Here is a 144179-nt window from a genome sequence, read left to right as displayed (position 1 = left end):
GTACTAATGAAATGTTCTATTCATAAGAGAACCTTGCACCTGACCACAAGACTGACATCACTAACTGTGTAAAATGACGCTCAAGCCCCCCTTTCCACCGAGTAAACCTCATGCTGGGAAAGATGGCGCTTGAGCCTTCTGTCCACACCCGTGTCCAGAACAATACCACCTCTCGGTGGGTGGACACTTAGCTAACCACTTAGTTTTTGAGCCAATTAATCATATTGATGGGTGGTCACTGACACAAACACTTAACAATTAATCCAATTAATGATGTTTATTTACTGATATCTCGATAATCAATGATGATGCAAAGTTCCCCTTAAAAGGGCCTGCGAGCCCGCTCTTGCTTCACTTGCCAATAAATTTCCTCGAAGTTATTTTAACCTGAACTCCGTGTGTCAGTCTGAATTACTTCAGCGTATATACGCAATTCAATCTTTTATAATTTGGACAGGAACAGATAGACATTTAAACATCTTTGTTTATTTCTAAATTACACTATAACATTTGGCGCCCAACGTGGGGCATCGGGCTATGGCCTCTGGCCGGTAAGCCGTCCTAAGGAAGACGCTGTTGGACGGAGGAATCCGGGGGGAAGGAAAGGGAGACTGATCACCTCCGAGTACACGGTAGAGACTTCTGCAGAGCCACCGGTATGTTCCGGCCCCTTTGATTGACCCGTCCACGTGTCTGTGACTGCTTCCCGGGAGGACATCAAAGACAGGTAATATCTTGCCCGGTGTCTTGTTACTCACTTGTTTACCTGCATTTAGTCTAACTGTTGCCTGGGTGTGTTTGTATTGGCCTATTCTAGCTTAAGTGCCCGGGTAGAGTGTTTGTCTGTTTACCCCTTTTGGGATAGGGGGGGGGGTGGACCTGCGGGGGATTTGCCTGGAGTCCTGTGTTGCCTGTTTACTCCTTTTAGGAGCCACGTGGCTGTGGCTGTAGGGAAAAAGGGGGGTGGACCTGTGGAAGTCTTCCTGGGGGTCTTCTTTGCCTGTTTACCTCTTTTAGGAGCCTCGTGGCTGTGGCTGTAAGGAAAAAGAGGAGGGGGGAATCTGTGGAGGGGTGTAGACTCATTGCTTCCTGGGGATTCCCCATGGTGTCACTTTGATAGCCTAGCTAGCCTCATTGTGCACATATCTCTGCTTGCAGAGAGGTGGTAACCCCCAGCTTCGAGCGCTGAGGCTGGTGGAATTCCAATTTTTTTTTATTTGTGGCGGGCGGATTCAAGCAGGCATTGCTTGTCTCCAGCACCACGTGGTAGTGAGACATATGAGTGGGTTCATAGGGGCGCTACGGGAGTGAGGATAGAGGTGGCCACACTTAGTGGACTGCTGTAACGAGGGAGGCTAGACAGGATTCGGGTCGGAGAGGATTGCTGTTTCCTGTGGCCGCTGGTAGTGAGACTTACGAAAGTCGTTCTCCGAGCGGGGACACTACGAGGTTGAGGGAGGTGACTTTGGTCACACGAGTAAAGGAAAGGAATTACTGTTGATTTTATTTGAACTGTGATGCATGCACTGTATTTCAATTGTATTGTTGTGTTTTTGTTTAATTAGGAGTCATTCAAACTCCTGTGTCTGTCTCTGAAATTTCACCTTACTTTGTACTTTTACTACACTTCCTGTATTATTACTCTATCCACTCCTATTTCTCTTGATAGAGAAGTGATTGGTCACACACTTCTCACCCCGCTCCAATCCGTGTCTACCACCTCGGGTAGGCGGATTCAGTGACTGGTCTACGTTTTGGGAAGACGCACTTGAGGGGGACCCACCCTTCTTGAGTGGCAGTCGAGCATTGTAGACGTTCTGTTTAATTTTTCTTTCCCTATATCTGGGGCGCCTGTATAGGGGGAGGGGAATATGGGACAGGAATTGAGTAAGCCCAGTAGGGGCTGGCTCGCATGTGATTTAGTTGAAGACAGAGAGGGAGAGGAGATGGTTAAAGGTGTTGAAAAGATTGCTAAAGTGTGTAAAATTGCTGTGCCTTCATGTGGTAGATTGCAGCCAGAAAGCTGGCGTAGATTACTGACAGAGAAGAAAGGCAAGCTTACAGATAACGATTTATTGAAGACTGCTGAAGCATGGTACAGAGTAGCGAAGGCTATTCAGCAGGAAGGTTGGGTTGAGGAAGAAATAAATCACAAAGGTGTGAAATTGTTTGTGTATCATAATAATTGTGTTGCTGGGGTATTCCCTCAGCCAGCGCCCCAAAATGGCGCCCAGGGGATGTCTATCCCCAAGGTTCAGTCAGCAATAGGTGATAGCCAGCTGACTATGTTCCCCACTCCCAATCCTCCCAACACCCATCCCGTCACCTCCCCTGTTTGCCCGGTCCTGAATTCTGATGGATCCTTCTTTTCCCCTTCACCATCCCTAACATTCCCATCATCCTCATCCATCCCTGCGCTACCTTCTGTGTCTAACCCGAACATTTCATCTGCCATTCCTTCCCTACACTCTCTCTCCGTTGATAATCCTACCCTCCCATCTGCATCCGCTCAATTAACTAACCCATCCTCCCTTGCTACTGCCAATCCTACTGCACCCACTCCGGCTCCTCCTTCTACACCCACCTCTACTAATCCCTCTTCGTCCTCTCCCTTACTCACCCCTCCCACGGCCCAGGTTCCCACCTCCTTCCCTAATCCCTACCCAACTTTCCTGCCCTCCCCAGGTTCCGCCCCAGCCCCCACCCAGATGGCTTGGCCATACCCCTTCCCCTACCCCATGTCCCTGCCCTATCCAAATTATCCATACCCCCTTCCCCAAGCCACTCCCCAGACCCCGGTCATGCCCAGTCCGGCACAGTCTGCCCCGGATGTGCCCACATCCAACATGGCCGCCGCTTCTTCCCTTAACCCTAATGCAGTTTCCTTTCACGCCTCCAATATGGCGGCCCCCAGTCATCCAGCACCCCATATGCCGGTACTTCCCGATGATTATTCACCCCAAGCTTATGACCCACTAGCCACCCCCGCATCTGGGAATCCCTCACATCCCCCGGTTCTGTCACCTCAGGTGGTCCCCTTACGTAGAAGGGTCCAGACCATAGATGAGGATGAGGATGACGGGGTATCCCAGGACTCTCTGGAGGCTGCGGGGGTCTCGGCCCACCGTTCCATCGATGATCCTTTTGGACATAAAGGTCGGGGAGAACGGGCCCCTCCTAAATATATTGCTTTTAATCCCACTCAAGCTAGTGCTTTAATGAAATCACTCCCCGACCCAGAAAAGCAGCCTATGCCTTTTTACCGAGGGATAGTTCAGATTCAAAAGACTTATTCCGCAGCATGGCGTGATTTACTGAGCATTTGTGCTATTAAAGCCGGGGATGCATATTGGCCCAGCATGGCCCGCCACCTCAGTACAGATCTACTTGTAAGTGATGTTGATTACCCCTCCGGAGTAACTTTTTGCAACCAACTGAGAGAATGGGCTAAGGACAAACTTGCAGATCAGGCTGCTGGCCTTACTGATATTATACAAGATAAAGGAGAATCAGTGGAAAGGTTCCATGCAAGACTGTTTCAAATGTTTACAGATTTGGGGTTTGATCTTACTGACAAGATTCATTCACAAATGCTGTCAGGTGCATTTGTCCAAGGTGTTAAAGACTCCATAAGGAAAGGAATCATTGCTGCACGCCCAGAATATAAGGTGGTCCCACTGGATACCTTACTCTTAGTTGCTAGAGGTCTGGAATCTGCCCAGACCCCCAGGAGGCCCACCTCAGCTCCTCTCATGGTGTCCCGCTCCACTCCTGTCCCAAAAGGCACCAAACCTGAGGATGGACATTGCTTTAATTGCGGGGCTAAGGGACATTTCAGAAGTGACTGCCCTGAACCCAAGAAAGAACCCAAGAGGCTGCCTAAGCCTGCCCCTGCCCCCAAGGCCACAAAAACAGTTCCAATAGTTGAGGAACCAGATGATTAGGAAATTGGCAAGCCTGTGTCATTAACCCCTGTCATGGCAGTGTCTACAGGGGATAAGGGGGGGCCACTTGCTACAGTGACTTTACCCATTGAGGGTCAACCTACCACATTTCTTGTTGACACAGGTGCAGCCCGAAGTGTTCTACGAGAACAAGACCTGCCAGACCCATCTTTTCTGTCAAAAATTGATGTCTCTTGTGTTGGAGTGGATGGCCAGCCAAGACACAGTCCTTTAACAACTCCATTACGAGTTGGCAACTACCCTAGCCTGCTTGCTCGTTTTGTGGTATCCTCCACATGCCCAATTAACCTGTTAGGCGCTGATGTCCTCTCATGCCTGCAGGCATCTATCACCTTCACTCCAGATGGACAGGTAGAAATGTCTACACCTCTATCTGAATCAGACACCTCAGCCTTGTGCTCCCTGCCTCTGATGCTGCATTTAGAAGAACCCCGTGGGGGAAGCAGCGGAACAGAGGTCCAACTTTCCAGATGTGTTAAAGACAAAGGTGCCTGCTAAATTGTGGTCCTCAGGCCCAGAGGACATAGGTCACCTAAATGTTCCACCTGTGGTGGTGAAGCTCATTCCAGGAGCAAAGTTACCAAGAAAACCACAATATCCTTTAAAACCAGCTCAGGCTGCAGCTATTTCAATTCAAATCAAAGCACTCTTGGAGAAGGGTGCTCTAGTGAAATGTAAATCAGAATGTAACACTCCATTATTTCCTGTGAAGAAGAAAACTCCAAAAGGTGAGCCAGAGAAGTACAGAATGGTTCAGGATCTCCGTGCTGTCAATGAAGCAACTGTCCTGGATACCCCTCTTGTACCAAACCTTCACACTCTGCTATCTGGAGTCCCACCATCTGCAAAATACTTCACAGTCATTGATCTGGCTAATGCCTTCTTCAGTGTTCCACTGGATCCAACCTGTCAATACCTGTTTGCTTTCACCCATGAGATGCAACAGTATACCTGGACTGTCATGCCCCAAGGGGCACAAAACTCTCCAAGTCAATTTGCAAGAGCCATGTGCTCCATCCTTGACCCATGGCAAGCAGACCACCCGGAAGTTGTTTTGCTCCAGTATGTGGATGATTTACTGCTCTGTGGAGATGATATACCCACAACTGAAGACTGCTCAATTAGTCTCCTTTGCTATTTAGCAGAACAAGGATGCAAAGCTTCACTTCTCAAACTGCAATTCTGTCAACCTTCAGTAATTTTCCTTGGCCATTGCCTATCTCAAGGTACCAGACATCTCACTCGGGACCGAGTCAGAGCAGTGCTGGATATTCCACCTCCAAGGACTTCAAAATCTCTTCATGCCTTCTTAGGCCTCATTTCCTACTGCAGAGCATGGATCCCTGAAGCCTCTCTGCTTATGCAACCTCTCTATGATGCACTCAAGTCAGACCCATTCTGCCTGACCAATGAAGCTCTGGACAATTTCCGCACTCTAAAACGTGCCATTGCATCTGCTCCTGCTTTGGGCCTACCAGACTATACCAAACCCTTCAAATTGTTTGTCTCTGAAAGACAAGGCCATGCTACAGGAGTCCTTACCCAAACAAATGACTTAAGAGGCCGCCAGAGGCCTATTGGATATTTCTCCTGCCAGCTGGATATTGTGGCCAGAGGGGCCCCTTCCTGCCTTAGGGCTGTTTTTGCTGCAAGAGAACTTATTGAAAGAACCGCAGACCTGGTCCTCGGCCACCCTCTGGTTGTTCTGGCCCCTCATGACATTTCTGCCATTATCAACCAAGTCCAGCTCAAGCACGTGTCTCCTGCCAGACACCTGCGTCTACAGTGTCATCTTCTTCTACCTGACAACATTTTCATACAAAGATGTCAAGTTATTAATCCATCCACTCTTCTTCCACTCCCTGAGGGGGGTATCTACTATGGGTTTATCATAGATGAAACCTACATCTACATTCTCTGTGGGTGCATCAAGAGAATGCATCCTGATTTAACATTTTATGAAGAAAAGACACCTCTCTGTGAAGGCCCTGATTATGCCTTCTGTACCATGTGGTACAAGCCAAACATCACTCCTGAGCCTTGCTATGAAGATGAGCTTTATCACTGGATGGAGGTGAAGCTCACTGCTCAAGATTTCTACTGTGACTCTGAAGGCAATAGCATGGTCCTGATCCAACTACCCCCAGAACTCAATTACCTGTACCGCCATTGGGATACTGCTATTCCACATGTCCCCGTTACCAAGTTAAAAACAAAATCATGGAATGATCTTGGGCCCATGGCAAAATTATGGGCCACCATGGATGAATCACAGCTACAGGAAAATGGCATTGCCAAATACCCAACAACTGATCTTCTTGAAGCGTGGCCACGCCATTTCCTGGAAAAAGAATTTCAAGATCTGGTCATAGTGAATGATGACCCAGAAACACCCCATGACTGTTTTGAACAGATGAAAATGGAGACAATACACTTACCAACTGTGCATGAGAATCCATTACCAAATCCAGATTTCACCCTGTTTGTGGACGGTTCAAGGTATGCTGATGAAGAAGGAAAATACCATAAAGGATACGCCGTAACCACAACAGATGAAGTTATCAAGTCATCATCTTTACCACCAGCAATGTCTGCACAAGAAGCTGAATTGCAAGCCCTGACCTCAGCATGCAAAATTTCCGAAGGAAAACGTGCCAACATCTACACAGATTCAAGATATGCTCTGGGTGTGGCACATGACTTCGGCCTCATTTGGAAGACAAGAGGATTTCTTACCACTGCCGGTACACCAGTCAAACACAGCTCTGCAATCAAGGAACTAATGGATGCCCTCCTACTTCCTGAGGAAGTGGCCGTCTTGAAAGTCAAGGCACATGGGAAGTTGGATACAGATGAAGCAAAGGGCAACCATTTGGCTGATCAGGCTGCTAAGCAAGCAGCCAGAGATTTGCAGGAAGTGGATGAAGAAGTGTCCGGACAAGAAGAAGAAGTTCCTATTTTTACCTTGCAAACCCTTCCTACTGATCTAAGAATTTTGCGGGAACAGCAAGCTGCAATTACCCCCGAAGAAATCCAGAAATGGAAGAAGAAAGGAGCTATCCTAAAGGACGGGATATACTACAACAACTTTAAATTCTGCCTTCCAAAAAATTTATATCCAGCAGTTGTCCAATGGGCACATGGACCTGCACATCTGTCAAAAGACCTAATGGCCGCCCTCATACAAAAGTATTATGAAGCACCTGGAATCACAACATTGATCAACAGCTTCTTTAGGGCCTGTGTCATTTGTGCAAAATGCAACCCAGGGAAACCAACCAAGGTGCCCTTGAAACACCTGGCTAAGCCCATGTACCCATTCCAGAGAATTCAGATTGACCATATACAAATGCCCAAGAGTGGGCCTCATGAATATGCACTAGTAATAGTGGACATGTTCTCAGGCTGGCCAGAAGCCTACCCAGTGGCCAATATCACTGCCAAGACAACAGCTAAACGTCTACTTGCAGATATTGTATGTAGATTTGGACTCCCAGAAGTCATTGAAAGTGATCAGGGCCCAGCTTTTACAGCAACAGTGACTAAAGAAATTTGGACTGCTCTGGGAGTGACCCTAGCCTTTCACACCCCTTACCACCCACAAAGTAGTGGCAAAGTGGAACGCATGAACGGCACCCTAAAAGTCAGAATGCTAAAAATGTCACAAGAAACAAAGATGCCCTGGCCAGAAAGTCTGTCAATAGCCTTATTCAGTGTTAGGCACACACCTAGAGGGAAGCACTCACTATCCCCATATGAGATTCTATTTGGGACTGCACCCAGACTAGGTTGTTATTACCCGCAACAGTTGCAGCTTCAATCTGATGTTTTAGTAGACTATGTAACTGAACTTGCAAGTGCCTTAAACAAAATACATGCCCAAGTTTTCTCTTCAATTCCAGATCCCGATTTGGATACAGGTACCCACAACCTGCTTCCCGGAGATTGGGTTCTGGTCAAGAAATTTGTGCGGAAAAATAAGCTGGAACCAAGATTTGACGGACCGTTCCAAGTTCTCCTGATCACCGCAACCTCCGTCAAATTGGCCGGCAGGCCACATTGGATCCACGCTTCCCACTGCAAGAAGACTCCTGCCCCAGAGGAAGCAGATACCGCACAACCATGTACCTCTGGTACATTATCTCCTTAATTAGCTTAATTAAGGCCCAGCAAGTAGCCATCACCAAAGATGTTAGCGGGTACACCTTCTGGTATAATTCATCATGTACCCGTGTGGCTACTTATACTTTTGATTACTGTGATATCGTAGAATGCCCATTCCCTACATCACAGATTCAGAATATCTATAGAGATATCCCTCATGCAAAGGACCCCTATGTTTGTGTAGTTGACAAACAATGGGGGCACAATTGTGACCATTGGGGGGCGGCGGGATGGAATGCCGGGCCTGCCTGGGGTTACAAACCAAAAAGTGCCTTATCTAAAGTAGATGATCATGGTAGATCCCTTCTTCAAAGAATGACTCTGAGAAAGCCTGGAGGAGGTACACCAATGAAATTAATTCTAAATATTGAGCATCCAAGTCCAACAGATGCAGACCAGTATGTAATGGGAATGTATTGGAAAAAAGGTTCCTATAACAAGTTAGGGCATTTCTACCTTAAAGATATGTGTAACTCTTCTGAGTGGCAAGGAGCCACCCATATGGTCTCAAATCCATTAAAACCACACATCCAGTCCTTTAAGGACATGATGGCCATCGCTAACCCCACCTTTGAAGATACCATGGCCGCTGAAACAGGTTTTAATGATGTTAATCTATGGTTAGAATGGATGAAATATAATGCCAACAAGCATAACAAAACCGCATGCTATGTGTGTGGCGGTGCCCGGCCTCATCTGGGTACCGTGCCTTTAACCCTGCCAGTAGATATAGAAGAATGTGTTTTGAGTCTTTTTGCCTATCACTACGATTTCAACAGGTCCATATGTAAAGCATGGACAGTAGAGTATCCTCTTCTAGCCAAGGATGTCAAACCCCCAGATGGTATTACAGTATATAAAGGTAATTACACTTGTTATGCTAATTATGATGGAATTGGTAAATTCTTGGGTAACTTCTCTAAGGGGTATTGTGCTACCTACAGAAATGTCTCCATGAACTTGTTGCAGTTCCAAACTAGGTCATTAGGGGATATTTACTGGTTGTGTGGGGATTTACAGCTAAGATCCAGAATGGACAAAGAATGGTGGGGGGAGTGTACTTTGGCTAAAGCCATTATGCCTATGCACATTATCTCTGACACACACCCCAACACCCATGAGTCCAAACACACCCCAGCCAAGGTTAAGCGTGAAGCCCCAGTTAAAGGAAGTTTTGATCCTCACATTTATATTGATGCCGTTGGGGTGCCTAGGGGGGTGCCCAATGAATTTAAAGCAAGAGATGAAGTTGCTGCAGGATTTGAATCACTCTTTACCATAGTTACCGCAAACAAGAATTTGAATTGGATAAATTACATTTATTATAACCAACAGCGCTTTGTTAATTACACCAGGGATGCCCTCCAGGGATTAGCCCAGTGGTAGTCAACCTTTTTCTACCTACCGCCCACTAATGCATCTTTTTGGTTGAAAAAATTTCCTTACCGCCCACCAGTTTTCGCGCAAATGCGGAATATTTTTAAGCAAGGAGGGTGTTTTAAAAAAAATAAATAAATGTACGTACATTTATCTTTTTATTTCTACTTAATGCAGGTTTATAAGGTTTTTAACTTTATAAAGGTTAATGAGAAAACAATAAAGTAAATTGAAATTACCTTTACTAGTGATTAATGAGATCCTTGAGGTTGATGCTGCGAGACTAAATATTTGATATCTGGTTCGATTTTCGTAAGGAACAAACGAAGGTCTCTTTCAGTGATATTCAGACGACTTCTCTGTTTGCGCATAATCTGATTTCTCATTTGTGCGTCAGCTCATCTCCTCTCCCTCCTCAATTCCCCTCCCCACCTTTTTCCCCCCTTTTTTCTATTTTTTAACCGTCCTTATAGCAATGCCCAGTAGGAAGGCTGAGCTAGGTAGCCCACTTACTATAGTCCACTATAACAGACAGGCACACATACAAGACACACATACAAGACACACATACAGACACATACGACACACACACACACACACAGACACACAAAGACACAGACAGGCACACACACACACACACAAAGACACATACATACAAACAGACATGCACACACACACATGCAGACACACAAGACACACATACAATGACACATACAGACAGACAGACACACACACATATATACAGACAGACAGACAGACACACACACACACACACATATATACAGACAGACATACACACACACACACACACACAAGACACACATACAGACACACATACGACACACAGACATACAAGACATACATACAGACACACAAGACACACATACATACACACACAAAGACACAGACAGGCACACACACACACACACGACACATACATACAAACAGACAGGCACACATACAAACAGACACATACAGACACACAAGACACACATACAATGACACATACATACAAAGACAAGACACACATACATACAGACAGACACATACACACACACACAAGACATACATACAAAGAAACATACAGACACACACACACACGACATACCTACAAAGACACACACACACACACACATTATATTTAAGTCACCCTCCTGTTTCCTACCTTTAAGGTGCAGGAGGGTGACTTTCCCTGGGGTCCAGTGGTGGCTCAGGTGGATGGGAGTCAGAGTTCCCACTCTGACTCCCTGGTGTTCTTCCCGCGCGGCTCTCAGTTTTAGCTGGGAGGAGTGACCGGGGAATCACTTCCTCCCAGCTCTGATGTCATCACAGGGGGCCCGGTCGCGCTGTTAAAGCGCCCAGCGCTGACCGGGCCCCCTTACAATCCGCATCCATCGGGTGGCCCTGACAGCATGGGCCACCCGATGGACACTTTGGATAGCGGCCCTGGCGATCAACCTGGAAATCCCTACCGCCCACCTGGAATCCTGAAACGCCCACTAGTGGGCGGTAGGGACCAGGTTGACGAACCATGGATTAGCCGAACAGTTGCAGGCAACATCCCAAATGGCCTTCCAGAATAGAATGGCCTTAGATATGATTCTAGCCGAAAAAGGAGGAGTATGTAAAATTTTGCCCGACACCATGACATGTTGTACTTACATCCCAGAAAACACAGGCCCTAATGGTAAAGTTACCTTAGCCATAGAAAAATTGAATGAGCTCTCTGAAGAGTTAAAGAGGAATTCTGGGATAAAAGATCCCTGGGACAGATGGTTTGGTTGGATGACAGGATGGTAAAAGGCTTTAATGCATATTGGTATAGCAATACTAATTTTTCTTTTTCTTTTTGCTCTTCTCGTTTGTTGTGTCCTCCCTTGTCTGAGAAAATCCCTCATGAAGACTGTAGACCAAGCGGCACCCACTTTCACACATCTCGAAGTTGATGACCAAGATTTCCAAGATCTCAACTCACCCTGTATACCGCTGCAAACTATCCCTTTTGTTGATAAAGTGCGAGAGTTCTAGGAAGGGACCAGCTTAGGGACAGCATCTGTCAGTGAATGGTAAAGACCCCGTGTGGAGAAGTGGTGGACAAGCCACCATGGGCCACCCATGGGAGTGAAGTATTCGAGAGCCATGCTGACGATGAGTTAGCCTATTAGGGTCAGAGTTAGGGACAGAGTTGCACTTTGCATTAACACCTAGCTAGCGGCCACGGGGTTTCTGTGCCTTTGGGCTAACACGTCTTCTGGTATTAACAAATAAAGTTTATCTCTTAGAATCTAACATTTCATAGGGGGGACTGATGTAGAATTATTAAAAATCTTTATTGAACTTGTATTGAATTATTGTACTAACTCCATTTTAACCTCACACTGTGACAGACCCTCCATTTTGTCCTCATTACCTGACAGATCCTCCATTTTAATCCATTTTAAACTACATTGACAGAATTTCCCAGCAACATTTTTTTTTTTTTTTACGATTTCAAACTAAAGGTTATATTTCAAGCGTAGTTTCACGTATGGTTAATAATAGGCATTTGCATCAAATGTATAAAACAAGCTAAATACCAGCTGAGTAATGTCGTCTAGTGTACTGGTTTATCGTCGTGGTTTTCAGGCTTAAAATACAAAACAGACATTACCCCTCAGGGGTATAAGAGTGAGTAGAGGTTTCCCCATAGGTTGTCAACATTACATCTTGTCAAGAGTGAGTGAGAGTAAACGAAGGTAAAGACAAAGAGTTAGGTCAAAATAAAGGATACAATTTTAAACTAAAGAGTCAGAGAGTGTCAGCACAGTCAGACATACGGTTAATCATAAGCTTTTACATCAGTGCATATCAATGTCGCCTTGGGTCATTAAGAGATTGAGCTTGATCAAGACATGCTACGCTAATCACAACAGCATTGTGTGTACCAGCTACAGGCTTAACCGGTTGTTGCACCGCTTAGCATAGAGTCTCAGATGCAGTGTGAGTGAGGAGAGCAACCAATAACACACTAACAAACATAGATAAACTATAAGTGAATGCGGAAAGTCCGCTGTACCGCCTAACAAGGATCCCTAACGGGATTTCAAGTACTGGTCTGCGGTCTGTCCATTACTCGCCCCCTATGTTGTGCATGGTTCTCTGCCGAACGTCCATAGCTATAGGGGTCTTTCATGTTGGCATGTAGCAGTCAGCCGACTCCCATCGTGGGAACCTTTATTTCCTGTAGTGCCGTTATGCGATGCTCCTGGTTACTGCTCGAAGACAGTCCCTGAAGGTGGGTGGACTTTTTAGGGCAGTGTATGGCGGCAATCTTGCTCCTGTTTTGGTGTGGGCCCTGTGACATGTCGGCATGTTCCAGGTGACCGCTGGAGGCCGTTTTCTTTTCAGGCTGGCGCCTTTCGCCGGACTTTTGTTGTGTTAGAGGGATTGCTTGGCGTCGTGAGAGCGGGAAGTCTCCTCTGCCCCGGACTTGAAGTGGAGCCTGTGCCTTCTTGTCACGAGCCTGGGTGCTGGAGTGGCCCAGGGTCGTCCCTTTTGGGATAGTGCGGTAAGCTTTGCTGGTCTGAGTGATTATTTGTCTCGCTGTTCTCCGCCTGTGTGGCTGACACTTATGGGGTGCCTCCCTAGTTGCTCCCAGCCCGGGAGGGCCCGTATCGTGGGGGTTCATAGTGTGATTTTGCTTTGCACTCTCAGGTGGGGTCTCGGTTCTCCTCACTCTGTTACCCTTTTTCCGTGCGGGCGGCGAGGGGAGAATTGGCGCTGGTTGTAATTGCTGCAACCATTTGGCCCAGAAACGGTCAAAGAGTTCATCTATTGGGTCTTTAGCATGTTCGTTGGCGTTTGGGGTGTACTGGGTCTCTCGTCTGTCTCGTGTAGCTGAGTCATGCAGCACCGCCATCTTGGCGGCCCCCGCCGCCACGTTGCTTGGGCGGACTGCTGGAGCTGTCGATTGGTGTGGTGTGCGGGGTCCCCCAGCTGACGGAGACCGGGATGTCCCCCACCGGTCCAAAGGGGGGGGGAGAGCGTTTCCTTGGGTCGCTGAGTCGGGCGGGAAGGCGGCCGTCCTTCCCCCTCACCGTCTCTGGTAGGCCCAAGTTGGCCATTGCGGATCCCAGACAGGCTGTGCATCGAGTGTGGTATCACTGGGTGCATAGACGCTTCTTCCTGCTCATGGGCTTCGTTGCGGATTTGTCGCCTCTCTGTGCCCCGAGTGAGTGGCCCAATTGGGCCCTTATCGCAGGAGCTCATGCTGGGTGCGTCCTGTCGGTTTGCTTGCTCAGCTCCGCCCCCTCCCAGCAACATTTAATACAATGAACAGAGACTGTATTTTCTATAAAGACATGACTAACCCAGGAATTGCTGAATCTCCTATAACTTGCAACATAGTATAATCTGAAGGCCATGAGAACACTGTACTAATGAAATGTTCTATTCATAAGAGAACCTTGCACCTGACCACAAGACTGACATCACTAACTGTGTAAAATGACGCTCAAGCCCCCCTTTCCACCGAGTAAACCTCATGCTGGGAAAGATGGCGCTTGAGCCTTCTGTCCACACCCATGTCCAGAACAATACCACCTCTCGGTGGGTGGACACTTAGCTAACCACTTAGTTTTTGAGCCAATTAATCATATTGATGGGTGGTCACTGACACAAACACTTAACAATTAATCCAATTAATGATGTTTATTTACTGATATCTTGATAATCAATGATGATGCAAAGTTCCCCTTAAAAGGGCCTGCGAGCCTGCTCTTGCTTCACTTGCCAATAAATTTCCTCGAAGTTATTTTAACCTGAACTCCGTGTGTCAGTCTGAATTACTTCAGCGTATATACGCAATTCAATCTTTTATAATTTGGACAGGAACAGATAGACATTTAAACATCTTTGTTTATTTCTAAATTACACTATAACATTAGTGCAAAAATAAACAGTGAGACACTACTCTCTTTATCATAACAATCTATAAACTCAGCATTAAAGATGCACTGTCATGGCCGAATCCAGTTTTTTTTTTAACCCCCCCGCCCGACTCCACTACATCTAATTGTCCCCCCAAATGCCCCCAAGCCCCCCATATTACCCATTTTTTCAGAACCTAGCTCCTGGGCGCCGCCATCTTTGTGTGGGTAGAGGAAGTCCCTGTGGGACACATCATCTGCCCATACTAGATAGCGCTGTGAAATTCCTGCGCATGCCCAGTTAAACACTTGGACATGCGAATGGGAATTTCATCTATTCATTCATTCGTCAGAAAGACGAATGAATTAATAGAAATTTCAAACGAATGAACGAAGGTCTCTACGTTTGTTCGATTGGTTTATTTCAAGGAGGGGGCTACCGGCTCGCTGCTCCCACCTTGTAAAATGTAAAAATAGAAGCCCCCATGTCCTCCAACACTATATGGAGGTCAACATGACCCCCACATTAGCATAAGGGATATTTAAATCTCCTGAATGCCCCTACTCGCTATATCGCGAGTAGCTGCTCACTGTTGTAAAAAAAAAAAAGCCCCCTCCCCCCTACTCTCACAAATGTCCCCATCAGGGCCGGATTAACATAAGGGCTGATGGAGCAGCAGCTCCAGGCCCAGGCCCAGGCCCAGGCCCATTTAAACAAAAACATTTTTTTTTTTTACACACTACTCTTAGGTTTGCAGCCTGACTTGTATTTTATGTATTTATTTTATCTGACTGGCTGTGCCGGGATTGCAGTAATACCGGGAATACAAATGCAGATATTTTTCTCAGTATAAACGGAGATTACTCTGCAATACCAGCACCAGCCAGTAGGGGTCACTGTGTTTAGAGAGAGGCAGGGATAGGAAGTTACAACATATCCCTCCCTGACTCTCTCTATTCACTAGGGGACACGTTGAGACATGGGGATGCTGAGACACATGGGGACACTGTGAGACATAGGGACATTGGTAGACACATTGTGACACGGAGACACTAGGGACACAGTGTCTCCATGTCTCCCAATGTCCCTGTGTCTTCCAGCCAGTGTCCCTAGTGTTTGTGTCCCCTAGTCTCCCAGTGTCTGTGTCCCTAATGTCTCAGTGCCCCTATGTCTCCCAGTGTCCCCAAATGTCTTTGTCCCGATGTCTCCCAGTGTCCACATGTCTCCCAGCCAGTGTCCCTAGTGTCTCAGTGTCCCCATGTCTCTATGTCTCCCAGCCAGTGTCTCAGTGTCCCCATGTGTAGCGGATTGGTACCGGGCTGTCCCATGACATGTATGAGAATAAGTGCATTTGGTCATATGGCTGGTTTAATGTGTATGTACATGTATAGAAAGCATGGTATCCGGGTATAATGACAGTTAAATGTATGTAAAGAATTGTATTCCTCTAGTTGTTCGGTAGAATCATTCAAATAAAACAAGGGAATGAAACTACCGAACAACCAGACCACCCAGAAATGAGTGTGCCTCCAATTACCGTTTGCAACAATGTTGCAAACAGGTAATTGGCAATCAGTGCAGTGTGGTCTTTGTCCTCTGGGTGGCCGCCATTCGGGAAACAAACACGTGGCGGCGGCCATCTTAAACTACCGAACAGCGGTGTTTTGCCGTCGAGTGTCTGGAACTAAAATCGGACACTTGACTAGGCAAACACCGCTGAGACCTCCATACTTCCAGAAATTCGTATGGAAACTACCGAATGACCCGCCGTTCGGTAGAAAGAGCCCCATAAACAAGGGAATTCATTCAAACCCTCTCCAGGCTCTATAACACAGGCAATTCGCCTGTTTTCATTCCCTTGTTTGTGACCGACCGCAGGGCCAAAATGCATGGAACTGTTTTCGGATACTTTACCCATGCGGTCGGTCAAATCTTTGGAACCCCATATCTCACGAACCATTCATCCGAATGGGCTAATTTTTAAGTATGTTGGTCCCCCAGAATAGAGCTATCTGGGGATGTTGGATTTGTGGATGTACCCCAAGTATTTAGGGTACATCCAAAACTCGGGGAAAACTGTGTACACAATAAGGGGATTATGATGCTAGAGGAGGGGAGGAGATCTGTGGGAGGTTACTACTTAGAGATTGGATAATGTCTTAAGTGTTAGAACCTCCTCCCTTGCATGGGAGAGGGCTTTATAAGGAACTGTGGAATAAAGCTTGCTAGTCTACTCCTGAAACTGTGTGTCGTCCAGTTATTGGGATTGCGATGGGGATACTGCTGTATTACTTTACCTGCTGGAAACCTTGCCTATGGACTTAACATCACCTTGTTCCTGAGCCTCACTGGAATCTCTAGTGGAGAATAGCTGTGCAAGATCGGCTCTCCGCTACATTGGTTGGCAGCGCTGGGATCCAAACTCACAGAGGAACAAGCGTAAATGGAGTACGGATGGAGATTGATTTTTCTGCGCTAAAACGCTCCACGCTAAAGGACCTCCTAGAGGCAAGGGGTATACAAGCCAGCAATAAGAAGAAAGCAGTACTTGTTACAGAACTCATGGCAGAGTACAGAATGGAGGGCGATTCAGTTCCGGCACAGAGGGAGCCGGGAGGAACACCACAAGGATCGGAATTCCAGAGGCAGGTTCAGTTCAGGCTATCCTTTTATGGGGAAAACCCCCCAACAGAAATTGTTACCAGGACAATGGCCGAGGTACAAGAATTCATCCTAAGGACACAGGCACCAGAACAAAGCTCTGCAATTAATGTGCCACAGGAAGGTAAGCCTAAAATACCATACCAGGCGTTTAAAACATATGTGGAGGCAGAGGAAGATATAGACGCTTTCCTGCAAGACTTTGAAAGACTGTGTGCACTGCATAAAATTAACGCAGAGGACTGGGTACCTATTTTGGCCGGAAGGTTAACCGGGAGGGCAGCAGAGGCATATCGGACTGTACCTAATGACGAAATAAGGAATTACAGTAAAGTGAAAGAAATTATACTCGCCAGGTATGCTATAACACCCGAGGCATACCGGCGGAGGTTCCGGGATCTAAAGAAAACAGAGAAGGACTCGCACGCAGAGTGGGCATGCCGATTACAGGGGGCAGCGCTCGGGTGGGTGCAAGCTAGCAAGGCACGTTCTATGGAGGATGTAATACAAATGTTGCTGATGGAGCAGTTCTATGAGGGAGTAACCAATGAGGTCCAGGAATGGGTAAGGGACAGAAACCCTACTTCCCTTACCGAGGCGGCTAGGAAAGCGGATGACTACCTGGATGCACGCAGGTCACAAAAACCTGCAGCTCCAAAAGCAACCTTTAAAACATTCGGGGGAAACAACTACACCCCAGCTCCACCGAGACCGCTACCACCACCTCCACCACCCGCTGCACAGCCCCGGTTCCGACAACCCACCGCTGGCCCCTGTCATCACTGCCAGAAGTGGGGACATTATAAAAGGGAATGCCCACAGCTACGGGACCGTTCCACCTGGATTCGTCCAGGCCCACCTCCACCCAGGGCGGCCGCAGCCCACCACTACCAGGACCTAGTCACCACCCCATATGGTTCCGCAGTCCCCATTACTACTGTGGAACAATGGGAGGTACTGCACGAGGCAGATCCGGTCCAGGCCAATGTGGATAATCTACGGCACCATCGACAGACGGTATATCTGAATGGTACAGCAGTCCGGGGATTACGAGATTCGGGAGCCACCATCACTTTGGTACAGAGCCACCTGATTTCAGATCAGGCAAAACTGAACAAAACTGTTGCCGTCCGGGTAGCTGGGGGAGCAGTGTACCGGCTACCTACAGCAAGGGTACATTTACATTGGGGAGCGGGGGCAGGGGAAGTGGAGGTGGGGTTGATGCCACATTTACCGGCGGAGGTTTTATTGGGGAACGATCTGGGGAGGCTCACTTCTGCTTTTGAGCCCCAGTCACCCACCACAGGAGAGGTCAACCCTGTAGTCACCCGACAACAGGCCCGCACCCAGGACCACAACACACTGCCGGAGGTCCAGGTAAGCAACCCTACCCCCCCTCTAGAATGTGTCCCCTGGGCTCCACCTAATGAATTTGTAGCTGAAGTCGCAACAGACCCCACGCTTCAGGTGTATAGGGACAAGGTTGGCACGGGTTCCCCCGGGGCGGAGGGAGAGAAGTTTATCTGGGATAAACAACTTTTATACAGGGAAACAACCAAACAGATTACGGGGTTAGACCCGATAGCGAGGAGACAATTAGTGGTACCACAGCGGTACCGGGCTGAATTACTCCGGATAGCGCATGATATTCCGCTATCCGGACATCTAGGGGTTAGTCGCACCAGGTACAGACTAACCCAGAGTTTCTTCTGGCCAGGGATTAGCCAGGAAGTACGCAGATATTGCACGACTTGCGATACCTGCCAGAGAGTGGGAAAAAGGGGGGATCGCAGGAAGGCTAAACTTCACCCCTTACCCATAATAGAGGAACCTTTTAGCCGAATAGCGGTGGATCTGATAGGCCCCCTCAATAAAGTTAGCCCGTCAGGAAAACGGTATATTTTAACGGTCGTAGATTATGCCACCAGGTATCCAGAAGCAGTGGCTCTGACCAACATCCACGCTGAGACGGTCGCGGATGCCCTCATGCGGATATTCTCCCGGATGGGATTACCCAGGGAGATTATTTCGGATCAGGGTACCCAGTTTACCGCAGAATTCACCCAACACCTCTGGAGGATCTGTGGCATTAAGCCTATTATCAGCGCCCCTTACCACCCCCAGACGAACGGGCTCTGCGAACGATTCAATGGTACCTTGAAGCAGATGCTCCGAACCTTCGCAGAGACCCACAAGGACTGGGAACGATTCCTGCCGCACCTCCTATTTGCATACCGGGAGGTGCCGCAGGAATCCACAGGGTTCTCCCCGTTTGAATTATCGTTTGGAAGGAGGGTCCGAGGCCCATTGGATCTTATTAGAGAGCATTGGGAGGGAGACCGGAGCACAGATGGCACTCCCATCCTACCATATGTGTTGGCCTTTCGGGACCGCCTAGAAGCGTTGACCAAGACGGTACGGGAAAACCTTCAGGAGGCCCAGACCCGCCAGCGTACATGGTATGATCGGGGAGCCAGGGACCGTAGCTTTCAGGTCGGGCAGAAGGTACTAATTTTAAAACCTGTCCGACATGATAAGTTACAGGCCGCCTGGCAGGGCCCATATAAGGTGGTGGAGCAAAGATGCGATACCACCTATATTATCGGCCCCTGCACAGGGGCACAAATTGGACACTTGACTTGGCAAACACCGCTGAGACCTCCATACTTCCAGAAATTCGTATGGAAACTACCGAATGACCCGCCGTTCGGTAGAAAGAGCCCCATAAACAAGGGAATTCATTCAAACCCTCTCCAGGCTCTATAACACAGGCAATTCGCCTGTTTTCATTCCCTTGTTTGTGACCGACCGCAGGGCCAAAATGCATGGAACTGTTTTCGGATACTTTACCCATGCGGTCGGTCAAATCTTTGGAACCCCATATCTCACGAACCATTCATCCGAATGGGCTAATTTTTAAGTATGTTGGTCCCCCAGAATAGAGCTATCTGGGGATGTTGGATTTGTGGATGTACCCCAAGTATTTAGGGTACATCCAAAACTCGGGGAAAACTGTGTACACAATAAGGGGATTATGATGCTAGAGGAGGGGAGGAGATCTGTGGGAGGTTACTACTTAGAGATTGGATAATGTCTTAAGTGTTAGAACCTCCTCCCTTGCATGGGAGAGGGCTTTATAAGGAACTGTGGAATAAAGCTTGCTAGTCTACTCCTGAAACTGTGTGTCGTCCAGTTATTGGGATTGCGATGGGGATACTGCTGTATTACTTTACCTGCTGGAAACCTTGCCTATGGACTTAACATCACCTTGTTCCTGAGCCTCACTGGAATCTCTAGTGGAGAATAGCTGTGCAAGATCGGCTCTCCGCTACACCATGTCTCTAAGTGTACCTAGTGTCCCCATGTCTCCCAGTGTCCCCAAATGTCTCAGTGTCCCCATGTCTATGTCCACTAGTGCCCCCATGTGTCCCAAGTGTCTGTGTCCCCATGCCTCCCAGCCAGTGTTCCTAGTCTCCCAGTGTCCCTTAGTCTCTCAGTGTCTGTGTTCCATGTCTCTTAGTGTTTGCCAAATGTCTCAGTGTCCCCATGACTCCCAGTGTCTGCTTGTCTCTGTGTCTCTAGTGTCTGTGTCCCCCTTTCTCCCAGTGTCTCAATGACTGGATCCACAAGTGCCCCTATGTCTCCCAGTGTCTTTGGATCTCTCAGTGTTCCCATGTCTCACTGTGTCCCCATGTCTCTCAGTGTCCCCTAGTATCCTAGTGATACGGGACACACTGAGACATGGTGACACTGGGGGAAATGGGGACACTGGGAGACTAGGGGACTGGGCGACATGGGGACACTGACACTGTGATACATAGGGACACTGATGCCAGGCTGGCCTTCCAATTATTTGGACAGACATGCCTCCTTTTTGGGCATGTTTGCCCCTTTTGGCAGTTCTGGTCACGTGATTCGCATCAGTGGCCCACCCTTTTACCCCGTCCATTGACTTCTTGCTTCACTGGACACTGCTGTTAAGGGGTATGGATTTACTTGAAAGATAAAAGCATAAATTAGAGAGAGATTAGCATAGATCATGGGTCCTCAAACTCCGGCCCCCCAGATGTTGCTGAACTACAACTCCCATGATTCTTTAAATTACATAGATAGCCAGAGAATCATGGGAGTTGTAGTTCAGCAACATCTGGGGGGCTGGAGTTTGAGGACCCATGGCATAGAGTATGTGTTTTCTTATAACTGAATCTTTTGAGTTTCCCTCCAACATCATCTCCATCAGATACATGACGCTTGAGAGGTATGACTGTTTTAGTGTTTTTGGTCGATAAGATTCTGTAATTAGGCCCCATCATAATTATCAACACCAGGCCCAATGGGCCCTTAATACTGATGTAGAATTATTAAAAATCTTTATTGTACTTGTATTGAATTATTGTACTAACTCCATTTTAACTTCATACCGTGACAAATCCTCCATTTTGTCCTCCTAACCTGACTTCTCCATTTTAAAACTACATTACATGACAGAATTTCCCAGCACATCTAACAATGGACAAAGACTGTATTTTCTATAAAGACATGACTAACTCAGGAACTGCTGACTTTCCCCTAACTCGCAACATAGTATAATTTGAAGGCCATGAGAACACAGTAGTAATGAAATGTTCTATTCATAAGAGACCTTGCACCTGGCCACGAGATCTGAGATCACTGACCGTGTAAAATGACGCTCCAGACCCCCTTGTCCCCACCCGTGTCCAAAAGAATACCACCTCTTGGTGGGTGGGCACGGGACTAACCACTTAGTTTTTGAGCCAATTAATTATACAGATAGGTGGACACTAATTCAGACACTTAACAATTAACCCAATTAATGATGTTTATTCACTAATATATTGATAATCAATGATGACGTAAAATGCCTCTTAAAAGGGCCTGCGCGCCCGCTTTGCTGCACTTGCCAATAAATTTTCTCGAAGTTATTTTAACCTGAACTCCGTGTGTCAGACTTAATTACTTCAGCGTATATACGCAATTCAATTTTCTTAATTTGGACAGGAACAGATAGACACTTAAACATTTTGGTTTATTGCTAAAAAGTACCATAACAACTTGGCGCCCAACGTGGGGCATCGGGCTATGTCCGGCCGGTGAGCCGTCCTAAGGAAGACGCAGTTGGACGGAGGAATCCGGGGGGGAAGGAAAGGAGATTGATCACCTCCAGGTACACGGTAGAGACTTATGTTCCGGCCCCTTTGATTGACCCGTCCACGTGTCTGTGACTGCTTCCCGGGAGGACATCAAAGACAGGTAATATCTTGCCCGGTGTCTCGTTACTCACTTGTTTACCTGCATTTTAGTCTATCTGTTGCCTGGGTATGTTTGAATTGTTTGCCTGTTTCCCCATTTTGAGATAAAGGGGGGTGGACCTGCAGGGGATTTGCCTGGGGTTCTCTGTTTTGCTTGTTTTCCCCTTTTTGGGATAAAGGGGGGTGGACCTGAGGGGATTTGCCTGGGTCTTCAGTTTGTCTGTCTATCTGTTTGTATTTTACCCCTTTTGGGATAAAGGGGGGTGGACCTGAGGGGATTTGCCTGGGTCTTCTGTTGCCTGTTTTACTCCTTTTAGGAACCACGGTGCTGTGGTTGTAGGGAAAAAGGGGGGTTGACCTGTGGATGTGTTCCTGGGGGTCTTCTTTGCCTGTTTACCTCTTTTAGGAGCCTCGTGGCTGTGGCTGTAAGGAAAAAGAGGAGTGTTGGAACTGTGGATTTTGTGTAGACTCATAATTTCCTGTGATCCTTCTTGTGTCACCTTGATAGCCTAGCTAGCGTCATTGTGCACGTAACTCTGCTTGCAGAGAGGTGGTAACCCACAGCTTCGAGCGCTGAGGCTGGTGGAATTCCAATTTTCTTTTATTTGTGGCGGGGGGATTCAGGCAGGCATTGCTTGTCTCCCGCACCACGTGGTAGTGAGACCTATAGTGGGTTTTTATAGGGGCACTACGGGATTGAGGGAGGTGACTTTGGAGTAAGCACACGAGTAAAGGAAAGGTTTACTGTTGATTTTATTTGAACTGTGATGCATGCACTGTATTTCAATTGTATTGATGTCTTGTTTGTGTAATTAGGAGTTATTCAAACTCCTGTGTCTGTCTTTAAGGATTTTTCCTTGCCTTTTCCCTTTTTCTACACTTCCTATATTATTATTCTATCCACTCCTATTTCTCTTGATAGAGAAGTGATTGGTCACACACTTCTCACCTCGCTCCAATCCATGTCTACCACCTCGGGTAGGCGGATTCAGTGACTAGTCTACGTTTTGGGAAGACGCACTTGAGGGAGGGACCCACCTTTCTCCTTGAGTGGCAGTCGAGCATTGTAGACGCTCTTGTTCCTTTTTCCTTTTCTATCCCTATATCTAGGACGCTGGTATAGGGGGGAGGGGGAATATGGGACAGGAATTGAGTAAGCCCGGTAGGGGCTGGCTCGCATGTGATTTAGTTGAGGACAGAGAGGGAGAGGAAATGGTTAAAGGTGTTGAAAGAATTGCGAAAGTGTGTAAAATTGCTGTGCCTTCATGTGGTAGATTACAACCAGAAAGCTGGCGTATATTACTGACAGAGAAGAAAGGCAAGCTTACAGATAATGATTTATTAAAGACTGCTGAAGCATGGTACAGAGTAGCGAAGGCTATTCAGCAAGAAGATTGGGTTGAGGAAGAAATAAATCACAAAGGTGTGAAATTGTTTGTGTATCATAATAATTGTGTTGCTGGGGTGTTTCCTCAGCCAGCGCCCCAAAATGGCGCCCAGGGATTATCCATTCCCAAGGTTCAGTCAGCAATAGGTGATAGCCAGCTGACTATGTTCCCCACTCCCAATCCTCCCGACGCCCATCCCATCACCTCCCCTGTCTGCCCGGTCCTGAATTCTGATGGTTCTTTCTTCTCCCCTTCCCCGTCTCTAACATTCCAATCATCCACATCCATCCCTACGCTACCCTCTGTACCTAACCCTAACATTTCATCTGCCATTTCCTCCCTGCATTCTCTCTCCGTTAATAATCCCCTCCCCTCTTCATCCGCCCAGCTAACTACCTCCTCCACCCTTGCTCCGGCTCCTCCTTCTGCACCCACCCCCACCAATCCCTCTCCGTCCCCTCCCGTAACCGTCTCCACCCCAGTCCAATATCCCACCTCCTTGAATGTAAATCCCCACCCAACTCTCCTGCCCTCCCCAGCCTGGCCATACCCATTCCCGTATCCCATGGCCCTGCCCTATCCAGGTTATCCGCAACCCCTTCCCCAAGCCACTCCCCAGGTTCCGGTCATGCCCAGTACGGCACAGTCTGCCCCGGATGTGCCCACATCCAACATGGCCGCCACTTCTTCCCTTAACCCCAATGCAGCTTCCTTTCACGCCCCCAATATGGCGGCCCCCAGTCATTCAGCCCTGATGCCGGTACTCCCCGGTGACTACCTAGGCTATGATTCGCTAGCCACCCCTGCATCTGGGGCTCCCTCTCAACCCCCGGTCCTGACACCTCAAGCGGGCCCCTCACGCAGGAGGGCCCAAATCATAGAAATAGATGAGGAAGAGGATGACAGGGTATCCCAGGCCTCATCGGAAGCCGTAGGAGCTTCAGCTCATCGTTCTATCGATGATCCCTTCGGACACAAGGGTCGGGGAGACCGGGCCCCTCCTAAGTATGTTGCCTTTAACCCCACTCAAGCTAGTGCTTTAATGAAGGCACTCCCTGACCCAGAAACGCAGCCTATGCCTTTTTACCGAGGGATAGTTCAAATCCAAAAGACTTATTCCGCCGCATGGCGTGATTTGCTGAGCATTTGTGCAATTAAAGCAGGGGATGCATATTGGCCCAGCATGGCCCGCCACCTCAGTACAGATCTGCTCTCCAGTGATGTTGATTACCCTTCCGGAGTGACTTTTTGTAACCAGTTAAGAGAATGGGCTAAGGACAAGCTTGCAGATCAGGCTGCTGGCCTTACTAATGTTATACAAGATAAAGGTGAATCAGTGGAAAGGTTTCATGCAAGACTGTATCAAATGTTTACAGATTTGGGGTTTGATCTTACTGACAAGATCCATTCACAAATGCTGTCCGGTGCATTTGTCCAAGGTGTTAAAGACTCCATACGTAAGGGAATCATTGCTGCACGCCCTGAATATAAGGTTGTTCCTCTGGATACTTTACTTTTAGTTGCTAGAAGTCTGGAATCTGCCCAGACACCGAGAAGACCAACCTCAGCCCCTCTCATGGTGTCCCGCTCCACCCCTGTCCCAAAAGGCACCAAACCTGAGGATGGACATTGCTTCAATTGTGGAGCCAAGGGACACTTTAGAAGTGACTGCCCAGAGCCTAAGAGAGAGCCTAGAGAGCCCAGGAAGCCGTCCAAGCCTGCCCCGGCTCCCAAAGCCACTCAACAGGTTCCAATAGTTGAGGAACCAGATGATTAGGAAATTGGCAAGCCTGTGTCATTAACCCCTGTCATGGCAGTGTCTGCAGGGGATAAGGGGGGGCCACTTGCTACAGTGACTTTACCCATTGAGGGCCAACCAACCACATTTCTTGTTGACACAGGTGCAGCCCGTAGTGTTCTGCGAGAACAAGACCTGCCAGACCCATCTTTTCTGTCCAATATTGATGTCTCTTGTGTTGGAGTGGATGGCCAGCCAAGACACAGCCCTTTAACAACTCCACTACGAGTTGGCTCCAGCCTGCTTGCTCGTTTCGTGGTATCCTCCACATGCCCAATTAACCTGTTAGGTGCTGATGTCCTCTCACGCCTACAGGCCTCTATCACCTTCACTCCAGATGGACAGGTAGAAATGTCTACACCTCTATCTGAATCAGACACCTCAGCCCTGTGTTCCTTACCTCTGATGCTGCACTTAGAGGGATCCCGTGGGGAAGCAGCAGAACCGAGATCCATTTTTCCAGAAATATTAAAATCACAGGTGCCTGCTAAATTATGGTCCTCAGGCCCAGAGGACATAGGTCACCTAAATGTTCCCCCTGTGGTGGTACAGCTTATTCCAGGAGCTAAGTTACCAAGAAAACCACAATATCCTTTAAAACCAGCACAGGCTGCAGCCATTTCTGTCCAAATCAAAGCACTCTTGGAGAAGGGTGCTCTAGTGAAATGTAAATCAGAATGCAATACTCCATTATTTCCTGTGAAAAAGAAAACTCCAAAAGGTGAGCCAGAGAAGTACAGGATGGTTCAGGATCTCCGTGCTGTCAATGAAGCTACTGTCCTGGACACCCCTCTAGTACCAAACCCTCACACTCTGCTCTCTGGAGTCCCACCATCTGCAAAGTTTTTCACAGTCATTGACCTGGCTAATGCCTTTTTCAGTGTCCCACTGGACCCATCTTGTCAATACCTGTTTGCCTTCACCCATGAAATGCAACAGTATACCTGGACTGTTATGCCTCAAGGGGCACAAAATGCACCAAGTCAATTTGCAAAAGCCATGGGCACCATTCTTGACCCATGGCAAGTTGAACACCCAGAAGTTGTTTTGCTCCAGTATGTGGATGATTTACTGCTCTGTGGAGATGACATACCCACTACTGAAAAGTGTTCAATTAGTCTCCTTTGATATTTGGCAGAACAAGGATGCAAAGCTTCACTTATCAAGCTGCAATTCTGCCAACCCTCAGTAATTTTCCTTGGACATTGCCTATCTCAAGGTACCAGACATCTTACTCGGGACCGGGTAAGAGCAGTACTGGATATCCCACCTCCAAGGACTTCAAAATCTCTTCATGCCTTCTTAGGCCTCATTTCTTACTGCAGAGCATGGATCCCAGAAGCCTCTCTGCTCATGCAACCTCTCTATGATGCACTCAAATCAGACCCATTCTGTCTGACCAATGAAGCTCTGGATAACTTCAAATCCCTTAAACGTGCAATTGCTTCTGCCCCTGCCTTGGGCCTACCAGACTATACAAAACCTTTCAAATTGTTTGTCTCTGAAAGACAAGGCCATGCAACAGGGGTTCTTACCCAAACTAATGACTTAAGAGGCCGCCAGAGGCCTATTGGATATTTCTCATGTCAACTGGACATTGTGGCCAGAGGGACTCCTTCATGCCTTAGGGCTGTTTTTGCTGCGAGAGAACTCATTGAAAGAACTTCAGACCTGGTCCTTGGCCACCCTCTGGTTGTTTTGGCCCCTCATGACATCTCTGCCATTATCAACCAAGTCCAGCTCAAGCACGTGTCTCCTGCTAGACACTTGCGCCTGCAATGTCATCTTCTTCTACCTGACAACATTTCTATACAAAGATGTCAAGTTCTTAACCCATCCACTCTTCTTCCACTCCCTGAGGGGGGTATCTTCTATGGGTTTATCCTGGATGAAACCTACATCTACCTTCTCTGCGGGTGCATCAAGAAGATGCATCCAAACCTAACATTTCATGAGGAAGATACACCTTTATGTGAAGGCCCGGATTACGCCTTCTGTACCATGTGGTACAAGCCAAACATTACTCCTGAACCTTGCTATGAAGATGAGCTTTACCACTGGATTGATGTGAAGCTCACTGCTCAAAATTTCTATTGTAACTCTGAAGGCAATAGCATGGTCTTGGTCCAACTACCTCAACAACTCAACTACCTCTACCGCCATTGGGATACTGCTATCCCACATATTCCTGTTACCAAGTTGAAGACAAGGTCATGGAATGATCTTGGGCCCATGGCAAAGTTATGGGCCACCATGGATGAAGAACAGCTACAGGAAAATGGTATTGCCAAATACCCAACAACTGACCTTCTGGAAGCATGGCCACGCCACTTCCTAGAAAAAGAATTTCAAGACCTGGTCATAGTGAATGATTATGACCCTGAAACACCTCATGACTGTTTTGAACAGATGAAAATGGAGACAGTGCACCTACCAACTGTGCATGAGAATCCATTACCAGATCCAGATTTTACCCTGTTTGTGGACGGTTCAAGATATGCTGATGAAGAAGGAAGATACCATACAGGATACGCCGTAACCACAACAGATGAAGTTATCAAATCATCATCCTTACCGCCAGCAATGTCTGCGCAAGAAGCTGAATTACAAGCTCTGACTTCAGCATGCAAAATTTCCGAAGGAAAACGTGCCAACATCTATACAGATTCAAGATATGCTCTGGGTGTGGCGCATGACTTCGGCCTTATTTGGAAGACAAGAGGATTTCTTACCACCGCCGGTACACCAGTTAAACACAGTTCTGCAATCAAGGATCTAATGGATGCCCTCCTACTCCCTGAAGAAGTGGCCGTTTTGAAAGTCAAGGCACATGGGAAGTTGGATACAGATGAAGCAAAGGGCAACCATTTGGCTGATCAGGCTGCTAAGCAAGCAGCCAGAGAATTGCAGGAAGTGGATGAAGAAGTGTCCGGACAAGAAGAAGAAGTCCCTGTTTTTGCTCTGCAAACTCTTCCTACTGATTTAAGAATTTTGCGAGAACAGCAAGCTGCAATCACCCCTGAAGAAATCCAGAAATGGAAGAACAAAGGAGCCATCCTAAAGGACGGAATATATTACAACAACTTCAAATTCTGCCTTCCAAGAAATTTATATCCAGCAGTTGTCCAATGGGCACATGGGCCTGCACACCTATCAAAGGAGTTGATGGCCGCCCTCATACAGAAGTATTATGAAGCACCTGGAATCACAACATTGATCAACAGCTTCTGTAGAGCCTGTGTCATTTGTGCAAGATGCAATCCAGGGAAACCAATCAAAGTACCTTCAAAGCACCTGGCGAAACCCATGTACCCATTCCAGAGAATTCAGATTGATCACATTCAAATGCCCAAGAGTGGGCCTCATGAATATGCACTAGTAATAGTGGACATGTTCTCAGGCTGGCCAGAAGCCTACCCAGTGGCTAATATCACTGCAAAAACAACTGCAAAACGTTTACTTACAGATATTGTATGTAGATTCGGACTTCCAGAAGTCATTGAAAGTGATCAAGGCCCAGCCTTTACAGCAACAGTGACTAAAGAAATTTGGACTGCTCTAGGGGTGACCCTAGCCTTCCACACCCCTTACCACCCACAAAGTAGTGGTAAAGTAGAGCGCATGAATGGCACCTTAAAAGCCAGAATGTTAAAAATGTCACAAGAAACAAAGATGCCCTGGCCAGAAAGCCTGTCATTAGCTTTATTCAGCGTTAGGCACACACCTAGAGGGAAGCACTCACTATCCCCATATGAGATTCTATTTGGGACAGCACCCAGACTAGGTTGTTATTTCCCGCAACAGTTACAGCTCCAATCCGATGTTTTAGTAGACTATGTAACTGAACTTGCAAGTGCCTTAAACAAAATACATGCCCAAGTTTTCTCTTCAATTCCAGATCCCGATTTGGATACAGGTACTCACAGCCTGCTTCCCGGAGATTGGGTTCTGGTTAAGAAATTTGTGCGGAAAAATACCCTGGAACCAAGATTTGACGGTCCATTCCAAGTTCTCCTGATCACCGCAACCTCCGTCAAAGTGGCCGGCAGGCCAAATTGGATCCACGCTTCCCACTGCAAGAAGTCTCCTGCCCCAGAGGAAGCAGATACCGCACAAGCATGTACCTCTGGTACATAATCTCCTTAATTAGCTCAATTAAAGCCCAGCAGGTAGCCATTACTAAGGATATTAGTGGGTACACCTTTTGGTATAATTCATCATGTACCCATGTGGCCACCTATACCTTTGACTATTGTGATATTGTAGAATGCTCGTTCCCTACATCACAAATTCAGAGTATCTATAGAGATATCCCTCATTCAAAGGACCCATATGTTTGTGTAGTGGACAGACAATGGGGGCACAATTGTGACCATTGGGGGGCGGCGGGATGGAATGCCGGGCCTGCCTGGGGTTACAAACCAAAAAGTGCCTTATCTAAAGTAGATGATCATGGTAGATCCCTTCTTCAAAGAATGACTCTGAGAAAGCCTGGGGGAGGTACACCAATGAAATTAATTCTTAATATTGAGCATCCAAGTCCAACAGATGCAGACCAATATGTGATGGGAATGTATTGGAAAAAGGGTTCCTACCATAAGTTAGGGCATTTCTACCTTAAAGATATGTTCAACTCTTCTGAGTGGCAAGGGGCCACTCATATGGTCCCTAATCCATTAAAACCACACATCCAGACTTTTCAAGATATGATGGCCATTGCTAACCCCACCTTTGAAGATACCATGGCCGCAGAAACAGGTTTTAATGATGTAAATCTATGGTTAGAATGGATGAAGTATAATGCTAATAAGCATAATAAGACCGCATGTTATGTGTGTGGCGGTGCCCGGCCTCACCTGGGCACTGTGCCTTTAACCCTGCCAGTAGATATAGAAGCATGTGTTTTGAGCCTTTTTGCCTATCACTATGATTTCAACAGGTCCATATGTATAGCATGGACAAAGGAGTATCCTCTCCTAACCAAGGATGTCAAACCCCCAGATGGTATTACAGTATATAAAGGTAATTACACTTGTTATGCTAATTATGATGGAATTGGTAAATTCTTAGGTAACTTCTCCAAGGGGTATTGTGCTACCTACAGAAATGTCTCCATGAACTTGTTGCAGTTTCACACTAGGTCATTGGGGGATATTTACTGGTTGTGTGGGGATTTACAGCTAAGATCCAGGATGGACAAGGAGTGGTGGGGGGAGTGTACTTTGGCTAAAGCTATTATGCCCATACACATCATCTCTGACACACACCTCATTACCCATGAGTCCAGACACACTAAGGTTAAGCGCGAAGCCCCAGTGAAGGGAAGTTTTGACCCTCATGTTTATATTGATGCCATTGGGGTGCCTAGGGGGGTACCCAATGAATTTAAAGCAAGAGATGAAGTTGCTGCAGGATTTGAATCACTTTTTTGCCATAGTTACCACAAATAAGAATTTAAATTGGATAAATTACATTTACTATAATCAACAGCGTTTTGTTAATTATACCAGAGATGCCCTCCAGGGATTGGCCGAACAGTTGCAGGCCACATCCCAAATGGCCTTCCAGAATAGAATGGCCCTAGATATGATCCTAGCCGAGAAAGGAGGGGTATGTAAAATTTTGCCAGACACCATGACATGTTGCACTTACATCCCAGAAAACACGGGCCCTAATGGTAAAGTTACATTAGCCATAGAAAAATTAAATGACCTTTCTGAAGAGTTAAAAAGGAATTCTAGGATAAAAGATCCCTGGGAAAGATGGTTTGGTTGGATGACAGGATGGCAAAAGGCCTTAATGCATATTGGTATGGCAATACTAATTTTTCTTTGTATCTTTGCTCTTCTCTTTTGTTGTGTCCTCCCTTGCCTGAGAAAATCCCTCATGAAGACTGTTGACCAAGCGGCACCCACTTTCACACATCTCGAAGTTGATGACCAAGATTTCCAAGATCTCAACTCACCCTGTTTGCCGCTGCAAACTATCCCTTTTGTTGATAAAGTGCGAGAATTCTAGGAAGGGACCAGCTTAGGGACAGCATCTGTCAGCGAATGGTAAAGACCCCGTGTGGAGAAGTGGTGGGCAAGCCATCATGGGCCACCCATGGGAGTGAAGTGTTCGAGAGCCATGCTGACGATGAGTTAGCCTATTAGGGTCAGCTCTAGGGACAGACTTGCACTTTGCATTAACACCTAGCTAGCGGCCACGGGGTTTCTGTGCCTTTGGGTTAACACGTCTTCTGATACTAACAAATAAAGTTTTATCTCTTAGAATCTAACATTTCATAGGGGGGACTGATGTAGAATTATTAAAAATCTTTATTGTACTTGTATTGAATTAATGTACTAACTCCATTTTAACTTCATACTGTGACAAATCCTCCATTTTGTCCTCCTAACCTGACTTCTCCATTTTAAAACTACATTACATGACAGAATTTCCCAGCACATCTAACAATGGACAAAGACTGTATTTTCTATAAAGACATGACTAACTCAGGAACTGCTGACTTTCCCCTAACTCGCAACATAGTATAATTTGAAGGCCATGAGAACACAGTAGTAATGAAATGTTCTATTCATAAGAGACCTTGCACCTGGCCACGAGATCTGAGATCACTGACCGTGTAAAATGACGCTCCAGACCCCCTTGTCCCCACCCGTGTCCAAAAGAATACCACCTCTTGGTGGGTGGGCACGGGACTAACCACTTAGTTTTTGAGCCAATTAATTATACAGATAGGTGGACACTAATTCAGACACTTAACAATTAACCCAATTAATGATGTTTATTCACTAATATATTGATAATCAATGATGACGTAAAATGCCTCTTAAAAGGGCCTGCGCGCCCGCTTTGCTGCACTTGCCAATACATTTTCTCGAAGTTATTTTAACCTGAACTCCGTGTGTCAGACTTAATTACTTCAGCGTATATACGCAATTCAATTTTCTTAATTTGGACAGGAACAGATAGACACTTAAACATTTTGGTTTATTGCTAAAAAGTACCATAACAATCTGGCCCTAGTCCCCATAGTGCAGGGGTTCTCAACCCAATCCTCAGGACCTCCTACCAGTCCAGGATTTGGGGATTACCTGGGTGTGTCTAAGGTGTTTAGAAAAAGGGAGAAAAAACACCTTAGACTCTAAGGTGTTTTTTTTTTTCTTTTTCTAAACACCTTAGACACACCCAGGTAATCCCTAAACCCTGAACTGGTAGGGGGTCCTTGAGGACAAGGTTGAGAACCCCTGCCATAGTGGGTATCTATTAACTAGCGGGGGGACATAGTGCCCCCCCGAGTGGGGGCTATTCAAGTAAATGGTGGACATAGGGTCCTCCCCCCCATTGTCATTTAAAGTCCCCACCCGTCACCCATGGGTGGGGGTCGGACAATAGGTTCCCTCCTTATTGTAATATAGGGCCCCCACCCTTATTGTAATATATTTGAATAGCCAACCCTCGTGGGGCTTGTGGGGGACACTAGTTAAGAAATGCCCCACTATGGGGCCATTTATTGGGGGTTTGGGGTTATTTATTTTATATTGTTTTACAACAGTGAGCAGCCACAGGCTGCTAACTGTTTACTAGACATGTCCTTCCTCGCGATATAGCAAGTAGGGGCAGATTAATTACTAATTCAAAGTAATTTTTACTTAGTATTAGTAAAGTTGGCTGAAAGACCAATCTTGGTCTTTCAGCCTTTTGGTAGATAGCTCCCTAATACCGTGGGGATTAGGGGGCTATCTACTAAGTGGCTGCAAGATGCAGCCGCGGCACATATAGATAGGAATTTCATTTATTCCAATTAAAATTCCGATCCGAACAAAAGTTCAGAATTGCATCCTAACACGAATGGACGAACTGTTCTCATTCTGCTAGGACGAAATTCGGCAGTTTTGCCGGCGTTCCGGAATACGGGAAAGAGGCATCGCGAGAACACGGAGGAAAGGTGAGAATTGCAGGAAATTTGCTTAGACCACTGGAAACCAAGCCCACTTTGCTCCTCCGCTGGTTCTAGCTGGTCATGGCTAGGAAACCTCCATAAGACAAAATAGTCCCTACTTTGTCTTATGTTTTAAAGAAAACTAGAGCAGACAGGAAGAAATGAAGAACCGATCCTGACAGAGGGAGAGAAGAGGAATCGATTAAAGAAAGGTAAGTTCGACATGACAGTGCCGCTTTAACCCCTTAAGGACCAAACTTCTGGAATAAAAGGGAATCATGACATGTCACACATGTCATGTGTCCTTAAGGGGTTAAAGGAACACTAGTCACCTGCGCCCATACAGGGCACGTCCTGCCAGCCAGGCCCGCACAGCGCCATGCCGTTACCATGGTGACGGCATGGTAGGCGGGATTCCTGGGCGGGTCTGTGGCGTTCCCAGCATGCAGTGCGCGCCCGGCCGGTTTCCCCTCTGTCTCTCCTCCGCCCCCTCCTCCTGACAGTGACCATGGCGCCGGTGTACAGCAAGTACCTGACCGTCCGCAACTCCTCGGCGGCTGGGGGGGCGCTCCTCCTGCTCTACCTGATCAGCAAGCGGAGGTGAGAGCCGGGGAGAGGGGGGGTCACTCGGCATGCTACCTGGGGGGGACATGACCTGCCTGCACCCAAATGACATGATACGGCCCAGCAGTCATTACTACAGCTCCCATCATCCACAGCCAGCCAGCCTGGGCAGTCTGCACTTCTCCTTGTTGGATTGCAACCCCCATCAAGCAGTTAGAGACAGAAAACTTAGTGTCTGGATGATGGGTGTTGCAGTCCAACAGCTGGAAGGGTGCAGATTGCCCAACGCCAGGATCATAGGAGTTGTAGTCCTAGCAGCTGGAGTGAGTGATGGGTGTTTGTATCTTCCTCACCCTATAGCAGCCAGCCAGGATAGGGGGGCTGCAGGTCGTCAAACACTGGCTGAATGGGAGTTGTAATCCTAGCAGCTGGAGTGATGGATGTTGTATCTTCCTCACCCTATAGCAGCCAGCCAGGATAGGGGGGGGGGGTGCAGGTTGTTAAACACTGGCTGAATGGGAGTTGTAGTCCTAGCAGCTGGAGTGATGGATGTTGTATCTTCCTCACCCTATAACAGCCAGCCAGGATAGGGGGGCTGCAGGTCGTCAAACACTGGCTGAATGGGAGTTGTAATCCTAGCAGCTGGAGTGATGGATGTTGTATCTTCCTCACCCTATAACAGCCAGCCAGGATAGGGGGGCTGCAGGTCGTCAAACACTGGCTGATTGGGAGTTGTATCTGAGCAGTAAATACAACTAGTTACCAATTATTCACAAGATTTGGTGAGAAATTGTTAAAACGATTATCGTGAGAATAATTAAATACAAAGTCTGTGTTGTAATTATGATTTAGTCAATTTTTGAAACGCCTCATTGTGTAAGTGTACCAGATAATTTAATTAAGTTAACCCCTTAACTTTAGTTGCTAATTATTGACTGTTTTTGATCCTATATAGTTATTATTTAAAAGTGTGCTAATCAAGAGGCAGAAATGTCAGAAGTTGGGAAATCTTTCCATCACTGTTGTAGCTTCTATAATACTTGACCCAAAATAGCACCTGCTTTTTGCCTTGATAAATGTGGACTTTGTGCCAAATGTGTCAGGAATACGTTTGTGACATTGATTACATAAAGTGGCGATCCATTTACATGCTAAGGGTTTGGATAGCTTGTGGTTTTGCAAATCCTTTAATTATATTGTGGACTTGCAGTCATTTATTTGAGAATTTTTATAAAGTGCCTTGCTTTAGTGTGTTTTTTTTTTTTTTTTTTAAATAGTTATAAAGTAAACTCTTCATTACTCATACATGCTTTACTTATCTATATCAGTGCAGGTAAAAGGTTAGAATAGATGGTTTGTCATACACAGTACAAAGGTACATATATCACCTGCCATATGGCAAAAAAGATAAAATACTAGATTTAAGGATGCATTGCATAATTCGTTAAATCGATTATATATTTAAGTTATTACTTTTTTTTTTTTTTTTTTGCAACACTAATTGTACTTCAGTGGTTTAAAGTGGTCATGGTGCCTGGAGTCTGTATGTGCAGTATTTCATCTATGAAATGTTGAACATACAGAATTTCAACCGTTTTCTGTCTAGTTCTATGCACAGAATTGCATTCATTGGCTTAGAGCTGTCAGTTAACAATCAGCCAGTGAATGGCGATATGATTGGCATTCAATTTCTGCATCTCTGTAGAAGCCAAAGGAACATCACCAGTACTGGAAGGACCCTCTGCTTTTAGCAGGGACCCAGGTAAGAGGGCAAACTGTTGCAAACACTTTGCCCTGTGACTGTGTAACTGAGCTAGGGTACTCCTGGCCCTTATAACCATTACAGTGGGCTCTAGTGATTATGATGCTTGGAATAAACCTTTAATTGGGCCTTGCAAGTTGAAGTTAAAGGACCACTATAGTGCCAGGAAAACATACTCGTTTTCCTGGCACTATAGGGCCCTGAGGGTGCCCCCACCCTCAGGGTCCCCCTGCCGCCCACTCTGGAAAGGGGAAAAGGGGTAAAACTTACCTTTTTCCAGCGCTGGGCGGGGAGCTCTCTGCCTCCGATCCTCCTCCGTTCCGCCCCGTCGGCTGAATGCGCACGCGCGGCAAGAGCTGCGCGCGCATTCAGCCGGTCGCATAGGAAAGCATTATCAATGCTTTCCTATGGACGCTTGCGTGCTCTCACTGTTATTTTCACAGTGAGAATCACGCAAGCGCCTCTAGCGACTGTCAGTGAGACAGCCGCTAGAGGCTTTGGGGGAAGGCTTAACCCATTTATAAACTGCTATGTTTATAAAAAAAATGGGTTAACCCTAGCTGGACCTGGCACCCAGACCACTTCATTAAGCGGAAGTGGTCTGGGTGCCTAGAGTGGTCCTTTGACTTCCCATGATATATATATATATATATATATATATTTTTTTTTTTATTGCCTTGGAGAGGCAATTCATAGAAAACACAATTATTAAATAATGTAATGCTTCTGAATGTCCATTATTCGTATCTTCTACAGGGGACAGTAAGTTCTTAAAAAATCCTTTTTTTTTTTTTTTTTTTTTTTTTTTATATATAAAAGCAATATACTGTCCCAAGTAGTGTCATTCATGGGGAAAATATGTGAATTCAACCTCCTGGCAAGCTAGTTTTGTAGTGCATTGTTTTGTTGTTTTTGTCCAGACCTCACAATGTTACCTGCCTGCCTGCCTGCTTGGTGGTGGCCTTTGAAGAGAGTGTTTTAAGAAACATACTTATGTGAAGCTGTTGGCACAATTGTAACATACTGAATTGAATTATTCACATGTATTCATTAGTTAATGCATCCTCATGGCTCCCATAGTGGTTCTTCTTCTATTGAAACCTATGAGAAACGCTGTACGATATTGTTAGAACTTGCATATCATGTGCATGTTGCAAATTTACACTCTATTGAACTTTTGTTTGGCAAGATGAAAGCATTAAATCACTGCAGCTATAATTAACTAAATGAAGTGACTCGAGTATTGGATTAACTAGTGTAATAAGTATTGGCAGTTATGGTGTTTTAAAAGTCTCTTTAGTAATGAGTTATATGGATGGATTTTTGAATATTTTTCTTTTTTGAATATTGACTATGTTCATTAATATACACTTCGTCTGATAAACTGCATGGTTACTACATAAAGCACTATCAGAAATCACTTATTGGTGTACTAAATATCCAGACAGAGTGCATAATATAGGTTCATAATGTATCATGTCAGTTTATTTTTTGATTTATGTTTTGTCTTGCCCTTGTTACCACATATACTATATGTGCTTTACTGTAATATTGTGAGTTACTACGCCCTCTCCCCCTCAGGAAAAAACGTGAAAAACGTGCATCCAGAATGTGTCATTCCTTTTTTGTATTTGCAACATTAGTAAGGTAAAATTGTGACCCATGCTAGAAAGCTTCAAAATATCACTTGCAATTTCACCCATTCCTCCTTTTATATGTTTCCTCCTTATTTGATCTCTACTTTGTCGTAAAATCTGACCACCTCTGTTACTTATTCCATATCCCCTTGCTCTCATTTTATTTCCATATATCTACTCTTCCCTCCCTGTTCCATCTGCCATTCTGTGGTCCAATTACCATAACTTTATCATTTATCATTACTCTTCCTATATATCCTGCTGTCTTTCCCTCCATTCATTTTACATTATTTTGCTAATCATTCTTGCTCTCTCTCATTCCATCTCACTGTCTGAAACCCTCATTGGTGGTGTTTGTGGTGCCTTAGTAGTGACAGGTCTAACATAATCACTTGACACTTCTCTTTTCAACATAATATGAATCCGCAATAAAAGCTGGCATCATATGATGTCACATGCCAGTGTAAGGCTCATTTCATACCCAAAATGCTATGTACAGAACATTAATATGTTGCTTTACGGCACTTCGCTAATACATTGCTTTTCAATTTATAGTCAGATGATGAATCTTCACTATTGTAAGGTTAGCAATGCATATGGTGGCAGCACATTTATTTTTTTTACCTTTTTATTTTATTTCTTTTGGTCTTCCACTACTGTACTTATGAGCGTGTAAACTTGTTTTAAGACATGTATATGTACTAATTACTTTATTGCAATATTCGCTTTACAGCAATGGTCTAAAACATAACCTGTCGTATTAGAGTATTAGCTATGTATGTCTGTACAGAGCAGTGACTGCTGTGCCATAGATTTGTATCTGACTAATTGGACTCCCTTCTTTTTGGTAGTTTTGTTTACTAGCTACATTTATTGCTTTTTGATATCTTTTATTACATTGACAAAAAATGAATATATTTGTATACTTCTTATCTACACATTTGAACATAACCAGATATGCACATATATCTACAGTATGTACAAAATAAATAATCTGAAACTTGATGAAGTAATGAACTGGGCCATTTGACTTGATTATTTCTTGGAAAAGTATGACATTTCAAAAGTAATGGTGGTTATGCACCTAATGTATTTTATCTTTGCACAAAATTGTACAAGTCTACTATATTACAGTTGTCCCCGTAGTGAATTGAATGCTCGCAATTTCAACTATGGTTATTATTATTATCCAAACAGCGGTCTAGCTTCAGACTTTGAAAATTGTGCCCAAAATCGCAAAATTGGCTTGTGAGTTGTATTAAAGGAAATCTAAAATAAAAAATAAATAAAAGTTTAACGATCAAAAGTCTCTTAACTGCTGCTCTAATCCTCTTTCCGTGAAGTCATCAATACTAATGACTGGTGGGATATGTGGCGCTTTTGCCACATTCAAGACTAATTCTTCTCGTAGAGAAATGTAACATTGCAGGGACAGAATCTGTGCACCTAAATAACTTCTGCCAGTGATGTTGGTGCATAGACTGACCCTTTTTAATGTGCAGTTTTTAGTTCCAATAACAACTCTAATTGTCATTTAAAAGAACTATCTGAGTCTGACAACTACCACACCTTGTTTTAGGATGGTTTGACACTTACCTGGGTTCCACTGAGCACTTGCACTACTTTAAGTCTTCTCATAGTTGGGGAAGCCTAACGTCTGTCTTATTCAGTGGCAACATCATTTTACTCATTTGTTGGCTGAGAGTACTCGGCTGTTGCTTTCAGCAAATAAATGTATGGGTGCATTGGCATCAGACCTTTCCTGCTCAAGAAGAATGGATGCTGACTAGCGCCTCAGCAGTACCCAGGTCAGTGACAAACCATGCTAGAGAGGTTTGACGGGGTGTATTAAGATGGCAACAGGGCACTCTTCACACTGTAACCATTAAAGTGGGTATCCCTTTAGTGATAAGCATAACTGTATGCAATTTTCCAATTAATATCAATAGGAACTGATAGTTACCAGACATAAGTTGATCTCTTATAGTAGAATACAGTCCGATTCCTGTCACAGAACCTAAAGAAATCTGACAGAAAAATATTTCTTAAACATTCATTATTATACAGGTTTAATGCCGCTATTTTACTAGCAGGTACACAATTCATGCTAGTGCAAACCAAAAATATTCCTAAAGTTGTGTCCAGCTACTAATATCTTGAGAAGTAGAAATACCCCACATACATAATATGACATTTGTTGGTGTTTTTTTTTATTATTTTTTTTTTTTTAATTTGGCAACCTATCGTTGTACATTTAAAACACTATGCAGAGATTAAGTGCAGAAATAACTTTAATTTTCTACACCTAAATTACTGGAGTCAGTGTGATAGAGCAGTACTGTGCCCAGTGTCTCTCTCTCTTTTTTTTTTTTTTTCTCTCTAAATATCTATGCAACTTTTATGTGTGATTCAAGTTTAAACCAACTGCTATTTGCAAGAGCTGTATTGTTAGAAAGACATGATCCTATAAGCAAAGGAGCTTTTGTAGACTGTAAGATTTGGGAAATAGGATTCTTAGCTTTATATTGGAAAACAAGACAAAGACTTCACTATGTGGGTTATAACAGTGGCAATTCTGTCTGAATAAATGGCAAGGCCTATAGTGTAATGCCATTTGCTTCGCTAGAAGATTGCAGTCCCTTTTTATCTATGCAGCTGACATCTCTGGTATTTGTAGAAACACTTGTCTTTATTTAAGAAACTCCTCTCTACTAAATAATGTACTTAAATGTATTCCTTGTTATAGTCTATTTCCTGTTGTAAAATGTTTGTTTCAGGGTATATAAAAATGGACCTGTCCCCTGACATCAGCCAGGGCCTTGAGCTGGCCAATAACAAGCCTGCACTGGAGTAACACTGCCTGCAAAGGAAGCAGTAACAATGTCTAGGGCTCTTGGCAGGGGCCCTAATCGTTTTTATTAAAATTTTGTGTATGGACAAGGAGATTGTCATGACTTGCAAGGAGATTGGACTACCACTTTAGTACTTTGGACAAGGAGATTTTGTCTAAACATTCACGCCAGTGTAAGAGCCAGAGATGTTTTTCTGCCTGAGAACATATTATACCATCAATCCAAAATAATGGTTCCAAAACGTTTTTATGAGAGCATAAGGCTTAAAGGAGCACTACGCGCAACACTTTAAGTAATTTGTCAGAGTACTTTAGAACAGCTCAGTAACTTACTTTGGTTCCCTAGCTGTTTTTTTAACGTTTTAGTCGACTAAAATTGTTAGTCAACAAAATTAACACTGAGTAGTGTTTTCTTTCGTTGTTCACAGCACAGTCACATACTTTGTCTTTCACTAATTGTTGAGAATTCAAAGTCGTATTTTCAGCAAAGTTATGAATTACTCACTATCTGTATATCTTTAAGACCGTTCAATGTGCTATTCCTTTTAATATTAACTAGTTGGTCACACTGTGTGTTTTTTTTTTTTTTTTTTTTTTTAAGGCAAAGGTTAAAGGAACACTTTAATAGAAATCGGCACATTGATACAATTCTCAAAAACGCCTCCCAAGCTGTCAATCGGAAAGACAGGGAGGTTTTCTTCCTCTCACAGAACTGGCAAGTGCACTGGTGGTGTAGAACAGTGTTTCCCAACCCAGTCCTCAAGGCACACCTACCAGTCCAGGATTTAAGGATTACCCAGTTTTGTCTAAGGTGTTTTTAGAAAAAAAAAGAAAAAACACCTTAGACAAAACTGGGTAATCCTTAAAGGACCACTCTAGGCACCCAGACCACTTCAGCTTAATGAAGTGGTCTGGGTGCCAGGTCCAGCTAGCTTTTACCCTTTTTTTTTAATAAACATAGCAGTTTCAGAGAAACTGCTATGTTTATACTGAGGGTTAAGCCAGCCTCCAGAGCCTCTAGTGGCTGTCTCATTGACAGCCGCTAGAGGCGCTTGCGTGCTTCTCACTGTGAAAATCACAGTGAGAGCACGCAAACGTCCATAGGAAAGCATTATGAATGCTTTCCTATGCGACCGGCTGAATGCGAGCGCGGCTCCTGCCGCGCATGCGCATTCAGCCGATGACATCGCGAGGAAGAAGAGGAGGAGGAGGAAAGCTCCCCGCCCGGCGCTGGAGAAAGAGGTAAGTTTAACCCCTTCCTCCCCCCCAGAGCCCGGCGGGAGTGGGTCCCTGAGGGTGGGGGCACCCTCAGGGCACTCTAGTGCCAGAAAAACGAGTATGTTTTCCTGGCACTAGAGTGGTCCTTTAAATCCTGGACTGGTAGGTGTGCCTTGAGGACTGGGTTGGGAAACACTGGTGTAGAAGAACACCTGCCTTCCCCTCCTTCTTAGTATGCTGTATAGTACTACAGCTTCTTTGAGAGGCATTGGAAAGGTTTGATAGTGCTCTTGTGGCATCTCCATGAGAAACCTCTGATTGGTCAGTTCTCTAGCACAGATTTTCAGTCTCCACGTTTTTTGCAAGCTGTTTATTTTTTATTTTTTCATTATATCCCCCTAAGAAAACATGCATGTATTTTTGTTTTCTTCTCTTCTGGTATATATGAATAATAGTTAAAAAATAAAAATAAAAAAAACATAAATAAGATCCATGGACCTTTTTTCTACCAGAATAGGAATGATAGGAACTTTTAGATATTTGCATAGCATTTCTAGAGATGAACTCCCTTGTTCCTGTAGTTTAACAGTTTTCTTAGTAGTTTGTTTTAGTTGTACAGCTTTGTTAGGACTGTTCATATTTGCTATAATTGTTACTTAGAAAGCTATACCTTGGCTGGCATGAAACGTTAAAGGGACACAAAGAGCCATTCAGTTTATTTGTTTTCAGTTAACAAATGCCAAACAGACCTCAACGTGTGAGATGCCATTCCTCTCAAACCAACCCACTCTGCCTATTTCACTTGAATCTTTAGGCTGGGTTTTTGATTTTGCAGTGTAAACCAGGGCAGAGGGCTTTGCTTGGCTGCCTGATTGCCGTGCTTACTTCATTGACTGCTAGCCAGATCTACCTCCAGCTGTCAAGAAATTCAGCTATATTAGTTGCTGCTATTTACCCTACCTATAGAAGAGAGCAGTATTGCAGTAAAACAGCGATAATTTGGCTTTGTCTATGTAAGTAGTACAGTGCTTTAAGGGAAGTAGATGGAGATGCAGCTAAGATTGGAAAAATCGTCAGTGGGAGGTATATAAACTGGACCGTCTATAAATTTAGGCTTCATGTCTATGTGGCAAAAATAAAGTCTTTACAAAAAAAAAAAAAAATCACTGATTTTGGCAAATACGTGGATAATGTTTGATCTTAACACACCAAGATTTAAAGCGGATCTGTACTTTTTCTCTCTGCCTAGGTATGTCCCAGACTCTCACTCTGCTGCCCTGTTTTTTTTTTTTTATATATAAAATAAAGCTAATTTTTAAAGTTATGCTAATGAAAAAGTAGGGACTACTTTTCATTTATGTGTAACCTTTAAGTGTTGCAACACTGGTACTCTGTGTTGACTCTCATGTGAGAGTCTACACTGGTCCTTTAAAAGGCTTGGGTGCACGCGTTATTCGACTTACATACCCAAAGAAGACAGGACATGGAATTCCCAGCCACTCATTTCCTGAAACACAAAGAAAACTGCTGGAGTGGCACAACGTTGGTAAAGGTAAGTTGAACCAGACCTGGTGCCTGAAAAGGTTGTGAAGCCTGAAATGACTATGGGGGTCAGTTGTGCTATAGGGAGGTATCCTTGGGTTGGGACGAGGGCACCAAATGACAGATGCTTTAACTTTGGCCTTAGTACAACATGTTGCGTGTAACAGAAAACCGGTAATCACCACGAGAACATCATTTGATTGGTAAAGCATGATTAGCTTTGTGGGGATATTTTTTAATGACAAGTGAGAATATAGTTAGGATTGGGGCAGCTTGGATGGAGCCTCTACAGTTTTTAGGTGAACATCTTTCTATCTGCAAGACCTTTGAATTGGGGAGGAGACTAGCCTAGCAGGATATTGACTCTAAACTCGCCGCTAAAGCTACACTGGAGTGGTTTAATGGTCCTCATACACCCTGATAGGGCTTGAGCAAATTTATTGAAACTAATTGTCAGGATCCAGATATGTAAACCTGATGGACTCCGCCAATTGCAGCCAAAGGTAGTTCTAACTATTAACTCAGAGCATATACTTGTGCATCCAATATAAATGTCTTGTTTTGCCACATTTCATTAACTTGTGTGTGTCAGAGCAACAGCTGATGGCATATGTGAGCATGTAATTATGCATGTTTTACCCATTGCTACGTTTTACCAAAAAGCAAGTCCTATGAGACCAAGCTGCACCTACCTTGTCTAATGTACCATCTTTGTTAGCGTTTCAATAGACACTATGTTTTTCATGTATATTTTATCTTTATCTGAGAGCTTCTCCCTTCTTTCTTCAGGAATAGTCAGACAAGGGGCATAAGTGGTTGTTTAAAGCGGCACTGTCAAGGCCACATTTTTTTTTTTTTTATTTTGTAACCCCCCTCTAGACTCCACTACATCTAATTGTCCCTCTAGTCACCCCCATATGCCCCTAGGTCGCCCATTTCACCCTTATTAACCTGTTGGCTTCTTGCCCGGACATAGGTCCTGGATGCCGCCATCTTAGTGTGGACAGTTGATAGCCCTGTGGGACACGTCATCTGCCCACAATAGATAGCACAGTGACATTCCCACGCATGCCCAGTTTAACTTGCATTCACTATTGTACGAAATTCGGATGAGAATTTGGGGCATTTATTCATCATAAAGACAAATAAACGAATAGAAATTACAAAGAATGAATGGTCTTCAAATGAGCGAAGACTGTTCGTTTAGTTTATTACAAGGATGGAGCAAGCAGCTTGCGGCTCCCAGCCTCTTAAAATATACGTAACGCCCCTCCTTGTCATCCCCTCCCCCTTTTTGTCATTTTAGGGCACCCACCACCACAGGCTGCTCACTGTTTAGTAGATATGTGGCATAGCAAGTAGGAGCAGGAGGTAGATTTCAATCTCCCTTATTTACTAATAATTTTTACTTTAGTATTGGTAAAGTAGGCTTACAGACCAATTTTGCTCTTTCAGCTTTTTAGTAGATAGCTCCCTAATTCCCACAGTACTATGGAACCATCTACTAAGTGGCGGCAAGAATTGGATACAAATGAAATTTCCAAACAGAACAAAATGTACACATTTTGTCCTAACACGAATGGACAAACTGTACTTCTGTTCGGACTAAATTCTGCTGTTTTGCTGGAGCCCTGTCTATATGAGAGATTGTTGGAATGGTGAATAAAGCAAATCGAGAACAACGAGGAAAGGGTGAGTATTGTGGGAAATTTCTTTGACCACAGGAAATGGATCGAACTTAAGCTCCTCCTTTGGTCAAAGAAGGTCAAGCTTAGGAAAAATATGTAAGATAAAGTAGTACCTTTTCTTATGTTTTAAAGAAAAGTAGATCAGATAGGAAGGAGAAAAAAAATTTAATATTCTGAGAGAGGAAGAAAAGAGGAAGCAATTGGGGAAAGGTAAGTTCGGCATGAGAGTGCCGCTTTAAGTGATTTTTGGATTACTGGATATACTAATGGAAAAATGCACTTTGTTTTATTCTTTCGAACAAAACTTCCTGATCCTGCAAACTGCCTCTTAAGTAGGTTGCACTCCTCTGATCATGATGCAATATAACATGGTGTATATGCTGCCAGTTTAAATGCAAATCATTGACCCAACAACATGCATGAATCATTGAAGGTGTGGCATTGGTTTAAAGCCTCTAGTGCTGATAAGCTGTATATGGAACAGTTTAACAAAGCATCCGGCAGAGTTGGTGTGACTTTGGTTTTATATTTTGACTGGATGCAAATTACAGTTTAAATGTAATTGTTCCTACTAAACTATGCTTCAGTGGCTGAATCTGCAAAATTTTGTTCACGTGTTCTATTGCTATGTAAGATTAGCTCAGCCTTTTATTCTGTTGAAATTAATAAAATGAATACCATTATGCCGTAGAGCAGGGATTAGCAACCTATAGTACTCTAGGTGCCTTGGCACAGCACTCAAGGCTGCTCCTGCCCTTGACCTGCACCTTGCTTGCTTGGTCTCCACTGGTGGGAAGCCACTTACATTGCTAGATATACACAGAGCTGCAGAGGAAGCTCCCTGTCATACAAATAATACAAACACACAAAGTCCCCACAAACACAACGCCACTGACAATGTAAATACACACACAACTCCACTAGCAGCCTCACATGCAATATCGTCAGCAGACCCACACATATGCCCACCACTAAACACACTGTGACATATCACCCACACACACAGTTCCACAAGCAGAACCAATCTATATCCCAAATTCCTAGGTTTCATGCACAAAACCACAAACTACTCATGAACATATACACAAATACAACACTACAAAGCAACTGCAGCACCAATAAATAACACAAACAGAATACAGCAACATACATACCTCACAAAGAAATAAAAAATACTAACAAATTAGGATCGACACTTGTTTTCCTGGCACTATAGGGTAATTAGGTCCCCCCCCCTCCTGCTGGGCTAAAGGGGTTAAAACCCTCTGCTGGGGAACTCTCCACCACCTGCCGACGTCAGATCAGTGCCTCTAGCGGCTGTCATTGAGGCAGCCACTAGAGGCTGGATTAACCCTCAGTGAAACATAGCAGTTCCCTGAAACTGCTATGTTTTCAGCTACAGAGTTAAAACTAGAGTGACCCGGCACCCAGACCACTTCATTGAGCTGAAGTGGTCTTGGTGCCTATAGTGGTCCTTTTAACCCCTTAAGGACACATGACATGTGTGACATGTCATGATTCCCTTTTATTCCAGAAGTTTGGTCCTTAAGGGGTTAAAGCACATAAGTTTCAAAGTAAATTCAGTAGAAATTAGTACTCTTATTATTACTCCTTCCAAAAACATATACAGATTGCAAATGAGGGTGCGGATTTAGCGTATATTGAAGATGCACACCTCTGGAAGTAAAACTGGTAATCAAACAAATTCCAAAGAAGTTGGAAATAATTTTGGGCTACTGGTGTAGTCTGTAAAAATATGTACTGACTCATAATAAATGTACTGTATATGCTTGGATATAAATAGATACCCAAAATTTAAGTTTGTATAGGTTTAGGCCAGTAAGGTTTCCCAAAATAATGTGCATTTGGGTCTAGGCTATGCCTGTGGAATTGTACACTAATGATATGGGCCTATGTTAGGCAGCAGAATTCAACAAATGGTGCAGTTTCATAGAAAATTATAAATATTGGTTTACTTACTGTATTCTGTTATGATTTTATTTTACTCTTTTACGATATGCTGGTGTGCGTTTAAATGGAAAAGAAATTAGCGTGTAGTTCAAATTTTTGTAGACAGATGGATATGGATATTTATATACGATTATACATATCCTTTCAGCCAGTTTGCTGTGTTTACATATGAATGATACCATACCGCAAGCTGTAATGTCCTCTACTAATTCTCCTAAAATTTGTGTATAAAGGGTAAGTAATATCTTCTTGGTGTAATCAATCGAGTGATAGTAGTGATGGTCAGCACTTAAGAAATTCTAAGTGATCCGATGCAGGGTAAGTTTCAACTCCGATTCCAAAAAAAAAAAAAACCCTGTACTAGTATGTCTTGACCTGTATGCTAAAGTTAGTTTTAACAGCCCTGCTCTCCATATTCGGCTTGTTTAGTTTAGTGCTATGTTCACCTGTGTGCATATCTCTAATTTTCTTGTCTTTCCTCTCTCAAGTGTTGCTATTTCTTTGTCTGACTCCCTCCAATCTATGGCACTACCATCAGCTCTACTTTGCAGGCTCACTACCCAGGTGTACTCTTTTACTTCGACCACTCCTTCCCCCTTCAGGTCCAGTCACTTGCCGCAGCCATCTGAAAAACATAGCTTGCATCCGCCTCTAACGCCAGATGCGGCCAAAGTGCTGGTCCATGCTGCAGTCATCTCTCGCTTTGACTATTGAAATCCGCTTCTCCATTATCTTGCGTTTTCCCTTACACACACACATCATCCCTGAGCTTGTGTGTAGTGAGCTTGTCTATAGTGAGCTTGACTGTGTATCAGTGTGAGCTTGTGTGTAGTGAGCTTGATACTCTGATTCTGTTAGCCATCACTATTTGACCCGCGTCAAAGGCACTCAGATCTTTTTGAATGCCCAATTGCCCTGCTTCAAAAACACATGCAATACAAAAACTGACTGTTCACTTGCTGCCCAATATATCTCACACATGGACAGGTGCCATTGTAATGTTATAATCAATGTAATCTTAACTCACCTATCAGTTGTTTTAATGTTGTGGCTGACTAGTGTACATTATTATGTCAGTTATGCAATAAGCTGGACTCCAACACGGATTGCCGCATGAAAACTGAGCTCCGCAAGTAACTGGATGTGATCTGTGAAACCTGGCAAAAATCTGAGACAATGGTATTAAAAAAAAAAAAAAAAAACCAGCGCAATACAGCAGGGAACACCCCTGCCACCAACCCAGTGTCCTCAAAATCCTTGTGGAGGTTTTTCTCAGAACAAATGGAGCCAGAGCAGCGGAGGAAAATGGCTCCTCATGCAAGTGCGCGAAGCAGCCTGCCTTCTAGCCCGTCAGCCTCAGAGTGCTCCACGGAGGACACAGATCTCAGATCCTTACTAGCACAGCTCCCTTCAAAAACAGACCTCACAGCCATGTTCAAGACACTGGAGGAGAGCTTCAGTGAAAAACTACAGGTGGTCAGTACTGAAGTCCAGTACTTGGGCGCTAGGGTCCAGGCCCTGGACGACGACAGAGAGGCCGCTGAGCAACAATGGGCGCACAACCCAGCGTCTACACTCGGAGGCTATCCTTTTCCTTCAAAGAAAGCTGGAGGATGTGGACAATCGCGGGAGGTGCAACAGCTTGCATATGAGGGGCATACCAGAATGCCCGGAGGGCACCATTGAAGACCCCATAAAGATACTGATTGCCCTCTTCAATCAGATTCTAGCAAGGCCCCCAGACACAGTAATTAACTTTGACAGGGCCAATAGAGCAGCAAGGCCTAGAAACCTACCGCAAGACAAACCACGTGACCTCATATGTCGCATTCACAATTTCCCATCGAAGAAAGAGATCATCGAAAAGCACGTCAACTCTGAGAGCTAAAATGAGGGGCACCCATTTGACATTTACCAAGACCTGTCTCCCACTACTTTACTTTCTCGGAGAGCGTTACGGCCCATCACCCAGACACTTTTGGAGAAACATTGAATTCTGATGGAACTTTCCCTTTGTCCTTGTGGAAACACACAGCAAGGCAAGACATATTCTATAACCATGCCTTCAGACATACCGGACCTTTAAACAGGCTTTGGGCCTACCGCCCATCGACATAGAGGCTTGGACTGTACTGTCTGGCTACCCGCTAAAACAAATGCTGCAAAGAAGCGCAGAAGGCAGTTATCGCCGGGAGCCGACAACCCCTCCACGTCCAGAAATAGTCGCCTGCGGACACTTTCTGGTGAAAAATACATATCCTTTGCTCTATTACATTACACAGAGGCAAGACTCCATTAACCATATGATTGCACAAAGACATAAAATTACACAATGTTACAATTACTACATAAACCATATACATGCAACATATCCCCAGATAGCTTAGATCTGAGTGCACATTATCACCGAATGGCGCTCAGATCACATACATACAGTTCAATTGCCATGGAGCCAAAGTCTTTTCCATAGTCTTTTGTTACACGAATAGGGGAAGCACTACTCACATACTGAAAGTCCCGAACGCCCCGGCAGAAATACATAAATAAACCTTTCTGCAGGGGCAAATACAGCTATCCGCACAGGGGCCATAGTCGGAAGGCAGGAGGCCAGTATTCCCCTCCAGGCACAAGTGGCGAAGGGCACTTCGTCAAACTATCCAACTACTTTGCATAAAACACACATACATGACCAACCCTTGGGTATGGGAAGCTCACAAGGGGGTCATCAGGGGTGTTTTGATCAAGTGGGGATCTAGAATTAAAAAGGAACGCGCACAAAAAAAAAATATATATACACTCCCTTACTATCCCCATACATGAGACCGAGACCATTCATAAACTGGCCCCTACTCAGGAGCATTTCCAACTCCTAACAGTACTCAGAGTACAACTCCGCTACCTACTAGCCCTAAAAGCACATAAAGCGGTCTAAATGACGCGGTGCTCATTTTATGCTCACGTCAATAAAAGTGGGAAATTACTGGCTAGGACTTTGAAAATGAGACTACAGAAAACATTTATAGCTAAAATAGAGACGGGCACAGTACAACACAACTGAAGACACAGCCTCTTCATTTAATGACTTCTACCACAACCTCTACAACCTTACCCCCTCAGACCTGAGGGAATATATTGCCTCAAACCTTACTGTACCTAGCACAGTAGCAGACCAATTAGAAGCGCAATTCACACTTGCAGAACTCTACTCAGCCGTTAAAACCATGGCGAAAGGCAAAAGCCCGGGCCCTGATGGCACGCTGTTACCAATTGTTTGAATCTAATCTGGGACCACATTTACTACAAACAATCAATGGATTGACCCCTGGTTCCCCTCTTCCACCACCGATGCTATGAGCATTGATTACTGTCATCCCTAAACCAGGGGACAACTCAACGTCCTGTGGCAGCTATAGGCCAATCTCTCTTATAAACTTAAATCTGAAGTTATTCGCCAAACTTATAGCCAACAGGCTCAAGCCTCTTCTGCCTGGACTGATTCACCCTGATCAGGCTGGATTTGTTCCTGGTCGTAAAGCCAGGGACAACACCACCAAGATACTAAACGTCATACATGGGGCGACCACAGCCAAAACACCAACACAGCAAAGACATCTTGGTGTGGCCTGGAACAGAGTTTTGTGAGGGTGCCACTGCACACACTCCACAGGCAAACGTGCCAACTACGCGATCACTCACCCATTACACACCCACTCATACAACACACACTACAGACTTGGAAACAACATAAAAACGCATGGAAACTGGCCAGGGTTGTCCATATTCTTTCCCCTGGCGACTAACCCGGAGTTCCATAATGGTCAGGGAAGCACAGTGCTTTCACGGTTAACAGGAGACCCTAACATAACAAAAGTTCTGGCGGAGGATGTTCCACCTAAAATACGGGAACAGACTGGTGAAACACTACTAGATATAATGGGATCATCACAATTGGAAAATTTCCTGAACCAATCTGTACTGGCAACCAAGAGACAAAACTCCCATTGAGCTTCTGTGTGGCCCAGGTAGTGACCCTAGATGCCCACTCTCTAAAATATATTGCATACTCCAAGCAGGCTCAGTGGAGCAACATGAGGTTTCATTTAAACAAAAATGGATGTGGGGTTTACACATCCACATGACCAATAGGGACTGGACATATATTCTTAAAATAGGGATGAAAACCCCAGTCAGTATTTCCCAAAAGGAGACCTTCTACAAAAGGAACACCAGATGGTATAGGACTCCAGTGCAGCTCCATACCTACTGGCAAACGGTCAGCGACATTTGCTTGAGATGTAACAATGAACCGGGGGACATAGAACACATTTGGTGGCTCTGCAAAAACATTAGCCCATATTAGCAACAAATGCTTGCAGCGATTATCCAACTAAAGGCCCGTCTCGGGTTTTGCTCGGATGGCCCATCTGTCTCCGAGAGAAACATAAGCAGGAACTTACTGAACCTTCTATTAGGAGAAGAAAATGCACAGTACAATTCCAGTGTACTGGTGTCAGACTCAAATACCGACTAGAGAACAGTGGGTACAAAGGGTGGAGAAAATTAGGGAATTTGAGGAAATACACTGGTCAGTACAAGGGGAAAAAAGATAAATAAGAGTATGGGAACCCTGGATCCAACATTGGAGGCCCCCCCCCGCCCCCAGGTTGTCAACTCCTCTGGGTAATGGGTATTGAAATGGGTATTAATTGGATAGGCACTGGTCCATTAGAGCATACACCGTGAGACTAGAAGATAGTCATGACTATAGGAACCCGTAATAGGCAGGATTTTCTGTCCCCCTTCCCCACCTTCTTTCTAACCCACTCCCGTTACCAAACTTATAGCCTGCTTACCCTCAGGGCAGATGTCACCAACAGACTGGGTAAGACACACGTTACAACTACATAGGCCTGCACACAGTTGGTATCAAGAGAAGCCCCCACATAGGCTTCAAGAGCGCAGGGGAAGACGCCTCCCCGAAGAGCACAGTAGGTAGAATCCCCACCACTAAAGCACAGGACCCAGCTGTATCAAGATAACCAAGGCAACATGCCTAGAATAACTGTGTGGTGAATATTCTTGTATGTAACTTATGAAAATTAATTTTAACCCCTTAAAGCCAGCGGGCGTTCTAAGCTATCCTTTTTTTAGTCGGTCCTGAACGCCGGTGTGCGGCATAGAATGTCCCAGCCGTCCTTTGTACTTACCGAGTCCCACCATTCCCCCTACAGCGGTCGCGATCCTGGGAGCTCAGACAGACCACCTGTGCCCGATCCGCCCCCCGCCATGTGATTGCGCGGTCCTTGCGATCACATGGCCGGAATAGCTGGCATATTTCTATAATATTTTTACATAATAAAGTCATTTTATTAATTACAATTTGAGGGACCTGCCTGACAACCCAGGCTGAAAGTCTAGAGAAATTGAACACAAATATATATCGTCAGTAAAAATGCATGTTTTTCACACACAAACGGTACTTCCACTGACTATATAATTATTGTGGTACGTTTTACTATTTTTGAAACACTAATATTTGTGTTCGGCGAAGTCTCCCGAGTATAACCCATGTACAGGGTTTATGGGGTTTTCAATAGTTACTGAGTGAAATATAAGGCTTGAGTTTCCTTTTTTCACATTGAAATTTGCCCGATTGGTTATGTTGGTTTTGAGACCGTATGGTAGCCCAGGATTGAAATTTACCCTTATGATGGCATACCATTTGCAAAAGTAGACAACCCAAGGTATTGCAAATGGGGTATGTCCAGTCTTTTTTAGTAGCCACTGGGCTACCATTTGGTCTCAAAGGTAACATACCAGTCTGGCGAATTTCAATGTGTTTAAACTGAAAAATTTAATGTGCTATATTTGACCCTGTAACTTTCCAAAACACCATAAAGCCTGTACATTGGGGGTACTGTTTTACTTGTGAGACATCGCTGAATACCAATATACGTACTTTATTGCAGTAACAGCTAACAGTATTGTGACATAGTTAAAATGCCATGCAGAACTTAAAAAATAACTTTGTAGTTTTCCTGGCACTATATGGTCCTTGGGTCCCCCCCACTCTCAGGGCCCCCCTCCCACTGGGCTGAAGGGGTTAAAACTACTTACCACTTACCTTATTCCAGCGCTGGGCTCCCTCGGCGCTGGTGATCTCTCCCCCTCTGACATACGCTCCTGAGAGGAGCCGCATGCGCGGCCAGAGCGCGCATTCAAACTGCCAATAGGAAAGCATTACTGTGGCGGAACCAACCTCGCCACTGTGCACTGGAGAAGCCTGGTTGCTAGCCTCCTGTCCTGCGACTATGGCCCTGGGGTGTATTAACCCTTTAAGAACTGTATTGGGGCACAATGGGGTTTTGTATGCTGTTCCTGGTCCTTTAAATACTTTGGAGCAGTATTACAACTTTTAAACTGACACTTCGGATGCAGTCGAAGTGCTGAAGTGGCCGCCATTAGACAGTCGAACGCGTGGCGGCGGCCATTTTAATCCAGTCGAACGTGGTGAGTTGTACCTTCCCTTACCCTTCGACACTGCGGCTGGAGACTAAGTCCCATTCGAAGATTCGAACACACGCTCGAACGGGACTTTGTCATTTTGGGGTGTAAAATAGACCTCCAGTAGACAATTGAACCCCACGGAAACACAACCCCGGTGTCACTTCGACACTTCGACAGAAGTCGAAGTGCGTTCGACGATTTGAACGCTGCCTTCGGATGGGACTTTGTTATTTTCAGGGCAGAAATAGACCGACCACACAGCCTGAATCTGTGGAACTGTTTTGGGCATGCAAACAGGCGTGCGGTCAGTCCAAAGAGACTTTTTAATATTTCTGGAACCACTGAACGGATTTTCACGAATTTTGAATATGTTGTTCCACAAGTTGTGTTGTTCATAAAAATGTAAGTTTTGTTCATGTATGATAAAAAAAAGCAAAGTTATAGAATTGTATAAAAAATGTATAAGTTTTAGCTTGGAGATAATTGAGGAGATACAGTAAGAAACTCAATTATCTCCCAAGCAGAGGGGAGGGAATATGTGGGATGTAACCATTGTCTCATTGGTTAATGCCTAATTGCCGGTGGGCGTCTCCCTTGCAGGGGAGCACTGCATAAAAGCAGAGTACCTGCCATTAAACATGAGTTCGAGTTCTACTTTACCCTCAATTTGGAGTGCTGTCTCTTATTGGGGGAATCTGCTACAAGGGATTGCTATGCTTGTCATATTCCCTTGCTAAATCACTGCTAAGCTCTTGTTCTGCTTGTTCCAGTTCTGCTCTCTGGAGGAGTCTACGGTGGTTATGGTGTCTGCTGCAGTGCTTGAAATCCTCAGGAAACGCTAGGAGCATCCTTTAACGGAGGTACCCAGTCGGGGTGCCAGGTTATCCGTTACAATTACTCAATGATTTTTGCATTGAGCTTCGCGGAAGACTGCCATTAGAGGCTGGATTAACCCTGCAATGTAAACATAGTAGTTTCTCTGAAACTGCTATGTTTACAGCTGCAGGGTTAAAACCTGGGGGACCTGACACCCAGACCACTTAATTGGTCTGAAGTGGTTTGGGTGACTATAGTGGTCCTTTAAATTGTATGGGATGCTTTTCTTGTTACAAAAGAACAGACCTTAAAGTTGTCCATTTCCACAATAGTATGCAATCACAGGGTGCAGATAAATACAGTGGGCAAGCACAGATTACGGAGCATGTGATAACACAAGTGACAGATTATGAGTCACATGTCCAGATTTACCCAGGGAATGAATGCCACTTATCTTGAGCCAAGTCGATTTACAAGCACATTTCAGCAGTATGTTGCAGATGGGTGTAGATTTAAGTTACCTGAAGGATGTTATCGTGCCATGGTCTTTTCGACTCATGACTGTAAAATACAGACAAACTTGAAGAGTAGCCCTTAAACCAGCTATTCGCCTATCCTCTATACTAGAGTGGATTTTAAACATGCAAACAAAATCTGCCTTGGTCAAAATAATGTTGTATTGCAGCTTTTAATTCATCATGGTGGTGACTAAATCTGAAACAATTTCCCTGAAGAAGTCGGGAACAAAATCGTTTGGGTTGTTTATCTCTGAGATTTTAGTTTATTTGTTGTATCCCAAATTGCACATTACGCATGTGGGCTATAGAAAATGACGACTATAAACTGAAATGTGTAAAAAAAAAAAAAATATATATATATATAATAAAAAAAATAAAATAAGTATAAATATATATATATATATAATATATAAAGTATGCTTACACTTTAAAAAAAAAATCTTTAATTATTGTTTTATATGACTTTTCATTGCTTGATTCACAGATGATCTAGCTGCACTATTGCTTCACTTGGCACCAAACCACTTCATTTTTTTTGAGTTAACTGTATTGTGTAATAAAAATAAAAATATGACAAAATAGTATTTAGGTTTACATCAGTGATCCAAAGCTAAGCATGGAGTTTACATTGTATCTGTGCATCAAGGTACAACACATGTTAAAATAAAGGATTCTAGAACAAGTTACAAAGTTATCCCACGTTATGAATTTTTTTTTTTTATTTATTATTATTCCAAAATGTTTGCTCACTTCTCAGGGTTCCTATAAATTTTGACCCATTGATTTTTTTTTTTTAAATTAAAAATGTAATAGTTTGGTGCACAACCTCAAGTCAAGCAGAAAGGTAAAATCAATGCCCATGCGCTGTAATAATTTAATCTGGTCTTTAAGTGTGAATATTCAATAATACAGACCGCTAGGTAGGACGTTTTATGAAGAGCTCCTAGCTAATTAATTACTAAACGACTTTTTTTGTTTTTTGTTTTTTTTTGTTTCACAGATTCAGATGGTTCAGAGAAATTTACTGGCAAAATCTCCGAATCATTGTCAAACATCTGTATTGCGTCTTCCAATAGTTAAATGCAAAGCTCGCTTATATGCCTTTGTGACTATAGTCCTTCATGGTGAAGCAATCTTTTGTGCAGAGTCACATCCCCGGTAGTTATTTATCTAACATTCTCTGTTCAGTGCTGTGTATCTGAAAACAGCCTTGCTTGCCAATTGACTAAGTTGTTATATGCTGCCAGTACTTGTACGGTGTGATTTACATTTATATTATGGCAGCTTTATTGGACATTATGTGGCAGTTTTATTGAAGATATAAAATATAAATGTATTCACATCTTTCAATTCTAAACATTTATAAACAATGTGCAATTGTAGTGATCTTTATTTAGATTGTATATTTTTCACGTGTCCTCCTTAGCGCTGCAACGAACAATTATTTTCATAATTGATTCATTGAATGATTTAACGTTTTTTTCGGTTGGTCGGATAAAAAAATAAAACTTTTTTTTTTTTTTTAAATCTAAAATAAAATCGGTAAATTGAGTGTTATAAATGTTAACTTCAGACTTAATAATTTGCATTAACACAACTGTTAGTCCAAATTTTAATCATTTTCTAAAACATATTTTTTATAATTAAGCAAAGCAAAACAATGAAGTGCTCAAAAAGAGGTAAAACTAGAAAAAGGTAGACTATCGCTATTTATAACATTATTAACTCTTCCAGAAACTTTGCATTTAAATGCTAATTTGTCATCATGTCCACGTGCTCCTGGCCGAGGCTGGCTCTATTTTAATCATTAATATTATTTATAAAGCACCAAAAAATTCTGCAGCTCTATCCAATGGGAGGACTAACAGACAAGTATTTGTAACAAAACAAGTTGGATGCACAGGAATAAAGGGTGTTGACTGCCCTGCTCACATAAGCTTACATTTTAGAGGGAATGGGGGTAAAGTTTCACAAGAGGTAAAGGTAGGAAGTATTTCATGTATGGGGGTAACAGTAGGCTACTAGAATACATTTTACAATGAAGGGATATAATATATATAGATTTTTTTTTTAATGTAATATTTACAGGAGAGGAAGCAGTGTGGATTACGATGCAGGGAAGGAAAGCTTTTAACTGTTTGATATGCTCTCCTAAACACTGTAACAGAGCAAGCTGGGAACATGTAAGTCCACTGTAGTCAAGATGAGAGATGGACCTTCACCTTGGAGCTGCTATGTTTTTGAGATTGAATTGGTAGGATTTGGTGAGTGACTAAACATGAGGGCGAAAGAGAGGTTGAAGTCATAGAGAACACTTAGGCAGCGAGCCCGTGAGGTAGAGTTGATGGTAGTTACTTTGAGGAGACTGAAACGGGAGTAGCAACAAATGAGAGGAAAGATGAGAAGCTTTGTTTTTATTTTTTTGGTTTAAAAAACAAACAAAAAACCTGCTGTACAGTTAGAAATAATAGAGACAGTCAGACACGAGTCAAAAGGAAAGACGAGAGATCAGGAGAGGACAGTTTTGCGTAGAAGTGAGAGAGTAGCAAGCACTGGATTTAGCAGTAATTAAATCCCTGGATGCTCTGGTCAAGGCAATTTCAACAGAGTGACGAGCTTGGATTCCAGACTGAAGCAGAGTTAGTCGAGCAGAGAGTTGGGTTCAAGGAAGCTGGGCAATCTAGCGTACTAAACTCTCTAGAATCTTGTAGGCAAATGGTAGTAGCAAGATAGGGCAAGCTATGTTGCCTGCAGCAGAGAAGAGACACTCAGATTGTGTGAAGGTGCCTGAGATGCATAAATAAGATTTTGCCGGTTTCGCCATGGTTGCATATTTACCTTTTATTGTTCTACCAATGCAAAGGGATTTCATCCTTGAGTAAGCTTGGACATAATTTCTAACTTGGCTGTTGATGTCCTTTTGAGGTTACCTCTCTTTATTATCTTCCTCATTGTTGTTTCCAGACTCAAGAAGTGAGTCAAGCAAAGTGGCAGACGATGAAGTTTTAGCAACTGTAGTTACGGTTGAGGTTGTCATTTGCTGCTGCTCTGGCACCATCTCCCTTCTAACTGCAAGCTCCTCTGTTTGCTTGCACATATATAATTTGTTTGGGTGTCAGAAATTTGAGACTTCTGGAACCATCAGATACTGGTCCGCCGTGCCTCTAATCCAGTAAGTTTGCTGTAGGAATCACATACTTTGCAGCTACCTCCTCTACCAATTCTGCAATGTATCTTGCTGTATGTCTGTCTTTATGTAGCATGGTACTGATGCAGACAGACGTTATCTTCCACATCTTTTATTGATTAATTGGCAGACCAAATAATATATTATGAGATCCAGTGACACATTTATAATAGATTATCAATTTTAATGATTAGTTCTTGCAAATTAAGTGCTGTTTATTCATCTTATTTTAATGGCTTGTGATGCTATGTTTCTGATGAATGGCTTTCTGAGAAGCTTGATGTGTCTAATTGCAAATGTAGCCTTCACTAGGGTATAGCTCACTCTTGCAACAGCATAGTTGGACATCATGGAGAACACTGTTCTAACTACTTTTGCTATTTTGTTTTAAAGGAATCAAACCCGTTTTCCTGGCACTAAAGGGCTCCTGTAGTGCGCCCCACCCTCCTGTAGGGCTGAAGAGGTTAAAACTCCTTCAGCCACTTACCTGAAACTTCAGCCGGCAGGGGAGACCTAATGCGCCTGCGCGGCATTAATCAATGCTTTCCTATGGTGAAAATCTGATGCTGGAGGTCCGTGAGGTTCTCTGGAACTGCAATGTTTACATTGCAGCACTAAGTGCAAAAGGGTCACAGCACCCAGACCACTTCAATTAGCTGGGTGCCTACAGTGTCCCTTTAAATCACAAATTGAACTGCTTCGTTGGACAAATATTTAATATGCTATTGATATATAGCATAGGGATCGACCATTATTGCTTTTTTAGGGCCGATATGCGTATACCGATATTCTGTACATTTAGTTTTGAAAACAGAAACAATTTCTATACACATCTGCTATTAACTGAACATGTTTATTACATATCGGTCAGATCTTTAATGTTTTTGCAATATCTGTATCATTGTAGGCTGGTATCGTTATTTGCCAAAATCTTGAATATCAGCCGATATTATCGGCCAAACCGATAATGGGTCGATCCTCAAATAGCATATGCACCAATCCTTTTTTTTTTTTTTTACACTTTTTTTTTTTTCCCTCTTCCTCTACCTTTACTCTCCACTCCCATCACAACAATAACAAATGAAGAAACTCTCTATTACAAATGTATTTATTTCTATCTAACTAGTGTTCTTTAACATGTGCTTCTACATACCATTTCCCAGCCACGCCTGGGGGGAAAAAAAAACAATAGCTATTATTCATGCTGCTTCCTATATTGTAATCTTGTACCGGCATGTTCACGCACTGTAGCTAAAACACATTTTATTGATTTTACAAATGTATTACTTTGTGTAGTAGACCTCATTGCCATTATTCAGTCACCTGTTATACTTGAGTTATTTCTAGTATTGCAATAAGTTCATTATGAGTATACAAACCCATTGGCATATAGAAAAATTAAACAACAAATATGTTTTTATCCTTTTTGGCTTTGTGTACGTATTGTGCTCGATAAGTTTCAATTCTCTGCATGGCAGACCACAGCAATCTATAATCAAGTGTATCTAATGGTTCTGAATAGCACTGCCTAGATCCCTAGAACAATGTAAATAGGCTTCATGCAGTCATCCAGTTTAAGACGTGAATTGTGAGTTAAAAAGATTTAGTATTTAATCTGCATTCCCAATTTAAGGTGTTTTAAGGACAACAATCTAACACTACCCCAATGGCACTGACTTTCTAAATCTGTAATCATTTGAAACAAGTCAAAACATGTAGCTGTATATCCATGTAAAATCATATCTTCTAATGGAGATACTGAAAAAACCTGAACTGTTGGTGGCCCCTGAGGACAGGGTTGAGGAACACTGATATAAAATATTTGTGATTCTGTTTATGTGGGGAGTAAGTCATAATAATCTCTGGTCTGGTAACCTTTTGTCTAGTGGTGCAAACTGTTTCTTCCCTCTTAGTGTGTTGTATCTGAATTTTCATTCTTGCAAGTCTGAAGTGTGTATTGTTTGCTGATTTGCATTGTTTTTGTTTTAAATTTAATTTGTTCTTGGAATACGTAAATTTGTATAGACTTATTTACAGTACAGTTAAAAACAATTCATATTTTACATTTAGACTTATAATTATATAGATGATGTTTTGAGACGATTCAAAATTGTGTTTTTGTGCTGCCCAGGCAACCATAACTACTTTATCTGAGTGATCTTATGGTTTCTGGAAGTCCTGAACGCTATCTTACCTTATGGGGTTAAACCATTTACTTATGGTTTAACCACAAGGTAGTCCTGATGGTGCCTGTTCTCCAGGCCCCTCTTCCTTCACCTCTATTGAGAAAAATGCATGACAAAGGTACATATACCTCGTGTATGTTTCTCAATTGGAAGCCATTGATAGGCTCAGAGTGTCAGCTGATGCCCTCAGCCCATCACTAGTGTCCAATCCAAGTATTCTACATTGAAGGTGGGGATAGAGGAAGAGAGGCTGTATGGGCAAACGTCATCTGGATAATGTTGGGGGTTCATAGGCTGTTTAACCCCTCAAGGTTATATATCCTGTCGAGGACTTCTAGACACCATAAAAACATAATTGGGATAAAGTTGTGACGGTTCCCAGAATGTTCCTTTAGACTCTTTTTTGTTTCTAGTAATAAATAGCATTATGTGTCACTAAAGCTGTTTGTATAGAATTTGGGAGCAGCTAGAATTGTTTTTAACATTTGTTAAATGACATTGATATGCACTTTTTGTATTGCTTTTTGATTACTGACAAAGGAGAATAGCGTGTCCGCAATTATGTAATTTGGTTTGAAAGCAGTACAAAAGGTTTCTACAAGTAAAGGAAAGACCTTTTAACCAGTTGACATATTGTGTTAATAGGTGAAAGGTAGCCTGCATGATTACGCATAACTAGGTGAAAGTACATTGACTGATACAGTTAAACTTACATAGCTCTTTGGTGATTTGAGACATTTTAGCACCAATGAGCATTGTCTCTTTTTACTAATGAATACTCTACCCATACCTTAAAGAAACACTCCCACCCCATAACAATTTAATCTCAGAAGTTATGGGGCCTGGAGTACCTGGGTGCTGTCTTTCCTTCAAGGGCTCCCCTGGCACCTGACAGCTATTTATATTCCTTCCTCCAGTACTCCAGCTTGGTTTACCTATCACTGGCCTCTCATTGTAGTAATAGTATATAATAATTTTCAGCTTTGCTATTTTGATCAAGATTTTACATTACTGACAAAATGCTGAAATATTGCACCATTATATGCTTTGTGTTTTTTTGTTTTTTTTAATTACTTAATTTGATTTTACATAAGTTAACATAGTTTTCTAACCTTTTTATATTTGAATCTCTTTACAGGGGTAAAAGTGTCAAGAAACCTGTACAGAACAATGAGGTAATTGGACCATGTTTAACTAAAAGGAGGATTTGAGACATGTGATCTTTTTTTTTTTTCTTTTTTTTATAGTGTGTGAACCTGGTGGTATAAACTAGACTTTAGCAAAAACAGACTTTTCTAAAATTAGAATGTGTCCATCATATCATTATCAGACTCGAGCAATTTAAATGGAGTCCAAAAGAAATTGGATTCTTTAAAAGTTATACTGCTGAAGGCAACAGAAAATTGCATTAGGCTTGTCAGTAAAAGCAAAAAAAGAAACCACTGAAACCACTGATGAAAATGAAGGAAAGGGGCCTCCGGTAGGAATAAGACAAATTAGTCATTTGTTACACGTGAGTTTACAGAGGAAGAGGTTCTATTTCAACTGTCAAAAGTAAAGACATATAAGTCAATGGGACCTGATGGAATAGACACAAAACTATTAAAAGAGGCTTAGTGGTGTACTAGCAAAACCATTAACAAATGTATTTAACCAAACATTATAAACAGGAGTAGTCCCAGAAGATTGGAAGTTAGTGAACATTGTGCCCATTCACAAGAAATGTACTAGGGAGGAGTCTGGCAACTATAGGCCAGTAAGCTTTACTTCAGTAGTGGGAAAAGTAATGGAAACCATGTTAAAGGATAGGTTTGTTGAACATCTAAAATCACAGGGATTTCGAGATCAGAGACAACATGGGTTTACTTCAGGGAGATCATGCCAAACTAATCGTATTGCTTTTTTTGATTGGGTAACTAAAATAATAGATCAGGGTGGTGCAGTAGACATTGCTTACCTAGATTTAAGCAAGGCTTTTGACACTGTTGCAAATAGAAGGTTTTTCAATAAACTGCAATATTTACATTTGGATTCCAATACTGTTGAATGGGTAAAGCAGTGGCTGAGTGACAGGCAACAGAGGGTTGTAATCAATGGAGTATATACAAAGCATGGTCTTGTCACCAGTGGTGTGCCTCAGGGATCTGTTCTTGGACCCATTCTCTTCAATATTTTTATTAGTGATATTGCAGAAGGTCTTGATTGTAAGGCATGTATTTTTGCTGATGATACTAAGATATGTAACAGGGTTGATAGGCCAAATGGAAAATGATTTAGGTAAACTAGAATAATGGTCAGAGTTGTGGCAGCGGACATTTAATGTGGATAAGTGCAAGATAATGCATCTTGGATGTAAAAACCCAAGGGCAGAATATTTGATAGAATCCTAACTTCAACATATGAGGAAAGGGATTTAGGGGTAATTATTTCTGATGACTTAAAGGTAGGCAGACCATGTAATAGAGCAGCAGGACATGCTAGCAAAATGCTTGGTTGTATAGGGAATGATATTGGCAGTAGAAAGAGGGAAGTGCTCGTGCCATTGCACAGAACACTGCGCAGTACTGGGGACCGTGTCTCCAGAAGGATATTGATAATTTAGTAGCCCTTCTCTAAACTGGTTCATGGATTGCAGGATAAAACTTACAGGGAAAGGTTAAATTAACTTAACATGTATAGCTTGGAGGAAAGACGAGACAGGGGGGATAGGACAGAAACATTTAAATACATAAAGGGAATCAACACTGTAAAGGAGACTATATTTAAAAGAAGGAAAAACTACCACAACAAGAGGACATGGTCTTAAATTAGAGGGGCAAAGGTTTAAAAATAAAATCAGGAAGTATTACTTTACTGAGAGGGTGGTGGATGCATGGAATAGCCTTCCAGCTGAAGTGGTAGAGGTTAACACAGTAAAGGAGTTTGAGAATGCGTGAAATAGGCATAAGTCTAATCTAGCTATAAGACAAGGCCAGGGACTAACGATAGTATTTAGAAAATTGGGCAGACTAGATGGGCCAAATGGTTCTTATCTGCCGTCACAGTCTATGTTTCTATGTTTTCTAATGATTGTGCGGTTTCTTTTGTTTGTTTTTGTTCAAATTAAATCTAAAACACTGAGGTGAATTAGCAAGGGATTTTCATCTTTTAGGACAAAATAGCTGAACTGGAGAATTGTTCCTGTTTATGTTGGCCTTAAAGGGGCACTCCAGTCACCATAACCACGTCATCTAAATTATGTTGTTATGATGCCAGGAGGCCCCCGGTTGCACTCTCACCTTAAGGAATTCAACCTTTTTTGAACGGTTTCACCCCAATTTGAGCCTACATCGCTGATCCTCAGATTCTCTAGGCAGCATCTGGCTTCACTCTCAGCCAGACAAAGACTAGCCATTGATAAAACTGGCTTGAAAAAAAAGTGTTTATTTTCAAGCCAGTTTTATGAATGCTTAGTCACTGATTGGCTGAGAGCATCAGCTGACTGCTCTCAGCCAAACAGTGGCGGCCCTGTCTGCTTGCACTCAGCGCTTCCTGAAACTGACATTTAGAAGCCGGATGCTGCCTGGGGGACCTGAGAATCGGCGCTAGAGGTTCACTTTGGGGTGAAACTGTACGAGAATGGTTTCATTCCTTAAGGTAAGAGAGTGCTCGGGGGCCTCCTGGGACCATAACAACTTAATCTATCTGATAAGGCCCCCAAAAGGAAGATAGGCAAACAAGATATGTAAAATTTGAAAAACGCATATCAGACATTTTGCTTTGCACCCCCAGTGAACCCGACAAACATATGCATGGGTGGTATCGCTGTACTCGGGAGATGATGCCGAGTACATATTTGGGTGTCCTTTGGCAGTAACACCTAACAGGAGCTTAGAATCTATGCCCAAAGTAGAATGTGTGAGTGAAAAATAACACCACAAAAACTTTTGACAGAGACTGGTCGTAGAATTAGTGCATGTAAAGTGTTCAAATGCCACCATGTGAAATGCCCTAGGGTGTGTACTTTTCAAAAACCTACGGTTTGACGGAGGTGAATTACAGTGGCCGGCTTCAGACATGTTCCAACTGGGACATGGGTGCATGATGGCCAGCTGTGTTTTTTTTTTTTTTCTTTTCATCATATTTTACTTTTTCTATTCTAGTAAATTATATGATATGATGAAAATAATGGTATCTTTAGAATGAACATTTAATAGCGAGAAAAATTGTATATAATATGGGTACAGTAAATGTGTAAGAGGCAAATTACATCTAAACACAACCACTGCAGAAATGTAAAAAGAGCCCTGGTCCTTAACGGTGAGAAAATTGAAAAATGGCCTGGTCACTAAGGGGTTACTATGTGGTGATTAGAAATACTCTTTGATGATAAATTACTTATCCCATAATCCTCTGCTGGACCATTGGTTATAATATAAAATCAATCCCAATAGTCAAGAATGAAACGATCTTGGACCATCTCATGCTGATGTAAGCGGGACCTGTCTGCAGCTGTAAGCATATCCATTAAGTAGTTCACAGAGATATATTTTAAAAGACTAGTAACTATATTATTATTATTAGTTACTTTTTTTTGCATCTTTTAATGCATCTTCTGTATAATGCATTTAAAAATGGTCAAAGTTTACCCAGAATAACTATTACTCTACCAGCCAAGATTTCTAGAAATAAGGGCTGTGGACTTGTATTGTGATGTATCCCTATATCAGTCACTAGTTTGCATTTTTATCTTGTATTTCTCCTGCAATAAGCAAAATTTCAATTTTTGAATTCTGAGTCGATTTATTGTTTCCACATTGCTCTTATATATTTAGAATTTTGAAATGTTTTGAGTAATATTTTTAGTAGACTCCTAATTGATTGGAATTATTTTGTGCCAACACTTATTGATTAAAAATACCATCATGCATTTATTGCAGAAGATAAAAATATATTTTTTTTGGGAAAGTCACTAGATAAAACAAGAGATCCAGAGATTCTCTACACAATTTTATTGGGATTTTGGTAATACATGAATTACAATATGGGAGACACACATTTTTCAAGATAAGTGTACTTTGACATTGGCGCTCTAGATGATGGAGTGGACTACATCTCCCCTGATGCTTTGCCATCATAATGGCTGTACGAGCATTATGGGAAATGTAGTCCACCACATCTGGAGTGCTGAAGGTTGCCTAACCCTGCACTATGTTAAACATAGTGTGTAATATCCAAGCTTGAAAGAAACTGATCTATATTCATATCTGCATCTGTAACCAATTATTGTCTTTGCAGAAAGAAGCCAAAAAAGAAAAGGCAGTGGTTGACAGAGTTTTCTTTGCACGGATTGGGCGGATATTGAGAATATTGGTTCCAAAAACTATCTCAAAGGAGGTGAGGGTTCAAACATACTGCTTTCTTTTATGTGACATCTGCCTTTTTTGAGGTTATCACAATTTCTGACAATGGTGACTATCCAACGTTTGTAGTTGATGTTCCTGAATTAGCCGGCTGGTCTTCATCAAAAGCCAGTCCAGTATTTTGAGTAACTTTGGTTCATTCTTACTGATTTAATGCTTGGTTTGGTTTCCCATTTCAGAGTGGATACCTGCTACTTATAGCTGTCATGCTGATTGCACGTACATACTGTGATGTTTGGATGATTCAGAATGGCACTTCTATTGAAAGGTAATGCTAAATATTCCCCTTGAATGTATTTATAGTTTAGAGACCAGTCACTTTTATTTCTATTTCGACCTACAGTTTTTTTCCTCCTCCTTCCATGATTAATCATATAACTAATATTTTGCTGCATTTTTTTTCGGTGCTTCAGCATATTTGTCAAAACCTAAAATGTTCTGTAACTAAATCTGTGAGTGAATTAGGGATCGACCGATTATCGGTCTGGCTGATATCGGCTGATATTCTGTATTTTCAGCAATATCTGTATCTGCCAATAAAGATACCGATATTGCCAATAATGCAGACCAGGACTGCCATCAGGGTCCCAGGGGGCCTAGCACACTCTTACTTACCTTCCCTTCAGGTCCCCTGTCTAAATCTTGCAAATCCCGCGGCCGTCAGAGCGTTGCCATTAGTTACCATGACAAAGCTCCGCGTGACACACAGGCCGCGAGAGTTAGGCAGGGGAGCTGCTGGGAAGGTAAGTAAGAGTGTGCTGGGCCCCCTCTGCACAGTCCATGCCACTGGACTACCAGAGAATGCCATATCCCTCCTCCCTGGCCAGGTAAGAAGCAGGGAGGGGGGACTAAAACATAATTTAAAAAAAAAAAAAACAGTAACAAAAATAAGAATGCGCCTCCCCCCCCCCCTCTCTGCATTCATTATATACACACACTACACAAACACACTGCACTACAAACACACTCTGCATTCATTATATGCACACTACACAAACACACTCTGCATTCATTATATGCACACTACACAAACACACTCTGCATTCATTATATGCACACTACACAAACACACTCTGCATTCATTATATGCACACTACACAAACACACTGCATTCATTATATGCACACTACACAAACACACTCTGCATTCATTATATGCACACTACACAAACACACTCTGCATTCATTATATGCACACTACACAAACACACTCTGCATTCATTATATGCACACTACACAAACACACTCTGCATTCATTATATGCACACTACACAAACACACTCTGCATTCATTATATGCACACTACACACACACACTGCATTCACTATTTACACACACACACTGCATTCACTATACACATAATACACAAACACACACTCTGCATTCAATATATACACATACTACACACACACACTGCATTCAATATATACACTACACAAACACACAGTGCATTCGTTATATATATATACACACACACTGCATTCACTAATCAAATACTCTCACTACACCCACTACACACACACACACATTCTTGAAAACATGTATATTTTGTGCATTTGCCTTAACCCCTTAAGGACACATGACGTGTGTGACACGTCATGATTCCCTTTTATTCCAGAAGTTTGGTCCTTAAGGGGTTAAACATTTTTTGGGGGGAAAATAAATAATAAACATGTTCAGTTAACAGTAGATTTGTGTAGAAATAGTAAACATTTTTTTTAAATGGTAAATGTACAGAATATTGGTATCGGTAAGCTATCAGCCTGAAAGTTCAGATTATAGATATCGGCTCTAAAAAAAATCTCTATTGGTAGATCCCTAGAGTGAGGTTCCAGGTCACCTACCAGCAAGAAAATTATGAAAACTTTGTGTCAACCTGAAGAACTTTTGTTTTAGCATCAGTTAGATTTAAAGAAGATAAATAATACCATATGTAATACAGAGAAGTGCCAATTTAGATCCGGTTTGGGATCTTTTAATTAATGTATCACTATTATTAAAACGCCATAACCACTACAGCAAACTTTGCTACCCCAGCCCATCCTTTCTTTAGCCACAATGATAATGTGGATAATATCCCTTTTCATTATCAAGTGCTCTTTTATTATTATTATTGGTTTTTATATAGCGCCAGTTTATTCTGCAGTACTTTACATTAAAAGGGTGATTTAACAAATGAGACGATAAAATGTTACAGGAACAATAGATGACCCTACTCAAACAAGCTTGAGTCCAATCAGGACTGCAAAGCTTTGCATTTAATAATGCGATAGCATAATTTTCACATTAATTATGTAGCTGAAGAAGGGGCTGGCAACGGGAATGGAGGCGAGCACTTGCTATTGACAATCTGTTTTACAACATATGATAAAACAATTAGGGAAGTCAACCACCACCACTGGTCTAAAAATTAGGGTGTTCACCCAGACACTCGTAGCACAATAACGACTATAATGAGCTGTTATAGTGCTTGTAGTATCATTTTATATACGGCAAGAAATGTTTAAATATATGTCAAATACAGTTCCTCCATAAAAAGAAAATGTATTATTTACATTGGCATCCCCCAATTTTGTTTAAACTCCACTTTAATACAATTTTTTCCTCCTTTAACCTTATATTAAAGGACCACTATAGGCACATAGACCACTTCAGCTCAATGAAGTGGTCTGGGTGCCAAGTCCCTCTCATTTTAACCCTGCAGCTGAAAACATAGCAGTTTCAGAGAAACTGCTATGTTTTACTTAGGGTTAATCCAGCCTCTAGTGGCTGTCTCACTGACAGCTGCTAGAGGCGCTTCCGCAATTCTCACTGTGGACGCTGGACGACCATAGGAAAGCATTGAGTAATGCTTTCCTATAGGCGGTTAGAATGCGTGCGCGCGCGGCTCTTGCTGCGCATGTGCATTCGGATCTGACGTCGGCAGGGGGAGGAGAGTTCCCCAGCGCCGAGGGAGCCCGACGTTGGAGAAATGTAAGTGGCTGAAGAGGTTTTAATCCCTTCAGCCCACCGGGAGGAGGGCCATGAGGGTGGGGGGGAACTAATGACCCTATAGTGCCAGGAAAACAAGTTTGTTTTCCTGGCACTATAGTTGTCCTTTAACAAAAACATTTTGTTTAACATTTTGTTTGAATTTCTGAACAGTAAATATTGAAAATGTCTATATTCTCTGGGGAGGGATTTATATACAGCTTATTTTGTTTCCTTTTTATTCAATGAAAATGGCTACATTTTCTTTCCTCTTACTTCTCATTTCAGTGGAATCATAAGCAGGAATAAATCGGAATTTAAGAAATATTTTTTCAAGTATATAGCAGCTATTCCCTTGGTAAAGCAAAAATCATAGAATTTTGGACACAAAGCATGTGATTCTCTGTGTGCACGTTTAATGTATTGGTAAAGTTTACTTTTAGGAACCTGACAGTGGCATGTACAAAGCGGATATCATTCTTTCTAAACACTTGGCTTAAAGGAAAATTGTATCACTAATTGTTAACATAAACTAATGAAAGATTCCTCTTAAATTATTGGGCTATAAAGCAATACCTGTGTCTAAGTACACAAACTTAAATCAATCTGCATTAAACCTGATCCATTTATCACGAGACAATGTCGGCGTTTTAGACATCTGTAAGGTCTAATATTCATATTACCAAAGCGTATCAGAATTTTAATTTTGATGCTCCTGCACTGACAGCAAGTTATTGAACTGGCTAAAACTATTTATCCAACTACATGGTGCTACAGCACACCTCTCAATTGCAACATCAAGCAAATTAATCAATGGATCATGGCATTGTTACAAATGTGATTACAAAGCCTCTTCTCTCATCTCCACTATGCTAGCCAAAGAGGTTGATAAAAATGAACTCCTGAGGAACAGAACAGGATTAGGTTGATGTATATGTAGACAAGCTGAGCAGTTTGTTTAGATTGTTTTATGGTAGCTAATTTCTGTCACCTTTTTCTCTTTAAGTCCTAACCACGTAACACCTATGTCTTTTTGTCATGTCATATGGGTTTCCTACATTGCTGTTTAGCAGAGTTTCTAATTGAGCTTTTTCAATGAATATCTGAAAAAGAAATGCTATTAAAATTAATGCATGTGATGGTTTGCAGTGCAATCATTGGCCGAAGCAGAAAAGATTTTAAGAAATACCTTTTCAACTTTATCGCTGCTATGCCTGCCGTAAGTGTTAATTGTTTTGTCTGTGTTTTTACAGTGAGTTAAGACATGCACAACTTGTATTTGTTTAGTTATTGAATAAACAGCATGCAGTATTAGAGGATTAGTCTTTTGGCGTTATGCTTTTAGTACTCATCACCATTAAGTCATGTAATTTACTCTGATCAGCAGGTAAAATGTATGTACATATCAAGCTGGCAAACATGCTCATTTTAATTTTCTACAATCGAAAATCACTAGTTACATTTTCAAAATTCACTTGTCTAGTTACCAGAGAACTATGTTATTTGAGAATTAAAGAAACACTACAGGGTCAGGAACACAAACATGTATTCCTGACCCTATATTGTTTAACCCACCATTTAGGTGGCTTGCCCCCCTATAAAAGTTTAAAACTCACCTTATTTCCAGCACCACGCGGGTCTGCCGGTGCTGGCCCCGCCTCCTTTGTGACATTATCAAAGTTGATGGGTTTTAGCCAATCCAAAGCTTTCCCATTACTTAGTCCAGTTCTTTATTGAAATTGCTGCAGATACTTGGATAATGAGCGTTTTAAGAATAATTCTGAAGCAAAGATCTAAAAGTTGAGCATCGCCATGAACATGCCATAATAAATACACCACTTTTAGAAACTTTAAAAGGGCACCAGAGCTGCTTTTATTTAAAAAATAAATAAAAAAAGTGTCTTTTTACGGTCCTTTGTCTCCAGCGGACATAGAGACTTAGCCTCACACAGTGCCAGTCAAAGCATGAGCTTGCTAAATTAAATATGATATGATAAAGTATAATGTGTCCTGATCAGTGTAGCTGGTAACCATTTACCACTTCCTGTTTTTAAAGTGAAATATTCATCTTACAGAAAGGGACAATCTAAGCATCATAATCACTACAGCTATTTACAGTACAAGAAGGCTATAGGTGCAAATGTCTGCTTTACATAAACCTTCTGAGACCCAGAGCCTGATATGCATGTCTATTTATCTTGTTGTGTGTGTGTGTGTGTGTGTGTGTGTGTATTAAAACGGTAAAATGGCCTTAGACACAATGCTTTGTAAGCATAAAGCATCCACTAAATGCGAACAAAACTTTGTGCACCATGTGTCTGCTTGTTTAATGCGTTTTTTTTTTTTTCATTCTATTTTTTTTTTTTTTTTGCAGATCTCATTAGTGAACAATTTCTTGAAGTTTGGTCTCAATGAACTTAAATTATGTTTCCGGGAAAGGTTAACAAAGTACTTATATGATGAATACTTAAAGTAAGTCCATCTAGTTAATTTTCTTTTTTTATTTATATGCAAGCTTTCCTTAACCCCTTAAGGACACATGACGGAAATATTCCGTCACGATTCCCTTTTATTCCAGAAGTTGTCCTTAAGGGGTTAATTGGATACACATCTTAATGTGATGGTTTTGGTGTAGAGATGCTATTTCCATTTCAGTCAATGTTAAACATTTCTGATTTTGAGAAATAGCAATGTTTACATTGCTGTCAGTCTGGCTAGATATGGCCAGACTGACAGTATCCTACCTAGCGTGAAGGGGTGGTGGTTCAAGGCACATATGCCAGGGCTGATTTTCCATTCACCAGTGGCTAGTGAAAATTTTGAGTTTTGGTATATTCAACAATAAATGGATTACTTAATTTTGACTGTCATTTGTAGTGCAGTTATTAAAATGAAAAGAATAAAATATATATATATTTAAATAATATAGTGTTCAGCTAGGAGTAGGCATTATAAATTTGAGATGATTAACCTGTGCCATGTCAGAAGGTGAAAATTTCTTGCCCCAAAGACACTGAACAGAGCTCCTCTGGGCAAGAATAGAACCTTCCATTTACTGTTCACTCGCAAACAGAAGAGGCGCGGGAATGTCTGTACTCGCTAGGCACCTTTAAGTACACTTGCGGGTATGTCTGGACTCGCGAGTGTACTTAAAGTGTATGTAAAGTGGGGTATGCCTGTAATGAATTTTACTATTTTATAACTGTAGAATTGGTTATTAGACTTATGCTTTCCACATAATTGTGTCTCTGTAAAAATAAAATAAATAAAAATAATGGTGGTCAAGTTAAATTTTATTTTTTCCATAACCTTTTATTGAAACTGGCACAGAAAAGATATGTGGTTTTTGGGGCGAAGGGCTGGCATTTACCAGCTTATATGAAAATGGTTCTGTAGCTGAACATAACCCTTTATAGATTTTAGTTCAGTGATTACCCTTTATTTATAGTTCATTTACTGAGTTTAATACGATTGTGTTCCTGTCTCCCAACTACAGATCTTTCACCTATTATAAAATGGGAAATTTGGACAACAGGATAGCAAACGCAGATCAACTTCTTACACAAGATGTTGAGAGGTTTTGCAACAGTGTGGTGGACTTGTACTCAAACCTCAGCAAGGTAGGTTTCTGTAAGTTGCTTGAATCCATCAATGTGTGTGGTGTTTCCTGAGATCAAGTATGTAATCTTGCAGTGTGCCCCCTCTGACACTGCTACCCCTGCATCTTTATCTTTTGGTGGTCTTCAACTTACCCACAACCCAAGACACTCTGAATGTAAAGGTGGTGGTGTAGAGTTTCTACTCTCACCTCACTGCTCCTTCAAACCTCTACCCCCCCCCCCCCCCCCCCCTTCTCTCTCTTTCTCATCATTTGAAATCCATTCAATTCGCCTTTTCAAACCAATCTCTGTTAACATTGCTGTTATTTATTTGGTTCCTCTCTCCTCTTCCTTGACCACTTTACTGCCTGGCTACCCTACTTCCTCTACTCTAATATTCCATCCCTAATTCTCTGGGACTTCAACCTCAGCAGCCTCTAAACTACTTTCAATTACTTCCTCCCTTGGGCTATGGCAGTGGGACAATTCTGCCACCCATGTAGCTGGCAAGACTCTCGACCTCATTTTCTCTTATGCATGTACAGTATCTAATATCTGCAACACTCCATTTCCTCTCTCTGATCACCACCTCGTATAATTTGCTCTTGAGCACCCCCTCACCCAAAAACTTCAGCCTAACCCCCCTCAACTCAGGAGGAATCTTAGTTCTTATTGACCTCCAGCAGCTGTCAGTTAATATTGATTCACAACTCCTATCCATCCCTTCTCTGTCCTGTCCCTCACTGGCCATCTCCACATATAATACTAACCTCACCTCTGCCTTGAACACTGCAGCCCTGCTCCAAACATGCACCTTGAGGAGCACACGCCTCCAACATGGCATACTAAATTAACATGCTACCTGCAAAGATGCTCACGTTGTGCTGAACGCTCCTGGAGGAAGTCTTGCACCCAGTCAGACTTTCTCCATTATAGATTCATATTGTGTTTATACAGCGCAGCCTTTGCCCTTACCAAACAGTCATACTTTTTCTCTCTCTTATTAGTTCATTCTCCCGCAATCCCAGGCGTCTCTTTGACACCTATAACTCTCTTCTTTGCCCTGCTGTGGCCACCCCCCAGACTAACCTTACAGCCGATTGCTTTGCATGCTACTTTACCGACAAGATTAAACCGCTAAGGAAAACATTCTCCCCACCGTGCCTTTCTCACCCACACGTAGATCATGTCTTTCCTACCCTTCAGACTTTCTCCCCAGCTACTGAACAAGAGGTGCCTGCTCTTCTCCTTTCCTGTCGCCCCACCACTTGCCCGCTTGATCCTGTCCCATCTCACCTTATCAGATCTGTCTCCCCTTGTCTTGTGTCTTCCTTAACACACATCTTCAACTACTTTCTCTCTTCTGGCATTGTCCCTGCTGACCCTAAACATGCCTCTGTAGTACCTATCCTGAAAAAAATCTCTCGACCCATCTTCCCCCTCTAACTATTGTCCCATATCCTTGCTCCCTTTTTCCTCAAAGCTTCTGTAAAGACTTGTCTTTACCCTTATGTCTCACTTCCTCAATTCCAACTTTCTCCTTTACCCTCTTCAATCTGGCTTCTGCCCCCTCTACTCTGAGACTGTTCTTATCAAAGTTACGAACGACCGAATCGCAGCTAAATCCAAAGGCCACTACTCCATACTGTGGCGAACGTAACCTCACCACTGGTTTTTGGAGTGGCCTGTTTGCCAGCCTCCTGCCCAGCGACTATGGCCCTCGGATGTATTGCCCTTCTAGGAACTGATTTGGGCATAATGGATTTTTATATTGCTGTTCCTGGCCCTTTAACTACTTTGGAGCAGTGTAACAACTTTAAATTGGCACTTCGGATGTAGTCGAAGTGGCCGCCATTTGACAAACAAACATGTGGCGGTGGCCATTTTAACTCATTCGAACGCGGTCAGCGGTGTGTGCAGCCAAATCTATGGAACTCTTTTCGGCTACCCAATTGCACGAACACCGCTGACCCGTACCTTCTCCTCCACTTCGACACTGCGGCTGGAGACTAAATCCCGTTCGAAGATTCGAACATTTGTTCGTGTTTATTGGTTGTTCTGTAAAACCCTGTGGGCGGTCCTGTATGTGTTAAACCTGCATAAAAGAAGGCCCTTTGGTGCCAAGTAAACAGCGTTCTTCTTCACCCTCAATCTAGAGTCCTGTCTCTTATTGGGGGTAACCAGGTATACCACCACAAGGGATTGCTTTGCTCTGCATACTCTTGCTATATTCACTGCTAAGCTCTTGTAAGAGCTTGTTCCTGTCTTGCTCTCTGAAGGAGTCTGCAATGGTTATGGTGTCGGCTGGAGTGCTTGGAGCCCTCAGGAAGCGCTAGGAGCATCCTTCAACGGAGGTACCCAGTCGGGTTGCCAGGTGATCCGTTACACATACTAATTCTTGACCTCTCTACTGCATTTGACATAGTTGATCATGCCATTCTTCAATCACTCGGTCTCTGTGACTCTGTCCTCTCGTGGTTTTCCTGTTATCTCTCCCACCACTCAATCAGTGTCTCCTTTTCTAATGATCTCTCCTCCCTTTGTCCTGTCTCGGTTGGAGTCCCCCAAGGCTCTGTCCTTGGTCCCCTTTCTCTTTATTTTGCCTCTCTTGGCAAACTTATTACCTCACTTGGATTGCACTACCACCTGTACACTGATGACACCCAGATATATCTCTCCTCCCCGGACCTCTCGCCTGCCGTCCTGCAACGTGTCACTGCTTGCCTTTCTTCCATCTCTGACTGGATGTCCTCTCGCTTTCTGAAACTCAATCTCTCTCTCTAAAACTGAGCTCCTTGTATTTCCTCCTACTAATACTGATCCTCCTCTTTCGCTCTCCCTTCAAGTTAGTGGTATCCACATCAGCCCATCCGTACAAGCGTGTTGTCTTTGCTTCATACTTGATTCTTGCCTCACCTTTGAGACTCACATCCATTATGTTACCAAATCCTCTAGATTCCACCTTCAAAACATATCCTGCATCCACCCCTTTCTTACGAAGAGGCTACTAAGGAGCTTGTCCATGCTCTAGTAATTTCCAGCATGGATTATTGTAACACGCTCCTAATTGGTCTTCCCAAAAACCGTATTGCCCTGCTACAGTCTATAATGATTGCTGCCGCCAGACTGATTTTCCTCTTTAGTGGATGCAGTGTGTTTAGATAGGGGGAGCTGTGTGTGTGTTTGTGTAGTGTGTATATAATGAATGCAGGGTGTTTTTGTGAAGTGTGTGTTTGTGTAGTGTGTGTATAGTGAATGTAGTGTGCGTAAAGTGAATTCCGTGTGTGTGTAGTGTGTGTAGTGTGCGTAAAGTGAATGCATAATAATAAAGTGAAAGTTTTTTTTTTTTTTTTTTAAGTTAAATGCACAAAATATACATTTTTTTCAAGAATATGTGCGTGTAGTGGATGTAGTGAGTATTTGATTAGTGAATGCAGTGTGTGTATATAATGCACTGTGTGTATAGAATTAATGCACTGTGTGTTTGTGTAGTGTGTGTATAGTGAATGCAGTGTGTTTGTCTAGTGTATATATTGAATGCAGTGTGTGTGTGTGTAGTGTGTGTATATATACACACTCTGCATTCATTATATACACACTATACAAACACACTCTGCATTCATTATATACACACTATACAAACACACACTCTGCATTCATTATATACAGTGTGTATATATTGAATGCAGGGTGTGTGTGTAGTGTGCGTAAAGTGAATGCAGTGTGTATGTAGTGTGCGTAAAGTGAATGCAGTGTGTGTGTAGTGTGCGTAAAGTGAATGCAGTGTGTGTGTAGTGTGCGTAAAGTGAATGCAGTGTGTGTGTAGTGTGCGTAAAGTGAATGCAGTGTGTGTGTAGTGTGCGTAAAGTGAATGCAGTGTGTGTGTAGTGTGCGTAAAGTGAATGCAGTGTGTGTGTAGTGTGCGTAAAGTGAATGCAGTGTGTGTGTAGTGTGCGTAAAGTGAATGCAGTGTGTGTGTAGTGTGCGTAAAGTGAATGCAGTGTGTGTGTAGTGTGCGTAAAGTGAATGCAGTGTGTGTAGTGTGCGTAAAGTGAATGCAGTGTGTGTAGTGTGCGTAAAGTGAATGCAGTGTGTGTAGTGTGCGTAAAGTGAATGCAGTGTGTGTAGTGTGCGTAAAGTGAATGCAGTGTGTGTAGTGTGCGTAAAGTGAATGCAGTGTGTGTAGTGTGCGTAAAGTGAATGCAGTGTGTGTAGTGTGCGTAAAGTGAATGCAGTGTGTGTAGTGTGCGTAAAGTGAGTGTAGTGTGCGTAAAGTGAGTGTAGTGTGCGTAAAGTGAGTGTAGTGTGCGTAAAGTGAGTGCAGTGTGTGTAGTGTGCGTAAAGTGAGTGCAGTGTGTGTGTAGTGTGCGTAAAGTGAGTGCAGTGTGTGTGTAGTGCGTATATAATGAATGCAGAGTGTGTGTTTGTATAGTGTGTATATAATGAATGCAGAGTGTGTGTTTGTATAGTGTGTATATAATGAATGCAGAGTGTGTGTTTGTATAGTGTGTATATAATGAATGCAGAGTGTGTGTTTGTATAGTGTGTATATAATGAATGTATAGTGTGTATATAATGAATGCAGAGTGTGTGTTTGTATAGTGTGTATATAATGAATGCAGAGTGTGTTTGTATAGTGTGTATATAATGAATGCAGAGTGTGTGTTTGTATAGTGTGTATATAATGAATGCAGAGTGTGTGTTTGTATAGTGTGTATATAATGAATGCAGAGTGTGTGTTTGTATAGTGTGTATATAATGAATGCAGAGTGTGTGTTTGTATAGTGTGTATATAATGAATGCAGAGTGTGTGTTTGTATAGTGTGTATATAATGAATGCAGAGTGTGTGTTTGTATAGTGTGTATATAATGAATGCAGAGTGTGTGTTTGTATAGTGTGTATATAATGAATGCAGAGTGTGTGTTTGTATAGTGTGTATATAATGAATGCAGAGTGTGTGTTTGTATAGTGTGTATATAATGAATGCAGTGTGTGTGTTTGTATAGTGTGTATATAATGAATGCAGTGTGTGTGTTTGTATAGTGTGTATATACAAACACACACTCTGCATTCATTATATACACACTATACAAACACACACTCTGCATTCATTATAGTGTGTGTAGTGTGCGCAAAGTGAATGCAGTGTGTGTAGTGTGCGCAAAGTGAATGCAGTGTGTGTAGTGTGCGCAAAGTGAATGCAGTGTGTGTAGTGTGCGCAAAGTGAATGCAGTGAATGCGGTGTGCGCAAAGTGCGTGTGGTGTTTGTATAGTGTGTTTGTATAGTGTGTGTTTGTATAGTGTGTGTTTGTATAGTGTGTATAGTGTGTGTATAGTGTGTGTATAGTGTGTGTATAGTGTGTGTATAGTGTGTGTATAGTGTGTGTATAGTGTGTGTATAGTGTGTGTATAGTGTGTGTATAGTGTGTGTGTGTATAGTGTGTGTATAGTGTGTGTGTATAGTGTGTGTGTGTGTGTGTGTGTGTGAGTGTGTGTGTGTAGTGTGTGTGTGTTTGTGTATAGTGAAGGGATGCAGTTTGTGTATAGTGAAGGGATGCAGTTTGTGTATAGTGAAGGGATGCAGTTTGTGTATAGTGAAGGGATGCAGTTTGTGTATAGTGAAGGGATGCAGTTTGTGTATAGTGAAGGGCTGCAGTTTGTGTATAGTGAAGGGCTGCAGTTTGTGTATAGTGAAGGGCTGCAGTTTGTGTATAGTGAAGGGCTGCAGTTTGTGTATAGTGAAGGGCTGCAGTTTGTGTATAGTGAAGGGCTGCAGTTTGTGTAAAATGGGGGGGCATTTTTTGTTTTTGTTTCAGTCCCCCCTCCCTGCTTGTTACCTGACCAGGGAGGGGTGATATGGCATTCCCTGGTGGTCCAGTGGTGGTCCAGTGGCATGTACTGAGCAGTGGGAGGGCCCGCAGCAAGCTGTTACTTACCTTCCCAGCAGTTCCCTCCAACTCTTGTGTAAATCTTGCGGCCTGTGTGCCACGCGGAGCGTTGCCATGGTAACCCATGGTAGCGCTCTGGCAACCGCGGGACTCACAAGATTTACACAGGGTAGTTGCTGGGAAGGTAACCGCTTGCTGCCACCCCCCCAGGACCGCCGGGCTTGGTTTGTATTATCGGCAATATCGGTCTCTCTATTGGCCGATACCGATATTGCCGAAAATACCAAATATTGGCCGATAATATCGGTAAAACCGATAATCGGTCAATCCCTACTTCACTCCCACCTTTTTTTTTTTTTTTTAATTCTTTATTTATTTAATTTTTAATGAAACAAGGGTAGGGGTTACATATAGGAAGGGAGGTATCAAAAAGTACATTTGTTTGTTTTCATTGTAGCTATGTTGAACATGTTATACACATTACAGTTAAATTCCGTACAGGTTAACCTTTGTTAGGGTGCACATGTCGTGTAGAGGGCCTGAACCTTTGCCCTTCTGAGTGTCCTGGTGTAGGTGTTCTTGTAGTTTATTTGTGGTGGGTTGGACCTGCTGGGTGCTGAGCGGGGAGTGTTGTTATGGGCTGTTATGTTCAGAGCTTTTAGGTTCATGTACTTGGACTGCCAATCGTCATGTGTGTCAGAGGGGGGTTTTGGGTGAAATGTAACTTGGGGTAGTTATGTAACATGGAATTTGAGTTCCGTATAAAGAGCAAAGCTGTTGTGGGTTGTGTGGTAGTGTGTGTCTTTCATTGTGTCCCACCTTTTTTTGATTGCTACTTCCTGTCCTATTGTGTTTTACCCCCACCTCCTATAGACTGTAAGGTCCTCGTTCCTGTAATAATATTGTAAAGCGCTACAGAATCTGTTGGCTCTATATAAATGGCAATAATAATAATAATAATAATTAAGACATGGTACAAAAAATTGTGCCTGATAAGCTGCTGGTATAGTCACTGATAAAGAAACATAAGAGGACATGTAACCATCTCTCAGGCTTTGATTAGCTGTGTCATACTGGCTAAAAGGCAGCCATATACCAAGGACAATTGGTGCTTGAACCTGTGTGTGTAAATACCTAAAGCAATCATAGGAAAGAGACCTCTGCTGGTCATTTTTGATACATACATCCTGATCTTAACTTGCTTAGACTAACCTGATTTACATAAAACCTTAATAAATCTATTTAGTTTCCTCACAGTACACACCAAATACACAGCCACACTAGTTTTAATTTATTTAATCAATCGATTAACTCTCAGATTAATACAACTTGGAGGCTGACTTTTATTCTTATTTTGTGTTTTGTGATTTAAAATAGGCTACATTTGCTTGGAATCCTCACCGAATGCTTTTGTTTTCTGAATTAAATAACATGTATACATTTTATGAATTAAATTTTATTACATATATATTTATTTATTATATTTAACATTATTTTTTTTTTTTACGGTGTTTAAATTGTTAAACATCCGTAGAGTCAAATGATCAATGGTCTTCTGGTTTACGTACCTCTCTCTATATATGCAATGCTTTGTGAAAAGATGCATCCCAAGATCAGCAGCCAATAAAAATAAATTATCAGACAGTCCTAGATCTGTATATTATTTTAAATACATTAATATCTTCAGTTTTTGGTTACAACATGTACACAAATGTAAAGGATGGCACTAACTTCAACTTTTTTTTTTTTTTTTTTAGCCATTTTTGGACATTGTTTTGTATATCTTCAAGCTGACAAGTGCTATTGGAGCTCAGGTATTGTACGCGTTTTCTGCTTGTGTTTGTGTGTGTTTTACTTTTTTATTTTACTATTGTCTGATCTTGGCTCTTATGCTGCATTCTAGGGACCAGCAAGCATGATGGCTTACCTGCTTGTTTCTGGACTTTTCTTGACTCGTCTCAGGAGGCCAATTGGTAAAATGACCATTGCAGAGCAAAGATATGAAGGAGAATACAGATATGTCAACTCGCGGCTCATTACCAATAGGTCAGTCAAGCAAGAACAAAAGCTACCTATTTAGGAGGCCTGAAAGAACTACAAGTGGACACAATCGTGTTGCTTAAATAGATTGGATTTACTGCTGCATGTCAGAGAATATTTTTTTTTTAAACTTCTGCCCACATTGTGCACCTTTTGTATACTCACAAGAAGTGCTCCCTTTTGCAGTTCTGCAGTCTTTGCAAGTCCTAGCACCTTCGTGCTTCACATAGAGATGCGTTGGGATTATACAGCTCTAGGAGGAGATTCACCGTAGACCACCAGTGCTTCTCTATGTAGAAACATTAGAGTGGCTGAGATCATAATCCCTGATCAAAAGCACATTACTAATTGTATGTTGTTTTTTAGCTTGCCTCTCTTTCTCTTTGAAGAATCCATGATGGTGCTTTTTAGAATTACTAAGTTATAAAACGTCACAAATGTTAATAATGTATTTTGTTTTTAGTGAAGAAATTGCATTTTACAATGGAAACAAAAGGGAAAAGCAGACTATTCACGCAGCTTTCAACAAATTGGTAAGTGGATTGCTGCATTCAGAAATACTTAACATCCTCATTTTCCAAACTACTTTCAAAAGCCATTTACAGCCCAGGTTTTTCTGCACTGTTTGGAGTAATGCAGTGTTAATTGGAGCTCTTCCATGTGTCAAATTGATTGACATAATATGTTCCCCTATTTAAAAATCACCTACCTTTTCATATGGTAAATTGTGTTAGGGTGATGAATTCTGTTTTTAGAATAGTGGCAAATCTATTAATTATAAAGTTAAAGCATGTTATACTACTACCTCTTAATGTTGCATCCCAATTGTCCTTGCATGGTTGTTGTTTTTTTATTTTTTTCTTATTAATACTAATGTCAGTCACCAAGTGAACATTGCTTTTTATGAGCTCGGCTTAGATATGTATATATTTATTTGCATCACGTGTTGGGTTATTCAAGCACCCAATATGAGATACAGGACTAGCCAAAGAAACATTTTATAAATTGAAGCAATCCTTTTTTTGAAAAATGTTTAACTCTCTTATTCTTTCCTCGCCAGGTGGAGCACTTGCATAACTTCATTTTGTTTCGTTTCTCTATGGGCTTTGTCGACAGCATTATTGCCAAATGTAAGTTATAGTTCCATCAGGGAGAGTTTTAAGTGTAGCCTGTATATTGCATTATGCAGAAAAATATTTTTATTGTGTATATATAATTGTGTCCAAATAAGAGGTAGTAATTGTGGAAGAGTATGGAATACAACCTAAAGTTCAGTGGTTTTTCATTTTTCTCATACGTGTTAAAGTATTTATAAAATTGCATATATTACCATACTTTTAATGCTGTTGACCTATTTCAATACTGCAGATCTTGCAACTGTGGTGGGTTACCTGGTTGTCAGCCGTCCTTTCCTCACACCAAATCATCCGCGGCATCTGAAGAGCACACATGCTGAGCTGCTCGAGGTGGGTGCGGGAATTGGGCAATGTCGGACAACTCTGTGCTTGCAAAGCAGCATATAGTTTATGTTTATTGCTTCTCTGTTTTCAAAGGATTACTACCAGAGTGGAAGAATGTTGCTGAGGATGTCCCAGGCACTGGGCAGAATTGTGCTTGCAGGTCGGGAAATGACAAGATTAGCAGGGTGAGAGTGTGGGGTTTGGGACGTGCAGTGTTTTATCTACCTTTATTTTTTACAGAAATGGTTATTTGGGACAGCTTTGCCATGTATTGTTTACACCTTGTTTTTGAAAGAGTTAAACTGTGTGTATATGGGTTCGCTGTCCCTTCCATCTCTTGGTCTTCCACCTATTCCACCTTTTTTTTTTCCCCCCATTAGCTTTCCTTTTCCTTTTTTTTTTTTATAATGCAATCTCTAAATGTTTTTGTCCTTTCATCTCACCCATATGTTTTTTTTTTCTTTTTCTACAGGTATGTTTTTTTTAACTTAAGCTCCCTTGCCTGTCTGTGTTTTTACTTCCATCTGTTTTAATGCAGTATACATCCTTTAACCCCTTAAGGACCAAACTTCTGGAATACAATGGAATCATGACATGTCACACATGTCATGTGTCCTTAAGGGGTTAAACAACAAGTTGTTGTGAATTGAAAACTGAAATACAAAATTTAGGCAACAGTAGCTTAATTTATAAAATTAATCAATCAATTTGCTTAAATGTTGCAGTTTGGGAAATGATGCAATTTTGTTTGTATGATCTATGGTTTATGTCCTCTCAGTTTCTTCTTCTTATTACTTATTCACAAGCCATTATGCCCTTTTCATGTCATTCTTAAAAAGAGCAAAAAAAACCCAATATTTTTACTTTCTCAGGTTTCCTACATTTTATGTAATTGAGGAAGTTTTATTTACATTGTGTCCTGTGTAGAGGAACTGCTTATGCCTCTTCTTTCTGCAGCATACACTCCGTTGAGATTAGGTTTAGCTGAATAACCTGGATGTTTAGGCAAGGGTATGAGATGTGCAAATGACGACGGCCCATTCAATGGCAAGGGAACAGGATTTGATGCTCCCTAGCTTTAATAACAAAGCTACTTGTCATGGGAGATCTACAGATTTCAACAAGTGGCTGTGTCTACCTGGAATGCTCAGACTGAAGGATATTTTATCTAAAAATAGTACATTTAAATATCACTCTCTTTTAATAAAGTTTATGGCGATTTAAGGAACACTTACAATACAAATATGCAATTATGCTCATTTGCTGGCAGTTTTGCTGCTGATTTTATTTTTTACCTGCTTCAGTTAGGGCATATGGTGATTAATGTTTTTCTCGAACTTGTTCCTTATTTCTATTAACTTGCTAAAATAAACTAGTTATTAAGCTAATGATAACATTTGAAAATGTTGTTTAAGGATCATTGTGTACTGTACATTTGTTTTGTAAAGCCTCTTTCATTTATGTTGAATTTTGGATAACAATTTGTTTGAAATGATAGGACTGAGTGGCTTGTGAATGGAGCCTATACTTAAAAAATTACTGTTGCTTATCTCGGTCTTTTAACACAAATTTAAGCTCTCATGCACATTCCTTCATGTATTAACGATGCATTGTTTGCAAAAATAAGTTTCATGCGAACAACAATTGTGATCTAACAAAAATCTTTTGTTTGGCTCCTAGTTTCACAGCCAGGATTACAGAATTAATGCAAGTGCTGAAAGATTTGAACAGTGGGAAATACGAGCGGACTATGATTTCTCAACAAAATGGAGGTAACGACATAATCTATTGTGTTAAGAAAGAAAGGAAAAAAAGCATAAGTTTGAACGATTGAATAATCAGACTACCCATTTTTCCTTGAACTTGCAGATTTAGATGCCATACAGACCATCCCGTTAATACCTGGAAGTGGGAAAATTATCAATGCTGACAATATAATTAAGTATGTTTTTTTGGGGGTGGGGAATATAATTTTATAGTTTGTGCCTGATGTATGAGAAATGTTTTACATTTCCAGTGTAGAGCTGGCTGGTTTGTCAGAACTAGTAAGAATCGAATTACCTATTTATATTGCGTTGTCTATAATCTCAGTAATGATTTAGAAAGAATAATCTGAAATTGGAAAAGAGCCCGGTTTTGATTCAGTACGGTTAGGGTTTCATAATAAAAAAACAAAAACTAATAATGAAGCTAAAGTTTTTAGTTCCGTCCTTTTTCTGTAGATTGAAAAGCAGTGTCAGGGTTATTCACTAAAGTGAGAATTTCAAGGGAATTCAAAGTGAATTTTAAACTAGGCTAAAATAATTGGATTAGACAAAAACTCCAAGTCAATTCTGTGTTCAGTTTGGCTATTTTGGCCTTACATTTGAAATTCACGTTGAATTCTCACATTTGTGAATAATCCTGTTTTGTGTATTAAATGCATATGCACAGAAAAACCGTAAGGTAAAGTAAAAAAAATCTTTTTAAATGAGTAACTAAATCTTTTGATAAGTAAATAGAAAGCATTCCTTAAAAATAACAAGTTCTTTAAGAGTTACCATATTTTTTCCTCCCTCTAACATCATTTTCTTTTTTTCTTTTTTTTTTAATATAATTATTATACATGCTTTACATATAGTGACATCAACTTGTAATTTAAAGGAACTCTATAGCCACTATAACAACTTCATCTTATTGAACTTGTTATAGTGCCTTAAATGTTTCCCTACATGCTCCTATCCTCCAACGTGATACAGTTCAGCTGCTTGAAGACTTGAGAACACAGCATCAAGACACGCCACCACGCCCTCCTTGTCTCAGAGAGCTGGGACTGTTACTTCCTGACTCTCATACCATTCATACCATGACATCATCACGCCTAGTGTGCTGATGTAGACTATTTAGGACTTATGCCTGTTAATAAAAAGCGAAGAGTGGGCAGAACGGACAGTCTGCTCACCTCTCACGAATGTGTAGAACACGCATATGCACAGTGTCCCTCCACGGCTTCTCATATAAAATCGTTATGTTCAATGATTTTCTATGAGAGGATTTTCGTTGGTGGATCATCTCTGAAGACGTGCATGCACCTAGGGTCCGCAAATATTTTAAATGGGAACCATTTGATTGGACCCATGTCTTCTGACTTCTTGATGTCACAAGGGGTGGAGTGCCACAAGGAGGCAATTGATGATGCTGGAATAAAGTGTAGTAGATATTTTATCTAAAAACTGTTTTTTTTTATTGGGGGAGGGGAGGGAGTTGTTGCAAAACTCTTTGAGACTATATTAGAGACAAAGTATTTTTTTTTAATACCTTTTCAAATCCAATGCAGTTTTCCTTTAATAGAGAAGCAAACATTGAAACGCTTTTGTTACTAGTAAACAGTAAAGTAGATGTATATCTTTGCAGATACATGCTGGATTACTGTAACTTCCTTCTCTACCGCCTGTCTGGTCCCTAGGCTAGGTGCTACTTAGCCAATCAGCAGTGGGTCTCAGCAAAGCAGCAGTTTGCAGGGTGAGAGTTTTTTTGTTTTAATATTAAATCGGTTTAAGGGTCCTAGATAGACTTCCCTCTACCAATTCCATATAAAAATGAGTCATTTACTGCAGGTTGCAGCAAACTACCCTCGCCAACTTGGACAGCCTTCATTCTATACATTGAAGCATGTAGGCACCATAAACTGAATAAAATGCCACGAATCCTACTTTTTCATTTTTGCTGTCATGAAAGAAGTAAAGTTAAGAAAGTTCAGATGGCTTGAAAGAGTTAGTTTAAATTTGTCTAAACCGTTGTTTGTGTGGCTGAATCCATTTACTCATGTGCTCACAGATCATTACGTGCTCATTCTAAAACAGATGGTGAGGGATGAATTCAAGGACGAGGCTTTTTTGTTAAACCAGTGGAAAATTGTTTAACAAAAACATCACCTATAGCTGCCTAGCAGTGTAACCTGCATTAGTAGTTATGGTGCTTGCAGTGACTCAAACAACTACTTGATGAAGCAAACCTAGTCCTTTTTTTTCTCTAGTCTCCATTTGGAATGGGATTTGGGGGAATTGAGTGCCCTTTCTTTTATTTTTTTTTTTATTTTTTACTTTGTATTTTTTTTTTTTTTTGCATCATGGGAGTTGTATTTCAGCATTGGTCAATATTGGACTTCCCAGCCTTAAGTGAATAGGATTGTTCACCACCCAATGCTTGGTTACCACAGAGTTAAATAAGAGCAGGAAATCCATAATTTCATCACTAACAAACAAAATGCCTTTTCTCTTTATTAGTAAGTTTGCATTTAACTTGTAATCTGCAAGAAACAGTGTTAAACTGGTTTATATAAATGAAAGTTTATCGAAGAAACAGTCTTAAAACTATTCAAACTTTATATAAAGGATTTGTTTCTCTCATGTTTATTCACTAAACTCGGACTTGTGAAGAATTGATGAGGAATTGTATATTTCTGGGAAAAATAAGAATAGATGAATTTGAGTGATTTTTGTCCTGGAATTTGCAACTGCCTTTTGAATTTTCCATTATTCCCTTTTAAAAAAAATAAAAATAAATCCTTCAGTCTATGTTTACACTAATCAGACACAATTGAAGGGACAGCACTAAATTCAAGCACTAAAATCACTTTGTTTTAATGAAGTGATTTTAGTGCAGTGTTGAAGAGAAATAATACTGTTTATCTTCGCAATACCCATGTTTCATATGGCTGTCGATCTGTCATTAGAGTCTTCCAACTAAAATACATCCAGTAACTGAATCTATTTTATGTGCTGTAAACTGTTATGAAAAGCATTTTATTAGCGGATTGCCACAAATGCATCTCATATGCTGTATGTCCCCAGTGCTTCTCTATGAGAAACATTTAATAGGTCAATAGTCATAATGCTTGATTGATGACTTTCAGCGAGGGTGGATTAGGCTGTTTTGGTGCTATATTACAGGCAAGTTTACCTTTTTTTTTTTTTTGAGTGGAATAAATCTAAAATTACAAGGAATAGACTGGACTAAAAAAATATAGATTTCTAGATAGGGCTCTTCAAGCTGTGAGAGTAGCGTTTGCCAGTAATTTTGTATATTAATTGACATATTTGATCTTTTTATATATTTTTTTTACCTTTTTGTTTGACTGGTTCTTTGGGTTTTAAAGAAAGCAGGACAAGAATCCAGTGTTTAAATTCAGTATGAGAGCTGTCATACTTTTCAGTATGGCTGTCCTACTGTAAAGTAAAAAGTAAAACTCCTAGGAAAGCATTGATCTAATGGGTTCCATGCATTCAATATGTCTGAGTAAACTTAAATGTGTGTGCTGTGCTTGTTGAGCATGCATATTAGGTCCCCAATACTCCTCTTAGGAGCACTGGATTGGATCATCATGGAGTAGTCCATGCCTAATTTGTGTCGTAGTGGTAATTGGAGAGGTAAACCATGGGGAGGGAGCCTCACGATGTGGAAAAAGGTAAGTAAATCCATTTTTATTTTTTTTTTAACTTTTCTAGCAAACTGAGGAGGGCTATGAGGCTGTAAAGATCTAGTGACAGGGGCACTCAAGTGTTAGAACCTTTTTCTTTTCTTCAGTGCTCAAGATGATGTTTATCGTATGTATTTATTTTTCGTCTATAGCTCCACTGTTAAATACAATGCCTTGTTATGCCCGAATTCAGGCCCATTGCCTAACAATAAGATCATATAAAGTTGTTATGAGCTGTCTCCCTTTAGGTTATAACCAGTGTTCTATTATGGCAATCATTGGCCGCTTTAAGTCTCATATTTCTATAATTTTCTGAAAGCTCATTCCTTAAGCTCATAGAATTGTATTGTTACTATACTTCATGGCGTTAGTCTTGTATGCTATTTTATTGATATTATCTTCTAAATAAAGAATATATAAATCTCAGTGATTTGAAGTGGTTATGGTGCCCAGAGTCTGTATAGCGGTCTAAATTTGGGGAAAAAAGCCATGTACTTGGAAAGCCACTGCAATAGTTTCACAACTGACACTCTCATTCAATGAATTACCGACTGGATAGGCATCCAGTTTCTGCAACTCTGACGTCCATAGAGGACCCTCTGCACAAAACGCTTTGCCCTATTACCGGGGAACAGGCCAGGTGACTTCTAGCATCATAACAACAACAGAGTAATCTTTTACAGAAACACTTTAAGCACCAAAACCTTCTGTTTCTTAATGTAGTGATTTTCAAGTATAGATGTCCCTTTTCTCTGACAAAGTCAAACAACGACAATGAGAAACAACAATATTTATGTTTTGCTAAAAACATGGCTCTAGTGGTAGTCCCTTGACTGTGTTAATACAAACATGTATTCCTGACCCTGTAGTGCTAAACCCACTATTTAGGTGCCCCCCCCCCCCCCCCAGTCCCTCAGAATGGGTTAAAAATCACCTTATTTTCAGCTCTCCACGGGTCTGCCGCCACTGGCCATGCCCCCTTGGTGACATCATCAAAATTGCAGATTTTTAGCCAACAATGCTTTCCCATGGGGAAAGCATTGGATTGGCTAAAATCGGCAAGGGGGCGGGGCCAAGCGCCATTTGGCCAGTCAGCACCTCCTCATAGATGCATTGATTCAATGCATCTCTACGAGGAAAATTCAGTGTCTCCATGCAGAGCGTGGGGACGCTGAATGGCAGGGCTCTAAGGAGTGGCCACTAGGAGGTGTCCCTAGTGGCAATGTAAACACTGCCTTTTCACTGAAAAGGCAGTGTTTACATGAAAATGCCTGAAGGGAGCTATTATGCTCACCAGAACAACTACATTAAGCTGTAGTTGTTCTGGTGACTATAGTCCCCCATTAACACATTTGTTTTATCTTTAAGAACTCAAACCTGATTTACCGCTGTGGTATTGTGGAAGTTTTGTTTATTTTATATAGCATAAATATGGTGCTCACAGCCTGCTATTGCTGTCTAAATTTGGAGAGGCCAACATTGAGTGACAAGAGTGGTATTTTCGCAGGTTCTGATGTGAAAGACTCCTTTTATCATAGCCAGAATAATTCCATGTTGTGGTTATGGTGCTTAGTATGCCACTTTAAGTAATGATCTAGCCGTGTTTGCTGGAAAGTACCAAGTTTCAATAGAAATATGCATGATTTAACAGGAAATGGATTCCTGTGATAACACAGAAGTCCACAGAGAATTTGCAACAGTAATATTAGAAAAAAATGGTAAATACATATAGACATAAAGTATAGATACAATCCCATAACTGTTAATGTGACGACTTCAGTATATGCTATTTTACAAATGTTCTTTTTTCATATCCTTCCTTTACATTTCACCGAATTGCTTTCTTCTGTTTGTAGGTTTGATCATGTCCCTCTTGCAACACCAAATGGGGATGTTTTAATCAGAGATCTAGACTTTGAGGTAAAGTTTTTTTGTTTTTGTTTTGTTTTTTAAACTCTTTGACACACGGCTATATTTTACATTTTAATGCTTCTTAAGCTATAAATAGTGGCAGGAACTTAGGACATGGGAGTAGAGACCTTTTGGCTCAGTACAAGGGGGATTCTAATTAATTTGCTTATGTATTTTTTTATTCTTTCAAATGTATTCTTTTAATTGTCCCAGTATTTGCTGTATACATTTGCAGAGCTAGAATGACATTTTTGTAAGTTCACATATATGTTGGTTATGTGTATCTTGCATAAAGGGACACAGTAAGCACTATAACCATTTCACCTCATTGAATTGGTTATGGTACCGAGTGTGTCCTGGCACTGTCCCTCTAGACAGTGTAAAACCATTTTCGAGCAGTTTAACAGTGAATGAGAGTCCCTAGCTTCCCATAGTCCCGCCTCCACTGGAGATTTGGCTAAGGCAGAAATTACATTCTTCCTTCATACCAAAATGGGCACCGTGATTGGCTGAGAGTGTCAGCTGCCTGCTTTCAGCCTATCACAGATGCCCATTGTGTTCAAGCTAATGCATCCTCATTAGCCTGAACAACACTGAGGGTAATCAACTGCTTGGAACTCCTGCATAACACTAAAATATAAGAAAATGTTTAACACTCGATGGAAGGACAGCACTAGGGGACTCCAGACACTGCAGCCACTTCAATGAGATTAAGTATTTACAGTGCCAATAGAGTGCATCTATATCTGTCTAACATATATAATTTCATCTTTATCTGTCTGCTACTGAGCAGCAAAAGCACACATTTTAAAACTCACTCCCAGCTGATAGAGGAATTTGATCCCTAAACAGTAGGTCAACAAGAGTGCATTAATAAAGGATCACTATAGGGTCAGGAACACAAACATGTATTCCTGACCCAATAGTGTTAAAATCACCATCTAGCTCCCCCGGTTCCTTCATGCCTCCATAAATATTGCAAAGTCTTACTGTATCTTACTGAAGCTGTAACTCTGCATGTTGTTAGACTCAGAAACACAAGCAGTCTGCTGACATCTTAAGAAGTGGTAGCATGATCCAATCACAATGCTTCCCCATAGGATTGGCTGAGACTGACAATGAGGCAGATCCAGCACAATTCAAACACAGCACTGTCTAATCAGCATCTCCTCATAGAGATGAATTGAATCAATTAATCTCTATGAGGAAAGTTCAGTGTCTGCATGCAGAGGGAGGAGATACTGAATGTTTGGATGCATTTTAGGCAGCCATGACCCAGGAAGGATCTCGAACAGCTGTCTGAGGAATGGTTAGTGACGTTATCACTAGGCTGTAATGTAAACACTGCATTTTCTCTGAAGACAGTGTTTACAGCAAAAAGCCTGAAGGTAATGATTCTACTCACCAGAACAAATTCAATAAGAGGTAGTTGTTCTGGTGACTATAGTGTCCCTTTAAGGGCAAAATAGCCAAATTGGAAACCAAACCATACTTAAGACATAATTCTTAATGCCAGATTAGCACATGAATGAGTATTTCACAATTTTGTCTAAATCATATACCAATAGATTATATTTATATTTTACAACTGAGAACTGATTTTTTTATTTTAATTTTTAATCTAAGGTGAGATCAGGCGCCAATGTTCTTGTTTGCGGGCCTAATGGATGTGGAAAGAGCTCTCTGTTCCGGGTGTTAGGAGAGGTAAAAAAAACAAAACCTTAAAATTACCTTTCTTAAGAAAAATGTTACAAATTTAAATTAAAACTAATGCTGAGTGTCATGGGAAGGTTTATCTGCCAAGTCATGGTGATGGGGAGAGTGTGGGCATGAAGTGATTAATAGCACCTAGCCTCTGGCTAACTTATACAAGGGCATGCAGTGACACCAAATTAACCTGCAAATCGTACCTACGCCAGCACAGACTAACACTGCTGCCACCACCCACCCTGGGTCTGAAGTACCCAAATGACGTTCCAGTTCTACTTAAAGGCAAATGGTATAAATATATCAATCTCTTACACAATGAACAGTCTGGTAACCTGAATTTCAACCTTGTCTCTACAGGTTTGTGAATTCAGATACTACAGCCCAAATACAAAATCAGATTAATATTTTAATAATGAAAATACAAATTAATTTGACACACTGACAAAATTACATAAAAGAGCAGACCTGCAAAACCAAAATAAACGCAAAAGTCAGTTCTTAAAGTAAAATGTGACTTAAACAAAACACAGGATCTACACTTGTACAAGTATCCATGAGAATCTTGTGGTAGGCCAGTGGGAACTTATAGTTATGTCAGATGATCAAATAGAGTCCAAGAGTCATCCCGTTTAATCTGGGCTGGAATTCAGGCATATACAGGGGCGTACCTGGGGCAGATCCTAAATTTGTCACCCTGTTTTTATGTAGTGTTGACATTTGTATGTAGTGTGGTTTTTGAATACAGTGGTGTGTTTATGTATAATGGTGGTGTTCTAATACAGAGGTGTGTTTGTATGTAGTGTTGGTGTTTGAATGCAGGGGTGTATTTGTATGTAGTGTTTGCAAGATGCTGAGGTGTGTGTGTGTGTGTGTATATAATATACACACACTGACACACATTCAGATACATAGACACACATATGCACACTGACCGAAACACAGCTAAACAAACTGACACAAATACAGTCACGCACACATGCAGATACAAACACAGATACAGACGCGCACACACTTACAGATACAGGCACGCACACATACCGATACACACATAAAGATACAGACACACATGTATACACATGCAGATACAGACACAGTCACACATAGATACAAAAACTGACACAAACAGATACTTAGACACACAGATACAGACACACATACAAATACACTGATGCAATTACACAGTGCGCAAGTGTGTCTAGTGGATGCATAGTGTGTGTTTATAGGTGTGTCTAGTGGATGCATAGTGTGTGTGTGTTTATAGGTGTGTCTAGTGGATGCATAGTGTGTTTGTTTATAGGTGTGTGTAATGGATGCAATGTCTGTGTAGTGAATGCATTGTGTGTGTATACTGGATGCATAGTGTGTAATGGATGCATTATATGTGTATATGTGTGTATATATATATATGTGTGTGTGTGTGTGTGTAGAGAGAGGATGTAGTGTGGGGGGGGGGGCAGTGTGGTGGAAGATGAGTGTGGTGGGACAGGGTTTGGGTGTAACAGTGTGGGGGGCAGGAAGGTGACCGTGTGGAGGGGGCAGGGCTTGGGGGTGACAGTGTGGAGGGGGCAGGGTTTGGGGATGTCCATATGGGGTGGAGGGAAAAGGGTGTAGGAAGGTGACATGGGGGTGTTGGGGTGACCAGGTCTGATGAACAGTCTTTAAAAATTGGCTTATCCCACCCTGCTTCTTACCTGGGGGCTAGAAACGGGGGACATTATATTTCCCTGGTGGTCCGTTGGCATAGCAGACTCGATTCTGTAGAGGGACACAGCCAGGAGTCTCTATGTTCAATTGATAGCAGCAGCAGCTCTCCTCCTCTCGCATCCCGCAAGAGCATTGCCGCGGGTTGCTATGGCAAGGCTCCGGCATGCATTGCGCCCGTGTATCGTTGCCACAGCAGCCCGCGGCAATGCTCTTGCAGGATTCAAGAGGAGCTGCTGCCGACATAGATTGAACACTGAGACTCCTGGGCTCCACAAATAGGCAGCACAGATTCCTTACTTCAGACACAGGGGCGCAAGAAGCCGCCCTTGTCCAAGTGTGCCCCGGGCACCCCCTACTGATTGGCACTTGTGATGCTGGAACAAAATCATGCACCATGGTGTGTGACACTTGGGGGTGTGCTAGGATTTGACTGGTGCTGTATTGTTACTAATATGTTGAAAGTACACTGTGGGTATCTATTTTTGTAAATAAATAAATGTCTATTTCACAGTTGTGGCCTTTGTTTGGTGGACGTCTGACCAAGCCTGAACGAGGAAAACTTTTTTATGTACCCCAAGTAAGTGGTTTCAGAGAACTCCATTATTATTATTTTGGTTTTAAGCTCTCCAACTTTAATTTGTTTTCTGACTGGAGCCTCATTCCTGTTCTTGCTGGTTGTGACTAGGGATTTGTGCTGTCTCTGGCACAGATTTCCCTTACTTGATCCCGTTCACACTGCTGTTGATGGAGCTCCTGGTTCTCTGTTGCTGACAGGCTGTGTAACCACAGTGGAAAAACAGGAAAGGAGACCCCTTTGCTCCCATGCTGCTAAAAAAAAATAGGACTTTTTTTTTTCCCATTTGCGCTGCTCTATGTAACTCTGTCTTTAGTTTCATCCATCATGATTATTCACGAACGTGAGAATTCAAAGTTAATTTCAAATTCAAGGTCAAAGCAGCCGAATTGGAAGTCAGCTGTGCTCTGTTTGGCTACTCTGGCTTTAAATTCAGATGTTTATACCTACATCTAAATATATATCTATATCTACATCTACATCTAAATATATATCTAAATGTGTGTGTGTGTGTGTGTGTGTGTGTATATATGTTTTATTTTATTTTTTAATCTCCACAGATATTAAAGGTTGTTAATTTTAATGTTTGCTTTATAGAGGCCGTATATGACTTTAGGGACATTAAGGGACCAGGTCATATACCCAGACACTCAAGAAGACCAGAAACGGAAAGGTATATCTGATAAGGTAAGAATAAATGAGCAATTATGCTCAAATATCACTCATACATATTAGTCGTTGTTTGCAAATGAAACTAGTTTATGTAAGCTTCACATAATTTTTTTTTTTTTTTTTTTTTTTACACAAGGCAGTGTTAATGTTAAACAACATTATAGAAACAAATATGGACAAAACATCTTACTTTACTTTGCAGGTATTGAAAGAATACCTCGATAATGTCCAGCTGGGCCAGATTCTGGATCGTGAAGGTGGCTGGGACAGTGTTCAAGATTGGATGGATGTTCTCAGTGGAGGAGAAAAGCAGAGAATGGCAGTATGTATTTTTTTGCTCTGTGTGTATGTGTATCTGTGTTTTGCAGTTTGAATTTCAGGGTACATAGAGGAATCGAACATATGATCAGTTATTGGTTTGGTTTTGCTATGTTGCTCTTGTCCTTGCATGACCTTTGATTTCATATGAGTGTCTGACGCTCTTTTAATAATCAGAGTGTAATTTAAAATATATATAATTAATACACAATATTTTATTTTAAAATTGTGGATGCATGATCATGTTTTCCCTGACAATCCTGCTTGTGATATTTCATGACTGTTCCTGACAGTGCCTTTTGGGTGAATGGCTCCTCGTTGAGCATGGTTTGGGAGGGGGGGCATATATATTTGTGGGTCTGTTCACTTACTCATTGGTGGCCATTTTGAGGCAAAAGTCAATTTGTTGAAACATGTACTGGGAATTTTGCAAGCACAATGCATAGAATACATTTCCACACCTATAATGTGAAGCGAACTAGAAGCTGTCCTTGTATTCCGTCCCATTTGTGGGTGACTGATGTGCTTCAAAAGCAATAACATATAGAACTATCGTAGTAAAATTGTACATTTTAGAAATATCGCTTTGCAGTATGTCGCAGTAAAACTTCTTAATATTGGCGTTATTAGTATAATTCTGAATGATTTCTCAGTTTCTACTTCATGTCAATATGCCTTATAATGTTCCAGATGTGTGTACATTTTAATACCAGTTAATCTTAAAACGAACACTCCAACTTAAAACGAACACTCCAACTGATTGATAAAAATTATAATTATAACGTTTTAGTAGATATACCCCCAATGACAAAATTAATGCATTTAATTATGCATTTTTTTAATAACTAAAAACTGCTTGCAAAACCGCAGATCTCTTGTCTGTAGCCTTTGCAAGCCTTCCCCTTCAAACCCAGCCCAGATTTTCTGTGGCTGTCCAATCACAGACTTCCCAATGCAGCTCATGAGACGTTTTTGCAAGGCAGGTGCTCTGAGAAATGGCCTACCTCTTGAGTTTAGCTCCACTGACCTAAACAACCAGGAAGTAAAAGGACCTTTGCGTGATTATTAGCATGGTTAATTTATAAAATTGCCAATTTCTATTGGAATCAGCATTTTTTTTTTTCAAAATGAGCTAAACAAACCAGGACGTAACAGGACCGGTTGTCTGATCGACTGCTTTAGGGGTGTAACCAGGTTAATTTATAAAGGTTTACATTTCTATTGAAATAGTCACTTTTTTTCAAAGTGAAAAAAAAAGGACACACTCTTCACACATAAAGCACTTCTGTAGGCTGTAAGGGTCTGTAATGATCAAGTTATTCATTGGGAAGTATATATGAAGTACAGGTTGTTAAAATTGACTAATTGTAGCAATGCAAGTTCTCAATGCCACAGTTAATTGAACAAAATTGCAAATGATTACATTGTGCAAATGACTATATTTGCTGTTCCAGATGGCAAGATTGTTTTACCACAAGCCACAGTTCGCAATTTTGGACGAATGCACAAGTGCTGTTAGTGTGGACGTAGAAGGGTTCATATATGACCATTGCAGAAAAGTAAGTGCCTCAAACAGAAAATGCAGCTTTTCAGAAATTATTATTCTCCTAGAATCTTTCAAATGTAATATTTTGTTTTCCAGTCATAGAAACTGTGTGTTTGTATGTGTGTATTTTTTTCAATATTCATTTTGTTTATTATTGTCATTTAGTGGTTATCAAAACAAGTCAGTTTCCATTTGAGAGTTAAAGACATAAGCAAATAACATATAAAGAAATGCCACTGGTGGTATTGGCAAACTCCCCTTGGTTCCCCTGTCTCACTGCAATCTGATGCTTGCAGCCAGGGCTGCCATCAGAAATTTTGGGGCCCCTGACAAAGCACAAGGTCTGGCCCCCCTCTCCCCCGACCCCTCCCTCCCGGGCCCGCCCACGCCCTACCTAGTCCGCTGACAATGATGCGGGACTGAATGTGGTGTGTATAGTGGAAGTGAATTAGAACGTGTGTAATGGATGTAGTTTTTGTGTATTAGATACTGTTTGTGCAGTGAATGCAGAGTGTGTGTTTGTGTAGTGGATGCAGTGTGTATAGTGAACGCAGAGTGTGTTTGAGTAGTGGATGTAGTGTGTGTACAGTGATGTAGTGTGTGTTTGAGTAGTGGATGTAGTGTGTGTACAGTGATGTAGTGTGTGTTTGTGTAGTGGATGTAGTGTTTGTATGTACTAGATGAAATGCGTTTAGTGGATGCAGTGTCTGTAGTTTATGTAGTGTGTGTATTAGACGCAGTGTCTGTGTATAGTGAATGCAGAGTGTTTCAATTTGTGGTGGATGTAGTGTGTGTACTGTGAATGCAGGATGTTTGTGTAGTGGATGCTGTGTGTACAGGTGATGCAGAGTGTATGTTAGTGTAGTGAATGCAGTGTGTGTCAGTATAGTGAATCCAGAGTGTGTGCATAGTTTAGTGAATGCAGAGTGTGTGTTAGTGTGTAGTGAATGCAGAGTGTGTGTTAGTGTGTAGTGAATGCAGTGTGTGTTAGTGTGTAGTGAATGCAGAGTGTGTGTTAGTGTGTAGTGAATGCAGAGTGTGTTAGTGTGTAGTGAATGCAGAGTGTGTGTTAGTGTGTAGTGAATGCAGAGTGTGTGTTAGTGTGTAGTGAATGCAGAGTGTGTGTTAGTGTGTAGTGAATGCAGAGTGTGTTAGTGTGTAGTGAATGCAGAGTGTGTGTTAGTGTGTAGTGAATGCAGAGTGTGTGTTAGTGTGTAGTGAATGCAGAGTGTGTGTTAGTGTGTAGTGAATGCAGAGTGTGTGTTAGTGTGTAGTGAATGCAGAGTGTGTGTTAGTGTGTAGTGAATGCAGAGTGTGTGTTAGTGTGTAGTGAATGCAGAGTGTGTGTTAGTGTGTAGTGAATGCAGAGTGTGTGTTAGTGTGTAGTGAATGCAGAGTGTGTGTTAGTGTGTAGTGAATGCAGAGTGTGTGTTAGTGTGTAGTGAATGCAGAGTGTGTGTTAGTGTGTAGTGAATGCAGAGTGTGTGTTAGTGTGTAGTGAATGCAGAGTGTGTGTTAGTGTGTAGTGAATGCAGAGTGTGTGTTAGTGTGTAGTGAATGCAGAGTGTGTGTTAGTGTGTAGTGAATGCAGAGTGTGTGTTAGTGTGTAGTGAATGCAGAGTGTGTGTTAGTGTGTAGTGAATGCAGAGTGTGTGTTAGTGTGTAGTGAATGCAGAGTGTGTGTTAGTGTGTAGTGAATGCAGAGTGTGTGTTAGTGTGTAGTGAATGCAGAGTGTGTGTTAGTGTGTAGTGAATGCAGAGTGTGTGTTAGTGTGTAGTGAATGCAGAGTGTGTGTTAGTGTGTAGTGAATGCAGAGTGTGTGTTAGTGTGTAGTGAATGCAGAGTGTGTGTTAGTGTGTAGTGAATGCAGAGTGTGTGTTAGTGTGTAGTGAATGCAGAGTGTGTGTTAGTGTGTAGTGAATGCCGAGTGTGTGTTAGTGTGTAGTGAATGCCGAGTGTGTGTTAGTGTGTAGTGAATGCCGAGTGTGTGTTAGTGTGTAGTGAATGCCGAGTGTGTGTTAGTGTGTAGTGAATGCCGAGTGTGTGTTAGTGTGTAGTGAATGCCGAGTGTGTGTTAGTGTGTAGTGAATGCCGAGTGTGTGTTAGTGTGTAGTGAATGCCGAGTGTGTGTTAGTGTGTAGTGAATGCCGAGTGTGTGTTAGTGTGTAGTGAATGCCGAGTGTGTGTTAGTGTGTAGTGAATGCCGAGTGTGTGTTAGTGTGTAGTGAATGCCGAGTGTGTGTTAGTGTGTAGTGAATCAGTCACGGTTGTCACCCCCTGATGGCGGCTCTGCTTGCAGCTATAGAGATTTGTACACTTCAGTGTTGCTCTAAGCCCACATAATTCCCTTTCAGTTGAGGCATAGAGGGGCCATCCCCCTGCCTATACAAGTACTTGTATGACATGTGCACACATCCGGAACATGCACAGAATTTCAATACAGAAATAAGAAAGCTTTGCATTTAAACCTGGAAATGAGATGAAGTTGTTGGTATAGTCAGTGTTCCCATGGAAACTGGACAAAATCTGAGTCCTTTCATATGAATATGGTTTGATGAAACAGGCCACATGTAAATGAAAGGCCTGCCTGCATGAATTTCTTTCTGTTCAAAATCTTCAATAGAGCGTCTTGAAGTATTTGCTGATTTCTCAACCTATGTGAGGCAACACTACTTTGGATTAAATTCCAAGCAGACCATGTAACCTTTTTCCTTATTTCATCATAAAACCAATTCCGCTTTTGCATCATTAAAGCCACTTCGGCATGTTTACACTCTGCTTTTGAATACAGAGAAAATTATTTTAAAAGTTCTTTAGGCTTTGAAGCCAAGTCTTGTAACCATTCATTTTCCACTGTTTGCCAACTGTAAATTGCGGTCTTAAAAGTTAACTCATTAACTGCTGGATGACCTTGCACTGCAGCTTGTACTTACTTGCATGTTTATTATAGTGCCTTGTGTGTATACCTACCACGACTACAAACTTTTTATAAACTTGTCTGCTTAATTTTTTCTTATTTCTTCCTTATTCATGTAATGTTCTTGTCAGGTTAATCCTTGGATGTGCTGGTCAGTTTTTAAAACCAGTTCTGCCTTATGCTAATGTGATAAGAATCTATAATGAAAACGAAACAATATATGGATTTATTTATTTTTTTCTGGTGGCAGACATGCTAGTTATATCGTAATTTATTCCTACCCGTGGAGAATTACATTTCTGCAGTTCTACTTTAAAGAGGAACTCTCACTTCTGTGGAAATTAATTAATTGTATAAAACACTAAAAACCATCTGTAACTTTTTTTTTGTGTGTGTGTGGCTCCTTTTACTTTTAAATGTAGATTAAAGGTTTAGCAAGTGACATCACAATCTGATTCCGTCAAGGCACATGCAGGGCACACAGTGCAGGCATGGGAGAGAATAGAAACATTACTTCCGTTTTACCTCTTCTACTAATTGTGTTCAGAGGTTAAAAAAAGAATGGGGGGTGTGGGGGGGGGGGGGGGGGCGCAACATTTGTAACAGTGATTGACAGACAATGAAGTGACCGTTCCCCTTTAACATTTTTAGGGCCAATGACTTGGGATTTGTCTAACCTGGATTCGGAGTGTTTAATATAAAAAATACATGGATAATTATTGTCTATATTATATTGCCCAGCAGATGGTGCTCTCTGTGCTATAAAGATCAACTTTCACTCTGATATCATATAGTTGATTTCTTACGGAAATTGTGTGACCTGTCATGATTCCCTTTTATTCCAGAAGTTTGATCCTTAACAGAAGCTTAATGATTTAATGACTTTTTGTAAAAGGGACCCACTGAAATAAGTTGGCGGTCTTCAGTATTTTATTGATTGAAAAGCATTGTAAATGGCTAGATATTAAAAAAACAAGCAGGGCGGGAGATATGCCCACACATGAATTTGCTCACTTCCAGTGCATGAGGCAAACTGCAAAGACCTAAAACATTAAACAGTTATCCAGTTTATGTACAGACTAGTATGCTGAACTGTTGCTTTTTTTTTTTTTTTTTTTAACCAAACTATACGCTTGTCTGACGTTTCTTTGATGATGCCTAAGCAAGAATAATTGTGACTGATGCATCACAGGGTGGTAAAGTCACCATAAACACTGAAGGACAGTTGAAGTATGTGGGTTTTACTTGCCTCTGCTGCTTTGTCCACTCCAGTAAATGCTTAAGTAGCGTTTACTGGTGTAAGGGAACAAGGAACGGACACCTCCAGAGTGGTGGCCGTTCTACCTTAAAGGGACACTCCACTGACCAAATACAAAAAAAATACAAATCACTGTTTAGTAGTTATACCCCAAATGAAAACGTGCCGACACTTAATAATGCATTAACGCTTGTAAAAGCTGCAGTTCTCTTGTCTGCTTCATTTGTCAGCTCTCCTGTTCTAATCCCGCACAGACATTCTGTGGCTGTCCAATCACAAACTTCCCAATGCAGCTCAATGAGAAGTCTTTGAAAGGCAGGTGCACTAGGCAGTTATTTCCTCTTGAGTTTAGCTCCACTGAGCTAAACAAACCAGGAAGTGACAGGAATTTATAAAAGTTTAAACTTTTCTATTGAAATCTGCACTTTTTTCAGAAAGAAAAACAGAGGACACACTCTTCACATATAAAGCTTTTCAGCAAGCTAAAGTGCTTTAGGGGTCTGGAGCGACCCTTTAAAGTGCCTCAGGGTTATATTTTAGTTTGTCTACTTTTACAATTGAGCAGCAACTTGAAATATTTGCAATGCATTCTTTTTTTATAATAACATAGCTATACACCATGTTATCCCCCACAGCTGTATTACTGAAGCAAAAAAAATAAAAATTAAACTTGGTGGTAGACAAACATACACACTGCTATAAACATATAGGGTTTTAAGCAAGAGTTGGATAGGTTGATGCGTGCAGGGCAGTGAGTCTGTCCATAATAATAAATAGTAATATTAATAATAAAGTTCTAGGCCTTGGAATGGGTAATATTGGATGCAGGAAATTGCTCTTTTGCCGCACTTAATGAACTTTTGGAATGTATTATTATATGCAGTAAATTCATAGAGCCACAAAGGATTTAAAGAAATATGCAATATATGTTGAAAAATATACTGTTCTGCCATTTTTACTGAAAAGAGATTGCATGCCTTCCTCTGATGTCAATGCATTCCTTTTAAAACAAACTGATTTATATCTTTATACTTTGATCTCATAAGAGATTCCATATAAATTGAACTAGTGTATGTTTTGTAAATGTTCTGAAGCTCAACCTATGGGAAATAGTACATATAACTGCATTAATTTCTGTAAATATATTTTCCCCTTTGAAAACATTGCTTCTGACAGCAGATAATATCCAGTTGATCTACCTAATCTGACTGTTTCCTTTCTAAAAATCAGATGATTTATTTGTAATTTTGTTTTAATTTTGCCCTTGAATTATTAGGCTTTGCCATCCCAGCTGGTAGAATATTTCATCAAGCTACTTTAAAAAAACAAACAGAAATTCTTAGAAAACGCATACATTTTTACTTCCACCAGTTTCACGTTTTTTTGTTTTTGTTTTGTGTGATTGTTTTTCTCTCTACAGAATGACACCTTTTTATTGTACTCTTATTTCAATTACAACTTTCTGATCGTATAGACATCTTGTGCACATTTCAAAGAGCATACAATTCTATCTATACATAGTACTAAAGGATTTGCTAGCAAGTATACATAGGAAGACAAAGAAACTATTTAAAAAGAGGTTCTTCTCCCACCTGTTCATCAATTATTCGGTATAGAGTCTATGCTAAAGAATTGTTTGACAAGTGAGTGCAGAAGAGAACCCTCACCGGCAGTCTTTTTGCTTCCCACACATGGCAACCACTACGCATGCACTGTGGTATCTCCCTAGGCGACACTGCTATCGCCGGCTAGGGGGTATAGGAACGGAGTGATTAATATCACTCTGTACAGACGTCGGCATGCAGGCGATAAAGCCAGCGTGTCTGCATCACAGAGGTTTACTCTACTTGGGAAGCTTTCACAAGCGGGATAAAAGGGTATTGCAGGAGGAGTGAGGGCGTACTGAAGGTGTGTTTTACTGTAAAAAAAAAAAAAAGCTGGATCAGAGGTAAAGTGAGTGAATAACACAATTTTTTTTATTAAATACGTAATGTATTTCAGTGTTAAATGATGTATTTAATGCATTTGGGGGTGGGGTGATTAATGTTAAATTGAAAATCAAATGACTAGTTCACTTTAAAAAGACTGGCTTACATCAAGTTCAGTTTATCACACATCTCTGCTTCTGTTGAAAAGTCGGTCAAAAAAATCTTATGTCAAGCAATTCATAATTTTGCTATAAAATGAGGAAAAAAACATTTTTGTAGACTGCAAACTGACAATCACCTTTTTATTTATTTTTTGCATTCAAGGTTTATTAGCTTCATCATTGCTTACATCAGGAAGGCAAATATGTGCATCAAAGAAAATATGTAGCGAGACAACTTCATAGTATAATATAATTACTTAACAACATAATAAATAGCAAAGGTCAGCAACATAAGGTTTAGTCTAAGTATGTCTACATATGACGTCAGTGTCAAGGCGATATATACATTTAATAGCCATGTGTGCAACACGGTTCTGGAATTGGTGAAATTGTAAGTTCCATCACAATCTTTTACTATAGGTCAAAGTCTAATTATGGTTAATTTGCTAGACAATAGTAATAATTAGGCATTGTATGGTAGCCACTTTTGGCACAGTTTTTACATGTTATTTGGACCGTGCGGTCTTTCACTGCCTGTACACTGATTTAATGCATAATTAAGCTTGGTGTATCCCGCGCCTAGTATTTTATATGTGCAAAATATACATACATATGTTCTCAAGTATATCCAGAAGAAACCGAACCTCGGAATAAAACAGAGAATAAAAAACAATAGTGCAATACAGTAATTAAAATATTTTTGGCGGTGGTGAGTACAGCTATATATAATCCACTCACATTTATACGAGCTATAACAGAGCTCAGCTGTTATAGCTCTGTTATAGCTCGTATAAATGTGAGTGGATTATATATAGCTGTACTCACCACCGCCAAAAATATTTTAATTACTGTATTGCACTATTGTTTTTTATTCTGTTTTATTCCGAGGTTCGGTTTCTTCTGGATATACTTGAGAACATATGTATGTATATTTTGCACATATAAAATACTAGGCGCGGGATACACCAAGCTTAATTATGCATTAAATCAGTGTACAGGCAGTGAAAGACCGCACGGTCCAAATAACATGGGAAAACTGTGCCAAAAGTGGCTACCATACAATGCCTAATTATTACTATTGTCTGGATATACTTGAGAACATATGTATGTATATTTTGCACATATAAAATACTAGGCGCGGGATACACCTTTCTTTTTTCTGTACATTATCCACAAGGTTTGGGAATCCTTGTTTGTATACTGCTGCCTGTCCATTATTAACTATAGTGAGCGCCTATTATTCTATCTTTTTCATAATTAAGCTTATTTGACTAAACAGTAATAACCTAGAGCTGAGCAAGGCAAGCTAGCCAAGTAAAGTATTGTACTGTGTGACAGAAGTGGAAACATTATCGCGGCTGTGTGTTCTACCCTGTTCTCCTGCTGGTGTTGTGATTCTACAGCTTAGACTATAACAGGAATGTGGTGTGTATATCTCCCGCAACGGGTCGGGACAGTTAGTGTGTTAAGATACAAAGAAGAGAAAAGGGGGGAAAAAGGGGGGGGGGGGGAAATTGCCCCCGCGAATGAGGGGAGGACTGTGGGATAGGGCCCATCGTGAATGTCCATAGCAGAGTCCCCTTGTGGACTCCAGGGTGCTTGGTCCAAGCACGTACAGCCAGGTTATGCATATGTAAAATAAATAAATAAAAAAAGGGGGTGGGGGGGGGAGAAGAGGGTTGGTTACTGGAAGATGGCTTTCTGCCCTAGGTAAAGGTTATCTCTGCATAAGAATGTATCTATATTCCTGACTGCCATAGGTGAAGGATATCACTGCGTGCAAATGTATCATCCTGCCCCCGTTCTCAGAGGAGATTAAGGATTGGTGTAAAGCTTCTGTAGGGCCAAACCTAGTGCATCAACAGTTGGACCCCGGGGTTGCCAACTTCATTACTGCCACCCGACTCCAGGTAAAGCCCCCCACCATGAGCTTCTTGGTACAGCGGGCACTCGAGGGTCCCCCCAGTCTATGTGATCCCCTTCTCCTAGAGTCCACTGGCTGGGCAGCCTCTGCACCCCCACTGTCCCGGTAGGTCAAACAGGGCACCCCTGTCAGCTCTGTCGCCGGCCACTGCAGGCCCCCACAGTCCAGCCCGGCCGGACTCGCAGCAACAGGGAGCAACACCCTCCAGGTCTCCGGATCGCCTAGGGATATGGGTCGCTGTTGTCCACCCCGAGACAGCCTGGTCTTCGAGTTGCCATAACTTGTCGGCCGTCCCTCTGAGGCACATGTGTGGTGCGTAAGCAGACTCCTGGGTAAGTGTGTTGAGTTGTCTTATCTGTTCCCTGGCAGGGCAAGTAGAGAGCTTCCACAGTGTGGATGCTGCTTCCTATGCAGTGACTTGGCACATATGATCAAAGCTGTATCCTGAGTCCAGCAAATGAAGGCTGGGGGCCATTAGCTCGTAAGTGGAAACTTGTAACTTAAAACGTAAATCTGGGAAACAAGTGACCGGGGGCTGCAGCGTGATCTCTCCGGTTGCCTTTGCAAATTGGGGATGACGGTTACCTCCATATTGTGATGTCTCATGGGACACTAGCAGAGTGTTTCCAGCTTCAGCAGTAGGCTGCAGGCTCATGCCATCCAGTAGGCCTGAGGCTTCAGAATCCTCATGTTTGTGGGGTCTTCAGTCCCCAGACTGGATGGCATGAGCCTGCAGCCTACTGCTGAAGCTGGAAACACTCTGCTAGTGTCCCATGAGACATCACAAAATGGAGGTAACGGTCATCCCCAATTTGCATTTCTTTTTAATGCTTGTTTGTTCCCCTGTTAAAATATGCTATGTTGGGGGGCAGATGATCAGTTTGCGAGCGGTAAATTAGCGTTTATTCAGGCTCAGGATCAGCGCTGCATGAGATGGCTTCCTTTCAGCTCGACAGTCCTGCCCTGCCCCCTGGCAATTGCCTTTCATCTCGAGGAGGCCATTACCTCAGACTCACAAAAAACGTTATTCTTGAAAGTCTTGCAGACCTACAAAAGCATGCAGATGTTTAAAAATGTTCACATCATTTTAGAAGTCAACCTCTTTAACCCCTTAAGGACCAAACTTCTGGAATAAAAGGGAATCATGACATGTCAGACATGTCATGTTTCCTTAAGGGGTTAAGCTGATGATTCCACATCTTTATTGTTCTGAATAGGACAGTGACTTTCAAAGACATATGGCATGTTTTATTTTTTTCTTATGTTGCTGCAGCATTCTAAAACATTTATATGGTATTTCTGCAAAAAAAGTTAACGTTGACACAATATTGGCTGTCTGGCTAACATGATTTAAACAATACAGTATTTTCAGACTCATTTTTCATTGCTAGTTTCCCAGTTTAACCCCTGAAGAATCATGGGTTAGATAAATTTGGACTTTATTTTTTTTTTTTATATAATTCTTTATTGTGGAAGGGTTGCTGCTAGTCAAGCTGTTAATGGTCATGGGAGCTATATGGAACGTACTAGCTATAACCACATGCGGCTAAGTCCCAGAATTTACCTGGAGGAACTACCCTGTAATGTAAGCAGACAGTAAGCCTATGCCCAAGACGAGGAAGCACATGGCAGGCAAGCGTGGAGTACTAGCGATGCCCCATGGGTGATATGGGGAGTTCCTCTTGTGCCATGCCAGATCATAGGCCTTCATCTTTGTTACCCTGACCCGGGGGCAAGAGTCCACCTCCACACGGGGAGAATAGCGGGCCAAGTTGGCTTGCCGCTTACCGTCACGGCCCGCTCTGTCTATGTGGATGCTGCCCTGGGATCCCGCCTGCAGTGGTCCTCACCCCGGACATGTTGATAGATGGATGAAGGTGAGCAGGGGAAGGAGTGCTCACTCCTCCCTTGGTCTGCATCCCTCCGGTTCTCCACTTGGGTTTGAGGTGATGAGATTGACCCCCTTGCCTCCAGGTCTTTCCAGAAGTGTTCAAAGTGGTTGTCTAACCTCTTCAGGAATCGATCCACTGCGCTTTAAATTGCCACTGCAGGCTGTGCGGGCTCAGAGATTCCAGTAGAGAGCACAGTTGCCATCTTGTTGAGGTGTGCTGAGTAAGGCACTTGTCGGGTGCTGCCACAGCGATGGTATAGGTAGTAAGCCGGGAGGGAGGAGGGGGATACAGGGCTTAGAGTGTCCACAAGAAAGAAAGCTCAAGCAACCCCCGACGGAGAGATCTGCCGCTTTCCACGCCAGGGAACCACCAGGCGTCAACAGGTTATAGGCTGCAGCTTCAGGCTTGCAAAGATTCTGGTGCCAGAATTCACACTGTAGGTGCTCTGGCTTATGCCAGATGAGGGTACCAACTGAAGGAGATTTAGTAGTGGGGTATTTCCACCTTTTAAATCACTGTTTAGTGAAGTTCAGTCAGGAGCTCAAATCGTCTGCGACCGTCCAGTATGGCCTCCCAGCCCCGCCCCCATTTGGACTTTATTTAAGGCACACTTTAAGTACACTAACATCTTGTGTTGCTTGCCTGGGTATTGCTGCAAGATTGCCTCCCTGTACTTGGTGCCTTACTGCAAAATGTGTTGCAGATCTAAGCATACAGTGAGGGCTGGATTTACCTTAAACCCACCCAAGCTTCAGGCAGAAGAGGAACGGCACTGCCGGTGGGGAGATCAAAGATCTCCCTAACAGGCCAGCCCGTTCTCCTGCAGTGGGGCCAAACGCACTTGGAGATCTTCTTACCGGCCCTGATCTATTGCATCAGAGCGTTGTCGCGGGTTATTTATGTGCATAATAAATCAGATTAATTTTATGAAACCCACTTCTCTGCACCTTTACTTCGCGGTTTCCCGTGTTTTCAGTGCTTATATACAATGCTGGGTCCTTAGCAGGTCATCTTACATTTCTCGGGAAAACTCCATAAACTGTGTATCCTGGTTGGAGAGTGGTCTTCATTCTAGAGAACATAATCTTATATCTGGGCATTGTTACTTTGCGCCAAATCTGGGCTTTCTGTACCATAAGCAAAGGAAGCTCCCATACACACATGTTTCTTGGACAGTTTTACATTAAAAATGTTTTGTATCTATTCACCTATTTACACATTGTATGTATGTGATTGTACGTGTTCTTGAGTATTTTGTGATTAATATTATTTAGCATTAAGACTTTATATCCACTTTATGATAGTATTTCCCTTGTGATTAATATTATTTAATCTTAAGATGTTTCATAATTTAGATATTTTACTTTCACTGTATACACTTTATAATATTTATCGGTTTTATCTGCACTTATCATTTGGTGGATATTATACTTTTTTTTTTATTATTGTTTACTACTATATTCTAAGGACTGGATACAGTAGATGCATATCAGTGCAACTCTCTTTGTTTCTGGTAACAGGGATCAGTATATTTTTTCTAAGTTTTTTGGGGTCAAGTGCAGCACTAAGGCAAGTATATAATATATTAAAGAGATACAGATCCATATACATAGGTATGGCTGTTAGGGAGCATATTTGCAGCTTCAGGCGGTATATATCATTATGCTGGTTGCATTATTAACACATATCCTCTTGTTTTTCCTAGGTTGGAATAACTTTGTTCACGGTTTCCCACAGAAAGTCCCTGTGGAAACACCACGAGGTAAAGTAAACAGTGCTTGTATTCTTTTCTGATGGGAAACCACGATTTATTGAATTTGTTTCTGAAGCAGAATTGTCCTTTTGCAATAATTCTTTCTTCACATAGGTAAAGGTTGTTTTCTCAAGTTATATAGGTTGGACCCTCTTATTGAAGAGACACAATATTCACCAGAACAACTGCAGCTTATTGTATTTGTTCTGGGGAGTAAATTAATTTGCTTCAGGCTTTTTGTAGTAAACACTGTCTTTTCAGAGAAAATGCAGTATTTGCATTTCAGCCTAGTGATAACTCCACTGGCCACTCCTCAGATGACTGCTAGAGGTGCTTCCTGGGGCAGTCATGCCTAGTATGCATCATAACATCCAGTGTCTCCACCCTCTGCATTGATTCAATTAATCTCTATGAGGAGATGCTGCTTGGCCAGGGCCGTGTTTGAATCATGCGGACTCTGCCTCCTTGATAGTCTCAGCCAATCCTATGGGGAAGCATTGTGATTGTCTCAGACCACCACTTCTGATTATGTCAGTAGGCAGATCAGAGGCAGAGGCAGCAGCTGTAGACTTGAATACAAGTAAGGTTTGACTATATTTAGGGAGGCAAGGGGAGGCCAGGTGGGCTAGATGGTGGTTTTACCACTATAGGGTCAGGAATACATGTTTGTGTTTCTGACCTTATAGTGTTCCTTTAATTGCCAGAACCTTTTAGCTTGTGTCATAGATTGGTGCAATAAACTACATATTGATTTAAGTGAGCCACTGTGTATGTATTTTATTTTATTGAGGACCACCTCTAGAGTGCAAATCCTGATATCAAACCTTTTATTGAAGCATGGTTATGGGGTGCAGATATTATGGGCCTGTACTGCTTGTTCATTTAATTAAAGAATTAAGTTATACTTGTCTTCTTATGAGGCAGAGAAGGGTGATTACCTTGAGCTCTTCACATGTCTAGTGAAACAAGAAGACAATGAAGGGAAACACTCAGAATACATGTTTTCTAAGAGTGGCTTATAACTCCAGCCTTTGTAAGGATGCTTTAAAATGACCTATCTCGGCAAGCAAATATTGGGATTCAGTTCCACCAAAGACCATATCGTGTTAAGACCACTACAAAGCTAGAGTACCACAATTTCAGTGGGTCTTACACGAATTCCAATGTGGGAGACTTAAATCCTGCTGGTGCTAAATTAACTAAATTGTATGTAATTAACTTGTTATAAGAGCATTGTGATATATATAATTCAAAATTATTGTGATAAAGGGCAGGACGCTCAACCCTTTTTCTACGTATGTTTGGAGTCCAGACCAGAATACTTCTGGATTCAGAAACTCGCTTTGCTCCCAGCTTCAAATGCTTCTTTGTAGGTGCCTGCAAAAAAGTATAAGTTTGAGGAGGTTTTGGATAGCATTGTCACTTAATAATCTTCATTTTATATAGAGCAGGTATATGGCATACATTGTGAGTATGTACATCAAAGCACGATCACTTGAATTGATTAGTTTTAACTATTTCTGTATTTCTGTATTAATTTTGCATTCTATAAATTCACAATGCTCTCATAACAGATTAATCAAATACACTTTAGTACATTTAGCACTAGCACTGTTAAATTTGCCTCCGTCATTAAAATTAATGTAGGATCCACTAATATTGGGGTTCTGTGGTGTAGTGCTGGGCTTAACACAGTATGACCATATGTGAAACTGAATACCCATGTTTGTTTGCTCAGAGATGATTTTAAATAGCCTTGTAAAATGTAAACCTGTGTTTGATTGTGTATGTGTGCTGTTCCTTAATCTGTATTTCTTCTTCTGATATGTCAGCCTTGTCCAGGCTATTCATGCAACTGCATGGAAGAGTAACTAGGAAGGTTCTCCCTCTATTCTCCCCAAAAAGAGTTGTGCCTCAGTTGATTAGACCTGATTACAATATAGATAATCATCAGTCTATAAGGGGAGACATTGGCTATCATTGGCCAAACCTATAGAAGGCTGTAGTCTCAATTGCTAGATTATGTAAGAGAAATAAAGATTGTGATTGAATATAACTCCCCCCCCCCCCCCCAAAAAAAGTTTGCATTCTTGAAAATCTGTTCTTTTAAACCAGTGATGGGAAACCTTTGGCCCTCCAGATGTTGTGGACTACATCTCCCTCAATGCTTTTCCAGCGTTACGGTTGTAAGAGCATTATGGGAGATGTAGTCCAAAACATCTGGAGGGCCAAAGGTTCCCCAACCCTGTTTTAAACCCATCATCTGCTGCCTGAGATGGGAACCAAAAGCTTGTGAAATTGCCTTGTTTTTTTTTTTACCATTACTCATAATGTTTTACTTCATCTTGCAGTACTACCTTCACATGGATGGCAGAGGGAACTATGATTTCAAGCAGATCACTGATGACACCATTGAATTTGGATCTTAAGTGTCTTCTGCTCATGATTATGAAAAAATACAGAGAAAATCAAATTAACTCATGGAAGAAAAAACTTTAAAACGGTTTTATTCTTTTTTTTTTTAGAGAGAGATTACTGCATAATTCTAAACAATCCGTGTCTAATATAGAATACTGATAACTGTGCATTCATCAACTAAGTTATTAACACTAAGAATACAATGAAATGGCAAATCCGGTGCTTGCATTTTTGGATCTGGTTAGTGAATCCGAAATCAACTCCTGTGATTTACCTAGCCAGTAGAAGAGGGGTTTATCCGGTTTTCATAAGGTTTGGATATGAAATGTCTCCTCAGTTGTCATAAATTAAGATAAGGTACCAAGGTATTGTGCTACCTTTTTTTGTTGTTCCTATCTGGCATGGGCTGCCTTTTAAAAGAGGACTTTTTTTTATTTTTTACTATGTTTTTTTTTTTAAAGAAATTCATCCAAGCCTTTGACATGGCGCCCATTATAATGTTATTTAAACATGCGTAGCATAACTTCCTCTTAAATTAATCTCAGGTTAACTTTTTATTTGAAGCCATTACCTGGTAATAGGGAGAAGAAAGAAAAACAAAAAAGATGACATGCACTAAATATCAAAAGTTGTGTTTAAATTCCGGTTTAAAGATTATGCGCAAAAATAAATGAATGTTAATTTGAGAAGATATCCGTAATGAGTTGGTCAGCGTGTAATATGTACACCACTATATACATCCCAGGGAATTGTAGCCCTTTAAACTCCACCAAACAGCCATGTGCTGGCTTGTTTTATCATGTTGAATATGCCAGTTGGACTGATTCTGTATATCGTTAATTTTATATAATGTTTGATTTACTCCTCCCAGATACAGATTTCAATGTACTTTCCATGTGATTTTGAATAACCTATTAACTTAATAAGTAGTTGGATGAATTTTTACACTGTTAAAAGGAGCGTGCTCCATAAGGTAGTGAACCATTTATTGTAGATATGTCTTCTGCGGCAGGGTGGGCTGAATGGATATATTGTAACATAGAAATGTGCTTCTTGAAAGCATGCACTGAGTATGCAATAAATGGGGTCTATATAAATCCTCTTCCATGCTTTGTACATTTATTTGTTTATTATGTAACTTACTAGAATACTATTTTGTGTATCTTGACAAATATCAGGTTATTGGCATTCATATCACACAGGTATCTTTATTGCCTTTTTGAACCTACTAAACTCTGCAGATGATGGACTGAACCAGTCAATTTGGTGATTCCACCTTTCACATTAAACCCTTCAGCACCAGGATCATTTAAATTAAAAAACTTGGCACGCTATTTAGAAACATAGAAACATAGAATGTGACGGCAGATAAGAACCATTCGGCCCATCTAGTCTGCCCAGTTTTCTAAATACTTTCATTAGTCCCTGGCATTATCTTATAGTTAGGATAGCCTTATGCCTATCCCACGCATGCTTAAACTCCTTTACTGTGTTAACCTCTACCACTTCAGCTGGAAGGCTATTCCATGCATCCACTACCCTCTCAGTAAAGTAATACTTCCTGATATTATTTTTAAACCTTTGTCCTTCTAATTTTAGACTATGTCCTCTGGTTGTGGTAGTTTTTCTTCTTTTAAATATAGTCTCCTCTTTTACTGTGTTGATTCCCTTTATGTATTTAAATGTTTCTATCATATCCCCCCTGTCTCGTCTTTCCACCAAGCTATACATGTTAAGATCCTTTAACCTTTCCTGGTAAGTTTTATCCTGCAATCCATGAACCAGTTTAGTAGCCCTTCTTTGAACTCTCTCTAAGGTATCAATATCCTTCTGAAGATATGGTCTCCAGTACTGTGTACAGTACTCCAAGTGAGGTCTCACCAGTGTTCTGTGCAATGGCATGAGCACTTCCCTCTTTCTACTGCTAATACCTCTCCCTATACAACCAAGCATTCTGCTAGCATTTCCTGCTGCTCTATTACATTGTCTGCCTACCTTTAAGTCCTCAGAAATAATCACCCCTAAATCCCTTTCCTCAGATGTTGAGGTTAGGACTCTATCAAATATTCTGTACTCTGCCCTTGGGTTTTTACGTCCAAGATGCATTATCTTGCACTTATCCACATTAAATGTCAGTTGCCACAACTCTGACCATTTTTCTAGTTTACCTAAATCATTTGCCATTTGGCTTATCCCTCCTGGAACATCAACCCTGTTACATATCTTAGTATCATCCGCAAAAAGACACACCTTACCATCAAGACCTTCTGCAATATCACTAATAAAAATATTAAAGAGAATGGGTCCAAGTACAGATCCCTGAGGTACCCCACTGGTGACAAGCCCAAGCTTCGAATATACTCCATTGACTACAACCCTCTGTTGCCTGTCACTCAGCCACTGCCTTACCCATTCAACAATATTGGAATCCAAACTCAAAGATTGCAGTTTATTGATAATCCTTCTATGTGCAACAGTGTCAAAAGCCTTACTGAAATCTAGGTAAGCAATGTCTACTGCACCACCCTGATCTATAATTTTAGTTACCCAATCAAAAAAATCAATAAGATTAGTTTGGCATGATCTCCCTGAAGTAAACCCATGTTGTCTCTGATCTTGAAATCCATGTGTTTTTAGATGTTCAACAATCCTATCCTTTAACATGGTTTCCATCACTTTCCCCACTACTGAAGTAAGGCTTACTGGCCTATATTTGCCCGACTCCTCCCTATTACCTTTCTTGTGAATGGGCACAACATTCGCTAACTTCCAATCTTCTGGGACTACTCCTGTTAACAATGATTGGTTAAATAAATCTGTTAATGGTTTTGCTAGTACACCACTAAGCTCTTTTAATAGCTTTGGGTGTATTCCATCAGGTCCCATTGACTTATTTGTCTTTACTTTTGACAGTTGAAATAGAACCTCTTCCTCTGTAAACTCACGTGTAATAAATTACTCATTTATCCTTTTTTTTAACAGAGGTCCCTTTCCTTCATTTTCAGCTGTAAATACCGAACAAAAATATTCATTGAGGCAGTCAGCTAGACCTTTATCCTCATCTACATACCTTCCTTCTTTTGTTTTTAATCTAACTAATCCTTGTTTTACTTTTCTTTTCTCATTTATGTATCTAAAAAAAGTTTTGTCCCCCTTTTTTACTGACTGTGCTATTTTCTCTTCTGTGTGTGATTTGGAAGCTCTTATAACTTGCTTCGCCTCTTTCTGCCTAATCTTATAGATCATTCTGTCTTCCTCACTCTGTTTTTTTTTTTTTTATAATTACTAAATGCTAACTTTTTGTTTTTTACTATTTTGGCCACATCTGCGGAGTACCACAGTGGTTTCTTGAATTTTTTGCTTTTACTGACAAGCCTAATGCAATTTTCTGTTGCCTTCAGTAGTGCAGCTTTTAAATAATCCCATTTATTTTGGACTCCATTTAAGTTGCTCCAGTCTGATAACGACTCCTTTACACATATTCTAATTTTAGAAAAGTCTGTTTTTCTAAAGTCTAAAACTTTTGTTTTTGTGTGGTGTGACTCAGTCACTGTTCTTATATTAAACCACACTGACTGATGATCACTGGATCCTAAACATTCACCTACAGTAATATCTGATACCAAATCTCCATTTGTTAACACTAAATCTAGTATGGCCTCTTTACGAGTTGGCTCCTCAACGACTTGTTTTAGAGACAATCCCAGTAGGGAGTTTAGAATTTGTGTGCTTCTGGCACAAGTAGCTATGTTTGTTTTCCAATTCACATCAGGAAGATTAAAGTCACCCATGGTGATAACTTCCCCCTTCATTGTCATTTTAGCTATTTCTTCAACTAGTAGATTATCTAACTCTTTAATTTGTCCTGGGGGCCTATAAATCACACCTACACGAACTACTGTGTGATTACCAAATTCTAACGTAACCCAAATGGACTCTATGTTCGTCTCACTAACCTTTATTAGGCTAGATTTTATGCTATCCTTCACATACAGGGCCACCCCTCCCCCTTTCTTGCCTTCCCTGTCTTTTCTATATAAAGAGTACCCTGGTATTGCTATGTTCCAGTCATTTTTTTCATTATACCATGTCTCAGTAACAGCGACTAAATCTACACTATCAGTTGCCATTATTGCCACAAGTTCATGGATTTTATTCCCTAAACTGCGAGCATTTGTAGACATGACTCTAAGCTTATCATTTTTTAACACACTTGCTACAGGCACCTTCTGTCCTTGTTTTGGGGGACAATTGGATTGATGTTTTATCACCCTTTTGCCCCCCCCCCCCCCCCCTACTAGTTTAAATACATCTTAGCAAAACCTCTGAACTGCTCACTGAGAACATTTGTTCCCTTTTGAGAAAGATGCAAACCATCTTTTTTGTACAGTTTATTTCCGTTCCAAACAGAGCTACCATGAGCAATAAAGCCAAATCCCTGCTCCCGACACCATTCACCAAGCCACAAGTTAAAGTCCCTAATACGCATCCGCCTGTCATTCTGAGTGTTATGCACAGGCAGAACTTCAGAGAATGACAGTGTGGAAGCAACCTGCCGTATATCATTGGCAAAAACACTAAAAACTTCCTTAACCTCTGAAACCTCATTGCAAGCCAAGTCATTTGTCCCTAAATGGACAAGTACATCCAATTCCCCTTCCTGCTTTGCTTGCTTAACAATATTACAGATACGTCTCCTGTCTCTGTGAGCAGTAGCTCCGGGAAGACACCTCACAAGACCACCATTGTCCATCTCCACACCTCTTATGATGGAATCCCCCAACAACAACTGCTTTCTATTAGGCCTCATCATAGTCTTCAAGCCTCTCTGCACAACACCACTGGCCTCAATGCCTCTCTCCACAACAGCACTAGCCTCAGTGCCTCTCTCCACAACACCTCTAGCCTCAGTGCCTCTCTGCACAACACCACTAGCCTCAGTGCCTCTCTGCACAACACCACTAGCCTCAGTGCCTCTCTGCACAACACCACTAGCCTCAGTGCCTCTCTGCACAACACCACTAGCCTCAGTGCCTCTCTGCACAACACCACTAGCCTCAGTGCCTCTCTGCACAACACCACTAGCCTCAGTGCCTCTCTGCACAACACCACTAGCCTCAGTGCCTCTCTGCACAACACCACTAGCCTCAGTGCCTGTCTCCATGACACCATTACACTCTGAAAGTGCAGAAAATGAATTATGTAGAACAACAGACTGTGCAATATGCCTTTTATCCACAACTCTAAGTCTACCAGATCCTACAGTAATCCATCTGCCATTCCTAGTATGTCTCTGTGGCAGTGGCTTTGCAGCAGTTCCAGCCTGAGTTTGTTTACCAGATAATTTACAAATCTCAGACTTCAAAAATACAATCTCCTGCCGCAAGATAGAGAACTGTCTACAGATTAGACAACAACTAAACCTCCAAAAAGTGGAACGCGAAACAAATGCATAGCAACTATTACACTGAACTAAGTCTGCCATTCCAATGAGGTGAATAATTTAAATCAAACGAATCTTAACTTTTTATTTATCCTCCTGAATACTTCAGATTACCTCCAGTTTATCTCCAGAATATCTCCAACCACAGACACTTAGAAGCAACACTCTCCAGAATATCTCCAACCACAGACACTTAGAAGCAACACTCTCCAGAATATCTCCAACCACAGACACTTAGAAGCAACACTCTCCAGAATATCTCCAACCACAGACACTTAGAAGCAACACTTAGAAGAAGCAACCAAGCTCTATTAGCCAAGCTAATGACAACAGCCCTTATATACTCCTAAAATCACCTCTCACTAGGAATGTTTAACACCTGGGTAGGCCTCTGCTTATTAGCAAACAATAGCTAATTTACACAGCAATCAATAGCAAGTAGCTACCTAATCCAATCAAATGCCTTATAATTACCAACAGGAAATCAAACCTTGTGCAATCAGTAACCTTTTCCTACAGATGAATCTTACCTGTAACAGTAAAAAATAAAACTCTTAGCACAACTCTTAGACAGTTGAAGCTTCTGTAAAACTCTCCAGAATATCTCCAACCACAGACACTTAGAAGCAACACTTAGAAGAAGCAACCAAGCTCTATTTATTTAAAACATCTAGCAGAATAATGTAGGATAAACCTGTAGCATCATGAATATATTGTTATCCAGGGAGAAGTACAACATTTACATTCTCCCCCCACCCCCCAATTATTACTTCATCCTTTAATGAAAAACTGGAGGGATGTTTTAGGCAAAGCTGTATTTTAGACAGGATACAAGGGGCAGTTTCCCAGGGCTCAAATCGGCTTTCCCTTTTGCTTGACACCCACAGCTATTATTTTCCTTTTTGTTGTCAGGCTGCTGGGTGCAGATAAAGAGTGTGGATTTGGCTCAAGCTGAAATGTATCTGGCGCATGGTGGTAGGGCAAAATAAGTTATTCAGATTACATCTTGTGGTGATCCTGCAATGGAGGTCAACTGGTTTGCAGACAATAGTTCAATACGGGGAAAGAACACACAAACCAGAATGTAAAAAAAAAAAGCCCTTCTGCTTATTTACCCAAAACAATTTCTGCACAGGATCAGTGAGGCAAAATCCGCAAACACAAACCATAAAACACACAGGTCCCAACAATCCAGGAGGAGAAACATTAAAGGTATATGTTGAAAACAGTGAAAACCAGGAACCAAACGTCACCACTCCTGTCAAATGTGGTTGTACAGGGGTCATTGAGGTACTAATGTTCTGTTACTTGGCTCCTATCTGTCACCTAATGCACTCTGTGTGACTTGGATATCCTGTACGATATAGCAGTCTTAAACTATCCTTATCATGAGTTGTTTAATTTAAATATCATGTGTACATTGTGCTAGCCTTAAAGCTGGTACATGTATAGTTGAAAGTTTTTATCAATTTGCATTGTTTTGACCCCCTCCGCCCCACTTAAAGGTACACCACTGCCCAAATAAGGAGAAAAAAAAGTCACTGGGTAGTAGTATATATATATACACCAAAAGAAAACATGCATGCATTTAACCCCTTAAGGACTGAGCCAAATGTACACGTTGTGAACAAAACAAAACGTAAACAAAACCTGGCTTTTGCGCTATATGTCTGTCCAACTGTAATTCACCTCTTTCATATTAAATGCACCCCCTCTTATTATATATAATTTTATTCAGGGGAAACAGGGCTTTCATTTAATATCAAATATTTAGCTATGAAACCTAATTTAATATGAAAAAAATGGGAGAAAATAAGACATTTTGTTATTTTTTTTTAGTTCTACATGTGTCATAATACTGTTTGCTTTTACTGCAATAAAATACACATTTGTATTCAGCAAAGTCTCACGTGTAAAACAGTACCCCCTATGTACAGGTTTTATGGTGTTTTGGGAAGTTACAGGGTCAAATATAGCATGTTACATTTGAAATTGAAATTCGCCAGATTTTTTTTTTGTTTTGATATAAATATATTATTATATTTTATATTATCACAATACAGTTAGAATGAAATAACACACATCTATATATTTAATTATTTTTTTAATTATTTTTGTAATTTTATTTTTTACCGTATTTACATATTCATTTTTTTATTATATATTTATATATAACAATATATATATATTTAGTATCAGTCTACGTGTAATTTGATATATATAATTATATAGTAAAATACACCTAGACAGTGTATGTTTGTGTGTGTGTATGTATATGTGTATATATATATATATATATATATATATATATATATATATATATGATCTAAGTATATTATTTTTATTTATTTTTTTTACACTTATTTTAGTACCCCTGCTGGCAATGCCTGAGCCAGCTAACCCGGCCCTGTGATTGTGAGGTCCTCGCAAGGACCTCACTCTCACATGGCCGGGCAGGCCCCCAGGAGGAAGGACGTGCCGCGGGGGGCTCCCTGGGAGTCCCCCCAACCGCGATGTAAGTAACAAAAAAACGGAGGGCGTACTATTACGCCCGGCGGCGTTTAGAGCCGCTTAAAATAGGGCGTAATAGTATGCCCTCTGGTCTTAAAGGGTTAAATATGCATATTTTTTTTGTTATTGTGCGATACTTAAAAACATAACAAAGACTTCTTCCCTAGCCCAGACTTTCTGTGGCTGTCCAATCACAGACTTCCAAATGCAGCCTAATGAGATGTTTTTGCAAAGCATGTGCTCTGGGCAATTTGTCTGCCTCTTTAGTTTATCTCCAGATGGCAATAGGAACAGTTGCCTGATTAACAGCAAAGGGGTGTAGCAAGGTTAATTTATAAAAGTGCCAATTGTTATTGAGAAATATATATATATTTATTACACACTCTTCACACACAAAGCACTTAAGGGAGCTGAAGTGCTTTAGGGGTCTGCAATGTCCATTTAACCACTATTCAACTGTGCATGCCTTTGCCTCATAGCCCAAGTAACACATGCATCCTCAGAATTGTGGACTACCACATGTTTGATTAGGACAGTAGCCGCAGTTGCAGCCATCACCTTTCTTTTCTAAGACACCATTTTGAGTGAAGGAGAACTCTTCAAGTGTGTGAATCTATGTGTTTGTGGCAGGAATTGCCAACACAATGTGTTATTAAATGTATACAGTGGGACCTCGGTTTACGAATTTAATGCGTTCTCAGGGACGTTTCTTATAGCGAAAAATTTGTCAACCGAAACGAGGTTTCCCATAGGAATGCATTGAAAAACAATCCGTTCTGGAGCTCAGAAAAAAGTCAAAATTAACTGGCATGGAAACCAACCCACAATGCAGAACACACAATAAAAGGCATGCAAACAACGAAGCTCAACTCCCTACCTTTCCACTGCTTGAGAAATGCACCAAAAAGTCCCAAAACAACTGCAAACAATTTCCAGAATGGCTCCAAAACTCGATGCAAAAACCGCTCCAACACCTCCACACACGACGCCACATGCTATCCACAGGCTCTAGCATGCAGGGAGCTGTGCTATAAACCTCCCAGGTGCAATGCATCCTGGGGAAACTTGCTTTGTATTGCGAAAAATTTTTGTAAACCGAGGCATTATTTTGAATGGATTTTAATTTGTTAACCGAGGCGTTTGTAAACCGAGGTCCCACTGTACTTGAAGGTAAACATAATTGTCAATGGGAGTACCATTACTGTGGGAAAGGCAATGGTGTTGCAGTAAGCAATTTGCTTTGCTTGGGGCCTGGTGAATAGGATACCTAATCCTGCTAAACGGCCCAGTTTTGTATTGTACTCGGTGGTTAAGAAGCGGGATAGAACAACATAGTTGACATAATCTGGAGCAATATAATCACTTATGATGGGTACCCAAAGCTGCCTTGGGAGGGAATCGCTTGTTTTAGCTTAAGTTTAAATATCTCCTAAGTTAGAAAGTATTGTTATTATTGCTATTTGTTTTTTGTTTTGCTAAGTGTTTTTTTTTTTTTTTTTTTCTTCCTCTTCTAATCTAAATTTAAATGACTGACAATTTAATGTAGTGATACATGCTTCAACTATACTTGTATTTTCAGTTCTCCCGAATGGTTCTGGTTTGGGTTTTAATTTCACGTTTATGAAGAGTTTCTGTCGAAAATGCTTATTTGATTAGAAAAATGTCAGATCCATCCCAAAATTGCCAGGGAAGCCTTAAAATGGAGGGGAAATTCAAAGTTGGGGTTAATTGGGAATGGCTAATATCAGTAGCTATCACAAAAAATATTTTGAAATGGCCCAGCTATTCTGCTCTTCAGTTGACTATGGATTCTTCTAAAGTTAAGTTCTGAAATTTAAAAGGACACATAATTAGTCGAAATTCTCCCGAATTTCAATTCAGACCAAACCAAATGTCCAAGTCTAGTTCAACACATCAGTCTCAAAACTCTTTAAATTTTGCTGTCACCACAATATTGTTTCTAAATACCTTATGCCTGCATGGGAATTCTTGTTTATTGAGTAGAAGCAGCTCATTTAATAATAGGCGATTTCATTTTGGAATATCATCCCTTAATCCATATTATTACTGCGTAGACTGTCGTGTTCTAATAATGTAATACAAAAGCTGCATGATGCTGTTTTCAATTAATCTATTTTGTATCTATAGGTCCTATCTGTTTCCTCCGTGGGAATCGAAACATAGAATAAACATTCTCAACAGAAATGTTATTTGAGATATTTCTCCTAATAACAAAAACAAAGAAAGAGAGAGAGAGAGAGAGAAACAAGTTTTGAGCATATTTTAATGTGGATTGGGCGAATACTGGGAGGCATACATAACGTTGAAATGTTGTATGTTAATCTATAGTGATGTCGCGAACATAAAATTTTCCGTTCGCAAACGCGAACTTCCGCAAATTTTTAGCAAACGGGTGAACCCGGCAAACCGCCATAGACTTCAATTGGCAGGCGAATTTTAAAACCCACAGGGACTCTTTCTGTCCACAATAGTGATGGAAAAGTTGTTTCAAGGGGACTAACACCTGGACTGTGGCATGCCGGAGGGGGATCCATGGCAAAACTCCCATGGAAAATTACATAGTTGATGCAGAATCTGGTTTTAATCCATAAAGGGCATAAATCACCTAACATTCCTAAATTGTTTGGAATAACGTGCTTTAAAACATCAGGTATGATGTTGTATCGATCAGGTAGTGTAAGGGTTACGCCCGCTTCATAGTGACAGACCAAACTCCCCGTTTAACGCACCGCAAACAACCGCAAACAGTCCATTTGCACAACTGCAGACTCCCCATTTGCACAAGGTTGGATACCAAGCTAGCCATGTCCCGTTCCTTGTCCTCACTGATGTCATTGAAAGTCTCTTCCTCCACCCAGCCACGTACAACACCAAGGGTCCCCGAAAGGTGACAACAAGCCCCCTGTATTTTTTTTTTTTTTTTAAATGTACACTACTGTTACACCAGATATGAGTTGCACTGGTTTGACACTGTGCCCTGGCAGGCCCTGAAACGCACACGTGTGAAGGAAACTGACTGCTATTATATTACAGTCAAAAATGATTTTATTTTTTTTTTTAAATGCAAGCTGTTGTGCCCCCAAAATGTTTGTGTGTGGGGGTGCTGGAATTACGTGGGCCAATGGGAGCCTGAATCAACTTTTGGCTCCCACTGCTCCTTTAAGAGCGAGCTTGTGACTTGAGCCGTGCTCCTAGTGCCAGGCGGGCCACGTGACCGATCACTGCGGTCAGTGCACGCGGCTAAGTCAGAAGAGGAGATCAAGCTGCATGCGGCTCGTGTGGAGGCAGGAGTGATCCAGCCACGCGCGGCTCAAGCTTAGGAGCCAGGTCGGTCCCAGGATAAGGTAAATACAGCCACAACCACTTATCCCAATCACACCCCTTTCCTAACGTCCTATCCCATTAAGAGCATATTACCGCGTATTTAATAAAAAAAGACCCCCTACTTCATCCAGGTTACCGATCGATGGTTCGATATTCTGAGCCCTCTTTGATTTACTGTACACGACTATTCGATATTCCCACAAATTTTATATAGCATTTTATGTTTGTTTGAGACCACATTAAAAATATTGGATATCGCTAAAAATCATAATCACTATATACTTTCTCTACAAACCTCTAAAACGAACCAAACTACTCATCCATCCGCTATACCACGTTATCCCACCTAGAACCAGTGCCCAGTTAAAATACTTGACTCTTACTAACCCACACTCAGTCATGCCACACACATTTCACCAATACTCTCACTGAATCCCTCTGACTACGGCTAAATTCATCTTCTACATCAGAACACTACTCCTAAGATTGGGTTTTATCCATGTCTCGGGTCTTTCATTTAGAATAGGGGCAGCTTCGGTCTCCTTCAACACTGACACTCCAGTGCATATTATCAAAAGATTGGGCAGATGGAAATCCTCAGTCTACAACCGATATATTCCTCATCCCGAGAAAGAAATGAGGAAAGCTTTTAAAAGTTTGGCTTTGTAAATTTGATGCAATAAGTGTGTTTTTCTTTAATACCTTTTCACCCTCTTTGCATGAACCCGATTTACATGTATAACTAATATGTTTCTTAACATATATATTATTCACTCACTCACTCACTCTCTGGGCCGGCATAAGACATCATGCTGCCTAGGTCCAACGATAAATGATTATGGGGGATAATGTATAATAAACACAGGTTACTGGCTATGGGGGGGATAATGTGTAATAAACACAGGTTATTGGCTATGGGGGGGGGGGGGTGGTAATGTATAATAAACACAGGTTACTGGCTATGGTGGGGGGGTAATGTATAATAAACACAGGTTACTGGCTATGGGGGGGATAATGTATAATAAACACAGGTTACTGGCTATGGGAGGATAATGTATAATAAGCACAGGTTACTGGCTATGGGGGGGATAATGTATAATAAACACAGGTTACTGGCTATGGGGAGGATAATGTATAATAAACACAGGTTACTGGCTATGGGAGGGATAACATATAATAAACACAGGTTACTGGCTATGGGAGGATAATGTATAATAAACACAGGTTACTGGCTATGGGGGGGATAATGTATAATAAACACAGGTTACTGGCTATGGGAGGGATAATGTATAATAAACACAGGTTACTGGCTATGGGGGGATACTGTATAATAAACACAGGTTACAGGCTATGGGAGGGATAATGTATAATAAACTCAGGTTACTGGCTATGGGGGGGATAATGTATAATAAACACAGGTTACTGGCTATGGGAGGGATTACGTATAAGAAACACAGGTTACTGGCTATGGGAGGATAATGTATAATAAGCACAGGTTACTGGCTATGGGGGGATAATGTATAATAAACACAGGTTACTGGCTATGGGGAGGATAATGTATAATAAACACAGGTTACTGGCTATGGGAGGGATAACGTATAATAAACACAGGTTACTGGCTATGGGAGGATAATGTATAATAAACACAGGTTACTGGCTATGGGGGGGGGATAATGTATAATAAACACAGGTTACTGGCTATGGGAGGGATAATGTATAATAAACACAGGTTACTGGCTATGGGGGGGATACTGTATAATAAACACAGGTTACAGGCTATGGGAGGTATAATGTATAATAAACTCAGGTTACTGGCTATGGGGGGATAATGTATAATAAACACAGGTTACTGGCTATGAGAGGGATAATGTATAATAAACACAGGTTACTGGCTATGGGAGGGATAATGTATAATAAACACAGGTTACTGGCTATGGAGGGGGGATAGTGTATAATAAACACAGGTTACTGGCTATGGGAGGATAATGTATAATAAACACAGGTTACTGGCTATGGGGGGATAATGTATAATAAACACAGGTTACTGGCTATGGGGAGGATAATGTATAATAAACACAGGTTACTGGCTATGGGGGGATAATGTATAATAAACACAGGTTACTGGTTGTGGGGGGATAATGTATAATAAACACAGGTTACTGGCTATGGGGGAGATAATGTATAATAAACACAGGTTACTGGCTATGGGAGGATAATGTATAATAAGCACAGGTTACTGGCTATGGGGGGGATAATGTATAATAAACACAGGTTACTGGCTATGGGGAGGATAATGTATAATAAACACAGGTTACTGGCTATGGGAGGGATAACGTATAATAAACACAGGTTACTGGCTATGGGAGGATAATGTATAATAAACACAGGTTACTGGCTATGGGGGGGGATAATGTATAATAAACACAGGTTACTGGCTATGGGAGGGATAATGTATAATAAACACAGGTTACTGGCTATGGGGGGATACTGTATAATAAACACAGGTTACAGGCTATGGGAGGGATAATGTATAATAAACTCAGGTTACTGGCTATGGGGGGGATAATGTATAATAAACACAGGTTACTGGCTATGGGAGGGATAACGTATAATAAACACAGGTTACTGGCTATGGGAGGATAATGTATAATAAGCACAGGTTACTGGCTATGGGGGGGGATAACGTATAATAAACACAGGTTACTGGCTATGGGAGGGATAATGTATAATAAACACAGGTTACTGGCTATGGGGGGGATACTGTATAATAAACACAGGTTACAGGCTATGGGAGGGATAATGTATAATAAACTCAGGTTACTGGCTATGGGGGGATAATGTATAATAAACACAGGTTACTGGCTATGAGAGGGATAATGTATAATAAACACAGGTTACTGGCTATGGGAGGGATAATGTATAATAAACACAGGTTACTGGCTATGGAGGAGGGATAGTGTATAATAAACACAGGTTACAGGCTATGGGAGGGATAATGTATAATAAACTCAGGTTACTGGCTATGGGGGGGATAATGTATAATAAACACAGGTTACTGGCTATGGGAGGGATAACGTATAATAAACACAGGTTACTGGCTATGGGAGGATAATGTATAATAAGCACAGGTTACTGGCTATGGGGGGATAATGTATAATAAACACAGGTTACTGGCTATGGGGAGGATAATGTATAATAAACACAGGTTACTGGCTATGGGAGGGATAACGTATAATAAACACAGGTTACTGGCTATGGGAGGATAATGTATAATAAACACAGGTTACTGGCTATGGGGGGGGATAATGTATAATAAACACAGGTTACTGGCTATGGGAGGGATAATGTATAATAAACACAGGTTTCTGGCTATGGGGGGGATACTGTATAATAAACACAGGTTACAGGCTATGGGAGGGATAATGTATAATAAACTCAGGTTACTGGCTATGGGGGGATAATGTATAATAAACACAGGTTACTGGCTATGAGAGGGATAATGTATAATAAACACAGGTTACTGGCTATGGGAGGGATAATGTATAATAAACACAGGTTACTGGCTATGAGAGGGATAATGTATAATAAACACAGGTTACTGGCTATGGGAGGGATAATGTATAATAAACACAGGTTACTGGCTATGGAGGGGGGATAGTGTATAATAAACACAGGTTACTGGCTATGGGAGGATAATGTATAGTAAACACAGGTTACTGGCTATGGGGGGATAATGTATAATAAACACAGGTTACTGGCTATGGGGAGGATAATGTATAATAAACACAGGTTACTGGCTATGGGGATATAATGCATAATATACACAGGTTACTGGTTGTGGGGGGATAATGTATAATAAACACAGGTTACTGGCTATGGGAGGATAATGTATAATAAACACAGGTTACTGGCTATGGGAGGATAATGTATAATAAACACAGGCTACTGGCTATGGGAGGATAATGTATAATAAACACAGGCTACTGGCTATGGGGAGGATAATGTGTAATCAACACAGGTTACTGGCTATGGGAGGATAATGTATAATAAACACAGGTTACTGGCTATGGGGGATAATGTATAATAAACACAGGTTACTGGCTATGGGGGGATAATGTATAATAAACACAGGTTACTGGCTATGGAGGATAATGTATGATAAACACAAACACACAAAAAAAAAAGAATGCAGCTTCAGAATTAATATAAATTGTATGCTGTCTTGGAGGTGGGAGGGTCTGGGAGGGAGGGTCTGCTGCTGATTGGCTGGAATGTGTCTGCTGACTGTGAGGTACAGGGTCAAAGTTTACTCAATGTTGACGAATAGGGGGCGGACCGAACATCGCATATGTTTGCCATCCGTGGTGAACGCGAACAAGCTATGTTCGCCAGGAACTATTCACCAGCGAACCGCTCAGGACATCACTATTAATTTATTCAGATTAATAGTGGTCTCAAAACTGAAAAATCTATAGAAATATTTGGGAGATATTGATAGACCAGAAGCTCTCCAATTTGGGTCACAGTTTAGTGAATATATCCTAAATTGTAATCATTAAACTGTGAATTGAAACCGTCCATAATTTCCAATAGTTTAGATTAAAATAATTTTTTTCACCTGTATTTGTCAGTTAATAAGAACCATTTTCACCCAACATTAAAGGGTTTGTTATTTAAATAGTGACTCTCCATATCAAACTGTGGTTCAGAGTATTGTTCATGGCAAACCAGAGACTACATTGTCTTCAATGGTTAAAGGAACACTATAGGGTCAGGAATACAAACGTGTATTCCTGACCCTATAGTGTTAAAAACACTATTTAGCTTCCCCGTGAACCGCTTGCCCACCATAAATAAGTATGTTAGTCACATTTATAAAACCAATGCACTGGCCCATCTCCCGGCCCGCCTCTTTGGCTGATATATCAGAATTGAATATCTCAGACAATCCAATGCAATCCCATCGAAAGCTTTAATTGGCTATTGCGCATGCTCTGCAAAATGCTGCACTAGCCAATCAGCATCTCATCAGAGATGCATTGAATCAATGTATCTCTATGGGGAATGTTTAGCGCCTGCCATGCAGAGTGTGGAGACACTGAATGTCAGTGCTGCACATTGCGCACTACTGACCCAGGATGCACCTCTAGTGGCTGTCTGAGCGACTGACACTGTAGGTGTCCCTAGGGAGTAATGTAAACACTACAACCAAAAAAGGTAGAAGCGCACACACACACCAAGGAGGGTTATTTACCTGGAGTATAACAAATAATAGGTATGTCCTCCTTATATACAGTGAGTAGATTCAATTATAGAGTTCCCTATACAGAAAATATAAACACAGAGAAGGACATAGTGCAACCTGTATATTATATACAATAAAATAGGAAATTCTGAGATGGACTCACTCACACTTTGATGAGCCATTTAGAAGTAGGCTCAGGACTTATGGAGCTTTTATGTCACTTAAATGGGACATACACATTTCTTGTACTCATCAGGCAGGTTCCCCTTGGATCTCAATAGTCATCTATTGTCAGGTTTGGAGTCAGGAGCCAGGAGCCAGGAGCCAAGAGTATCAGGATAGGTGATTTATTAAAAAAATAAGTAATAAAAAACAATATTGCACAACGCGTTTCAACCAACAGTTAGTGGTCTTCCTCAAGTGCTCAGTACTGTATCTTCTTTAAGTATATATAGTGGTGATATACTTGGGTATAGCTGCACCATTCACCTATTTGACCCTCTAGCGCCACCTCTATACTGTTTCTTGTTATTAGTAATGTAAACACTGCCTTTTCTCACCAGACATTAAATATTAAAGGGACACTATAGTCACCTAAATAACTTAAGCTTAATGAAGCAGTTTTGGTGTATAGAACATGCCCCTGCAACCTCACTGCTCAATCCTCTGCCATTTAGGAGTTAAATCCCTTTGTTTATGAACCCTAGTCACACCTCCCTGCATGTGACTTGCACAGCGTTCCATAAACAATTCCTGTAAAGAGAGCCCTATTTAGGCTTTCTTTATTGCAAGTTCTGTTTAATTAAGATTTTCTTATCCCCTGCTATGTTAATAGCTTGCTAGACCCTGCAAGAGCCTCCTGTATGTGATTAAAGTTCAATTTAGAGATTGAGATACAATTATTTAAGGTACATTATATCTGCTTGAAAGTGAAACCAGTTTTTTTTTTCATGCAGGCTCTGTCAATCATAGCCAGGGGAGGTGTGGCTAGGGCTGCACAAACAGAAGCAAAGTGATTTAACTCCTAAATGACAGTGAATTGAGCAGTGAAATTTCAGGGGAATCTATACACTAAAACTGCTTTATTTAGCTAAAGTAATTTAGGTGACTATAGTGTTCCTTTAAGCTGTAGTTTTTCAGGTGACTATAGTGACTCTTTAAGCTGCATAGGCTTGGAGAGCACACAACATTAGGGTGTGTATCTATGAAATTACTTTCCCTGACTATTTGCCTGGATAGATTATATCTATTTCATTTTAATTGTTCACATTGTTTGTGGATGACACGTTTTGTTTAATAAATTGCATAGAATGGGCTCCAAGGCTCATGGATGGCATATCTGATGCCCTTCAGCTCCTGCATGCTGAGGATAATATGAGTTTCTCTCCAGAATAATACTGGCTTACACAGTCATGTTACAGGCTTGCCTGTGATTCTATATTTATGACGTTAGCCATTCATTCTGTAAGAAAATTATAAATGCTAAACATTTTTATTATGATTAATATACTCATTTATCTTTGAGATAAGTTAAGCCAAGTCCAGCCACGCTGTGTGAAGCACTTTAGAAGCTAAATGTGTGTTTGTTTAACATACAGACCAGAAAGTTAAATAGATTTTAATACTGCAATGTAAAAAGAAAAAAAAAAAAGAGAGAAAAACAGGATTATGTTACAAAACTAGATCAACAGAGAACATTCATTATTAAGTTTACCTAACCACATACTGACAGTTTTATATGAAACAAGATGCAACCTACAATCTGTGTTATAACAGGGCCCCCTGAGACTTCACATCCACCATAACATACCATGTCAAAGAGAAGGTGATCTTTGCTATGGTGCCCTAACTGTGTAGAAGCCAATGTCTGTTCTTGTTCTGCCACAGGTCTCTTGAAAGTCTCTGTTGTGAATTTGTGTTGTGTTTAGCCTCTTACTATCACTGTATCACCGTGAGAAACTAGTAACCTAATGTTCACTTTATTACTAAGACGCTGCACACATTCCACAAGGGAACTCTGGGATTTGTACTAGTTAGTACAGCCCTACTGGCTAGAACACCGGTAATTGAGAACTTTTGATAGTTTGAGACCTGTATAATAGGTATGTGAGATGTACATTGATTATGGCTGACAGGCATGGGAAACCAGTTTAAATGAGATTTCATGGTCTGGATTATGATTGGAGGTAGATTTAATGAAGGAAGGCCCTGGTGTAAGACCGTTTTTGAACTCCCTTACCCCCCATAGAGCATGGGTGGGTATGCTTTGCCAGCAGAGAATCCACAATTTGCTTTCAGGATGAATGTAGGCATATTTCTGTATGGATTATGTGTGTATTGTTGGTGTTTCATGCCTCCCAACAGTCCTGATTTTCTGGTTCTGTTCTGCAGTTCCAGATCCCAAGATGTCCCAATTACCATTACGCGAGCATACATTGCATCACTCACATATGGATGCACACATACAGATGCCCAATCCTGACACACAGCTAGAAACAGATACAAAGAGCTCACTGGAGTCCAAGGACTGCTGTGTCACCGGCACAGTGGGTTTAAATATATTCCATCAGAAAAGGGAAGATAAGTCAGAAATAGTAATAATAGGATCCAGAAAAGAAGGCAAATGGTTGTGTATTAACAGTATGCAGTATTTATATAAATTAAATGATCAGGACACAATATTTCCAGTTGCCCAAGAGGCAATTGGCAAGTGGAGATTTAGTCATGTTGCCTCCTACTGCCAGCGAGGATACTCAGTGAAGTTTGGAAGGGATTGGGCAGCTGCATGCTTTCAAAATAGGGAAGATTCTATACACCTGTAAGCTCCACCTGTCCTCCTATTCCATCTCCCTGGCAGCTATAATCGTAGCTCGACTATTTTACTCTAAAGTCTGCCTGCACTATGATTTCAGTTTTCTATAATTCTGAGTTTAGTGACACTGGTACAGTGGGCTGACTGAAAGCGCAACACAAATGCCTCGTTTCCACTGAGCGTTATGGTTCGGGTCAGTACGCTTCGGAAGGGTTAGAATAGTCCAGCATATTCAGATGAGTGCTTCCACTGCAAGTCGGACCGCCAGGGGGCATGCGGGATTTAGACCAAATGCCTAGCGTGCCATTTGTCGTGAGCATTGACGTTTTCCTGTCCGCCAATCAATGGATTGTATAATGTGACGCCAGTAGCTCCGCCCTAACCTTACCGTACCATTTCCTATGGACCCACATCTGAAGGGGGCCCAGGAATGGTGTGGTTTGGTTCCGTTGTATGGGCCACTTACATAATGGAAACACTCAAAAGAACGTACCGAACCGTACCGTTCAGTGGAAACGGGGCATAACTGGTGCTGAGCCTGGGCCAGAACAAATATGGGGGCAAACAAGTGGTTGTTGATACATGGCTCACAATTTCAAAGGATGTAGAGCTGTGTGCTTTGGCCGTGTCTTGGGGACAAATGGCAAGACTCCTACTGTTTTTACCTCTGGACCTGCTTATTATTATTATTATTATTGCCATTTATATAGCGCCAACAGATTCCGTAGCGCTTTACAATATTATGAGAGGGGATTTAACTATAAATATGACAATTACAAATAATTACAGGAACAATAGGTTGAAGAGGACCCTGCTCAATCGAGCTTACATTCTATAGGAGGTGGGGTGTAAAACACATTAGGACAGGAATTTGAAATCAAATAAGGTGGGCTGCCCTTTAGGAGAGGGCAAGAGACAGGTATGTGAGGTAGGGGTTAGTCTTGGAGGCCATAAGCTTTCCTAAAGAGATGGGTTTTAAGGCACTTCTTAAAAGATGCAAGACTAGGGGAGAGTCTGATGGCGGTAGGCAGGCTATTCCATAGGAATGGAGCCGCCCCCGAGAAGTCCTGCAAGCGCGAGTTGGCCGTACGAGTGCGGACAACGGACAGGAGGTGGTCACGGGCAGAGCGGAGAGACCGAGAAGGGACATACCTATGGATCTGTGAGGAGATATAAGAGGGGCTAGAGTTGTTCAGTGCTTTATAGGTGTGAGTTAGTACCTTGAATTGACTCCTATAGCATACAGGAAGCCAATGTAAGGACTGGCAGAGGGGTGAGGTGTGAGAGAAACGACTAGAGAGGAAAATCAATCTAGCAGCAGCGTTCATTACGGACTGTAGGGGTGCAGTACGGCTATTGGGAAGACCAATCAGGAGAGGGTTACAATAATCCATGCGGGAAATTACTAGAGCATGGACAAGCTCCTTGGTAGTATCTGGTGCAAGAAAGGGGCGGATGCGGGCTATGTTTTTAAGATGGAATCTACAGGATTTGGCAACATGCTGGATGTGAGGCTCAAAGGTGAGACCAGAGTCAAGTATGACGCCAAGACAGCACGCTTGCAAGGATGGACTGATGTTGGTACCACAAACTTGAAGGGAGAGCGAAAGAGGAGGATCAGTATTAGGAGGAGGAAAGACAAGGAGCTCAGTTTTTGAGAGATTGAGTTTCAGAAAGCGGGAGGACATCCAGTCAGAGATGGAAGAAAGGCAAGCAGTGACACGGGGGAGAGGTCCGGGGAGGAGAGATATAGCTGGGTGTCATCAGCGTACAGGTGGTAGTGGAATCCAAAAGAGGTAATAAGTTTGCCAAGAGAGGCAGTATAAAGAGAAAATAGAAGGGGACCAAGGACGGAGCCTTGGGGGACTCCCAGGGCCGGACTGGCCCACCGGGATACCGGGAAATTTCCCGGTGGGCCGCGGCATCTGGGGGCTGCGCAGGTATGTGCCACCGGGTGGCCGGTCCGGTGGCACACTTAGAGGTGGCCGGCCGTGTTCCACGCTGGAGCAGCCGGGCCGCAGCCTCGCCAGCACTCTTAATGCTGAGGACTGAAGGAGGAGGGAGCATGTCTCTCTACCATGCTCCCTCGCGGTTCCCACAATTCACAGCAGCTGCTGTGCTGTGAATTGTGGGAACCGCAAGGGAGCATGGTAGAGAGACATGCTCCCTCCTCCTTCAGTCCTCAGCATTAAGAGTGCCGCCGGACCGGCGAGGCTGCAGCCCGGCAGCTCTAGCGTGGAACACGGCCGGCCCCCCTGGAGAAAGGTGAGAAAGAGACACAGAAAGAGAGAGAGAAAGAGACACAGAAAGAGAGAGAGAGAGAGACACACAGAAAGAGAGAGAGAGAGACACACAGAAAGAGAGAGAGAGAAAGAGACACAGAAAGAGAGAGAGAAAGAGAGAGAGAAGGAGACACAGAAAGAGAGAGAGAAGGAGACACAGAAAGAGAGAGAGAAAGAGACACAGAAAGAGAGAGAAAGAGACACAGAAAGAGAGAGAGAAAGAGACACAGAAAGAGAGAGAGAAAGAGACACAAGAGAGAAAGAGACACAGAAAGAGAGAGAGAAAGAGACACAGAAAGAGAGAGAAAGAGACACAGAAAGAGAGAAAGAGACACAGAAAGAGAGAGACACAGAAAGAGACACAGAAAGAGAGAGAAAGAGACACATAAAGAGAGAGAGAGACACAGAAAGAGACACAGAAAGAGAGAGAGAAAGAGACACAGAAAGAGAGAGAGAAAGAGACACAGAAAGAGACACAATAGAGAAAGAGACACAAGAGAGAAAGAGACACAGAAAGAGAGAGAGAAGGAGACACAGAAAGAGAGAGAGAAAGAGACACAAGAGAGAAAGAGACACAGAAAGAGAGAGAAAGAGACACAGAAAGAGAGAGAGAAAGAGACACAAAAAGAGAGAGAAAGAGACACAAGAGAGAAAGAGACACAAGAGAGAAAGAGACACAGAAAGAGACAGAGAAAGAGACACAGAAAGAGAGAGAAAGAGACACATAAAGAGAGAGAGGGAGACACAGAAAGAGACACAGAAAGAGAGAGAGAAAGAGACACAGAAAGAGAGAGAGAAAGAGACACAGAAAGAGAGAGAGAAAGAGACACAGAAAGAGAGAGACACAGAAAGAGAGAGAGAAAGAGACACAGAAAGAGAGAGAGAAAGAGACACAGAAAGAGAGAGACACAGAAAGAGAGAGAGAAGGAGACACAGAAAGAGAGAGAGAAAGAGACACAGAAAGAGAGAGAAAGAGACACAGAAAGAGAGCGAGAAAGAGACACAGAAAGAGAGAGAGAAAGATACACAAGAGAGAAAGAGACACAGAAAGAGAGAGAGAAAGAGACACAGAAAGAGAGAGAAAGAGACACAGAAAGACAGAAAGAGAGAAAGAGACACAGAAAGAGAGAGACATAAAGAGAGAGAGAAAGAGACACAGAAAGAGAGAGAAAGAGACATAAAGAGAGAGAGAGACACAGTAAGAGACACAGAAAGAGAGAGAGAAAGAGACACAGAAAGAGAGAGAGAAAGAGACACAGAAAGAGACAATAGAGAAAGAGACACAGAAAGAGAGAAAGAGACACAGAGAGAGAAAGAGACACAAGAGAGAAAGAGACACAGAAAGAGAGAGAGAAAGAGACATGAGAGAGAGAGAGAAAGAGACACAAGAGAGAGAGAGAAAGAGAGAGATATATGAGATATATATATATAAATAATTATGCCTTTAATATTTACACATATATTAATGTACATTTATATATGCATAATACACAGAGAAATGTAATTGATATGTACTATATGTAATGAGCAGATATTGGCCGAGTCTTGTTGCTAGGTGCATACTCCAGCACAATAACATATTTAAAGTGAAGATCGCACCCACAGGACTTCAAAATAAACAAGAGAACGTCAATTTTTCACAGTTGTGCCCTACATACATTCACCATTTCAGTCCCATTACCAAGCTTCCCTTAATATGTCATGGTAGTTGGACTGAAACATTGATTACATGCAAAGGCATGTCTGCTTAAAATAAATCTGCACTCTTGTTTTTTTTTTAAGCTTATATGTGCTTTTTTTCCACGTTGGAGTAATAATTTTTTATTTTAAGTTATCTTTTCTAACTGTATCTGCACACTATGCTGGCGCAACGCATTATGGGGCTGGTAAATATTTTTTTTCCAGGGCTGCTTTTAATTCCCAGTCCGGCCCTGGGGACTCCAACCGAGACAGGGCAAGGGGAGGAGGTATCATTAGAAAAGGAGACACTGAATGAGCGTTGGGAGAGATAAGAGGAAAACCACGAGAGGATAGAGTCACAGAGACCAAGTGATTGAAGAGTTTGAAGAAGGAGAGCATGATCAAGGGTGTCAAAGGCCGCTGAGAGGTCAAGAAGAATTAGTATGGAGTAGTGGCCTTTGGATTTAGCTGCGATTAGGTCGTTAGTAACTTTGATAAGGGCAGTCTCTGTAGAGTGGAGAGGGCGGAAGCCAGATTGAAGGGGGTCAAGGAGAGAGTTGGAATTGAGGAAATGAGACACACGGGTAAAGACAAGTCTTTCCAGAAGCTTTGAGGAAAAAGGGAGCAGGGATATGGGACGGTAGTTAGAGAGGGTGGATGGGTCGAGGGATGTTTTTTTTAGTATAGGTACTACAGTGGCATGTTTAAGGTCAGCAGGGACGATGTCAGAAGAGAGCGAGCAGTTGAAGATGTGTGTTAGAGAAGGCACGAGACAAGTGCCTTCTCTAACACACAAGCTTATCAAACTGAGGTGCTTTTTGTAGTTGATTGTCTTGGGGTCCCCAATGGCATGTAGTATTGGTAAGTCTCATGGTGGAGCAGTATCGGAAACTTGACTGTGAGTTGACTGTTACTGTGGAGAAGGCATATACATTGGCAATTGAGTCATTGCAGCATGGAGCTGCCATCTTAGAGTATTTGATGAAAAACTCATATGTTGCTGGCAGTCATTTTTGAGAGCAGACTGATGACTTTTTTATTTACTAAATTGTACTACAATGCAATGGATGGAGGCATAGTTCACAAAGTAGTTCTTGGAGATGCCAGTAAGAGAAAGGCAAGCTTGCAAAAAGATAAACCGTTTCTAAAATGCCCTAGTTAAAAATTTTTACCATACTTTTATTTTGTTGATTTACAGGTTATACCCAATATGATCAAACAAAATGTCATAACAGTTCCTTAATCCCTTATGTGCTCCTTCCATCGTCTGCATTATGCATCACTTTATGATGAGTGATGTATTATGATTATTGAACATATCAGACAATTTTGGGATAGTATTGTCTAATGAAACATATATTTTGAGGGGTTGATTTTTTTCCTGGTCATTGACTGACAATTTGAACTGAAACTTACCGGTGTGTGCAGGATCTTGAGATGTACAACAGTGAAGCTTGTGATGGGACATATGAAGATTGTGGGGACTCATGGGGTACTCTATGGACATTAATTAAAGGCATACTTCATGCACCATAACCACTTCAGTACACACAGAGATATTTAGGCTAGCTGCTGGAGGTGTAACTCCACCTCTGGAAGCGTCATTAGCTAATGTCAATTCTGTGCTTATTCCTTGTACATTCTTTTTTCATTGGCAGAGAGTGCTCAGCTGATGCCCTTAGCCAATGAATGACCAGCAGGATTGGCACCCAGAAGCCAATTGTGTTTCAGCTTATGAAAAAAAATAATATATTTTCCAGCACAACCTGACATTGAGGGAAACTCCATGGGACCAAGGTTAGAGGCAAACTGTTACAAAGCAGTCTACTCCAGAACCAGGATACTCCTAGCAGACTGTAGTGGCTATGGTTGTCAGAGTAACCTTTCAAATATCTTCCATCAATCTAGTATGTCTAGGCCAGGGAATGGGAAATGTGGTGTGGGAAACTGGATAGTTCCTTTATAAATTTTCCTTTTATATGCTTCATAGTTGTCTAAAAAAACATGCACAAAATGCATAATTTTTTTTGTGGTCAATGAACTCCACGAAGCAATAAATCAAGAACACATGACTTAATGTAATATATTACTCAGGGGATTTATAGGAATTATGCATCTCTGCTGTGGAAATGAGTTGCTACCACAAAATTAAAGGTGAACTCTTACGTCCCAGGATTCAGTATTCTGTTCAATTATCACCTATACTGAAAAAATATGTTTTTGTAAGATCTAAGTAAATTTAAATGTTTACATTGAGGGATTATAGAAAATGGGGGGAGAGAATGACAATTTTGGACTCTCACCTGAAAATGTTCGAATTCATAAATGTTATGTTCTCTATGGATGAACATGTGGTTGCCCTCTAGATCAGATATTTTTGGAGTACCGGGGGGGGGGGGGGGGGTTGCACCCCTCTCAAACCAATGCCATTAAATAGTTGTAACGTGGGACACTAAAAAATAAGTCAACGTGGGACCTTATTTCTGATTGCTTATATTTTTCACAGTTACTCCAGGTGTGTATGTGGGATAGGGGGTGGGGGGTAGGGGTTCTTAGCCTCCAGATGTGAGACTCTTTAGCCCTTGATCTCTAAAGATGTTGGAGTGAGCAGGAGGATATTAAAGGGACACTCCCCTGCCAAAATACAATATAAATACAATCACTGTGTAGTAGATGTCATCATGTCATGTCATAATTTAATTATGCATTTTTTAATTGGAGTTATATTTAAAAACAGCTTGCAAAAACGGCAGACCTCTTGCCAGCTGCCTTTGCAAGCTATCCATTTTTAACAGCGCCCAGACTTTATGTGATGATTCAATCACAGACTTTCCAATGCAACTTGCTCTGGGCAATTGCTGTCTCTTGAGTTCAGTGCAAATAAGCTAACCAAACCAGGAAGTAACATGATCTGTTATCTGCTTGAAAAGCCAGGGGGTGTAACCAGGTTAATTTATAAAAGTGTCAATTTCTATTGAAATCTGCACTATTTCCAAAATTAAAAAAAGAGGACACACTCTACACACATAAAGATTTTCAGCAAGCTAGAGTGATTTAGGGGTCTGGTCTGGAGTGTCCCTTTAACATTTTTGTTTTTTTTTAATTCTATTTAAATGAGGAAGCTATGTCTCAGTGATTGACATAAAAAGTATGGTCACTGATATTGTGCTCCAACTAAGAGAGTAGTGCTCCCCAGCTGACTGTTAAGATGTGCTGGTGTGCTGGTAAACAGAACTTTATCAGTTTGGTAGAGTAACAGAATATTATTGAATGCCCGGCTGTGCAGCAGATTCATTTGCAACCTAAAGAGCATTAACAGCACAGCATTCCTGGATAGAGAGGAGGGTACTTAATATAGATATCTCATGGCATATTCCCATATCTCTGCTAAGATGGTGGTTATGATTTACTTTGGGCTCAAGCCAAAGGTATTTCTGGAACCTAGCTACGCTCCTGTCTGATACCTGATGTTTTTTTTCCTCTTGGGATGCATTGACTCCAAATTATCCATTAGACATAAACCTAAAGGATTTAAATAATCACCTACAACACCAAATGATGAAAACAGGAAGATCTTTGTTTATATAACATAGTCCTGAAAATCCCCTTCTAAAATCACATAAGGGACAAAGACCAGCTAATACAATGTACGGTAATCACAATGGCGGTTTGTTTAGAAACTCACCATAAGCAATGTTTTGCATGAAGAAATAAAATAAAAATAATAGCTCAGAATTTGGCTTTAGTCATTAACGGAACATGTTAACATTAGGAATACCAAACACAATAGTGTTCTCTTTATATTTATATTCATGCCTACCCCCTCCTCCCCTCCTGTGTCGTGGCTCACTTGGTGCTGTCACTTGCTTTTCCTCTGGTGATGTTGTCCCACAGGGTTCACTCCCTTGACTTCTTGTCCAATTAAATTGTTCTCATAGAGGAGCATTGGGGAGGATGAGCACATGCTCGGAGAGCACTCCACTCATCCACTTAAATGTTTCTCATTGGGAAGCATTGAATCTAATGCTTCCCTATGATAAGTATATGATGACATCAACATAGATTGTTGCATAATCAATTCAAACTTACAGGAAGACTGTAACTAGAGGTGTGTTTAGCCATGCAATCATAACATTGCTATTTGAGATAGCATTACAAAAATGATAGGGGCACTGCATCCAGACCATTGAGATAGTCTTGGGTGCCTTTGGTGTTTTGTGCACACCCATCCCTAATCTTGGTGAATTGAAAGATTATTTGAACAGGTTAAAGCAGCACTGTCATGCTGAATTTACCTTTCTCTAATCGCTTCCTTTTCTCTCCCTCTCTCAGGATCTGTTCTTCATTTCTTCTTGTCGGCTCTAGTTTTCTTTAAAACATAAGATAAAGTATGGACTATTTTGTATTATGTATATTTCCTATGCCTGACCAGCAAAGGAGCAAAGTGTGCTCCATTTCCTGTAGTCAGAGCAATTCCCCACAATTCTCACCTTTCCTCCGTGATCTTACAATGCCTCCTTTTGCTATTCCCGAACGTCCTGTCATTTAGACAGAACGTCGGCGAAACTACCTAATTTCACCCTAACAGAATGAGAACAGTTTGTTCATTCATGTTAGGACAACGTTCAGTACTTCTAGGTCAGTTCGAAATTTCATTAGAATGAATGAAATTCCGATCCGATCTGTGCTGCGGATTAGGGAGCTATCTACTAAAATGCTGAAAGACCATACTTAGTATTAGTAATTAATCTGCCCCTACTCGCTATATACAAGTAGGGGCATGTCTAGTAAACAGTGAGCACTGTTGTAAAAAATAAAAGCCCCATTTTAGGGCATCTCTTAACTAGTGTTGGGGGGGATTGGATTCCAAGCCAAGCAATAAGAGTGCTCTGATAGGTCAATTTTGGCAGCATAGCGAGTAGGGGCATTTGGGAGATTTCAATGGGGGGCTTAGGAAGTGGCGGGGGAGCACAGCTCCCTGCCGCTTCTATCTTTACATATTACAAGGAGGGAGCTGTGCGCCGGTAGCTCCTTCCTTGTATGAAACTGAATGCACGAACGAACACCGATGGTGTTTGTTTGTTCGTCTGAAATTTATATTCATCAAATATGAAATGAAATTCCTGTTTTATTTTTGGAATATAGCGAATGCCCAAGTGTTTAACTGGGCATGCACGGGAATTTCACAGCGCTATCTATTGTGGGCAGATGATGTGCCCCACAGGGATCTGTATCGGGGCACGAAATGAAGATATAAATAGGTAATATGGGGGGCCTAAGGGGCATTTGGGGGGGATTAAGGGAGCAATTAGAGGTAGTGGAGTCGGGGAGCGGGGGTTAAAAAAAATACTATTTCTGGCTATGACAGTGATGCTTTAACACACAGTTCTGTAAAAGCAGAGAGATAATTGGCTTTACACAGATAATTCAGATAAATAAGCCAATAATATATATTGTTATAACCAAATCTAGCATAAATAAGTATTGTTTTTCATAAACCCAAGTTACTGGCAAGTGAATGAGTCACGTATAGTCAATCCTGAATTACAAAGCCACAATTATTCACACATGGTAGCTAAGGGATGGGCAGAGGGAAGAGGTTGACAATGTCACCGTTCAGCTGTATGATATCATTCTAGGAAGTGCCTTTTATGGTTATATTGTCACCAATGCTCATACGAACTCTCTGGTCAGTCCTAGGAAGACATGGGACACAGATAACCCATCCCCAGCCTTTCATTTAATTAATTCTCATTATAGTATGCTCTTACCATTCTTTCATCTGAGGAGACCAACAAATAAGCTTGCCTCGTTGAGTTTCTCTTGTCTCAACTACTGACTATGAAAAAGGGTAGGTGTTACCTCTCACCAAAATATCTAGAGCAGAACATTGTGTGAGAACCCCTATTCCTCAACCACAAAATTAATAATGCAAATATAGAAAAGCTTAGTTTACTATGCAGGCAAACGTAAAAGAAAATTCCAGCGTTACGCTATTTTTTTATGTTATTGGCGACAAAAAGACCGGGGGATTCTCCCCAAAGCCACATTTTAAGGACCTTTCCTATTTTCAACACTAAACCCTACCATGTTTTATAATGCACATGAGGACAATAAAAAGAGTATTTTATTAACCTATATTTATAAACCCCACATCACCTTGCAGCCATAGTATGAACCCCAAACTTGGAGAATTAAACCTGTACCCACTGCCTTAAAACTCTGTACCACCTGTAAAGCTCCCACATGGTGCTGTTTAATTAATTATAAATATGGTGTATTAAAGTGGTATTGCCACAAATGATGTATTTAAAGGTGTTATTTCTCTCCCATTATTACATAGAACTAGGAGACATTTTACCCAGTGCTCTTCAGGACCCCTCTCAGGGATCCAGCTAGCCTAGCAATGCCCCTGCAACTGTTCACTATTTTAATGTGCAGTTAGTTATACCAGGAGCTAGTGGAAATTAAAGGAAAATTATAGTGCCAGGAAAACTAACTGGTTTTTCTGGTACTATATCTTCCTCCTCTGTCAAGGCCCCCTCTCCCTTGGGGTGCCTGGGTCCAACACATATGGACCTAATGCTTTCTTATGGGGATTCCATTGTTGCTAGATGAGGAGTTAACCCTAGCAGTAAATTATTGCACTTTAAAAAACTGCAATATTACATGCTCAGGGTTAAGGGTGATGGGAGTTTGCACCCAATGAGCTGAAGTAGTCTGGTTGCCTATAGTGTCCTTTTAACCAGGTAATTGCAAATATATGCCATATTAGTTGCATTTGAAAGATTCTTAAGCTCAGCTTCTTTTCCAAGTTGACTATTTTGGGCAAAGGTTTTTAGTTTTTTAGTTTTTACAAATACTCATTTCTAGGTGTCAAGGGAATATCACAAGTCCTTAGTTCTCCTCAATATTTCTGTGTCTGTGTATGTGAGTTTGTAGCATGTGTTTGGGAATTGACATTGAGCCAAGTCCCAGCCAGTCAATTTGTAATAAGCCACAAAGAGTGGGCGGTTTGGGATTTCAGGTGGGCGGTGGTGGGTTATGCAGAAAACGTGGACCAAGGCTGACAGGGAAGATCCTTTAATCTCCCCTGCCGGCCCATGCAGAGCGATCCTTGCTGTAAGCCCTCTCAGGCTGGCGAGGAAATCAAAGATCTCCCTCATAGGCCCGCTGGCACTTGGTTCCAGCAGAGGGAGATACAGCTCTCATGCAGTGCTGTGCTCGCAGGAGGACAAGAGAGTCAGCCTGCAGCCAGAGTAGCTGCAGGCTAACGTGAACATGCCACCACTGGACCACCAGGATTTGCAGCATTATGTCTACCCACCCTCCTCACTCACTCACACACTGCACCCCTCACACAAACACACACAATCCACCCTTCTCGCACACAGCACCCTTCACCCTTCACACACACACACACACACACACACACACCGCACCCCTTACACAAGCTGCACCTTAGAAAGACACACAGCACCCCTCACCCACACAGAGCACCTCTTATACAAACAGCACCTGTCACACTTACTAGACCCTTCACTCACACACACACACACACACACACACACACAGCACCTCACAGACACACATAGAAAAAAAAAGGAAAAAAATAGATACATAGTTACATAGCTGAAAAGAGACTTGGTCCATCAAGTTCAGCCTTCCTCACATATGTTTTTGCTGTTGATCCAAAAGAAGGCAAAAGAACCTAGTCTGAAGCGCTTCTAATTTTGCAACAAACTAGGAAAAAAATTCCTTCTTGACCCCAAAATAGCAGTCAGATGTCTCCTTGGATCAAGCAGCTATTACCCCACTAATTAGAAATTATATCCCTGTATGTTATGTTTTTGCAAGTATTTATCCAATTAGTATTTATCCAATTGCAGTTTAAACATCTGTATAGACTCTGACCACTTCTTCAAGCAGAGAATTCCATATCCTTATTGCTCTTACTGTAAAAAAACCTTTTCTTTGCCTTACATGAAATCTCCTTTCTTCCAGCCTAAATACATTTAAGTAATTATTATTATTATTATTTTTTTTAAACCCTCCTTTCTAAAAATGAGTTACTGCTGAACTGGTGGGCGGTAAGGGAATTTTACCATCAACAAAGATACAAAAGTGGGTGGTAGGTACCGTATATACTCGAGTATAAGTCGACCCGAATATAAGTCGAGACCCCTAATTTTACCCCAAAAAACTGGGAAAACTTATTGACTCGAGTATAGGACTAGGGTGGGAAATGCAGCAGCTACTGGTAAATTTCTAAATAAAATTAGATCCCCCAAAATTTATATTAATTGAATATTTATTTACAGTGTGTGTATATAAGGCAGTGTGTATATAATTAATGCAGTGTGTGTGTATGAATGCAGTGTGTGTGTGTGTATGAGTGCAGTGTGTGTGTGTGATGCACTGTGTGTATGTGATGCAGAGCCTTGGTGGGGGTCGGCATTTTTAATATTTTTTTATATTATTTTTGTTTTAATATTTTTTTGTTTTATATTATTATTATTATTTTAATTTTTTTATATTATTATTATTTTTATTATTATTTTTTTTATATATATTATTACAATTTTTATGTTATTTTTTCGTCTCCTCTCCCTGCTTGTTAGCTGGCCAGGGAGGGGGGCTCTCATTCCCTGGTGGTCCAGTGGCATTGGCTGTTCAGTGGAGGGGGCTGGCAGGAAGCATTTACTTACCTTTCCTGCAGCTCCTATCAGCTCCCTTCTCTCTCCTCCGGTCCGGTCAGCTCCCTCCGCAAGTCTCGCAGTGTGAGTGCCGCGTGGAGCTCTGACCCCGCGGCTCTCGCAAGACTTGCAGAGGGAGCTGACCGGACCGGAGGAGAGAGAAGGGAGCTGACAGGAGCTGCAGGAATGGTAAGTAACAGCTCTCTGCCAGCCCCCAACAGGACCGCCAGGCTTGTAATGAGCCCGGCGGTCCTGGTCTGTATTAAAAAATGTGCCGAAAAACTTGTCTTATACTCAAGTATATACGGTATTAAAAGGTTGACTACCCCTGCTATAGATGTTGCTATAATAACAGGAGTTTACATACTGTTCATCTATAACTTATTTGACATTTTCCCAACTTTTGGCAAGAGAGCTTAAACTTGTGTTTATGGTACATGGATAAAAAGATTATGAATATACTTTCCTATTTCAAACAAACTTGTGATTACGACTCTAGGGGATTCAGATTTCAAAATTCAGCCTCGAGCATGTCTAATAACTTGTCTAATGTTTGGGTGTAAATGCAAATATTTATCTCAACTGAGACTTTGTGCACCAGAGAGTTATGGTAAATTGGGAAAAAATACAAGCCATGAATACAATTAATTTACCAAACATTGTGACTTGAAAACCACATTCTGAACAAAAAAATCTATCTCAGCTGCTGTCACATTTTTTTCAATGCGGTATTCAATTCACTACAATATAAATATAATTACCTTCACTACACCTACGCTCATGTTTACCCTCTGCAAAAACTCCACTAACTTTTTTATCAGTTGTCAGTTAAATTCTTTCCTCTCCCCACTCACATTCTGAAATACACAAACTTGTCTTTCCATTCTATCCATTTTAATATCTCTTATTACTGTAGGCACCCAGACCACTTCAGCTAATTGAAGTGGTCTGGGTGCTGTGACCCTTTTGTAAAACATTGCAGTTCCAGAGAAGTGCAATGTTTACATTGCAGCAGTAAGTCTGCCCTCTGTGGCTGTCTAACAGACAGCCACTAGAGGTCTTCCGGAATCCACACAAACCTTTGAATAATGCTTTCCTAATGTGCACACAGTCATTGCCGCTCATGCGCATTAGGAGCAAGAGTGAAGCCTGACCCAGTGCTGAGGGACATCGGCACTGGATTCAGGCAAGTGGCTGAAGGTGTTCTAATGACCTTAAGCCCCGCGGAAGGGGGGGCATGAGGGAGGGCACTGTAGGGACCTATAGTGCCAGGAAAACTGGTTTGTTTTCCTGGCAATATATGATCCCTTTAAGAACAGAGATTACACAATATACTATAAGATAACACAGAATTAGTTTGTCAGAGACAAGAAGGGGAGAAGAAAATATCTATATTGAACAGTATGAGTTTAACATGAGTTGCTGAACTTAGCTTCGGTCACTAGCACTGGTTGTGTGGGTAGTGCCACTGCCAGGGTATTTGCAGGGTAGGTTGTCGCTTGTGGAGCTGTTTTACCCTGAGGGAGTCCTCTCTTCTCCGGCAGGGTGTATCTCTGCCCTTCCTCCTGTGGCTGAGGTGGATGAGGTGGGGAGACTTTTGTTTGTTCCTGTAGTTTGTGCCAGAAGACTTGGAATATTTCATCCAAACGCTGCATGGTATGTGTGACAGCACTGTGTGGGGGCTGCCATGATAGGCCAAGGCCCCGTAAAGCAGTTTGGATTGCATCCACCATTTTGTAGGATTGTGTCATGTGAGGAGCAACCTGGATACAGAGGAAGGAAGGTTGTATGTGCCACCATACAAGCTCAGCTGGCTTTCAGTGGGAATTGGGATGACCCACGCCGGTCAAGGGGAAGGGGTGGGGGGGCTAGAAGTATTGTGGGACCACACCGAGGTGTAGCGCAGGAGGATTGACTGCCTCTTCTCGACTCTGTCCCCAGCAGGCCGCAGTGATGATCCTCGGGCTCCCAGTGGAGCTATGAACCGATTGACAGCTCCAAATGCTGTCCGGAGATCCCCGACTCAGATGGTGCACAGTTGGCAGATATTATGGATTGTTGGCTGGGTTAAACATCCTCAAAACAGCCATAAACTCAGGAGGTCATGCACAACACGTCTGAGCCGCATGAAGGTCAGGCTTCACCTCGTCTATTAGTTTTTATTTCCTCTGAAATTCTAATATTTTCACTTTGGGAATACAATTCCAGATGCCTCCAATGCCAGCAAATACAATATTATGTTGCTATTATTATTCCCTGTGTAAATGTATTATCCCTATTTTGGTACCCTGATTCGGCATTCCCATATTTCAGGTTACCGAATTGGGAAGGGGGCTGTGTAGTAGATAGCTCCCTTATTTGGTATATTATATTGATTAGACATGTGCATTTGTTATCGGACGAATATGATTTCATCCGAATTTTTATTATTTATTAAACTTATTCTTTTACTATAACATAAACGAAAGTCCTACATACTAATTATATAGGAAATGAAAGGGCAAATGCCGAATGCATTACGTTTTCGTTTCAGTTCTTTCGTTTAATAGACTCCGTGCTGCAGAGAATTAACCCCCACAGCACTGAGGAGAAACAAAAAAACCTGGATCTCCCTGAAGCAGGAGACTTAACCCATGCGTGATTTAACCTCCCTTTTTGCATTTAGGAGTACTTCATATGAACAATATCCATTCGTCTTCTGAACGAGGACCACCTCCGTACCCCATTAGAATGTC

General features: G+C 41.6%; 1 protein-coding gene across 2 annotated transcripts; it reads left to right on the top strand.

Moving 5' to 3' along the window:
* The first annotated feature begins 33919 nt into the window (after positions 1-33919).
* On the top strand, positions 33920-110532 carry ABCD3 (ATP binding cassette subfamily D member 3). Of its 2 annotated transcripts, none has more exons than XM_063428347.1 (23): positions 33920-34079; positions 61065-61101; positions 65204-65302; positions 65508-65596; positions 69447-69516; positions 70672-70769; positions 71794-71917; positions 79543-79599; positions 79689-79831; positions 80289-80358; positions 80886-80955; positions 81194-81291; positions 81379-81470; positions 82966-83057; positions 83155-83227; positions 88600-88663; positions 90281-90358; positions 92580-92645; positions 93240-93329; positions 93517-93636; positions 95087-95191; positions 106965-107021; positions 109364-110532. In XM_063428347.1, the coding sequence occupies exons 1-23, from the start codon at positions 33988-33990 to the stop codon at positions 109439-109441; spliced, it is 1962 nt and encodes a 653-aa protein (XP_063284417.1). In that variant the 5' UTR covers positions 33920-33987; the 3' UTR covers positions 109442-110532. The 2 variants fall into 2 exon arrangements, with proteins under 2 accessions (XP_063284417.1, XP_063284418.1); XM_063428348.1 differs by lacking the exon at positions 69447-69516 and adding an exon at positions 68586-68655.
* The last annotated feature ends 33647 nt before the right edge of the window (positions 110533-144179 follow it).

This window comes from Pelobates fuscus, chromosome 7 (assembly GCF_036172605.1).
Source record: "Pelobates fuscus isolate aPelFus1 chromosome 7, aPelFus1.pri, whole genome shotgun sequence".
NCBI lineage: Eukaryota > Metazoa > Chordata > Amphibia > Anura > Pelobatidae > Pelobates > Pelobates fuscus.
The sequence above is the reverse complement of the archived record's forward strand: the minus strand, read 5'-3'. Positions and strand labels throughout refer to the sequence as shown.

Bases quoted from the DNA above. Each gene is read 5' to 3' on its own strand.
- ABCD3 (XM_063428347.1), top strand. From the start codon at position 33,988: ATGGCGCCGGTGTACAGCAAGTACCTGACCGTCCGCAACTCCTCGGCG. The intron at 79,600-79,688 runs GTATTGTACGCG...GCTGCATTCTAG, and splicing joins CAAGTGCTATTGGAGCTCAG to GGACCAGCAAGCATGATGGC. The intron at 107,022-109,363 runs GTAAAGTAAACA...TTCATCTTGCAG, and splicing joins CCCTGTGGAAACACCACGAG to TACTACCTTCACATGGATGG.